This window comes from Cygnus olor, chromosome 3, assembly GCF_009769625.2.
Source record: "Cygnus olor isolate bCygOlo1 chromosome 3, bCygOlo1.pri.v2, whole genome shotgun sequence".
In the NCBI taxonomy this organism is placed as follows: Eukaryota; Metazoa; Chordata; class Aves; order Anseriformes; family Anatidae; genus Cygnus; species Cygnus olor.
In genome coordinates, this window is record NC_049171.1 from 116,386,748 (window position 1) to 116,508,643 (window position 121,896).

General features: G+C 43.0%; 4 protein-coding genes and 2 long non-coding RNA genes across 8 annotated transcripts; 4 read left to right on the top strand and 2 right to left on the bottom strand.

Moving 5' to 3' along the window:
* Positions 1–412: 412 nt before the first annotated feature.
* LOC121066820 lies at positions 413–4,931 on the bottom strand. Its single transcript, XR_005817978.1, has 2 exons — positions 4,782–4,931; positions 413–1,181 (listed from the first exon to the last, which is right to left on the bottom strand). It is a non-coding gene; the product is annotated as an uncharacterized LOC121066820 (long non-coding RNA).
* A 57,008-nt stretch (positions 4,932–61,939) lies between these two features.
* On the top strand, positions 61,940–83,895 carry FERMT1 (FERM domain containing kindlin 1). Its single transcript, XM_040550500.1, is given in 19 exon segments — positions 61,940–62,205; positions 65,669–65,841; positions 68,459–68,692; positions 70,185–70,331; positions 70,694–70,907; positions 71,869–71,971; positions 73,379–73,486; positions 74,407–74,538; positions 74,678–74,698; positions 74,700–74,728; positions 76,508–76,575; positions 76,578–76,631; positions 77,938–78,022; positions 78,024–78,042; positions 78,988–79,153; positions 79,156–79,208; positions 80,767–80,891; positions 82,774–82,915; positions 83,596–83,895. Coding segments are annotated over 18 exon segments (2,025 nt in total). The 5' UTR covers positions 61,940–62,205; positions 65,669–65,690; the 3' UTR covers positions 83,770–83,895.
* Positions 67,874–103,197, bottom strand: LOC121066821. The gene is made up of 3 exons (XR_005817979.1): positions 103,145–103,197; positions 100,184–100,257; positions 67,874–68,241 (listed from the first exon to the last, which is right to left on the bottom strand). It is a non-coding gene; the product is annotated as an uncharacterized LOC121066821 (long non-coding RNA).
* Positions 90,319–96,882, top strand: LRRN4 (leucine rich repeat neuronal 4). Its single transcript, XM_040550496.1, is given in 7 exon segments — positions 90,319–90,406; positions 90,408–91,036; positions 91,976–92,177; positions 93,086–93,223; positions 94,265–94,977; positions 94,980–95,333; positions 95,336–96,882. Coding segments are annotated over 7 exon segments (2,340 nt in total). The 5' UTR covers positions 90,319–90,350; the 3' UTR covers positions 95,584–96,882.
* CCT4 (chaperonin containing TCP1 subunit 4) lies at positions 103,144–110,314 on the top strand. Its single transcript, XM_040550501.1, has 14 exons — positions 103,144–103,708; positions 103,841–103,893; positions 104,158–104,247; positions 104,996–105,104; positions 105,798–105,940; positions 106,732–106,853; positions 106,951–107,083; positions 107,659–107,798; positions 108,096–108,192; positions 108,559–108,669; positions 108,924–109,054; positions 109,158–109,392; positions 109,778–109,891; positions 110,141–110,314. Exons 1-14 carry the CDS (start codon positions 103,582–103,584, stop codon positions 110,153–110,155), a joined length of 1,620 nt encoding a protein of 539 aa, XP_040406435.1. The 5' UTR covers positions 103,144–103,581; the 3' UTR covers positions 110,156–110,314.
* Positions 110,274–121,666, top strand: FAM161A (FAM161 centrosomal protein A). Of its 3 annotated transcripts, none has more exons than XM_040550498.1 (7): positions 110,274–110,386; positions 112,801–113,048; positions 113,494–114,672; positions 115,084–115,251; positions 117,531–117,630; positions 118,635–118,783; positions 119,445–121,666. In XM_040550498.1, exons 2-7 carry the CDS (start codon positions 112,888–112,890, stop codon positions 119,914–119,916), a joined length of 2,229 nt encoding a protein of 742 aa, XP_040406432.1. In that variant the 5' UTR covers positions 110,274–110,386; positions 112,801–112,887; the 3' UTR covers positions 119,917–121,666. The 3 variants fall into 3 exon arrangements, with proteins under 3 accessions (XP_040406432.1, XP_040406433.1, XP_040406431.1); XM_040550499.1 differs by lacking the exon at positions 110,274–110,386 and adding an exon at positions 111,826–111,950; XM_040550497.1 differs by lacking the exons at positions 110,274–110,386; positions 115,084–115,251 and adding an exon at positions 111,832–111,950.
* Positions 121,667–121,896: the final 230 nt, after the last annotated feature.

Consider the following 121,896-nt stretch of genomic DNA (forward strand, 5'->3'; position numbering starts at 1 on the left):
GCTGCAGCGAGTTACTGGGCTCCTGATCCAACCTGGGACAAGGCATAAAGGTCAAAATGATTCTATCCTTCATGAAAAAATGAAATGCTCCTTGCTTAGCTCTACTAAAAAAGCTTTTCACTCTCAAGAGTGGCAGGCACACAGGTGCCTCAACCCTACGAGGTTCCATGACATTTAATCTCCTAAACATCAAAGTTGCTTTTGAGATGGGTCTCAATCATTAGACACTTCTAAGAAGGTCAGCCTTAAAGTTTCTGCGACCACACACAGTCACCACAACTTTCACAGTTCTATGAACCAGGACATTCTGCAAGCATAAATCATGCTTCTTCCTTTCCTTACTCAGGGCTACAAAACAAATTTGAAGTTTCTCTTCAGACACTTTTCAGAATGCAAAAGTTTCAATAAAACACAAGGAGGAAAATGTACTTTATTCGTGCTCTCATAATTCAAAATCCTCTCTGACTTTCCAAAAAATTCACCTTAGGGCTAACAAGAAGCATGGAAAATTTCAGAGCAAAAAGTTTGAGAAAGTTATTAGCAAAAGTTATTAGAGTGGGGATTAGACCTCTGCCTTAACAACTGCGTTTGCTATTGCAACAACTATAATAATTTTTACACAGGGGCTGTACAGCAAATTAATTTTCCTAAGGCATTACGGTCAAACTTAGCAACACTATGTTTGTGTGCACTGACTTGCATATTGCCACCTCATCCCCACCTAACACAGCGCTACTTTGGCACAAAACACAAATAAATGACTCTTATGTGGGCTGCTCTGCACTGGACTTAGCTCTTTGTTCTCCTTCCCAGACATGTGTGAAATAAGTAACAGCTCGAAGGCAGTTTACAGAAGCTTTTCTGTTTCTAAAAGGCATTATCTATTTCGCAGCACAACCACGACAAAACAACACTGATGGATACCAGCGACACGGTGAATGGTGGCAACGCTGCTTGGAAGACGACCTCGATTCGGGAGCAAAACAGCAGCCACTGGCACACAGACCACGGACGTCCCCAACTTCGATCGTTTGGGGCAAGAACCTCAGGCTTTGGTCAGTCTCGAGGTGCAGTCCATAACCCCTGCTTCAGAGGGAGGTGCAGAAGTTTGGCTCTTATGGGATGGGGCTTCTCCTCTTAACACCGTTACCAGTGATTCAGAAAGTATCAGACATAACAACCTATTAGAAATAATGAAAATTTCCTTAGAATTATATCAGGTTTGGGGCTAATTTCAACTCAAATCTCACTGGGCTGAACCTATGCTGTAGAAAATGAAAGGAAAGGTTCCTGAGTTGCTGTGAATTCAGAGCACCTCACCTATAGCATCGGCATCACCAAAGTTACACACTTTGGCTGAAAAATGCATCCTTCTCTCCATGGACATTACTTAATTGTAAAGTCTTATTTACTTTGTGTTGCTGTCTGTTTTCCTACAGTGCTGTAAGAGTGTAAATCCTACTTGAAAAATCCCCTTTCACAAGTTAAAAGTCTCCAAAGACTTATAAGCTGATGTGAAAGATTGACTTAATTGAGCAGTATATTTTTGATTTACCAAAGAAGCCTTAATCCTTTGATTAAACTGATGTACAGTTTTTAGAGAGATTAGCAAATCTGAAATGCATTAAATTCCAGGGCTATAAAACTATTCTGGCTGTACTGACAACAAAAGCATAAAGCTACACAAAACACAGCTTGTGTTGACAATTATTGGGAGCTCTGGTTATTTTGGGGGTCACCGTTAAATTCATGATACGGCATCTATTTTACAGTAGATGTTATAATCACGTTACAGTATAAGTACTCACAGAAATGATCTGTTGATGTCAGTACCAGAAACCTGTTGTGCTACACATTTACCAGCAACACTGCCCTGTGCAATGCTGCCACCTGCACTGGAAGGATCATGACAAGCTGAGGAATAGCCCTTGGACTTGAGAGTCCTGGCTAGCAGCTTCATAAGAACTCTGCATCTCGCCCTCTATGCCTGATTATCTATTTTTTCATTACACAGACCCGTACAATAATTTAGGGCAGATAAAAGCATCTGCTCCCGCTGCTCTCCTCCAGCCCCCTGCCCAAAATAGAGCCAAACCAAAGTCAGATGAGGTCGCTCTGGGTCATGGATAGGAAACCCTTTCGTACAACCCCAAAGAGAGGCCCCTCCTGTACCTGGGCCATGCTGTGGTCCTCAAGGCCTGAGTGTGTGATCTGCCGCTACCAAGCCACGCAGAACAGCAGTTTTAATTAAAAGTTGTGACAAGGGGATGGAAGCAGTTCGAGGTTTTCTTAAGACTTGCCATCAAACACAGCCAAGAGGACCAGCAGCTCCCATGAACAGCCCCAGGCTGTGCTGCCAGAGGATGCTTCTGTGTGCTCGCACACAAGCCAGCGTCTGCCTGCCAGGTTCTCGCTCCCGCACACTTTTGGGCACAGGACGAGGCAGCTGCCCCAGCTGACACAAGCTGCAGCACTTCGCCTCCTCGCGGGAATGCTGTGAGGATAAGCACACTGATGATTACAGGGCTGCTTGGATCCTGTGGTAATGGAAGCCATACAAATACCTAAGATAGATGCCGTCCAAGAGCCTGATAACATTTACATCTACGATCACTCCCCAAAACACCAAATAACTGACCCCGAGGTCATTTCTAAAAGATAGGTTTTCCCATCTGGAGCTATCTGCTGACTGATGGAGTTAGCATTCTCTGCTGCGACAATGCCTAGGATGACGAGGTGACTCGAGGATCAAAAACTCATCCCTAGCGGTTGCCAGCTCACAACCTGGTCGCTATCTGATATAAAGCAGTTACCTCATAACTCACTTGCGATCTCCATGTCATCCCTGAGCTAGAATGCACCGCCTCCGCTCACACCACAATTACATGCTAGCTTCCAGGAAAAAAGAAAAAGAGAGAAACTCCCTCCTGGCCAGAAGACACAGAAGACACACTTCATCTGCTGGCACTGCCGACAGCCATTCCTCAGGAGGCCCCACAAGGCAGAAAGGGGAGGAAGCACCAAAGCGGGTGCAAGCCCTGCCCCAGGCCCGCGGGCAGGCCCGGTTTGAGCAGCAGGCTGTCGCACCCGTACCCCAGCTGGCACAGGTCCTCGGGCAAACGTAAGGCTGAGCTTACCGGGTAATGGGGCAGGAGGAAGGGCTGGCAGGTCGGGCGTGCTCCCAGGGTCCATGTGGCTGAGGGCAGGGCACCTCCTGCCTGAAGGCAGAGCTGTTAAGAGGGCAAAGCACCGGCCCAACACTCCTGTACCTTCTGCCTGACCCTGGGACTTGCAAGTCTTTTCGTCCTCCCCTGCCCTTTGGTCACTTCAAACAGTCCAAGCAGAACTCATCTGTTACTACTTACACGTACAGAGCCCAGCACAACAAATTCCTAGTACCAGCGATGGCCTCTCTACTCCCCGCTAATGGAAATAAAACCCAGCACTTCTTCTGGACCTCTGTAAGGTAAATAAATTAATCACAGAGCCCTACCACCAAAGCACATGGAACGGCAGCGAGGGATTGATTCTGGTGTGTCTTTGAACTTCCTGTACCCTCCTCTAACTACCCAATCTCTTCTTTATTTTTTAATCTTTCCACCAAAACCCACGTTGGAATACAGAGGAACCAGAAAGGGGTACTTAAGCAGAGCAAATGAATAAGCTAAAGATACCCTTGCCAAACATGCAGAAAAATAAATAGGTGGAAAATAAGCCCAGCTCTCCTGAGGCCAGAGCAAGGCAGCATATACTGACGGGTCACAGGGATAGCTGCAGTAATTACATTTTACATTGCTTTAGGTTTCATTTATGCTGTCAAAACTGTTTTGGTCACACTGGATTTTTTTTAATGCATTTCAGATTTTGCTAATCTCTACAAATCTATATATCAGTCTAATCAGAGGATTGGGGGGGCTCCTTGCTGTATCAGAAATATACTGCTCCATTAAGTCAATCTTTCATGCTGGCTTACAAGTCTTTGGGGATTTCCAATTTGTCAAAGGAAGGTCTGTTTGTGCTTTTTTTTTTTCCTGTCCATGTAGTTGCTAAGCTTTTTTAACAATGAGCTTTAGAACAATAAGAAAACGAGTAGACTTTAAAAAAAGAGATGGCCATTAAAAGCCTGCACTGACCGACATGTAGCACATGAGCACCTCAAATTCCAGGCAGTCCAACTAAGAACAGAAAGTAATATGAAAATGGTCATTGCAGACAAGCTCTTGGTTCCTCCTCTTACACTACTATTTATCTTCATTTTTAGGATCTTCTCCACCTATTCTTACCTGCATTATCATGTATCACAGACTTAGAGCCAGCTTCCAACTCCCAACAGCCTTCATGGGTATTTATTACTGCTCTGCAGGAGCACCTTCATGCTTCCTTGCACAGAGTTTCTTTCTCAAGCATGCAAGGGACTCATTGTAAACAAGACAAATCCATTCTACTGTCAGCTTTCAAATCCCTCCCTTCAAGCTCTCTTCTGCTCCAGTGACTACAGAGACACTTGACTTTGACTGAGCAGCTCGTGGCCCTAAGCTGTAGGAAGGAGCACTTGGCAGCCCTTTAGAGTGAAAAGGGACGTGGGTTTGGCAAACAGCAGAAGATGGGAATTGTGTCTTCCTCTTCAGTGTCCACCACCACTGCTCCTAAATACTGCAACTTCCACAGTGGTGTTGCTCACATGAACACTTCTTAAGCTACTACATTCAAGATGAACCAGGTTAGCAAAGACAAACTAAATGGACTCACATGGGTTGAAACAGCTTACAGATTGCACTCACAAGCAGCTGTCTTCTTCCTCTGTTGTCGGATCAGAAGCTCCAGCAGAGAGGCAGGGACCAGAAGGTGGGACAGGCTGTGAGCAGTGACTTTACTGCAGTGCAGCTGTTCAGCTGCAGAAGAAAGCACCCACTCACAGCCACGGGCAGCCTGCAGGCCAGGCGATGAGTAAACACAAACTCAAGGAGAAACAAAGATGGGGAGTGAGCGTCATTGTTTTATAAAGCCTCCAGGCTACAAGTAGATGCAGCAGTGTTCAAATAGAGGAACATAAAATTATTTTTCTTGCTACTTCTTATGACTTACCCTCTTCTGGAAAAAGAAGTATCCCATACAAGCTCTGGATACTCATGCTCTAGACATTATTAGAAAGAGCCAGCATCATCATTCTTCTAGGGAAAGTTGCAAGGACTGGAGGGCAGTATGTAAAGGAGTGGAAACGGAGAGGAAGAGGGAAAGGGCTAAAGGAATGATTTTCCACAGCAGAGTTATATTAATAACCGAGACATATGAATGTTTCCACTGCTGATTTTTTTTAAAGATATTTCCAATTTTTTGCTATCATTTTGCTATACTCATTTTTAAGCAGGACTCTGCATTGCAATCTGAAACTTCACTTTCCAGTCCCATTTTTTATGCTAGTTTCTTTCTGCTCCTAGAACAAGACCTGTCTGTCACGCTTCTTGCTATACAAATAGACTAGCCTCTCCTGCAATGTCCTTGTAAAGCACCAGCAAAAACAGAGGCCTGGTCTAGGACTAATTGAATCCAAACACAGAAAATAAAAGGATGACAATACAACGCTTTACCATCGTACCCAGGCACAATCTGCTGATCTACCTCAAGTTTACCTCTCCTAACCTCCCAGAGTTCTCAATGCACAAGCACAAATCCACTAGCACCAGTCACAAGTGCTCTCACTATCAGGTCAGTACATGAGCACAGGCTCAAGACCCCAGCTATAGCCTTTGGCAACTCCCAGCACCGTGCCTGAGAACTCCAGCCCTAGATTTTCCCAACAGGAATGCAGCTACCAAGTGCTTCAGAAAGCAGCGCTGGTCAAGAACGACTGAAGTCCAGTGAAATCAACAGCAAATTTCCCAAGCTTTATCAGCTCTGGTCCTCAAGGTACAGATGGCAGAAAAGCAGACGAGGCTGCACACCTAAAAGGACAGTCAGCATCGCAGAGCACTCATGAAAAACTCACAGCCGCAGCGGGTGAAATATTAGCTCTTAGTCACTTCTTGCTAACCAAAACTCATTGAAAGCAAAATGATTAAAGTCCACCTGGTGGATTTACAGGGCTTTGTGCTGATATGAGACTATTTAGTCATGAGAGGCAGCCTTTTGACATGATTCAGTTGACTGCCCATGGCATTTGACACACACCTAAGGAGTCTAAGTGGTTACTGCTATTAGCAAAGACTTGAAAAAAGACACTTGTCACATTAGGTCAGCTATCTCTTAACTTCATCCTGTGAAATGTCACCAGTACCCCCGGGCTTCTCATTTCTTATCAGCCTTTCAGATATATGTAGCTATTGTTTTAGAGCAGTACAAAACAGGGAGAGAGAGAAATGAAGAAGGAAAAGGACAAGTCATTTATTGTGCCTTCCATAAATGAAGAATCAGTTTTTGAACTTTTAAATATAGAACAGTCCGTGCTAGATTTGTGAGCTATACTTGTAGAGGGAGCTTTTACCTGGGGCAGTTTCTCCCTGGCCACAGACTGCCTGTTCAGTCCCCTTGCAGACAGGCAGCTGAAGACTCCTGCTGCAGTGGGGCTGGCACTGAGACCAAGGGCTCCAGGTCTAAAAACCTAAACTGATGCCATAGAGCTGGAAAAAGCATTGGCCCTTTTTCCCCTTGGTGGCCTAGGGGATGTCTGTCAGGCCCAAGTGGTGACCCAGGGGTAACACGTTAGTGGCTGGTGATGGGCTTCACACAGATGTAAACGGTTACACTGCGAAACCCCAAGGACCATCTTGACCACATCCTTGCCAGGTTCAATTTCTTCAAACATAGGAAGGGTTTCCTTTATCTGCATGGGTCGTGCACATTGTATACCTCATGTCAAACAACCATTAGCTTGCTTGCTACCTCAAGGGCAAACTGTTCAGTACCTTACAGAACCAAACTCCGGCAGAGAATTACATCCCATATGCTTAGCCCTCACCTATTACAATCACTCATTTAAGCAGTAACTATGGCCAACAGTTCATTGTTAAGACATTGATATCTTGCTCATATACGTGGCTACACTCGGAGAACATTCTGGGAATAGCATATTATTTTAAGACATTTCAAAATCTAGCTTTTCTGCCTCATTTAATGCCTAGAAAATCCAAAGCCTTGAATTCTTGCCTTGCCACAGGCAGGCTGAACCTCTAAATTGCAATGGGAGAAGGATGGAAGCATGTATAAAAGGAAAGAAATACAGAAAAAGGAAACGTAGATGAAAGTCTCTTATAATATCTTGGTTGGACAAGCTAGTGTTTGACAGCTTGAATTTATGTGAACATTAACAGGATTGATAAGTCAGGGTCTTGCTGACCTTGGTAGCATTCCAGAAGTAATATTTTCACTAAGGTGAACTATTTCTGGACATTTCTCCAACACTGAACAGAAATATTTTTTTTTCTGACACTGGAGTAAGCACAGCTCCTTGTTTCTGTTCTGTTAAAAGTGAACAATATATTCTTACCGCAGCCAAGGTCATCTAAATTCTTGGCCCTTGGCAGAGATTCACCATGTTTTTCCTGCTAAATTCTTTAATAAACAGGTCTTGCTTTCCCCTCCTTTTCCTTTCCTGCAGGTTGTGTCCACCCCACAGACCCCAACCTGGAAAGCCAGGCTTCTCCAAGTGCAGCCCTGCCAGCAGGAGCCACTGACTTTCCAATCCAACTTCACGTCTTCCCTGTTGTGTCCATATGCTGCTTTCCTCGAGCAGCACAAAACCACAGCTTTGCCGTGACTATTCATCAGCACTCCTGTCCAATTATAGCCCTTCAAGCAGAAATAACTTTCCTGGGCTGCAAATGAGTTCCTCGAGGAGGGCAGTAAAAGGGATGGAGTTAAAAACCAAGGTTTCCTGAGACACAGACCATCTATTTTGCTCTCCAAAGTTTCAGTGAGTAAATGAGTGTTATTCCTCACCAGCGTGATCAGCGCCCAAAAGCACATAGTACTGCAACCCCGAGGAACATAAACGCCTTCTCTTCCATTCTCAGATGCTGTGGGCACAGTCTGTCGGCCCAACCACACTCCACTGACCAACAATGACTGGTCACAACGTGCAGAAAACCCCTCTGAAGGCAGCTTTGCCCCAGTGGGAATCAGCAGCACGGCTCCCCGGCCTGGAGTGGCAATGATTTATAGCAATTGAGTAATAGCTAATGTAGGCAGTTAAGTTCATTTAACGAGCAACCACAAAAAACATTGCATGCAATCACCTCAAACAATCTATAACAACACAAACCTGTATGCTCAAGAAAATTGCCTGATGATACCGCAGATGTATACATTTATACGAGCTAATTAAAAGCACTACAGAAGCGGTAGAGAACACTTCTTTAATTACTGGCAATACTTCGGATGGCCTATGGCCCACAAATGTATCTCTAGCATAATCATACTCAACTCTTCTCCTCTTCAAAGCGTATCCTAATTGTTTACTAATTTATCTTTAAACTCTTGTATCACGCAGCATGTTTAGTCTCCCACAATCACTGACTACACAGTTCTGGGGCAGGAAAGGAGGAGGGAATGATGTGTTAAAGAAATTACTACATTTGTTGAAAGATTCACTACTTAGCATTTATTTTTACTAACATCTAACAGCATCCTGAGAGTCAGCAGGGATCTGCGTTGGTTCTGTTCACAGAACCAAAAATCCTGGTCTACAGGCAAGTCCCAGACAGCACTCCAACGTACCTAGGAGCTGTAGTCAGCATCTACCTTGCCAGGTTCCACTCAGACAAAACTCTTCAGGCTCATGCATCACTGAATCCTGACCCTATCCAAAATAATACACAATTAAGTTGTTTCTTGAGCAGAGCCTCACACCTCTTCTTGTTCTCATTACAAGCAGTGGTTACCTTTACTGCTGACGTTAACAGGAAACGCAGTAAGCCTTGAATTTTTAAGGTAACAGCAGGCAACCCTGTTCTGGTGTTACCTGGCACGTCCTTGTTTGGAGCAGGACTCAAACAGCTGCAACTGCTAACACTGATCATTTCTATGTTTTATATTGATCTCAGGCTGAATTGTGAGAGAGCTATCATTAAGTCATTTCTGTTAATAACTATAAAGAATGAAGCATCTTTGCTGCCAGGGCAAAGAATTCTGACAGTCAGAAGTAAATTGAAATTGTGCAAAGGAAGCAATGTTCTTTCCGAGGAAATTTGAATATGGGTGAGTTACAAAACAAGACATTTACTACAGTTTGAAGTAAAATTTTCAGGTATCTATGTCACCTCCAACAAATACCCCATCTTAAGTCAGCATTTGAGATGGCAACGTCGAACAACTGAAGTCAGGAAATGCTGAAATTCAGGTTGTTTGGGCAAATTCTGTTCAGTTGCAATGTCGCTTTGCACTAGGATGCATTTTACAACAAGATCACACACTTTTTCCCCCACAAGGCTGTGGCACCATGTATATATAGGCAATAGGATGTTTCACTTCTTTCCCCCTCATTCTGAGGTTAGACACGACTGAATTCTTTCTTTTACAGGAAGCTCTGAACAAACGTTGGGAGGAAGAAGCCACAACCCTCACGGCCTCCTTTGCAACCATCGCAGGCTGAACCACACAGCTGGCAGGTTCACTTTGCTCGAGAGCACAGCACCACGGTCCGATTGCCTGCCCAAAGCTCCGCACACACTCCTGCTCCTTCAGAGACACCGAGCCCAGCCTCAGCTCCACCAGAGCAAGAGGAGAGAGAAACAAAGCAAAAGAACTGAAATCACACAGTCTGGATTAGCTTTGTTACATCGCAGGAGTTACCCCACACAAAGTCAGACTATTATCCCATGACTAAAGGAGGGGGGCTTTAGAAGACAAAAAAACGATCAGTTCTGAAGAGAGAGAATTTGGCTTGGTGAATAGGACTTTTCAGGGGCATACAGCTGCTTGGGCAGGTACGTGTCTTCATGCATGCATGTACCAAGAAGAGGAAGATTTCAGTAACCCAACTGCAGCTTTTGGACTGTGCTGCGGTCATGCATTGCTAAAGCTGATGATGTGCCAGCACGAACCGGCTCATCAGATGGGCACAAGCGCACTCTGTTCTTTCCTATGAAGGTGGCAGATAAAAGACAAGGCATTCAAGTAGCTGACAGGGTAACCTGTAAGTGCCTGTCCTGAGCAATCTACTTGTCAGCTTTCCTGGCTAAGAGAGGAGACGTGTGCCACAGCTGTCAGCTTTGTGTCATCTTTCCTCTCCGCCTTTCATCGTCCTTCATCCCATGAATGGAGGTTTTATTTGACTTTCTTTTTTTGGCCCAGCTTGCAGGAGGAGCTCCTTTGTCCCGCTGCCCCAGTGCATCTTGTGAGTGTGCAAATCTGGCCAGTTCCAGGAAGGGCTAAATGAAAAAGAGGACAGAAGGCATGAGGAAGCCATCATTGTTCAACAGGCACACCGAGGCCTGGAGGTGCAAATTCACACCCTGCCCCAAAGGTGAGCTGACACAGAGCCTGCCCTTTGGGGCACTGCAGGGCACTGACCACCACACACAGCAGCACAACGAGGACAGAGCTCTCCTGTTAGGTGGTTCCAGCAAACACTCCATCACAGCAAGCGTAAATCCTTGAGAAAGCAGAGAATCTCAAAGCTGCTTTTATTTACCAACAATATCAATACCATCACAGCCAACACGAGCTTCTGAGTCCGACGTGGAAATCTCTGCACCCTGTCCATTCCCATACTTCTCCCTAGAAGAAGCCATCAAGCCCAGGAACTCCTGTTGACGAATGTCCTTATGGATGTAATGAGCATCCACCTTCTTATGAAAGACAAACATCTGACTCCTCAACCCTCTTTCCACATATCACAATTATCCAACGGAAGATGTAGAACAGCTTGCAAAAATTCTCTGCCCAAAGGCAGAGAAGTCATCCAAAGCAATAATCGTGTCTTTAGGCAAAGGGTAACTCCTTGATTGCCTGGAAATGTTAATACACACCTGCTGCACGTGTGTGGGAAGCAGACTATGAAGCTCCTGTGTGATTTTAGAAAAGCTGTGACAGATCAAAGACTACAGTAGGGCCAGAGACTAGCAAGAGCACATATTCAATTTTAGAAAATGGTAGAGCTATGGTTGGAAGACAGAAGATGAAGAAGGAGCATCATCAGAAGTATAATTCACGAAGCATGGCACACAAGGAAATACAAAGCATCAGCAACTAGAACTACAACCTCCACAAGAGGCCATGGTGTCACAAGCAGATGTATTTATTGTCAAACAGATACTAATGAAGTGTTCCCATTTAGAAACGTCAACAATATTCTACTTTGATCAGGAATATTTCATCATTCCTGGATCAAAGGTTTTTTTCCTGCACTTTTTATTCCCTTCCTTTTATAGATATAAGCCACCAGATTTAAAGGTGCATAAACTTTGATTCTTCACTCTGACCCAGAAGGAAAAAGACCCAGTTGAAATCAGCCCTCCATTTGGCATGAGGGTATGACACACAGAGGCATCTTCCAACCTACAACAGTCTATGGTCCCGTGACGGTAAATGGCAAAGCAAACACTGAAACGCCCTGAATGGAGATTCCAATTTCAGCTCATTTCTCCCTGCTGGCTTCTGGGAGGCAGCAGGTAAAAGTATGTTAAGCTCTCCTCTCCTTTTCAGACCTCCACTAGCTCGCTGACATTTGCTTCAGTGTTTGAGCATTAAGCAAGGAAAGCAGAACAGGCACAGTCTTCAAGTGTGGACAAACCACAAGGACAGAAAAAGGACAACTGAATGAGAGAAGGCATTTACAATACCCTTTGGAAAGGCAAGTGTTCAGCTGGCAAGCTGCTCTCAGCTTTCAGGAGTTACTTGTCAAAAATGCAAGTCCCTGCATGCTGAGCTCTGGGCTTTTTTAAACCGCCCATTAGAGAGATGAATTTTCAGATAACTAAAATGACATTTGCTAGGTTCATACTGGTCATTCTGCCTGGGTGTTCCAGCCCTCCTCTCACCCTGCAGCTGCCCAGCCTCTTCTGCCCGCACGTGCTGCACTTCTCTCCTGGTAAACTCTGCTGCTGTTTTGCATTGTCATTTGCACAACAGAACATCACTCCTGGCACCTGCTGGATGCCAATTTAACCATCATTGCCATCACCATTAGTGCAGATCCCAAATTTGGAACCCACTCACCTCCAATGCTGACATTTATTTTATTTCAGTTAAAAACAACAGGCACAAGCCATTTCCAGTAGTTGCATGGTTTCTAACAGATTCCTCAGGAGGTCATTTAGGAAGTCTAAAATTTAGATCGAAGTCTTCAACAGCTCAAATTTACAGAGCTTGCAAAAACAGTATGATCTGCAAAGCATGAGATTCTGTATAAACCTATTTTTTTCCCAGTTTACAGACTTAATTTTAACAAGTCAAAAAAATGTCTACATACTCTGTTTCTACGGAGCAGCAGACTTTAAGACATCATCTGTTGAGATGAAGGCAATTGCAGTTATTTAAACCCACTAAGAGAGCATTGCTTGCTTTCCATTTTCCAACATTTGCTTTTAGGAAAGGAAAAAAAATTTTTTTTGAAGCATTTGTTATTTGAGACTTGAAATCTTACTTTCATGAACAACAAATAAGAGTAAAGTTTATGAAAAAGAAAAGCTGTATTTAAGCTTGAAAAAGTTGGGAAACAACAAGGAAGCAAAATAAAAAGAGTATTTTGCCTGTCTTGGATATAATTATGATTCCCACCTACAAAACTTCTATCACCCAATCACCTCATATGCTTATCCTGTCAGGGGTGTTAGGCACAAAGTCTGGCTGACAGATCTGAAAGGTATTTTGGTCACTGAAATGCCCTCTGGAACTGACTTCCAGATTCATCCAGTGCCCTATTAACATTCTCTCAACTACCTACAGTTCTAGAGGAAAAAAGCTTATTTGAAGAAAAAGCTGGTTTTGAAAATAAGTCTAAAGCACTCTTGCAGAAAGAATCATTTTGGCTCTAGCAGGAAAGAGAGATTTCTAATTGAGTGAAAAGCCCATTGAGGTCAAGGGTTTGTTTGTAATCTTTGTTTTGTTAACACATAAAATATTGCTTTACATAAAGTAATAAATTATTGCTTTTATTCAGCAGAGTCAGAGATCATTCACAATCAAGAGAGAAACTCTGAAATATTATAGCATAACTGATTTCTACAGATAGGTGCTCACTGTTTTAAACAAAGGTTATAGTTGGACCACTACTGATAAATGTAAAACATTCTCAAGAGATAATATAATCCTACTTAATACATCATTGTTATTTGGCAAGAAACAAACAAATGCGGTGGTTTTATCACAGCACTTGCATTTGATCAAGAGCACAATAATCTAATTCAAATCAACACCATAATTAGAAAGTAATTGCTGTATAATCAGACATCAAACAGACAAAATCACCCTGGGTGTTTCTAGCAAAATCACTTGGTGTCAGTTCAATCCTATTCCCTTTGGAGGCTTTACTCAATAGCTGACGGTCTGGAGACTTCCTGAACCCCCTTCCTAATTCTCTCCTTGCAGTGAGAGGGGCGATGCAAAGACCCAGCGTCAGACAGCTTCTGACCCATGAGCTGCAGTCGGTGCACAGCAGGACAGACTGCAGCACATCACCTCTCTGCGATGGTCCCAAACCCACACACACCAACTTAGTGCTGTTCACCATCGACATCTCTCGACCCTACACCCCAGAATTAGAGAAGGGAAGGCTGCAGCACCATACCGAGAAGCAGAAAATAGGGAAAAGGATCCCTATTCCCTACCAAGGGAAAAGCATCTATGCCTTTTCCCACCCGATGAGGGATTATCCCTGCAGACATGATACGGAAGCTTAAACATCCCAGCAACTTCTCCAACACTGCGTGCTCTCAGTGCAGGACCCAGCATAAGTTTTTCATGGTATGTGGTATGCAAAAACCTTTATGACCACCCCAATGGTTCTTTCCCTTCCCTCTTTCTTTAAATAAAATGCTAGTAGGCAGTGAAATGTTTGCGTAGAGCCAGCTTTTATCCATAGTCTTATTCTCAATATCAGCACAATTTCAACCTGGAAGCCCTTTCCTTGGTTTCCATAAGGCTGATCAGAAAAGCCAAAATCACTGTGGGTGCCACTATTAACTCTAGTCAATTGTTACACACAAAAGGACAATTTTATGAGAAAATTCTTTTGTACTGTGCATCAAACAGCCCTGTAATAATTGTATCTTTCTCTCTGAAGAGCCTCAAAGCAACCTATTTCAAAGGCAGGAAGAGGTAAATACCTGAAGCTCTCTAATTACAGAGCCAGATATGCACAGCAAAGTATTAAAATAAATGATATAGATGAATTATCAGAGAAGAGAGTGAGGCTGATAAACCATATTTAGTATACTAACCCTGAATGTTTGTTTTGCATTCTTTGAGCCTTTTAAGATGACAGGTTCTGATCAACTGCTTCCCTTAGAGGTTGGCAGCTTTCCTGCTCTAGCATTTAATTTCTGTTTGATGTTCTCAACTTTGTGTCAATGTACAAACTACTGTTAAGATATATAGCAGCGATTAAAATAATTCATCCATCTGGTTATAATTAAAGACCTAGTTAAACGTAATGACAACTTGATCTAGCAAAGCCAGCTCTCATCTTTAAAAAGGGCTGCGTATATTCAAGAAGTACTGCTGTAAATGGGTGACAGCCTATCGCAATGTGGCCATTAAATTCAAGTGAATTAATTAAACTTGTTTCATAAAGAAGTCTTAATGACATTTATTGGCAAGACAAATAAGGCAGAAATTGCAAGTATCTGCAATTGCTCCCTATGGTAACTCGGTGCCTCCAGAAAGCCTCAGTAGGCCCCTCACGCGCCACGGCAGATACCTGCATTCAGGCAAAAGGGTTTTAAGAATTGCTACCCATAAGGATGGTAAGTGCTTGAGCAGCAACCAAAGCATTCTCTTCAAGGATGACTAAAGCTATCTGCAAACCACTCCTTACCCTGCTGACCCCAGCAGCAAACTTCACACTTAAGTCAACAGTGGCTGGTACCCAAACAAGGGACATCTGCACAGGGAGAGCACAAGGACATACGTGTGACTACTCTGAGCATCACGAACACTCATCTTCTGGAATAAGAAAGATTTGAGAGTGTCAGAAAACACATCAGAACCACAGATCTAAGATTAATTAACCTAATGAAATAAAGCAAGGGCATTCCCAATAAGCCGGAAGAGCTGGCATTCCATTCCACGGCTCTGCCTATTGCTGGTAACAAGGAAGGTGTTGTTCCACTTCCACTAAATATTGTCTGTCGTGGCAGAAACAGCAGAGAAGACATCAATCAGCCTACGTCAGAGAAAGGATTTATGTTGTCTTGAGTAAGAGCAGGATCATATTCAGAAGCTGAACTGTGTAAATACTGATTTTGACTTTCCAGCAGTTTCTAAACAATTGGAGGGCATCTTTTTGGGTTAATTCAATCCAAATATCTTTCAAAAATTCCAGCAAAGCAGAAAACTGTAATTAGTTTGGGTTGGGTCCAAACTAAACATAACTTGATCTTAAGGGATTATTTTATTTTGATTATGAAGCATTTTAAAAAGACAATTTTGAAACACTACACCCCTCCCCCTGAAATGTTAAGATTTCGAGATCTGTTGATTTAGGTGATTTTTTTGTGGGATTTTTGTTGTTGCAGTTAGAGGAACAATTTGGTTAAAGGGACATGTACTTGTGAAACCATTACCTTGTCAAAATCTGCAATTTTGCTGAAAAACTTTGTTTCTGCAAGGAAATTTGAACCCAAGTCAGGAATTGGGATTATTTTTCAGATTTCATCATTCACAAAGAAATTCTTGCCTGATTCCACTATGTCCTTTTCAATGTAACCTGCAAGTATAAAATGTAGGCTTCATAGAAGACACAAGCAGCAAAAGATCCTACGAAGTTTTACACATTATCTTTGTGATGCCATTTTAAGAGGTGTGTGCAGTGAAGCCCTGTCTAATCTCCAATTCTCATTGCAGGTATAAACAAGATGTTGCTGAAAATTTTGTTGGTGTTTCAAGCTTTTCCTTTTTTTTTTATCAATCAGGAGGAAAAAAAACCAGCTCTACTGGATTAAGCTCTACTTGCTTTTTTTTTAGGCTCTAAAAATTAAGCTCTAGTTTCAGCTTCTATTTTGACCTTCTGTTTTCTTGAATATTATTGATTAGTCTGCAATACCTAATTGATAAAGCCACTAATGCACAGAAGCAATAGTAATCTTTTTACAAAGTAACAACAAGCGGTTGATTCTACTCTTAATTTGCTTTGAAGTGTCTTGCCAAGTGCTTTTATTTTAGCACAAGGCTCTCATGCACGTCTGATGGGTGTTTTTTCCTTCCTTCATGCGCTTATTTTAATTCTTTTCTCCTTAACAACAGGACTATGAACACCCTGTCCTACCTTTTCTTCCTTAATAGATGCTGAAGTTTCCTCACATCCATGCATCTTTTGCAGTTGCAACTCCCAGTAAAGTGCCTAATAGTACGCGATAAAATTGGCAGTGAGATCCTTTTCTCACTTGGATTTGCTCTACAGATCCCATAGTACATTCACAGCCATCTTCAGCACACACACCTCTGTTCCATGCCTGGTCTATGTCCAGAAGTGGTGAAACAAAGGCAGCTGTTAACATTTCCAGCCAGCCAAGTGAAAACCTGAAGAGTAAGAAATCTCCTGAGAAGACCCAGAGTCAAGAGATTTCCAGCTAGATAGCCAGACCAACTTTCAGTGACCTTTCTGAGACAACTGAAAACGTCTGGCTGCTTGTCAAAACTGAACAGCCAATCCGAATGCTGAAGGAAATCCATAATAAAAGATAGCCAAGCAATATCAAAGGCACAAAATCCATGAAATACAAGTAATTTGGTTGTTTTGGGAATAGTCTTTTCTGCACTGCATGCTCCACACTGCTCCATAATTACACACAGATCCACTAGTTCCTGTTCTGCCCCAAACATGATATCACGATATTTACCACCTTCAACACACAACCTCAGTGTCTGCTTTAGGACATCTCTTAATGGGCTAAAACTGATCCAAAATGTCAAAATATTACATGAGAGACCAAAGGGATTGGGAGGGGAGAACTGCCAATACAAAGCCAGAGCAATACTTCCATCAGTCTCGCTTTTTCTTCTCTCTGCTTTATGACCACAACCTCCAGCCCCCAGGACTATTTCATGCTATTGAATGCAAGCAAGGATATCAAAGTAGCTCCTAAATCGTTCTAGACCAGTGTCCATCGTCAGTACTGAGCATAATGATCCCCAGCAGCACAAGCCCTTAAGCTGTAAGCCAACATATCCAGCCCCTGACAATGACATGGCACCTGGATTTGGGATCTAGAGCGAACTGGTGGTACAGACAGCTCTGGGGAAAATGTCTAGAGATGGCAGAGAGCTAGGGAGGGTAGACAACGTGCTGGTTCATGAGAAGAGCAGAACCAGGGAACAGATGCACATTTTGTGGTCTTCCTAGTCTGAATTTCTGTATTTTTGTGACACGGCGCCAGTAACATCAATGCTTTAAGTAAAGAGACGAATCACCTGCTGTGAGAACTAGACTCGGGGCCTGCTGCTGTCAGCTCTCCAAACCCAGACACTCCTCATCGCCCGTGCTGCTCTCAGAGCCCAGAGCAGCTGCCAGCAAACATTCCTTTCTGCAGGGATCGCCTTGTGCAGAAGGGAAATCCCTCCCTGAAGTGTGGTGTCAATGTGAATCAAGTATCATTTGAAAATGATCTTAGGTGAGCACAGTTGTATTTGATGCTAGAGGTTAGTATAATTCAAAAGGTAAGTCCATTTTTAGCCTTGAAGTGTGTAGGAAGCAGGTTTTCCTGCAGTCATACCGACAGACTCTGAAATCTCGGGGTGAGATCTGTGCCTTCCTGTGCTGACACGCCAGCCATGGGACTAACCCAGCCTGGTCTCTGATTCCTTGTGATTCTTATTATTTGTAACTGAGCAGCAAATAGAGACAAATGGACAAATAATCAGAGGTAAGCGATACACCTAAACGACAGCAAGGTCTCAGCAGGAAGCAGGCAACTGCTATAACACGCTGGCTGCTGCTCCGAACACCCTCCTTCCTCAACGGGACCAACCTGCCTTCAGAGGACTCTCCAAAAAAACTACTTGCAGCCATGAATACAAAATACTCTAGGACCTGACTCGCTTCAGCCATTTGAGGTCCAGCTGTTTTTAATTTACCTCACTATTCAAAACGAACCACTTGAATTTGTAATTTTTAGTCCAAACAAAAGGCTCTATATTTTGGGGCCAAGGTAGAGGGAGGAGGGGAAATCTGGCTCGCCCTCAGCTACCGCCGAGCTGACCAGCACAGAAGTCAGGGTGGACGTGCAGCAGCAAACAGGGAACTGCAGCTGAGGAGCCAGGCCTGTGACCCACGTATTTGCTGCCCTGAGTGTGAGGGCCCACCACACGTTGCCACTGCAAGCTCTTCTCCAGTTATTTTTTCTCTCTCTCCGAGTCCAGCAATGTTCTACTTAAGACGAGGTGTCATCTAAATAGCCTTACTAGATAATCTTATTTTATTGTCTGGGACAGCCCAACTATTCCATCGGCTCATTTTGGATTACAGCCAATTGAAATCAGTCTTTAGGATCTATCGAATCTTGAGGGAACAGATATTTTTGAGAAGCTTCTTCATTAGCAGTCTCGATGTAATTAAAAAATGAATTATCCTTGGAAAGTAGGATGTACACTGTCAGGACAACATGGCAACATGTGCCATGCTCCTAAAAATCTGCTAAGATAGAGACAGCATGGCCCAACGGGTCACAGACAGCGACCGGACACTGCCAAGCAGCCAGCCAGCTCCCCTGCCCATGGCTGAGCTGCCCCAGGAAAATGTGTCTATAGCACCCAGTTGTTGCCTCTGCCACCCTTCCCTAGCGTGACACCAGGGAACTGCCATCTGAAGTAAGTCACCCACACCTCTGCCAGGCCCCGCTGCCGAGGGAAATTCAGCTGGGCTTTTACTTTCACACCTTCCTTTATGCAATTCCTATCTCTTTCCTCACAAGAACTCCTCATCAAAATCTCCTTGGCACACCCCAAGTTGGTCTTGTATCGCCGCGGGAAGGAAAAGCTCAGCATGGAGGCAATTTGTACGGAGGAGCACATGTCATTTCTCCAGTCAACGCGTGCATCTGGCCGGGGTTTCTTGGACTGCTTTACAGAGCAGTGGATGCTGTCCAGAGCGCTCTGCTCAGTGTCCCTGACAAGATGGCCATCAAAGACTGGGTTAGGGGTCACTCACCCAAAGCCATTAGCACTCCAAAGTGATTGATTATCATCATGTGTGGTCTCAATCAAGAGCCGGTAATGAGCTGCGTTCATTAATCCCATTTATATGTTTGTGTAGTCCAGTCTTGAATTTCAGTGAATAAATGGGCTTCATACTGAGACTGGCACGTTGCACTACCTGGCAAGGACAAGAAGTCACACAAGGATTCACATACAACTCTGTGTCTGGAGAATTTAGGCCCAGGTATTTCTAAATATCAAGCAGACTGGCTCCACAGCATCATCTCCACATCTCCAAGCAGCACCGAGTTGCAAGCTCTATCCCCACAGCTCTGTACTGTAGTTTTGTCTGTACTCATTTTTACATTTTCCTTGCAATTTTCAGATCGCTTTTCTGAGCAGTTATATCCAATGTCACATCCACTCCGAGTTTCTCTCCCTTTTTAGAGCACTACATGTTTTCTGTGATTTCGTGTTTGATGGCCCTGATTTTGTTCCTAGAGTCTACAGCAAAAACCTTATGTTCTGAACATCCCTCCCCCGCTGGATGCACACACTCAATTGTCTTGTTTTCCTTCAGCCATTCCCCTCTGACCATTTTCTGCACGGAGCCTTCTCGGTGCAAACAGCCAAACCCATGCCCAACCCCAGGCACCATTTCGAGCAGGCCAGACTTCCTTCATCCACTGAGCCCTGCGCGTGACTCCAGGCTCCTTTCACAAGCATTAAAGCCGTACTTTCCTGCCTCACCTCCCCTCCCCAAAGATCCCCTTTAGGAATTATAAAAATAAAGGGTGAAATTCTGGCTCCACTGAAGTCAATGGGAACGTTGCCACTGACTTTAATAAGGCCAGGACTGACCTCAGCACTCAGAGCTCCAGCACAAGGCTCTGGGCTTCACACACAAGGACAGAGGTTTTCAGCTGCGCCACTTCGGAAAATAATCCACAGATTCTCAATAAGGACATCTTCAATTTATTTTACCCTTTCAGAAGACATTCCTATCGATAAACTCACTGACCAGAATGAAAGAGAAATGCCAGATCTCAAATCCCATGCAAAACACATAAAATTTTAACAGTAACCTCTCACACAGAAACCATATTACCTGAAAAATGACAATGTGGGGAACTGCACCCACCTAGGAAGCTGTCACAACTTCTGCCAGAATAAATTTAATAGTCGATGTTAAAAAAAAAAAAATCAAGTTCTTTCAAGGTGGACAGTTTGAAAGAGTTAAGTAGAACTCTTTTTTTTCCCCCCTTCTTTTAAGAGAGTATTAGTTGGTTAAAAATAGATCTGAATAATAAATGCCTTTAAGTGTTCCCAGGCCCCCTTTTGTAGAAATGTTTTTAGCATTTCATGTGGGGAAAAAATACATACCAGTGAAAGGTAATGATATTTGGCCTCTCAACTGCAAAACAATAGCAAGTATGTTAGAGGTGACCAGCAAGTAATTATTGAAGCAAATCAAAAACAATACACTTATACACTGAAACCTAAAATAAACAAGGTAAAAGAGATATTGGCCAAAGAGTACATTTAAAAACACCTTAATTTTTCTTCTGTAAATCCCTTAAAGACCCGTCTCAAAGGCTCTCCTTCAATGTGATGCCACAACATATGTTGCACTGATGCTCTACGCCACAGTGCCCTGCTGGAAGCAATCTATTGGGGTAAGCAAATGCCATGTTCAGCACTTAATATCCTCATTTCATATCCATAATCCAGAAGAAGGAATTCTTTATTTCTTCAAAGGAAAGACCACTTCTGCTGAACACTCACTCACTAACAGCACCAAGCTAAAAGATGCCTGGGGAACACCCAGCAGATGCCAAGAAGAAAGAGTGCTCTCCAGTGAAGGCCCCACAAACTGCTGTTCCATTAGTGGAAAGAAGAGGAACCAAGCTCCTGGTAATGCTGCCTCGAATGATCTCTAGAAAGGCAGGATCAGGCAAAGACACGTCCCCCCAGACCTTCTCACAGGGCAGAAATGGAACTGGAAAGACGCAAAGTTGCAGAATAAAAATGATGATCTCTTCACTTGGGAACACACTTGCAAGGCCCCAGATTACAGCTCTGCTACACCAGATTAGCATAAATACTAAATGTCGGAGTAAATGCTAAGAGTGGTGATGACTTAGTGCTGTATTTATTGGCAAGTGAGCAAATAAGGACACGAACAAAAATTCATACACAACCCATCTTCAAATAAAGGGGAAAAAAAGTGCACTACTAAAAACCATACAGGCAAAAGGTCTCAAATGCAACGTTACTGCAGTGTCATGAATGAATCTGTGAGAATTCACCACTTGCTGGCTCATGTCCAGAGAAGTATTTATCACATTCCTCTAAGTACAATCTGACTCTTTAAAAACTCACATGGTGAGGCCATGCTAGAGGCAGCACGAGCTCCCAGGCACTTTGGAGAAGAGCACTTGTATTCACTCACATCACTGACTCTGGAGTCCATACAGCTGTTTTAACTTAAAGAATCACAAATGGCACTTAGCATGAGATTTTAATATCTGCACAAAGGTTTTTTTTTTGTGCTGGTTCTCAAACTGCAGCACCACCCCAGGTCACAACAACCTTAAAGAGACTGCTGCCTGCATGCTTTACATTCAACAGCACCCAAACACCCTGCTACGGGCCACTACCAATGCAATTACTCCCTGCTGGCAGAAGAAAACATAAGAAGTGGGCTCCAACTACTGAGTTCATACAGAAAAGGCAGTTCTGCTGCTTCAGAGGTATGCAGGAACCAGAGAATTCACTCAGCATCACTCCATCACATCACCCAGTGGACTGAGAGAAAAAATTAAAGGCCCTGTAGATTAAGTTGGTTCACTCACAAAGAACTCGCGGCACAAGAGCTTAATTCTTTCTCACAAACCAAACCCAGAAGATGCACTCCAACTATTAAAGATGGTGAGTCCATGGGCCCAAACAACATCTGCAGTGAAACCCTGGAGCCACGTGCAGTGTGGACGTCTGCTCTTCAGCACCATTTCTCTTTACAGATGCACTCATACTGTGCTGCACCCCTCAACGGAGACATAGTTTTTAAGGCTAAGAGACAAGCGTGTTATAATTTAAACATCAAAGAATAAGCAGGGCAAGACCCTCTTCTGATGTAAATTCACATCGGGATTTTATAAGCCAAAGTTCGGAGCTCTACTTCATTTGTTTTTCCTTCTTTAAACAGTCTTGTAACTGGCTCTACTGATGTCCAAGACAGTCTACACTAACTTGAATTCTGTAAAGCTGCAAAGATAGAAGTTGGTAAAGACAATGATTGTTTTGATACATGTTCATCTCTCTCTTCTTCTATGAAAAAAAAAAAGTAGGGAATCTTCTGTTTCTCAAAGCTCATAGATGCAAGAAAAACAAACTTAATACAGAAAGTCTGTTGGTCTTATAAAGTTGTCCCCACAACTTATATCGTTGTTCATTAGGGTTCAAAGAATTCCATCAGGACACAAGGTAGAAATTAGTTTTGTTTGGTTTCAAGAATTCATGGAACCTACAAAATCTATAATGCTGTAATTAAAAAATGGAAAAGAAAACAATTTTGGTTAACGAACAGGAAAAAATATTAACACACTCTTCCCTAGTCAAACTTTGGTATTTTCAGTCCTGAGTAGAAGATGTTGGGACATCTACAGTATACAGATATTCTAGATTGAGTGGCATTTTACCATTGGTGGATTTTGAGGCAATTTTCATTCCACAGTGGAATTATTTGATGTTGAAAATATCTACAAACCAACATTTCCTTAAAAATTAAATGTTAACAAAATATAAGAGTATTACTTTTTTATTCGTTCTTATTTTTTTGAAATAAAATCGCTGAAGAAAAAAAAACATCATGACCATTACTGGATACACCTTTTAATTTTCTTTTTCAGCTTTTCCTTACCCTTTACAAGTTTCCTAGACTTTTTGTCTTCTGAATCTTTTTCAATTGCATTCAGCAGCGATACAGGAGAAAATATAAAAAGGCAGAATGAAAATATCAAAATTCCACAAGATAAACATTTCTGTTTTTAATGAAAATGCAAACAGTGTTGTTTCTAATCTACTAGGAAGGCTATGTTTCATCTCGGAAATGTTTTTAACAGGAAATGTGAACAAGATATACTGACAACACTCAAATTTGCCTTACCTAGCTTTATTAGCATCATGATTAACATCATAAAAAAGCAGTTTGTACAAGAATTGTTGGTGTCAGTGAAATTAAACTAGTGCTAGCCACTTTAAGTTTTAAGAAAATAGAACAGATGCCTGTTTGTATAAGGTCTTCCTACAGAATTATTTACCAGGCAAATACTTCACAGGCCTAAAAAGTGTATTAACAGATTAAGCTCCTTCTACTCTGATAACACATATCATTGAAGAAACATCTAAACTGAACTACTAAGAATTTGGAGAAGAAAGCTGTAACAGGACATTGACCTCTTATGAAAACACAGAAGTAAAACATAACATAAGGATGATGTTTACTCTGCATGAGTTTCCTGTCGACACTGTTTTATTGAGCAATAAACACACTTGGACTGTAGAGATATATCTTTAGAAGAGGTATTAAGAATCAAACAGTTTCTGTAAATCTTCTGAGTGGTATTAACATTCAGATTTAAACAAGGTTCCACACATAACACGCATTTGATCATTTAACAGGTCCATGTCCAAAATATTTCTGGCTGCAGATGTACAGTTAGTATCTGAATCTTCCACTTAGCTTGGCCAAAATGCTGAGATTTAGTATTTTAACTAAACATATCCTAAGTTATTTTTATATGTCTCTTGGGTTTCATTTTCACCAAAGCAAATTTCTGTTGTGGTGATGGGCTGTAAATGTTTCTTTCTTCCATTTCCCCTCATTTATCCTGCTTCATGGCATTATCTGATAAAACTGCTGTGGACACCCTCACTCCCTCATGCAAAATATAAACAACTGGGATATCAAGAAAATGCACCACCACATCACTGTCCTTGCACTGCCATTACAACTAGTTGGAGTCCTGATAGTGATTTACAGCACTGAGCTGGTGACATTGAGATAGTTAGGACGAGATAACATCGCTTCCTCAGTGCAAAATAAGCCCCCCCAAAGCTCATTCATTAGCATCAGCACATGCGCATGATCCAGCAGAGCCTGGATCAGGGAAGGATTGAGGAAATATTTTTCCTGGTTATTCATTCTAATTCTTTAGGGCCATAAAATAAAAATGTCTCAGTAAGGTAACTTTGGGAGAAAACGCATTTCAGACTGAAAGAAGCGTTTCATTACATACAGAGCTGGCAAGTGGCTCCCCTCCCCCACCCCATTTGGAGGCACTTCTTTAAATTCAGATTTTTTTATTATTATTATTTTTCATTTAATTGAATTTGAGCCTGGAACCCCGTTTCAAAACAAAGCCTAAACATTTCATGTAAAAAATGCTGAAATGACAGCTTTCACTTCAGTCATTTTTTCCAGGGTGGGAAAGTTTGGCTGCAATTGTTTGCCAAGTTTGACAAGGTTGACTGCACACGGTTTCAGTCGAACTGAGTCTGATTTCTCAGCAAATAAACTAGACGGGTGACTATTTGTTTTGCCTATCCGTAAAAATAATATTGGCAATTTCAACATAAACTTTTTGTCGATAGCTGATAAAATATAACATACGTGGAGACATGATGGACGCAGCTTTGTTTCGACAAGGGCCTTGGTAGTACAGGAGTGAGTGTGGACTGGTGCTAATGAGAGGTCTAAATGTTTATTAACCCCCTCCACGGTGTTGTGCTTGTCCCCTAAAGCACGCGCCACAGCCTTGGCTGCCAGTCAGCCCACCTCTGCCCGGCTCCGTGCTGATTTACATCAGCAGGGACCCTGGGCTCCAGGTCCTCACTATCCGTAATGGCTATCGCTTACAGTGCCCAGATAGGGCAGAAGTGGACTCTTCAAACCAGTTACATATGTAAGAATAGTATCTAGCAAGTGTGTGTATACAGCCAACCTTCTCCCACTCCTCAGAAAGTCAATGTTCAGAGCAAGCCCGTCCTCTGACTTGTCAACACAGCTGCCTCACCGCTTGCCCTTTTGAGATTCCAGGCCTGACGGAAGGTGATGGGAATTGAACTTCGGCTCTCAAGAGCACCTGGCTTTGTTATCTCTAAGGGCTCAGGAAGATTTCAGGCACTATCGCTCCATGCCATGTCCTGACACTTGACTCACAAAGTGGCACTGGTGTTGGCTTACCTCCAGGCTGCAGATAGCGACTGTCAGCAGCGAGGTGAAAATGAACGAGAGGGGAACAGAAGCTACCCTAGTGCTTCTTTTAGGAAAGCAGCATCTGAGATTGCTGAGGAGTCCTTACTCTTCTGATTCTCTGACCATCGAGGTCTCCTCTACAGAAACTCCAGGAGGCTGAGTTCACACATGCTTTTTTAGTTCATTATCTCTGTCGGTGGCCACGGCAAGAAATTTGTGGATACTAAATAAAAACTGACAGATTTCATAACAAGACACAAGTTGGTTTCCAGAAACACAGAAGCGATTGGAGGTACGGTACGCAATCCAAGTACCGGTGAAAGCAGGGAAGTTTCCTATTTTCCCCATGCAAATGGCCTCTTCTTCCATAAGATAAACATATCTATTATGAACAGATTTACTCTCTATTTACTATCCAGAATGAAGATACTGAAAGTTCATAACCCTAGACAATATAACAAATCACAACTGATAATTTGATTTGATTTGTTTTGAATACACTTGGGCCAGAAGCTATAGCCCAACGATAATAGCATGACATCTCTCTCACAACAGATACCAGACTACTAAACTGATCTTCTCCCCATTGTTGATACTTGCCCGTGTTACGTGCATAAGACAGATGTAGGAATGCCCTAGGAAGGAGGGAGATACTGCTTTCAATGAGAAAACAGATAACAGTGAAGAAAGCAGCTGCTTTAGAGAAACTTCATTGCTTCTAAAGCATTCAGAACTGTAGAGGCATTTAGTGTTTGCTCTTTTATCAGTGCAGCTGCAAGTGATAATTCAACCTCCAAGTGGTCTGTGCTTTTGTTCCATTTGAATTGAAAAATGCCCTAACAAAAATCCTTGCTTTGTATCAGGATTATATGCTTGAAAAGAACTGAACAAATTGCATTTAGAATGATCAAAATGATCCATTTTCTTTATCGTGTTGCTAGCAGACAAAGGTTGATATTTACAAATCAAATTTTACCACTACCAATATTACTGTCTGATGTGAACAGAGCGACAAAGCTTTACCAAATTCCAAGACAGATTTACCCAAGAGAGTTATCTTTATTATTGTCATCTCAGAAACAGTAGTTGCCAGTGTCATGCAGTGACAGCACTTCACTAGACACCCTAAGCATCTTTATCATCTCAATATCCCAAAATAGAATGCCTTCTGTACTCTGAGGTCTCCACAAGACTGTATTTGCAAATCCCATTTCTCCGATCAAAAATCACTTTTCTCAGGTACTGCAGCACCATGAACATTTCCTTCTCTCAAAGCCTCACTCCTTGTAACGTCTCAGTGTCCTACAGAGCAGCCAGCAAGGCAGTAAGTGCCTCCATGTTGGAGACAGAGGCTAAGGCCCAGTTTCTCCTACTTTTACGAACTTTGCTCTTACTATAATTAAGCCTTTAATCTGTTTTGAATTAAATCTCACCTTTAGTTAAAGTGGTACCACTGCGCATGTAGCCAAGAGCTCTCCTGCTGAAGCAATCTGTGTGCACAACATAAGGTTGGTACTGTACCTTGGGATGTAGTGACCTGAACTCGGTGCCCACCCCAACGGAACAGCCTAGCTAGTGTTAGGAAGCTCTATTTAGACAGGTATTTGAGTCCATGGAGAGACTCAGCAGGAAAAACATACCGACAGACATGCCTACTGGATGCTCCCGCTTCCCAAACAACAATTTTCCCCAACAGAAATGTTGATTTAAACTATTCATGCTAACGTGAGGCAGGATAAGGTTATGTGATTCTTGGAGCCACCGCACTAGGTCATGAATGATGTAGTAATGAAAAGAAAATTCCTTGCTCATTGCATGGCAAATAAAGACAGGATTGTGAAACCGCTCTCTCTGCTGCTATGCTTAGCTCTGCCTCTGTGGATGCACAGAGTCAGATTCTCAGAAGAGCCCAGCACAGAGGATGAAGGAGACTTTTGAACGCTGCCTCTCAGTCATTTCCCTAAAAATTACCAAGCGCTGAGCACTATGAAGATTTGGTTATGAACATGAGTTCTGATATTTACATCCCCGCTTCAAAATTGAGGCACCTTACAGGTATGTTGTCACAGAAACTGAATGCTGTGCCACGTATCCGTGTCCTGGGTCACGAGTCACAAAAACCTCTTGGGAATTACCCTGGGGCATGATGAAATACCTTCCCCACAGGGTGGCCACCTTTAACTCTCAACCTTGAAACAGAGGTGAACCCAAAGAGGCTAGGAGATAACCTCATCGTAACCCCAGGTTTTCCCTACTTAGCTACTGTGCTAAAACCTCTCCTGTGGAAGGAACAGTGACTGCAGGCAAATAAACAGGACATTTTGAGCGTGATTTTCAGGAGAAAATCGTCAGTCTCCATGCACTTTGCTTAGAACTGCAGGTGCCCAACCTAAAAAAATCATAATTAAGGGTCACCTTGTATGCAGAGCTATTAACTAGATTCTGCAATTCCTCATATTGCCATGTCAAACTGTTGTTGTTGTTATTGTTTGTTTTCCCCCAGAACTTCTCTAATTTCCTAGGTTTTCAATGGTCTAGGGATAATCTCCTACAAAGTTTTTTCTCCACAACACTGATACACATGCTGAATTCTAATTCTTGACTAGGTAGATTTTGTATCTGAATCTGAATACAAATTTCTTTTCATATAAACCTTCCAAAGAAAAGTCTTTAGTTTTGGTTTGGCCTTTAGAGATATGTAAAAGCTTCCATGGAGGGAGGGAGGAGGGAGGGAGGGTATATTTTTAAGGGAAAGCATTAGAAAGGATTTTTTTCCTGGCTTAACTGACCCCAGACTCTAACCTTAGCCAAGCTGATAATTGAGAAAGTAAATTAATTAGCATGTATGTTCAGAACCTGCCCTGCCCCAACTTCACTGCCCCAATACTATCACACTGCACCTTCTTTTCCGTACTTCCTCAAAATTCAGTGCAATGAATCAAAGATGCTCCCAGCCTGTATCATCTGCTACCTTTAGGCACGGCAAAAATCAGCCCGACATCTTTGTGCGGTGGTTTTAGAGCACCAGTTGTCTTTGCTAAACAAGCATTTTCATGACAAAAGTCAAGAAATAAATAACAATTTCAAGAAGTTCCTGAAACCTCTATTCTAAGTCCCTTAAGTTGTAAGCTCAAGGAAGGAAACGCCTTTGTGACAGCACAGCTGTAGACTAAAAAGATTCCCAGGGCCTCCTAGCTATTCTGACTCTTGGTCTTTAGAATTATATGAATAGGCTTAAGACCACCCAAACTCTTCCCCCCCCCTTTTCTTTTTTTTGCTAAGCAGAGAGAGTGCATGCACAGGCACTGAAAAGAGACCGTTACCCTCCTGTTGGACAACTGTAATTTTACAGTAACAAAGATCAGACAGGCAATAGTGACCTGTGATGGCAGCTGTATTTACATTACAGTCTAAAAGGAAAAGCATGCTAGTGGGGATGGTATACACACTGCATGATGCAGTGGCCTTTACCGAGATGCTTTAACCCACATGTGCAAAACCCAGTTGCAGGAATTTACGTTCCCTTCCAAAGCATACTCAGGGGTAACTGACTTTTGTGTCTCGCTTTGTAAGTATGCGGCTGATTTTGCACCTAAATCTCAACTCACTATGAGGAGATATTAACATAGCAGTACAACATGTTCTGGAGAGCCTGCGTTTGCCTGAGATTAAACAACCCTAGTTACCTCCTATTTTATCAGGATCACTGGCATGACGGTGTGCTGCAAGGAAACAGGAGGACAGCACACCAGCTAAGCAGCCTCTAGTCTCCGCAGCAAGTTTATAAAATGGAAAATAAGAGCTCAAAAACCCTGATTCATTCAAGAAGCTGAACAGCCCGTCTTTTTTCTTAGAAGAGAGAAAGGAGGTAGAAATATTTCAGATAGTGCAATTTAGTACCTTATCGAAGCTCATCTCCCTAGCAGTCCTGGGAGAGAGAAGGGGAAGTTCCTCTGAAGGTGCTTCAGAGCTGGAGCACCCCACTGATGATACAGAGACTGTAGGGACCTAGAGGCACCTGAGAGCCAAGGGCTGCACCTCGTGTACATCTAGGCTGAATTTGTACAGGGCCTAATCCAAACTGAAATTCACGATACAACCTTTTGACATTTATTTGTTTTCTAACTGATTTAGGCGTTCTTAGACTGATGTGTCAATACAGGGTCTAAACAAATAGGAACAATCAATCGCTCACTTTTTCAGCAGGAAAAAAAATCACAAACATTACTCTGTTTCTTGTGGTGTAGTTTATCTATGCTGCTCCCATCTTTATTTATTGTTCTTTCTTCACGCCATGGGTTCTTGGATAGCAAAGAAAAACATTTCCTGTCTTCAAGAACAAAGGTTGGCAGGAAAATCAAATTAAAACCAGCAATGATATTTGCAGAAGTATAGTCAGCTAAAATAATAATCATCAGCATTGTTATTTATATTGTGGCTTCACTTCAGGTATCAAGTAGCTCACAGCCCTGTTACACTAGCACACTGAACGGAAAGGAAACAGCTATCCCAGGCATATGGAAAGCATACCTGGCCAGTATCTTCAGGTGCTGAAGCTTTAAACATATGCACGTGTCCCACTGATTCCTTTATTACCAGCTGCTTCTAATCACCTGCCAAAAGCAGGTGCTTATGTACGTCTCTGAATAACAGATGTACTATATGTTTCCTGAACCAGGGTGCAAGAGTCAAGATGTGATAGGCAGATGGGACAGGTTGGAGAAAAGAGAAAGGATGCAAGGACAAAGTTCAGAGGTAGATTTAGTATATGCTTGTCGCATGGAAGACTCCAGCAGACACTTCTCAGTAGCAGTGGATCCAAATCACAACACATTTGGACATCAAGTTTTCAAAAAATTCAAGTCTGCAGGACCTGAATAAGGGCATCAGTGTAGTCAGAGCAAAAACGTGTGACCACCTTGGCTCCAGATTAACATCTGCCACAGCCTTTCTTACAACTTTGGTCCAGTCACTTCACCTCTGCCTGCTTCAGCCCTGCAGCAGTGAGATCAGGCTAACAGCACCAACCTCTTGCTTGTGGGCTTGTATTAGTAAAGAAGGCATAGATGACCAGAAATACTCAGGTTGCCTGGGACTTAAAGTTGTTTAGCTTCTTCAGAGGGAAGCAGCTATCTTCACAAGCCTCTGGGAAAGAGGATAGGTACTCCAAAACGTTATTAAAGGCCTTTTCTGCTTATTCAAATGGAAGCACAGACTTTTTTTCTTAAAAGGGAGATGTTACTTTTTTGAATACCGAAGGAAAACCTGTGGAAATTAGTTATCGGGGTCAGGGGCACTCAGTACACAAATATGCTTGCTCACACCACCTTGCATGCTCCAGTGTTTCATAATCCAACATCTAATTTTCCTTAAAAAAATAAAAATCAGAATATATTATTCATTCACTGAAGTCTTATATGAAAGCTAAAATATTTCTTAGTGCAAAATTTTCACTTTTTGGCTAACAATTTGTTTCTATGACACATGGAAAACTGTCGTCTTCATTACGAGAGCTTTTCATTGCTTCTAACTGAGATACTTCAGGCCAATCCAGCTGAGCCAGACAGGCACCAAGCTCTCAATTTGTACAATATCTCTCTCTCTCTGTACAATTTCGAGAACAACATCCTGCTGTGTCTTCCTATCTTCCACAGCATTCACCTCAATGAAATTGGGGAAGTTTTTCCCCTCAGTGATACACAGCTCCATCACACTGGTCCTGTTTTAGGTACCTGCTGTATAATCAAATCTTGCAATTCTAGCAAAATAAAATTGAAATAATGGTTAAAATGACAGTAAAGGTATGTGAGTTTCAACTGACAAATTCTGGTCTCATCTGTAACATAGGTAAAAGCTACTGAATTAGGGGATATTGATTTACAAGAGCCCTTCTTCCCACCTGTGCTCTCCTCCTACACAAGAGGTTGGCTATGGGGAAGGGACCAAGACAACCTGAGCTGACACACGGACCGTCTGACAATAAAAGCAGCCTTCCAGTGAGGCTCTGCCCACGTTCATCTGGACAAATGCTGGCTGCAGCCTGTAAACACAGAAAGAGCTTCAAGAGGGGGAACAGGGAAACTGCTGCAGCTGTGTCACTGATGTAGGTAAACCCACTGCCCTGCTGCCAGAAAGAACCGTTTCAGGGACTCCTTTCTACAATACTGGGAATTCCTGCAAAACTCCCATTTCTGACGTGCTGCTTGTGTGAAATAGCTGTAGTGTTTGCAAAGAAGTGATATGAATGACTAACCGGCCATGCATATATTTCAAGAAACTTGGAAACAGCCTTATTGTTTGTTTGCGGAAGGAAGTACTGTGGAAAGTTACCTAAAAACAGAGTCTGTAGTGCCACCTACTGCTTTACTCTGGATTTACTTTCTGAATTAAGAAATAAAAAAATAAAAGTGCCACCCTGGAGCAGACCCAAGCTGAGGCAGTCACCCCTGACCTGATAAAACCCTCACCAGATCCCTGACAGGAAGGTGCAAGAACATTGCCAGGACAACGTAAGAGCTAATCCTGTCTTTGCAGCATGAAATGCCAGCCCTTCACAAAGTGCTGTTAATTTTTGCTATAATTATGCTGAATATTTCCGTTATGCACACAAATTCTAAAGCTGATTCAGACCCTTACATCTCCTTGTTTCACCACAGACCAGCAGCAGTCAGTTCCAAAGACAAATTGTACATTGTATGAAAGCATGGTTCATTTATTTTTGATATAATTGTGGTTTTTATTTATTATTTTTTAACATGTTTAACCTTCTAATGTAATTAGAAGCCCTTGTCTTCAGCTGCTGCAAAAGACAGGACAATTTGGTGACCACTGGTCTTACTGTACAAATTGCCACTAGGTTCACAGCTTCCAGCCCTTTGTACAGAATTTAAAAAGAAATGAAAAACCTTAAAGAAAAACCCTTGTGTTTATTTTGAACTGCCCAGCCAAATATATAGACGTTCCTTGAATACATTTCAATTTTCCTACACATAAATTCACAAAATACAGATGATTCTATAAAGCAAACAGATGCTCTGGAATTAGAAATTACAGACCAGAAAGCAAAACATGTGAAAATGCAAAGGGAAGGTTGCTTTTCTCTCCTGGCTAACAGAAAGTGTCAAATAACTATAGTTAGAATTTGCCACTCAGTACAACATATCAAAATCACCAAAGAAAACACATCCATATATTCATAAATTCAGTCTGGATTATAGAGCTGAATATCTACAATGCCTGTATGTGTGTCTGGTCCTGTTTTGGAATCCATTAATTTGGTCCTTAATCACAACTAAAGAACTGATACAGCAAGTGTGCACGAAACATTTAATACAGGTGCCCAAAGGCACATATAGTTAAACAACTGCAAGTGGTTATCACGGAAGGTTTAAACAAGGGATTTTTCCTTCCTCTACAAAGTTTAAAGGTTGGACTGATAACCTCCAAGAGATCCCTTCCAACCTAAACCGCCCTGACTCAAGCACTTGCAAGCGCAGAAGTGGACAACCCAACACGAAGGTGTGATGTAGAGTACAACGGTCTGACCAGCACTTCCCATCCCAGACCAGACCTTAACAGAGTTCATACTAAGAACATTCCATGCAACAGATCTTAGGAAACTTCAGTCACCTCAATTCTTCTCAGGATGTGGAGGATATACCGCTGACACCAGTAGGACCTGAGCTCCTAAGAACCTGGGAGAAGGCAGGAACCAGGGTCTTGTAGAAGCTTCTGACCTACAGACCTACTGACAAAGCTCAGAGACACCAAGTTCACTACAGTCTCAGTGTAACAAGTTAAAGAGTGCTCAGCCACCTGGAGCACAAAACGCCACAAGGGGCACAGCCCCAAGATGTCTGGAAAGCCCCCACCTGACACAGTACACTGCTCACCAGAGAAGGGTTAACTCCACGGGAAGCAATTTAAATAGCCATTTTACAGAACCTTGCTAGCTTCATTACATTATACCTGTACCTTGCAAAAACTGACCTGATTCCTCCTCTTGTGCCAAATACAAGAGTCCTCCTACGCAGATTAAAGGATTTCATTGTGTAGCTAATAGGAAGTGTTCTCCATTTACCTTAACTAAAGAAATTCTGTGTGCACCTTTATAATAAACACCAAATACCGTCACTCTGCTTAGCGTCACGTGTTGGTATCTCAGGGGGATCTCGTCAGCTGCTATACGTACCTGATGGGGGCAACGAAGAAGAGGGAGCCAGGCTCTTCCCACCAGTGGCCAGAGACAGGACAAGAGGCAATGGGCACAAATTGAAACACAAGCAACTTCATATGACCACAGGAATTTATTTTTTTAAACCATGAGAGCAGTCAAACACTGGAATAGGTTGTCCAGAGAGGTTGTAGAGTCTCCATCCACAGGAATATTCAAAACAACTGGACACTACCTTTGGCAACCTGTACTAGGTGGCCCTGTTCGTGCAGGGGGATTGGACTAGAGGATTTCAAGATGCGCCCCCCCCCCCCCCCCCCCAAGCATTCTGTGATTCTCTGGCAACTGTGATAGGAAATTCCTGACAAGGAAAAAAAGTCTAAAAGACATTCGTGTTTTCCTTGTACATTATTGATCCAGTAAGACAACAACACTAAAAGAAGAGACTTAACTTTTACTTCCAAAAAAAAAAGTTAAGAAGAATGAGTTTCACAGTATTCAAAAGGAAAGTTTATAGTTAACTTTTCCTTAAAGAATTTGTGTTTTAAATGTAAACTCACATTAAGAAATTACATAAACATTTTTGAAACAGTTTAAAGAAAATGTTTTGCTTGACTTAAGCTGATATTTTTACTTCGTTGTTTGTCTTTTTTCAGTCAACCCACGAAAATATCAATTCATGGAAGGGGGGGGGGGGAGGGAGGATGGGAGGGATTCATTTCCTTAAAAAAAGGAATTAGGAAACAAAAAAGTTCTCTCTTGGCTCAAATGAAGGTTCATTGTTTACTACCATCTGCACAGTGGCAAAATGTAACTCTTGATATCAAGAGGGAAAAGGACCATTCCTGAAGCCAGAACTCCTGCAACTCTTCAGTTTTCCCAGTTCTTTCTGGAAGTGCCAACTCAATTAGCTGTCAGAACGATTAAACTATAATTAAGATCAGCATAAATGCAAAACTGCACACCAGATGTTATATTTGCTGAATTAACATGACTGTTGTCTACTTATGATCGTTCTTTACCTGATCCCTTAGTACTTACAGGATAAACTTTAAAAAGAAGGGATTCACATTGAATAGTCCCTAAACTAAAGTGTCATGCATAAACTGGACGTGTTCACCTATTTTAATGGCAGGTACGCATACAAACATTATCCTGGACTACAAAGTTGCTTTCACCTCTGTGTGTCTATCAGAAGGAATGAGACAACTATTGCTCAGTTTTAAGTAGTATTGAATTTAAAGGTCAGAAATGGGTCTGATCAAATACAGAGAGTTTACAGTTAAGGGAAACATCAAACACTGTCATGAACGCCTCACTTTAATTCATTCATATCATTCTTTTGTGCAAAGTGTGTTAATTTTATAGCAAAGCTTCCAGAATATAAGACTTAATATATGTAAAAGTATCTTGCTGCCACGCAGGAACTAAATTTGATTCTGCATCTATTTAAAAATTGGCAGGGTACATTAATTATTTCCCCAAGAACAAGGTTTGGCCAACTATCTTTACTGCCTCTGCATAAACAAGCTTTAAGTGAGTCTGCAGAAGTGAGTCTGCAGTATGTAGGCAACAGCGTGTGTTAAGTCAGCAAGTGGCACTTAAAAAGCACGGCATCAATTCGCAGTACTCAGCGAACAGCCATGGTTTCCGTGGTGGTTATAAGGAATTTGCTTTTGAATCTGCATTAAATAGCCAAATTTTCTACATCCTGTTTGATGCAGTTCAGAAAGCATCTGTTTTGATTAACTTGAAATCAGTGCAGAACATTAACATCTCAGAGGAAATTAAGTTCATTTAATACGGATTTTAAAGCTGTGCTGCCCTTGCTCTAGTGCTGGCAGAAAGGGCTTTATATTTAGAAGTTGTGCTTCTGCAATGCCCAGCAATGGTGGAAACCATCTCCTCTGAGATTTAGAACAAGATATGCTGAGCAAAGATGTTCCTTGATGTGGTGGGTAATAATTCAGGGAGAAATTGGCCAGATGAAAGTGTTTGACCAGTGAATAAATCCTGTGGGATACAAAAGGGGATCCTAAACGTGATCCTAAGTGTTGTAGTTACCCCTTCCCTGGTTTCCCTTACAAAGGTACAAGATGGTAGGAAGCTTCACAAGATGATCTTGGTTTCACGTGCTTGAGGAAAGGTGTGATATAAGACAATTCTGAGAAGAAAAGGAAATAAACTGAAGAGGAAGCTGCCATGACCTTGTGAGGTGAGTGTCTCTTCCTGAGTTAAACTGCTTTCCAAATGCGTCCACTGGGCTGCAGCAAGCTGAAAGATGGGCTTTCTCCATCTTTAATTTTCAATTAATTTTTAAAGTTTAATTTTCTTCTGAAGAAGTTAAAAAAAAAAGCTAAAACCAGACATAAAGCTATTTGAAAACACTGCTCCAGTATTACAGATCTTGTAATTCAGTTGCCTCACATTTCCATACTCTTTCATATGCAGGTATCTCTGGTTTGATGACAGCTCTCAAGAGGTACCATTGATTTCTGTCCCCACTCCCTACCCCCAAACCTGTATCAAAATAGTATAGATGCACCAGTGTGAGCATCTACAGAAAATCTTCAGAAGGATGTGCTTAATGCTGTATTTTCATTAGAGTTAAGAGTACCACAAGCACAGTTTGGAAAGTGAGGTCTAAATCAAATGCCCAAGGCTGTCTATTTGTATCAAAACTAAATTTTGATCCCCCACTTTCTCAGACCACTCTTCCATTTTTTACCTACTGGATGATATCAGACTCCCATAGTTAAGATTTTCAGAGCAGCTTAAAATTACTAATGAGTTTCAGTAAAATTGGGTGACAAGGCTCCCTCAAGCTGTTTTGCAAATCTCTCCCATGCCTTTTCAACTTTCTGAGACCAGGACTAATGTATCGTGTATTTCTTCGCATAAGGCCCAGCTCAGCAGACAGGGCTTTGATGGGGATGTTGTCCCTATTGCTGCAGTACTGATGGCTTGTCTGAGTTCTCTGATGAGCCTTAGCAGTTGGTGACATGACCAGGGTTTAAACTTCTTGCTATTGCAATCATAGTAAGGCAATTTTACAGACCTTAGTTTCATATTTCCCCTCTCATTTCAAAAAAAAATCTAGTTTTCAACACAGCTTTAATGATAACTCCACAAAACTCTGTGGCTTTGCTTTGTAGATCATTTAAGGGTTTTGTCTCAAGTTGCTCCACAGCTCTACTGTGTCAGGTCCAAACAAATCAAAAAAATCTCATAGCAAAAGCTGTTTGCAACTGGTAATGCTCTTCTGGGTTCTTAGCAGAACCACCAATTTTGCCTGATGAGGTTCACTCAAAAGACTTCATTGACTTAAGCAAATCTTTCAACATGCATGGCAGGAGTTTAAATTTTCTAATGAACCATGAAACCAGGCAAGTTTCACAGGAGCTTTTTAAGAATGCTTTTCTTAATTCTGGCTTCACATCACCTAACAATTTTGCCACCGATCTCACGATGCACAAGACCCATGGGAGAGTTGTACAAGCTGTTGATGAAAGCTACGACAACCATATTAGAATATACAGCAGGCCTGGGGAGACCAGAAGTTATTCTCCATCTTGTAAGCCAGAGCCTCAAGTGCCACTCAGAGAGCAAGAGATAAGTACTGTTCAGAGCAATACTTGACCTCCTCTAACAAAAACTAATGTGTTTTTTTTGTTGTTGTTGTTTTTATTGTAGATTGCTGATTTATCAATATTAACAATGATGCAACCGTCTTAGATACAAAGAACAGGATGTCTAGATGGAAAGAGGGCCTCCAAGTTGCCATGCATTTTTGGCATGCTCCTGAAGCAGCTTTTAAGCTCACCTTTTTTAGAAGGATTCAAAGTGACAAAAGGTAATTCAGCCACTGAAATTGGGGATCAGTGTTTTGCTATGTCACAGTGTTCTTACATAACTTAGTTACTCCATGTTCAACCTTCTCATTTTCAAAGCAACTAAGACCTCCTACCTTGCAGAGACGCTATAAAATCAAAATTATTCTCACCAAAGCTATCAAAAAACATACTGCTGGCCACTGGCCATCACGTCTGCTTTGACTGAAGTTGGAGGTTTGACCAGTTCAAAACCAGCTTTTAGTTTATCCCTGTGCTCCATGCCATAAAGAAGGGAAGTATGAGCAGAATGCTATTAGCTTTATGTTCATTTTGAAAACCAGAATACGTGTCAGCTACATCCCAGCAATGAAAGAACAATTATTTTTGTTTCTAATTGAACAGAGAAATTTGCATGCAGATACTTCCATAACAGAGCTTGGAGAGATCTTTTTGGCAGAAGATCTGCTAAAGATCTGGTGTGCAACTGCCTGGCGTGCAAACGCGAGTTTGCTGCACCTCTGAACAGCAACTTTATTTGTTCTTCTGACACCAGCTCAGCTCTTCAGGTTCTAGGGACAGCAGCTCCACCAAAGCCCAGCTTCCCCTCACTAGCCGAGTCTGGACTGATCTTAAGCTCCCCTTTTACTTCAGCTCAAACAATCTAATCTGTATTTCTTTATAGAACAATTTCAACAAACAAGCACCTATATAAAAGATAAATGCAAGAGAGAAAGCTTCTGCTCCTTTTAACGTATTAACTTTGAGGACAAAGATTAGAAACCTCTTGGTGAAACAGACTGGAGTCAATTAAGACAAAACATTCCGTGTGTATCCTCTCCTCAAGGCAATATCTGCAGCTAGTACGTAATGCAAACCATGCTAAGCAGCTATGTCTAGCCTGATTTTTGTCCAGCTACCAAGGATTCTGACTGAATTTCACCAGACAGAAGTGTGCAATTTTTTTGTCATTAGAGAGCACCCAGGGAAGTAGCACAACAAAATGCTTCCTGCTGCTGTTAAATGCACAAGGCTGTGATTTCAGCTCAGTCATCTGCACTCACATTGAGTAATCCACAAATATTTGAGCATTCTGGCAGCATAACCCCCCCCAACGGTAGCGGAGTCTTTTTCTCTAAATAGTCCAAGACATTTTCATGTTTGCCTTCTCAGGCTATTGATAGTAAACTGCTTAACAGGAGAGGGCATCTGTGATGCTTTTCCTGATTATCGATAACATCTAGAAGGCTTAAACATGGCCTTTCCTGCTCCAGTTTTTAAGGGAGGTTAACTGAGATCAGATACTTAAAGCTGAACTTAACTGAGTAAGCACACAGCCCAGGCTATGGAAAAAAGCATGTGAAAAAAAATATTTGGAACAGTTAGATATATCCAGATCAGCCGCACATGATAATTTCAGAGCATTTAAGAATCTAAATGAATGAGCCATTCCTGACCATCTTTATAGTGCTCACTGAAGACACTTATGGAATACAGGAGACCAGAGAAGAAACCTGCTAGACACCCTCACAAAACAGTAAATCAACAGGAATAAAAGCAAATTTTAGCAAAATCAGAAGATTTAGAGAGTAGGGAGAGGGAAAAGAAGGGTGAGTGGCATCTTGCAGGACACCAAATATGGGTGAAGGTGAGGTCAGTAATTTATTTTTTTCACATCCTCACCCATGGACATGGCAAGAATAAGGGGCTTAATTTTAAAAACAAGAGGAATTCAATTGAGAGGTCAAAGAGACTTTAAGAAGTTAAACAAGTTACATGAAGAATCTGAAATCACCTGTCACAGGAGACTTCCAGAACTCCTAATAGAATGCTTTAGGCTAATTATCTATTTGATTACCTTCCAGCCCCCACTATCTCCCTTCTGCTCCAGCACCTCTTCTTGCTCCTCTCACCCCTGCCATCCCATTTCATTTCTTCCCTGCCTCACAATCCCCTTCTTGCTCCATTTCTTCCCTATTCCTCAAGGGACAGGGAAAGAATCAGATGACTGAGGTTTCTTCCAGACATACATGTCTGTGATTCTAAAATAAAAGGCATATTAGTAATAACTGAGAATGTTTATCTGCGATTTTCAAAAGAACTAGAATTCTCAATAGGATTTCAAGGAGATTTGATCTCTGACCTGCAGATATTCTCCAGAATTTCTGCTTCGGAAAAGATTAAACAAATTGCACAGAAGTCATTGCAGGAGCTGGGAATAAACTGGAAAGGGTTTTTGCAAATATCCTAAAATGCATTGAGAACTCAAAGGAAAATACGTACTGATTTCTGACACTAAAAATAACCCCAAACATTACCCCTCTGAATCAAATACATCACCACTGAAGACCTACTAAGTATCATTCCGGTTGCCCTATGTGGTGTTTCCACTGTGATCTCATTTTGTTCTAAGGCAAAACAGGCTATGCACATTTCAGTAGTGCGTGCGTTTGTTGGCTGCTAATGAGCTCACCTTGTATCATTTTTTTTCAAAAACTCATGACTTTATTCAGGACTGAACGTTTGCAATATAACAAACCCTTTTTAACACCATGTTCTTACCTCACCTGGGAAAAGCCACATGAAAGGAGAAGAGCTTAGCCTCAAGTCCACCAAAGGCAGCAGCATCCCACTGCCACTGAGTCTGCTTCTCTACATCCACAAAGCCCGCTAACTAGCCCCAATATAGCAGAAGCCTGCTGTGTTTGGATCCTCACAGAAGCACGGAACAAGAATCAAGATGCTTATCCTAAGCAGCTCAGAGCTCTGAAGTCAATAGAAGACTCCCGCTGACTTCACGTAACTCACATAAGGAATTCTGCTTCAAATGAATTAAAGTTAGAATTTGTGTTACTGTTAAGAACATTTTTCAGCATGTATTTTGCCATTGGTTAAAGTGGCCTCTAATGCTGGGGCTGTACATTTGCTTCCATTCCAACATCTCTGCTTTCAGGAGTTATGAATAACTCAGAAATGCATACATTTTGTCCAAAGTTTTCTAGCCATGAGGTAGAATTCTTAGAGATATCAGCAGTTCCTGCATTGTGCAGCTTCCATGCTCTTTTCTAGTTTGGAAAAAAACAGCATCACTGGAAAAATAACCTGTGGTCCTATAGTTTCTCTATGATAACAATGCCTGTGCACAAGGCAGCAGAATTGTCTGCACATCTGACTGTGGCATTTCTTACCTCTGAGTGCCTAACTGCAACTTCAATATTGTATTACTTTCAGTTCTTTCCACGGGATCTATTTTACAACGAACTTGCAAATGGCATATGTAACAAGTGATATCTATTGCATTTTATTATTCATCTTTTTCCACATATTGACATTTGAGATGTAACCAGGGACTCTGCACAGAATACGTCTGGCAGAAGTGGTGCGTACTGATTAATGTCCTTTCAGTGCTGATATGAAACACATGGGTTATATTAGCAAAGCGATGTATGAAATGATACATTGGAAATTACTTACCTATTCCACGAACATGACTTACCAAAGTCAGGAATGTATTAGCAATTAACTCTTATGAATGCAGGAATTATACCACTTCTTTCTGGGAAAAGGGTGGCATTATCAAATACCAATAGGCTGTAATGGGTCAATCCTAAAATCTAATAGGTAAATGGCCGTGATGGTACAGTAGCAAAGTTATATATGCAACTAGTAAATTAAAACAAAGGGGTATTATTATTCCTGTTCATTTCAACAACTTGAAGTTATTTCTTCTTCAAATTTAGACTATGACTGAAAAAAGAATCCCTATAAAAGTCCTTAGGTATATGCTTAACTCCTATTAAAATCAACATCCCACTGAAACTGTTAAGCATGTGCTCAAATATTTTCCTGAACCTGGCCAGTGGGTACTTACCTGCCAAAGTTCTATTTTCTTTATTGATACAATATTAACTCCACTATGCTGTGGACACAAATATTAGCCAAAATTATTAACTTCTGGATTTCTTGGCCTTAAAAAAAAAAAAAGAATCTGGTCTTGCTAGAAGACTTATCATTAAACCAACATATTAAATTTCTCTGACAGTAAAATCTATCTATAGACATACAGTAACAACAAATTAACCTCAATCTGACATGAATGAAAACAGTTTCTAAGTGGTTATAGTTCCTAAAGCAGAATCTATATGCAATAAATATAATTATTTCACTGAAATTGTTAGCATATGTTTTCCTTTTGCAACAGACATGTTCGCTGTACCATCTTTGTTGTATTGATATGTTCTTTAGTAGCCCATTCTGTGCCTTTATCCTTGATTTAAATTTATCATGACACATTTTTAAACAATAGCAGGAAACCTCACTTATGACTTTAATTATAAAATGGTGTTATAAAATTATATCCACATTTTACTTTTGGCAGTTGGCAATCCTCATTTAACATAAATAACCCTTCTTGGCCTCAGCAGTTCTCTTTGGTTGATTTCAATGCTTACTGTATGTAATTGATATAAAAACACAAGGTTTAGGAAGCAGTTATTGGAACTTGTTAAAAGAAGTAGTCAAGTTCATAAACGCAGTCATTTTGCTATGTTACATGCCAAGAGAATTAATAATATACATTTGGGAATAAGGGAGAAATTCTGGCTTTTTAAAGAAAGACTGATGTAACTACAGTATTCCACTCCTATGTTAATTGTTTGGCTCACAAATCCATGGCTTTGTTTCTCTTCCACTCACAGCTGCTTCCAATAATCTTCTGAAAACTGACACACATAGACACATTCACATTATATACAGACATATTTCTAACTACACATATACACTAATACCCAAATAATTCCGTTGTTCTGTATTTGCTCTTGTTCTTCAAGACATTAACCTTACTTCATAAAAAGAAAAAAAGAATCACATCAGAAGAGGGTGCCCGCAGAAGACTGAAGTTTAGCAATACTGGAGATGAAGCTACTTCAAGTCATTTCCTAAAGGGAATTCCCAAGCAGTTCGCACAAAGGGGCTGATTTTCAATTGAAGACTCCTGAAGTTGCACAAAGTCATCTTTGTCTATCTCACTTTTGCACTCTGACAGCACTGGCACATGAACCAGCAGGAGTTATTTGTCTGCTGGAGCTGTTAAACAACTCCAAAGCTGAATCCTCTGATGCACAATGGCCACACAAATGTATGAAAAATCACCTGTACATAATTCAGAGACAGAATGTCATCTGAAAAGCTGAAGCTTAACATTCAAATACGACACCTTCTCAACTTCTATTCGATCATCACATAGCATTCCTGACAGGATTAAAGATGAGCATGAAATTAAAGGATCTGGATGAAGTACAGGCAAAACCAGAGACTGATTCTCAACAGTGCTGGGCCCGCCATAATTTTCACTGAGCTGACGGCAGCCACTTGTTGTCCTTCACTTTTTAAAACAAATCACTTTTAGTTAGGCCCCACTTTAAGTTCTGCCATCTGCCAAGGACTCAACTTCAAGAGTTCTAAATAATTTAAGCAAATGAGAAAGAATCTCAAAACACTGAAGGTTTTTTTAAGCTTCCTTTTGGCTGGTTTACCTCATACCCCAAATAAAAATCAGTTAAGACCAAAGAAGTGGACTTTGAGCTTTTTACATCAGGATCCACCAGCTCAGACCACACGAGAGCAGTGCATCCCTCAAGCCAAATCACACGACAGGACGGAGCCATAGCACAGGAGTGCGTGGAGAGCTGGAGATGTGTGATACCACAGCATGTCACTAACTAGTGCCAGGCAGGGACGGCTGGAGCAGAGGCAGCTGGGCAACTCAGGAGAGCTGAGATGCTTCAAATGTGGGTGCTGCCAGCAGTACAATTGGAGAGCTAGACAGAGGGGCCAGATGTGCAAGTCTCACACACAAAAGAGAAAATAGATCTGCAAGACAAAGCTAAAGAAAATAAGTAAATGAATCTTCCAGTTACAAACCGTTACCTCAGGAGACAGACTCAGCTTTAGGCATATGAAAGGGGCATACATTTTTCCTGCCTCCTCCAATATCCCTACACAGTCAGCTGTTATTAGACATCCAAAATACAGTGTAGTTGATACTTGCTCTGTCAATGGCATAAATACCTAGCAGTCATATACAGGCCAGGCTCTGAGGCTCTATCACAGTGCCTCCTATCCCCTGCTAGTGAACAAGGAGAACACACCAATACCATCAACAAATACAAGAAATATCTCTTCTGTAATGTGCCACTTCCTAACAGTGTTGGAAGAAAGAGTCAGCCTGTGCCCTTGGCCACTTACTAAACCACTCAGCCAGGACAGCCCGAGGACACTGGAATTTCAAGAACTTCTTGCATCCTCCCTTCTTCTTAACTGCGGAAGGCTGGCCACAACCCAGTCCCTGTGACAGAATAAAGTGCACTAAGTAAATCAGTCCTGGGACTTCTGATTCTTCTCTGTCAGAGGTTGAAATGGATGTTGTAGTTCAGTGAAAGCTTGTCCCTAGTCGACTGAGACCCCCTGACTTGAGCTGGGCACTACCCCTGAGAGAGGCAACAGATCAGCCCTGCTACTTGTGAGGAAAAAAAGGAGCCCTAAATGTAGTGGCTCCCACCCTAAAGCCAGCACAAGAGCAGCTGACACCTCTTCAGTTTAAGTAGTCAAGGGTGCCCTTTCTTCCTTGGGCATCTGCAAGTTTGTGCAGGAGTTAAAAGCAAACCTGAGAAAACACAGCATGAGGGAACACGTCGCTCTTGCCTGCCTGCCAGGCTCTGAGGTTTAGCTGAGGAGGCTGCACATCATAGCATGCCCCCTCTCCCACAGATGGTACAGTGTTTCTGAATAAATAGGAAGCAGACTGCACCTAGCAGTGGAAGGAATTACTTCAGAGGATGCTGAGACTCACAGGGCTTTCACATTTCCCAACATAAACTATGATTTTGGTATTTCTGTTGGAAAGGGGGTGTTCAGCAAAGGGGGCAGTCCTTCCTCCTCACACTAGTACTACATACAGCATTAATATTGTAAACTTAGAATGAGATGATACTTTGTGGCACTTGAGGTTTTGCAGACCTTTTGAACTTCTGGGAGGGAGGAAGAAGCAAAAAGGGAAGTTACAAAGGATGAAGTTCACCACATCTTCCCTTATAAACCTGTTATTTCCTTTCCCACGAAGGAGATTCAGATTTTTTCAGTTCACCATCATATTTTTCTGCATGAAGGCTTATCTCCAATACTTGGTCCAGATATACTTCTGAGGTGAAGCCCTGCTCCAAACAGTCACAGTGCCACTGAAATCAGTGCTACCAGTCTATGCCTGCCTCCGTGCTTAGCAAGGCTAGGGTGGAACAATCTCATCTGAGGAATTCACACATCATTTCACAGAGGTCAATTTTAAAAACCAGATCAATTTAACAACTGGCTTTAGCAGCATTCAGGAGGCATCAGGCCGTGAAATCCCAAGAGAGAACTAGCACATCAGAAAAGCAACATTTAGGCAGCTACATTTCTCATTTAAAAGCTGATCTCATGCAAATGTAAAAAAGAAGTGGCATCACAGCTGAGACACTTAGGTTTCCTGACTTAACCAACAACTGAAATCAAAACCCAAAGCCACATCCTCAGCTAATACAAACATGGTACAACTGAGGCTGATAGAGCAAGGCCTGCTGAGCACATCCCAGCCCTGCTGCAGCCCTTTGCAGCAGCATGGAGGCAGACTGACTCCCCAGATGCACTGGAAAAGAGATCAGCATTGCTCTGTTTGCACACTTGGGATAGGAGGCCATGGGTTGGGTTTTGCAGTGCCATCAGGGCACTTCCATTCACATACCCACTAGAAACGAAATAATGGAGGGTGGTAGGCATTAGAAGTGCTGAAGGAAAAGCAGGATACAGAGCACATTCCCTGGTTCACTATCAAAAGTTGAGCCCTCCTTGTTGGCTCAACACAGTCTCAGAAGTCAAACACTGGAACCGAAGTCAGCTCAAGACCTTCTCCCGTCTTAACTTTACAACTTATGAGGGAATTAAATGACTGTTCTACTATAGCGAGCATTGGAGATTTTTAAAGCATTGATTATTTTTCATGTTATTGTCATTTAGCAAGTATTTTAAGAAATGAAGCGAACAAAAAATTTACATATTGGCTTAATCTCTGTTTGTACCCTCAGAGGGGGGTGTGGAGCTTTCAGGGTTGGTTGGTTTGCTCACTCTTGGGAAAGATGACGTTTACACACCTTAAGAGCCTCCAAAATTACAGGAGCCACCTCCTAGAGGAGACACTTGACTGGACATACGCTCTCAGTTCAGATTACAGCTAACTACACATAACCATGGGCTACCTTCCAGGTTCACCAGCACCTCACAGCACCCACACTGTTGTGGACATGATTTAAAGCTGCTCTGTGTCTGCCAGGACTCCCCTTTCTGCTACTGGCCCAACAAAGATTCCTTTACATTAAAAGGCTGATTCTCTCTAACTGTTCCCTAGCTCCCACCTCCACACCAGGTATCAGTGAATGGCTGAAGAGATTTTTTTTTCTCTAAACCTTCTGCGACAGCGCTAGCCCACTGCTGCCATCGAGAGGTAACTCCCACTTTTCTCCACCACTTCTGTTTCTGGGGTTTTAAACGGCAAAGCAACAGAGAACATTTTCTGGAGAAATTTATTGAACAATAGTGTCCTCTGCTGGCAGGAACCAGACTCCGTTTGTAGTGTTCAATTGCAGTTACCTTCCCCGTGCTTTTGGGGACATGATCATGAATAAGTCACTAAATTATTTGAACAGGAAGCCAAAAATAGAAGAAAAAGCAACACTATAACAAAGTGCTATTTGGATAGTCTTGGTTTACCTCTGATGGGGACAGAGGTCAGGGTACGCTTGACACAAACTTCCAGTGACAGAAAATAAATTTGAATATGATTAAAGATTCAGCCTATCTGGCTTTATGCCCCAGTGAACAGGGCAGCAACTTGGAAACGGGATCCAGATTCTCTTCTCAGCCTGCCCGCTAGTCTTCTGTATGTCTTCAGACAAATCAGGTCTACTCCATCTGTTTGGATTTTGGAAGCATCAGAAGAGCGAAGACATTGTTCGTCCAACTAGATGCTACCACTAAAAGGAGCTGAAGTAATTCTTTCAATAGCACACAAATAACAGGGGAATCCAGGATTTACTGACAAGTGTTACACACATTAAGACTCAATTTTCAGAGTATTCAGGTTCCAAAAGAAGCATACAGTCCCCTACCTGACCTGGGTGCTCCCTGGAGCTCCAGTAACAACGTACCTCCTATTAATCCTCTGTAAAAACAAGGGAGTTGACAGCTGATTTGTTTGGTTCCACCACGTCCCTAAGTGCTGATTCTAAAGAACCTATGTTTCGGTAACACTTCCCTAAAAACCTACTCAATTCTCAAAATAAAAACCAGTATAGCTAAGTTCACGACTACCGTACCAGATTGCTTCTGGAAACAGGAAAAAGAGCAGCCAGAGGGAAAATCTCCATTTCCATTCTTGGCAGGCAGCTGGTTGTTGTCCCTTGTACTCCTTCTGCGCCTCAAAGGGCAGTCACACCAATCATACATGAAACAAAGCTCTTGTATCCCAATTACCATCAGCAAAAACAAGCATTGTTTTTCATTCCAGTTAGTTTTAGGATCTACCCATACTCCTAACAGCACATAATGACATGTTTTTCCCATTCACTGAGCTTGACAATTCCGTTGAAATCCAGGAAGGTAAAAGAATTTATCCAACACATTTAGAAAAACTGAAAAAACTTTTGGGCTCAGATTCGCTTTGTCACATCCCTAGAGATTCTGTGTGTTTGCTCTTTCTTTCCAGCTACACAGCCTAGCCCAAGAAAAAGCCATTACTGTCCCAATAAACTTTTTTCCTTGATATCCGTGGACTACTGCAGCTACACCATGACTACTACAAGGGTTTTTCCAACTTTCTTCAGCAGCCAATGGAAGGAGTCAGCGAGAGAAACCTCCAACACCTGCAAAATGACTACTTTGTTGCTTAAGAAAGCAGAAGCCGGGCTGGGGATAAGAGGACTGTGAATCAGCGCAATGCTTCAAAATTGGCAGATTTCAAGTGTCACAACGATGGTATTTTGGCAAGGACCCGAGAAAGCCATGCTGTAAGGTCGCATGAGACGAAGTGATCAACATAAAGTGAGCAAATTTCATAGTGAATAAAAGCAGAACTATTTCTAATGATCCTTTAGCTTAGTCACCAACTCTATTTATATGCTTTAAGGGAGCATAAATATTTTTATCTTCTCTCAGGACACAAAGAGTTTTCCTGTTTCTATATAAAGAAGTCATTTTGGACAGATCAAAACAATAAAGGCACAGAACTCCTGGATGACAGATGCCAGGATGTTAGTAACCATAAATGGTTTTCAAATATGGCCCCATCACCATCCCCCACAGTAGCCCTTTCAAGTGGGAATTACAAATTGCTTACTCGGAGAGGAAATTTCAAACAGGCCACTTATCAAAAAGTGCCAAATAAACCTGTCATTGGGATAGAAGTTACAAACCATTCCTAAACTCTGCAGACATTTCCTGAGCCTGTGAACTCTGATCTTGGCTTCTAATAAACATGACATCAGCTCCCCAGTACTGCAGACACAAGACACATGACCCACCACTATGTTATCGCTTCCTCTGCAGTTTCTTCTAGGATCTGTTCTAAAGCACAACATCAATGGAAGACTTTCTGCTCGTTTCAAAATTGGTTTTGGATCAGGTCCTTAAAGGGAGGTCAGAACAAGCACAGCATGGTATCAGTATGCGAGCTACAAATATTATTGCAAGTATCCACTTAAAAGCAATACTGATTCTGAGACATTTGAGGAGTTTTCCAGGTATTGAATTAGTAAGTAGGTTAAGACAAGACTCCTGCTGCTGTCAAGAATTTATTAACTGCTAACCTCTCATCCTAGAAACATAACTGAGCTTTTAAAAACCTCTGATTAAACATTTATATACTGGATGGCTACTGAATAACATCTCAAAAAATGCTAAGAATCATTCCAATATGCTAGAAGACTTCAAGCACTGGAAAGACAGTTGCCTTAATTTCCAGAAAAATTTTAGGGGGTGATTAAGATAGCTAATGCTCTATGGTGTGCTTTTTCCATGTAGGTGCTTCCTTTGCAGCTAAGTTTCTATTTTTGAAATTAAAGTTGGAAAAAATAGTTTTAAAGTAGAAGTTTATCTCTGGGCTGGAAACCTGACCAAGTTTCCCTACATGTAGTCCCGCTTGCAAGCAAGACAGGCCATCAACTCAATAAGCTAAGGTGTCAATAAGCACAGAACTAGGGCTCTCGGGAAAGTAACTTAAAAATAATACATATTAACAAAGTAAGATACTTGTAAAGACTATGAAATACTGATCCAGAAACGGAGCCTCTACTCCTGCCTAAAGAGCAGACATTTCTCTCATACTTGGGTATTCCTAAAACAATTCCAGATCAAACTTGCGACAGAGCTGGCAGGGTACAATGTGCAATGAGTAAGAAATTCTTGTTAACATCTCCACGAGCCACCAGGAATCCACACCTATACTAAGTTACAGCAGACAGACCCAGAAAGCTCTCCAGAGTCCCGGGAGCATGACTGCCTGTTTTTCATTTCTGCATTTTTCTTCCATGCTTATCCAGGTAGAACCTGCCAGCCCTAAAACGAGGAAAGCCCCGTTGGTCTGCAGAGGTCAGGCAGGAGGGCTAGCACCTCCATAAAGGAAACTGACCACCACCAGCTCTAGCTAACCGTGAAGCAGATGAATGTAAATAGTATTCCAGCACAAAGCTGTAAAAGCACCCTCAAGTCCTGGCAGCCTTGGTATGCAGCTCGCCTGCTGGCTATGACACATGTTTTGCTCTTTTCTCATGGCAGGATACCGCCTGCCATTCCCTGGGACACTACAAGGAGGTCACAGCACAACAGATATGCAAGGAGACCTATGTGTGTACTGCTGCCACAGGATCAAACTGGTCCTCAGCAATCTGCAAAGCTCAAAGCCCCACTGCAAGAAGGGGGAAGCTCCTGCTTGCTTCTGAAATGGACAAAAAACCTGCAGGTTTCGTGCAGGTGGATTTCACTCCAGGAAGAGTTTCTTAGGAAAAAGGAAAAACTCAAGACTCCTGGCTTCTGTACACTGAGGATCAAAAGAGATTATCCAGTTTACATTATCTGGAGTTTTAGCCTTCTACTTTCCAGCTGTAGAAACGCAGGGATCTCCCCAGTAATAAAAAGGACTGGCTATTTTACACCAACATCACAAAGCCACAGCACTTTAGCAGAAATGCAAAGAGCAAATGATGAAACTGGACTGCCAGGGAAGGGACCGTGCGGAGCAGGGGCTTACTGGAGGCAGGGGTTAGTCAGAACAGCCAGGCAAAGCCGTGCTCTTGCTCAGGGAGCCAAGTGGTCCTTAATGACCAGGAAAAATTTGGTGCTTTGGTTTTAATGAGTCACGGAGCAGCGCGGTACCTCCTACCAACATGCTGCAGCATTCATACCCAGAAGGAAGTGTGTCAGCTCTTGAGTCATGTAGCTCTGACGGATTGGCTGTCGCCAATCTAAATACAAACTATGCCCAGCCCTGTTCAGTCCTGACATTACCGTAGCCCAAGGTTAAGCTCATCTCCCAAGAGCTTTCTAAAATAAAAACCTTTCTGGTTACAAACAAATATGATTTCCAAACCCAAGCTACTGAGACCATGTTGGAAAGCCCAGCAATTTCCCCGCACACACATTTAGCCTCCCAACATCAAAGAGCCTGCAACACAACCTGCCGAAGGGGCTGAGAGCAGAGCCGACTGGCCGTTTAAGAGCAAACTAATAGAGGAGTGGGACTTGTGCTTTTACACTACTGACCTACATTTGCAAATCCCCGGAGGTAATTTAGTCCAGCCTATAAAAACGAAGAGCTATAAAGCCAGCTATATTAAGTTGTTATGCAACAGAAAGCACAGCTGCACTGAACAAAAACAACCTACAAGAGGAGCAAACAAAAGCCATGAAGTTCCGTGTAGGAAAGACTAATATATTTCAACTAACAAAAGACAACTTTTAATTAACTTGTTCTCATTGAGAGCAGAGATAATTAAATTACAGAAACAACCACATTAGTGTAATCAGTTTAGAAGAACCCACGTACAGACAAAGGATTTTTCAAGATCCATCTATAAGGAGAAAAAAAAGCTTCATTTAAACTGCTTTCTTTCTTCCTTTGTTACATGCACTCATGTGCTTTCTTTTAAAGGAAAGAAGATCCTAACTCCAATTCAGTTTAATCAAATCCTTGAAAGGCTACCACAACTTCTGAGCCTGTTCTTCGGATATTTTCTATTTTTGAGATTATTTTTCTTTTATTCATGCAATTACTCAGGGATCTCACCTTTCACTTCAGCTAGGTATATCTCCCATCCTTTCAGTTGCACAGTAAGACTGACAACATGACTTGAATGCATCACGAGGGCTCAGAATGTCAAATAAAAAAAAGTATCAAAAAAACTAGTTCTGCCCACTTTCATTAAAGCCAGCATATTAGGGCACGAGTTAATTTTTGGAAGGATGCAGCTCAATGACTTAAGATCTTCAGGGCTTGATAATGGGGGTCTTCCCAATCACTTCACAAGTGAATACATTTATTTGGACTAGCTCATCTCTATCAAATCAGGAGGGATCTGCACTGCTTGAGCTGCAGTATCCTTTAGCCAAAAAAAAAAAAAAAAAAAGAAGTCCACCTTTCCAGTATCAGCCACAGTAAAAGTAACTCAGAACTTGATCCCTGACAGTCCAGCAAGAAGCTCATATCAGGCTAAAGCACAAAGGAACACCTTCAATGGGACCGTTCGTATCCTTAAGTTAAGCATCTGTTGAAGTACTTGGAAAACTGATCCAAAATACCCTTATCTTACCCTTAGGAAAAAAAGAGCTTGTGTTAACAGAAGCTCTGGCAAGGAAAAGAGAATCTACTGCTGGTGTCCTTCTTGAGGTCTTCCTGAACACCAGTTACAGGCACTCAGAGCAGAGGTCCTTCAAGAGCAGCCACAAAAACCATGCACGCGCCTCCTGGTATGGATGATTGATGGGTGACAGGAAGGAAGCATTTTCCACCTAAAGCAATGGAATTATTCTGGAATAGCATCTGCAAGCTTGTAATAGCCCAAACAGAGACTGGCACAACCACCAGCTCCTTTTGCCCTTAATAAACTCCACACAAAAACATGAATGACATAGAGCTGACAGCACCACATCCTTCCTGTATCCATGTTTTTCTGCCCACAAGTTCTCCTGCCATCTGTATCATACAGCTGCACTGATTTTTTTTATTTTTTTTATCCCAAATACCCTCACTGCAGTTTTCTCCTAGCAATTTAAGGCTGCTTCTGGGGGTAGGTTTTGTACGAACAGCAAATTCTACTTTTCGGTTTAAGAGGTCAAAAAGCATCATAAGACTCCACACAGTTTACAGTCAAGTGGAGGTTATGTATATAAGCTTTCTTTTCCCCTAACATGGTGTTCATTTCCTCCACAAGATGGCTCACATTATTTCACAAACAAGCAATAGCTAGTGTTCACCAAACCCTGAATGTGATGCCAAACAGAAACCTTCAGCACTTGCTGAGACCAAAGCTCTAGTTAAGTGGAAAGAAATATCATCCTTTGCATTCCTCTGGCATAGGAAAGCAGACATACCATCACGGATCTCACTTCTACCATAAGGCAAGTGCAAGCAAGAAACCCAGGCAGGAAGAGCAAACTTTCCACAGAATCCTAAACAGGAAGGATGTCATCCGTCCTAAAAATTAATCATGTAGATGCGTACTTAAGGCTGTTTCACCCCATGTCTGTCCCATTCTCCTTTAGCAGCAGGTGGCACGGCATATGTCATCAGCTAACATGACTAAGAAGGCCACCAGACATCCCATTCCTATGCTGCAGTCATCAGCATTTCCCATGCTGCAGTCACATTCCCGAGTCCAGTGTCCCCTGTTAACAAGGCTGCAGTGGCACCTGCTGGTCACATCCCAGCAAGGCAGGCGGTACTTTTGGCTGCTTCAAAAGTTTCTCATATGACAGAAGGGCATGAGTTTTTCAGACTTCTTTTAATTTTTTGTTGTTTCCACTGTTAAGTTGCTTTGGAAACTTTTTTAGAAAAAATAAATACATACAATCAAGGTCAATGTCACGACAATTCACATGCATCTATTTTGATGTTTATTAAAGTTCATACCAACTCTAACTCCTAAAAGATTGCATTAGGATAGAAAACTGGTACCTACACATCCTCAGTTATCCCATCCTCCACAGGGAAGGCAGGCATAAGTATCTTCAGCCCTGGTCAGCAAATTTGCCAAGAAAATTTCATTGAAATTCTTTAGACAGAAAGTTATCCATCTCCCTTCCACCAAATCAAGTGCTTAAGAAGTAGCTTCTGGTTTGTGTAATATATAAACTTTTATTACTATTTTATCAGAGCGCATGCATGTATGCATGGCTATGAAGACACACAAACCTAGCCGTTCCAGCAACAAGTTATTTCAATTCTCATACAAACCTCTGATGGTAACCACAGCTTTAGTTTGATTTTCCTTTGTTCTCCTTCCTTCCTACAAACCTCAGTTCCCTAGGCAAGGCACACATACGACACTGCACCTCAACCAGTATTCGCTTGGTTCAGTCACGTCTTCTCATTACGAGACAGAGCACAGAATGCTATTCCAGATGATCTTGAAGGTCTTTTCCAACCTTAATGATTCTATTGCAGATAGCGTTGATCCCTCTTCCAAGGAGCCCCACCTATATTTAAAATACACACACCACAAGAATGATCCGAGCCACATACTGCAACGTGGTAAGACTTGTATTTAGAAGAAAAGTTAATTTACAACTGAGTTCCCGTCAATGAAAAAAACCTTCCTGGGTTTCCCCATGAAAGAAGGGAAAAATAGTTCAACCAATTGAGTCAAGCTCTATGGACCGCGCGATGGGGAAGCCACCACAGAACTGCTTTCCTGCAGGGCAATGACATATTGCAGCTGACTCATCAGCAACCAGAGGAATAAAAAAAACTCAGGAGTATGAATGTGTCGCTCCGACCAACCCCCAGCTACCAGCAGCATAACTGGAGTCAGGGCTATTTGATGCCTGGATTAGCCAGGCTGCTGAGGCCAGCAAGGCTGATTATTTCCAGCAACTCAGCTGGGATGTTTGGACCTCCCTTAGTATTTGTTTACCATATTGTACAATATTTGTATTTCTTCAGGTACTAAGAACGAGCTGCATGGGTGAGACAGGATGTGATTCAGTTACAGGTAATAAGAAAAGCTGAACCCAGGCTGGAATGAATGATTAAATGAGACTGTGTACATACATGTTGTGTATGTGTGCATAACGCGTAATTGTTGCCCTTACAGAGTTCCTCTTCTGTTAGTACTCAGCTCGAACTGCAAGGTGAAACCAAGCAAGGGCCGAGTTTTAAGAATGCAGTTCTTAACTCACAGTTTGGAAATTTGAGAATCCAACACTCACTTGATCTCTCAAAGTTTCTTCTGTCACATGGAATAAAAATAATAACTGGTCCAACCCCCAAGTACAAGCACAGGCAAGAAGCTCTACTTTGGGTTAGGGCCAGAAAACAGAAGAGATGCAAGTAACCTCGCTATTATGACAATCGTTTTTAGTCATCTTTAAATATTTCTTTAAAAAGGAATCATCTTTGAAGCAGTACTTCAAGGTTGGAAAACTTTGCCAGTTTTTAGAGAGCCATGCCCCAGATTAGTTTTTTTTTTTTTTATTAATTAGTTTTTAAATGAGCAATACATTATTTGCTCTTTGGTTTGGAATGCACTTGAATTGTCTTTTCAAATTTTCAAATCCAGACACTGATTTAGCCGCCAGAATAGAGAAAGGGAAGTCTTGTTTAAACCTTCTATTTTTAAAGAGCTGCGTCAAGTATTAACTGAGAGTTACACATTTAGATGGGAGAACCAAGCCTAGCAACCCAGTATTCACAATGCCTTTGTCAGGAGTTACCCAGTGAGGAAAGTTGCACAGTTTCTCCTTGAAGACCCTGCTTTCACAAAAGCACCATAAAATCCTGTTCCATGCAAAGTTTTACGGTGTAGGGAAGATCTCTTTGCCTGAGATCTTCCAGTGCAGTAGGTCTGTGGGCCTCACCCAGCCAGCAGGGCACAGCTACGTGCCCTCCTCGCGGGCAGAGTCATTGCAATGTTGCTCTCTCCAGTGCCCTGGCCAGGAAATGAGCAGAAGGGGCTCCCAGAGAAGTTGTTCCTTGGAAGCTGGCACAGACCCCACCACCACCATCAGCCCTCTGCAAGCCTCTGCTGCCCAAGAAGACAGCAGCGCGTGACTCGCACCAAATTGACCCAGAGCTGGGGGCTCTGTGGGACCTTCCTCAGCTCTGCTCTGGGACACCTGGACAACCCTGCTCAAAACCCTGATTTACAACTGAGACACTCCGCAACCTCCAGTCATTTTTCTTTTTGTGCGAACAGCACAAGGACAACAACTACATCCCCCTGCTGCAGCTCCAATTTCCTTGGGGCAAAAGACTGTCTTTAGTCAGGCTGCACAGACATATAAAGTTCAGTTTCATTCAGATCTTGTAAGTACTGTTGTAATATTTTAAGTGTCAAAAAAGGATGAAGGATGACTTAGGGTAGTATTAATAAAAACAATCTTAAAATAAAGGGTCAAACAAAGGTAAGTCTATTTATCTTTACAGTTTTCATCCAAATAGCCCCAATCCAGCTTCAGATAACATCTCAGAATGTCTCTCCAACTGAGAAATAGTATCCTAAAGAAAACACATATAGTAAGACTATGCAATCAAACAAATTATTTTGAACCCATTCCTTCACATTCTAACTTTGGTAGGAATAGTAACAGATCTTGTGTTTGCCTTTGGGACTGTTTCTTCACCTGCTCCTACAGTTAAGAGCAGAACTGCAAGAAACCCCCATCAGACACGATAGAGTACGTTAACAACAGACACAGTCCAGCACACCACAAATATTATACTGTATAGTTTTGCTCACCCAAGATCTCAGAATAATTTCCAACATTAAGGAATATTATTACCAAAATTTGCAAATGGAAAACAGGCTCATTTAGTTGTTTGGTAAGCAACAGACACCAAATCAATACACGTAACCAACCCCACACACAGCTCTGTAGGATACGAACACTTATTACTGCAAAGAAACAGTCATATTACTGAAAGGCCGTTACAAACAAAAGGACTTCAAATATTAGTTTTAAACACAAGAAGTACGATATGCTAGAGAGCATGGCCTTACAGCCAAAGCTCCAGACTTGACATCAGGATTTTAGCCTTAGTTCCATCCTCTAAATGGTGCGTAACTTAGTGCAGGCCTGTAGCCACTCAAGCCCTCATATTTACTACTTGCTAAAAAAGAACTGCTACTTCCTTTTTCAAAAGTGCCACAAAGCAATTATGAGCATGTTAAAATCTGACGTGGGATCTACGAGAAATATAACAGAACATGAATGCAGACTAAATCCACTGGCCAACATCTTATATAAGGCTATATTTTACAGCCCACAACCAGGCATAATACCTTGAAACTCCTAACTTTCATATCTCCACAGCAGGTCTTCAGAGTGGAGGAGACAAGTCTTTATTTAAAGACAGAAGTTTGAAAATCAGCCTGCATTTACTTGGCATCACCTCTTCATAGCCCTGGCTTCACAGAAGCACAACAAAGGTAACACCATAAATTTCTGGCAGTCTGACAACACCTAACATATTTGAAAACCAGGCCACTAATCATCTGGGGGCAGGGGAAAGGGAGTAGAAGGCAAGACAGTCCAAACCAGTGCTTTTGCTCTGTGTTGCAATCACTGGACTAAAGCAAGGCAAAAGGCTGAATGGAAGGCTTAATGGATTAGTTCATCCTCAGTCATAGAAAAAAAGGAGTTCTACTTGCAAGTAAAGCTTTGCAGAGCTTCAGTGCTTCAGCACTTCAACTAAAAGCAGTCTGACAGAGCTCTGAATCATTAAATCAGCTGCCTAGGGGAAATATACATTGTTATGGCTATTTATTGTCCTTAGCCTGTTGCGTGTGACAACACTGCTCCCACTCACCCCTCGCTATTCCTCATAGTCAAAGGGGTTCTGGCAACACTGTTAAATGACTCAGGCTTTGTGCTAGACATGTCACTGTTTCATCACAATCTGCTTTTCAAGCATGAGACAGCCAGAGAGAGGGGGTCAACTTTCAAAATCCTCCAGAAACACCTGCACCTGGAGGGCAGGTACACTCCATGCAAGCTCAATTCATTATGGATCACTGCTGTCTGCAGCTTGGGAAACCCAGACACATCACCAAATCCCTACCCAGATCTGTAACAGAAGCATAAACTCTGCTAAACAGAGAGTAAGATAAGCATTTCATTATTTTTCCCTTTAACCCAAGTACTGCTTATAGGACTTGGGTTCAGAGCTGAATTTTTCCAGCATTTCAGGTATTTAGACCATGACTACTGATTTCATCAACTGGGATATAGTCAAGGCATACCAACAGATAAAGCATTACCACCTCTCACCTTGGCCATTTATTACAGCAGACTTTAAACACGGAGGCCTACATATCCACTGTGGTAAAGATCAGCTTTTCCTCAACAACTCTGTCGTTACTGCCTAGTGCCCATTCCAGGGTTTACATTGATTTTTTTTCTCAGTAAGGAGGTGGTAGGAAAATAACAGATACATATGTTACTTCTTTCCCTAGAGCAAATGAAAAACACTTCAGCATTCAGCACAACAAAAGCCAACTGCCTCCCTAGTAAGTCTCAAAGGCTGACTTTAGAAATCACGTTATAATGTAACACAAATTCTCCAGAGGATGAAGGGGGCACATCTTAATGCCTCCACTTTGGTTTTGATGCTGCTACATGAAGAACAGGGATCCAGTGACCAGCTATAGGATTGGTGACAGGACCAATATCCTCTCCTCAGCTTTACCAGTGTTCACCTGGAATCTGAGCCAAGAATCTCAGCAACATTTATAATAGCTCCTTACCTTCAAGGCTTCAGTAAAATCAAAGTTGCCAGATACCTACAGGGCCATCTGTAATACTTTACAAGAGTCTTCATGCAACTTTCACCTCAAAGGCTACCCTCAGGTTTCATCTACTGCCCTCCAAACTCAGGGCAGCTTTTCTCAAGTCATGAGACAGTGAAGTCAGTAAATGTCTAAGAAGAACTAGGGAAAACCCACACTTGCAATGCACTGGTCATCTCCTCCACCCAAGCCCCCTCCGGATCCACTTTTGACTCAGCCTGACACACCCTGGTGGGAAAGCCCTTTTAAGGGGAAGAAGGAAGTGTTAGATCTGGGGCAGCACTACAGATCAGTCTGTGCTTGACCAAAGCACGTGGTGAGCACGTCAATGGGAAATAGATGCTTCCCCCCACCTCAACTGTAAGCCACTCTTCTACTATTTACTTATCGCTGTCCTGCAATTTGTTCACTTACTATCTATCTGTTCACATACCTACCAATAACAGAAGCTGCAGCATTAGCTGCGATCACACGTTTACAGCACTGTGTGGTTTGTGCTAACATACAAACATCAGCAGAACAGCTAACATAGCCTAGATGACACTATAATTACAGAGTCACAGTAAAAAACTGACCTTCTTACAGCTAACAGAAGCTCTGCCATTCGTTACCTTCCATTGCACCAAGGTTTTGCTAATGAAGTTAATCACAGGTTACTACCAACATTCACTGTCTGGAAAGAGATCCTGCATTAGCCACACACAAATGTTGCCACCATATATAATCCCTATGTGGAGATTCCCAGGAAGAACCACACAGAAAAAGAATTGAGCCACTCTTCCAAAGTTTCTTTGGAAGCATCAGGCAACGTGCTAGTTCACTTATCTCTGCAATCTGACTCATTCCTATCTTTAGGCACTTAGATGGAGGATGTGAAGAGAACATAAGGAAGGCAGACAGGAAAGGAATGGGAATTTGGATAACAGATTCATCCATGAACTGAAGTGACCCCAACGGTAATTGAAGTTTAATACTGAGCAAATTTTCTTCCCATAAATAAAGTCAGATCATAACGGATGCATAGAGGCCTACCAAGAAGAGAGAAGATGGTTAGTCTACACCTTGTGCTTGATAATGGGAACACGAACACAAGAAATAATATAATAGAACAAATCTTACACACCTGCTTGTTGATAATTTTAAACACTGACCTAATAAAAGTAAAGAGGAGCTGTAAAAAGTATACCAGATGAAATATATTTCTAAAAATTGTAATATTAATTTTTCTGTTTTGTCACGTTACCTTCCCATGCTCTCAAAATACACATTTGTTGACTAAGAAACTCTGTTACAGGCATTTAGTAGACCCTACAGGAAAAGGAATCAAACTCTGAGCTGATCAAGCCAAGTCTTAGCTGACTAACTCAAGCCATGAAGTCAGATTGTACCATCTCCGGTAAGCCTCATTTTTGACTAGCATAGGCTTTTAGCATGTAAGCTCATTAAGAGGGTGCAAATGGAGGCTTCCTGTCATCTTCTATGCAAACCCTGGCAGAGAACAGTTGTTGCTCAATTACAGTTTTCCCCACTCACTGTCTGAAGGGACAAATCGCAGTTCTCCAAATCCAATTTCCTCAGCTTCCTGTGAGACAGCTGAAAACAAGCACTCTGACTTCAAAACATACCTGAACTTTGCAACCCTTTGGAAGAGAAATATTGCTGCCTTTCATGATGGGGATATCGTTCAACGTTGACTGAAATCCACTTGTTTCCTGACACATACACCCTGGAAAACTTTGTGCTAGACTCAAAGATAACTTACCCAAACTCCATTGTCTTCTGGCTTTTTTCCTGATCTCTTCTTCATCCAGCTCCTCCAGCATACAGGGAATGCCTTTCCCTCTCAAAGGGATTGGGTGGATTGGTTACCGTTTCCTCTAGCAGTCCTAGAGCAGTCCAGGAAGAACATGCTCCATCCATAGCCCCCTGCAGAGCAGAACAAGGCTGACATCAACCTCTACGTTCTCTTCCCTCAAGTCAGTCATTCACAAGGAACTGAAAAATAAGAAGGGGACACTTAGAAGAGATCAAGACAGACCAATATGGAAAAAAAAAAAATCAGCATATGTTGATGCTTCTGGCTTAGCAGCTACCATTGTTTAGATCTATTATCACTTTTTTTTCCCTCTATTTAATAAGGGCCTAAAGTTTTACCCAGAAAAGAGAAACTTAATTTTTTTAAAAACATCAAACATAACTTTTTTCAAGTTGAGCAGCACCGGACCCAGCTGATTACAAGTTTCCCTAGGCCTCTACATCATGTCTACGCTTAGGCAACATGAAACACAAAGACAATCTTCCTAGCTTTGTATCTTAGATGAAGGTAAGACAACACAAGCTTACGTAGCCAGGAAAAGCATTTATCAGAATATTCTCACCCAGGGACAACCTTTCAGGTTTCTCTAACTACTTTTCTAACTACTAAAAGTAACTCAGTTCTGAGCTTCATGTTTCCCAAAGACCTATTCCATGAGAAGTTATTTGTTCATCTATACCTGTATCTATACTTAAAAAACAAATGGGTGGCTTATCAAACCTCCCTACAAAGAGCTAAAAGCTAGCCAGCCTTCAAGTCAAGCCACTGCCAAGGAGCAGCAAAAGCAGGACTCCACGAGCCAGGTGAGAGGAACAACCCCTCCAGCACCCTAACCAGCTAAAATCACTCATGCAAGGACTGAAGACCCAGACCTAAGCTCACCTGGAGCTTACTGGGTCCATGGGCAGGGTCTGGGATGGTCCAGGTAAGGCCAGTCAGGGCAATTAAAGGCCTGTCAGTGCTTCCAGGTGACAGGGCTTAGAAAGCCATGTGCTCTCAAGTCTTTGAGTCAAAGGATGTCTGAGGCTTATGCAATCTTGACGATGCACGTGCAAACAACCTGAGGAGACAGGTGCAGCCAGAGCAGCTCAGTGGCTTAATCCATGACAGCAATAAAGGGAGCAAACAGGCTGTGATCTTATCTGTGGTTCTGCCACTTCACATCTGCTTTGTTCTAGCAAGAGAAACTGTTTGCTCCAGAGACAGTTTCAAAATGCATTATTTCTACCTCTCCAGCCTCTAGGACTCATTTCTGGGGCTGTGCGTTTAATTTGAAAGAATACTTTCCTTGATTTTCTCTATTTCTCTCTCCTGTCATTTTTTTCATGTACTATGTTTTACCTGGTCACGATGCCTACCAAACAGGTCACAAAGTTTAAGGCAAGAAAGGATTTTTGTGAGAATTTGCCTTTTAGAGAAGCACTTGCCCACTTCCAGTCAATCTAATGCACTTTTACTCTGTGCATTGTAACACAATCCTAAGTCACAAATATGCCTTTCTATTCTCTGGTACTTCACCCTCGGAACCAAACTTCTTTTTACTACGTTAACCACAGGTCTCAAATCCCTCAACAACTGCATCCTAAAAGCAACAACGCAGGTATACCTAATGTGGCACGACAGCCTTGGAGTTTGGGTATTCCAGTTAAATGAAAATTAGGCAGATCTCCCTAACAAGCCCTCCTCACCGCCACAGACCTGAATTTGGCTCCTGTGGGTGTTTTGCTGTCATACCTATCAGTTTCACACCCAACACCACAGGAAGATGTTCAGACAGAAATAGGAAAGCTTTCAGCCCAAGTCACTACAAAGCGGTGTATATCCGCATTGCTACATTTTCAAACAGTAACTCACTGTAGAGTCCTAACCTCTGTAAAGCTACCCTGGTGTTAATATTTAACTTTAAGATCGTGTTTATGGTTTCTGTGCACCGGCTTTCACTTCCTAATGGGAGATATGGAAGTATTTCAGATATGGCTTTCCGCTCTTTGTTCTGGAGGGTAGCTATCAGCTTCCTGGTGGTGGCCTTTCCTCACAGTCCAGCCACTCCTGCTAGAAGGGACATTTACACACCGCTGCTGTTCCCTGTTCCCAGACTGCTCTGGCCATGTCGAGCTCCAGCTCTGCAGTAGCCCCACTCAAGAGCAAACACTTGTGGTGCAAGCTTTGCCAAGAACCCAAAGCACGGTGTCCAAAACCAGTCAGTGGAGCCCGGTTATGGCCATGGCTGCACGCCTATCATTTGTACTCTGCTGGCTGAGGTGCGAGGGGCTGAGGTGTGCGTTTGAGATGGTTTTCCTGGAGTTCTCAGGACACGAGCAAGCCCTCACCCTCACAGACAGCACCCCGGACCCGCGGTCCCCTCAGCCCGCGGGGTCCCCTCAGACACCACACGCCGACCCGCAGCCTCCTCAGCCAGCAGGGCAGGGCAGGGCGGTGCTCCCCGGCTCCTCCTCACCCTCCCGGCGGCGGGAGCGGAGCAAAGGCAGGGCAGGGCAGGGCAGGGCAGGGCAGGGCAAGGAAGCGAAGGGCAGAACAGAGCGCGGCTCTGCGCCCCCGGGCTGCTTGCCGCGGCAGAGGGCGGGAGCGGAGCGGCTCCCTCAGCAACACAGCCCCCGGGGCCCCGCTGCGGTGCGGGGTAGGGCCGGGCATTTCGCTCCTCCTCCTCCTCCCGTCCCCGAGCTGCCAGGCGGAGGCGAAGGGAGCAGGAACCGGGCGGGAGGCGAGGGACGGCCCGACTCGGAGCGAGCGAGTGAGTGAGGGGCGGCGGGGGCGCGCTGCGGGGCAGGCGCTGGGGCTGGGGGGACGCGGGGCCAGCACGCACGCTGCTGTCGTTATCCCTCCCGGTACTTCCTCACAGGCCCGAGCCCGCCGGCTGCTGGCAGGCAGGGGGGGCCCGCCCTGGTGCCGATTTATTCCTCCTCTCCTGGAAGGGGCCGCGAAGCTGCCTGCCCCAGAAACGCTCCGAGGCGTCGACATCCCGCGGCGAGCCTTTTCCTGCTGTAACACACTAACATCCTCCTCCATTCCCGTGCTAAGTTTGAAGCCGAGGGCTGTTTGGGCAGAGCACGACTGCTGCTTTCAGAGCTGCCTTGGCCACCAGGCTTTGCAGAACCCCCGACCAGAGGCACCTTTGGGACGCCCCGGTGCCAGGCCCCACAGCGCCTGCGCTCCCCCAGCAGATCCACGCTTGGCCTGAGGGTTTTAAGATGTGCAGCGCGCCCTGACAGCTTGTTTTTTTGGTTTTAATGCACAACAGTTAGTTGTCCTTGTTGAGTGGCTTGCCTCTTTTTCAAGACGAGGCGTTGTTTGTGCTGTGCCCTCTGAGAGGTTTACTGGTGGTGGTGTTTTATCACCAAACTGAAAGCTCTTGTTCTGAAGAGGAAGTGAGGAAGGGAGCAGCTTTGGGGAATGACCGAGTGCCAGAACTAGCTGCGCCACGCCATGGTTTTCCAAGCCCTGTCAGCCAGCCGTGTCGAAGAGAGCTTCGCCCACCCCTTGGGCTGCTCCTTTTCACCCATGTCAGCACAAGTGTTTGTACGCAGAATTGTATCCGGAAGGTAAACCAAATTTAAAAAGAAGAAGAGAAAAAACGTACCCAGATGGTTTTGCTGACATGAGGACAGATGAGATACTTTTAACATAATGATACCGATTTATGGTGAAGTGCAGACAAAAGTATAGTTTTGCTAGATTTCATACATGTGCTCTCAAAGTGAAATCGCATCGTTTTCATGCTTAGTCAACTATAGATTGTTATTTTTTTTTATGCTGTTATTGATGCTTAGGAGTGACTGGTGGCATTCTGACTTTCTTTTTGTTTTGCTGTGCATAAAGAGTAATAACAACTGACCTCTGCAAGTTGTACTGCCCTTGTACCGGCTCAGGAGTTGTGCCTCCTGGACACTGTGCCTTCAAGAGAGGCACAGCCTCCACAACCCCCTGGTCTAAAGCACATCCAAGTAAATCCATGTGGTGCACAGCAGCACAAATTCAAAATCCCAGCTCCATCCCTGAGGCAGTACAGCCGTAGTTTTTTCCAGTGTACAATACAATGTCTTTATTTACCAAGGAAAAACAGACTTTTTGGATAAGTACCAGCCCTTGTTAGTTGAGCAACTATTTGGTGAAAAGGTGTAGGCTGGCACATGCAAGAACATAGGAACAGCATTTGTTCCTCGGTGTAAATTGGCCTTTTGGAGTCCTCTGTGTTTTTTTTTTTGTTAGAGCTCTGTTGTAAGTTGTCACGATTTTAGACATTCAGATTACCAGCACTCTGAGAGCGAAACTCAGTGGTAAGGTGATTTTCCCCCTAAAGGGATGGTTTTGAGCTGGACAGATTGTTTCGTTCATGTTGTTCTTCATTTTTTTGGCCTCAATCGAATCTTTAACACACACACTTTCATTGCTTTTAAGTTTGGAATCATTCTTCCTTATTAGTAGACTGTCATTACCACCATACCTGTATTATCCCTTTGATACCCAATTTTATATCAATAGGGTTGACAACATGTGCGGCCCTGAACCAAAGGAGTTCAAGGAACCAAGTCTGCAACATTCTGAGAACAGCTTTTCAAAGAACTTGACTGAAATGGTTAGATGACATTATGGTGTACTCCATAATAAAAATACTGAATGATCTGTAATTTAACAAAATATCAGAAGTCTTCCTATTGAAATTCTTAAGCTGTAGGAAGTTAAGAAACACAAGTAACATTTGAAAGTTTGGGGAAGATTAAGCTGTAACCGGCTGGCTGTTGAGCCTCCTTGTGCCTCTGGAAGGGAACCTCTGACCATTGAACTGGGCTTTGCTCTCAAGTAGTATCTTTTGGCCCAAATCCCTCTTCTGTTATCTAATCGGTAACGTAAAGTTTCATAATTACATTAAATTTGGTGCATAGGTGGACTGAAAACTAGAAAACCCTGCTAGGCATGAGGTACTTAACCCCTAGTTTCATTTTATGTTCACATAACCTAATCTAGTCTGCTCTGTGGTCAGTCCTAGAAAGGGTCATAATCTGTTCTGTCATTCCTCACGTATGGGAATGGTCCTTGATTTTCTGTTTTGACATAACTTAGTATTTTTTTAAAAGACCTGCAAACGTCTGTCAACATTGAGTCATTTACAAACAATGTTAGAGGGGATATAACATAGTTATTTTTCATGTTCAAGCAGTCTGTGTACTGTGCCAAAGACCAGGGTCTCTGTGACTTGGGTTCTCAGATACTGCTGAAAGTCTGTAGTAAGTGGAAGTCATCCACTTCATTGCCTAAGCTTGCACTGCAAAGGTGAGTTTCTTAGGGTTTGGTTTGACCAGACACTGAGTGCTAATCTGGTGCCTTCTTTCACTGCTCAAATATCCCAAATCCTCCCTGCAGCATCAGTCACTGTATACCTACAGTGACTACCTACCTCCTACAGAGATACCTACCTCCTGCTTCAGTAATTCGCAGAACTCTACTGATCACAACCAGAGCTTCTACTTTGAGCATCCTCTCTAATTTGGTTTGGCACAATTGCTGTTTACCTGTCCTGGCAGGAGCCTGGTGGGATCTCAGGTGATTCACTGTGCCGAGACAGGATAGGTGCTTACATCCCTGGGCAAGCAGACAGTCAGCTGGAACTGCAGTTACGTGCCTCGATGTTGCTGGCAGAGAGACATTGCAGTTACTCGTCTCCCCCTTCACACCTACCCAAAGAAGTAAAACTGCTCTGGTTTTGGTCTCATGGGATCGAGCTAGCAGAACTCATCTGCCTTTTCCTGCAAGTATGAACTTCCATTTGCAGTGAAAATTACAATTATAAGTGTACGAGTCAAGGAAATTCTTCTGTTCACTGGATAGATTGCCAAAACAGATCCCACCCACAACTGCAGGCTTTATGGTGTCCTGACTGACAGATTAGCATTGCAGAGTGGGGAAACCTGGGTGAAACTGGGCTCACTCTACCCAACAGGAGACGCTTGAGTTAGGGAAAAAAAATACATCCAGAATAAAAAAAAACAAAGAAACAAAAAATCCCACATGCCTGTCTTGTAAAAGTAATCACAAGAACAGAGTCTAGTTCAGAGGTAACAAGATAACACATCAGAAGTCCTGCCAAGGCTGTTGTGAAGTCTTGGCAGCATGGATGTGTTTTGAGACTGGAGAGATGCATTGGTTTCAAAGTGTAGAGTAAAAAAATACATATATCCTTTTTGTTTGTATTTGTTTTCGCAGAGCTTACGCAGATCTTTGGAAAATGACTTCCTCAGGTGCATATGGGTCTAACTCCTGGGAGCTCTTGGTGTCAGTTGATCACCAGTATGAAGAGGAGCAAAAAGAATTTACACTACGGGTCACAGGCGACCTTCATATTGGAGGAGTGATGCTGAAATTAGTAGAACAGATCAGTGAGTAAAGACCTGTTTCATTTACACAGTGTTATTAAAATAATACATGCAGCTTTCCCTCCACAAAAAGAGGCTTCAGCACATTTTGAAATGGCACTGCCTCACTTATGTCTTAGAAACAGTACACCTAGCATGTAGGTGCTGCAGGCTCAGGATTGCTTTTCATGTGGATAGAACCCCGGTTTGTGATTAGAGCCCCTATACTATCATAATGCAAACAAAACTTTGTGGTTTTTTTTTCTTTCAGTTAGACAAATACAGTTGGACTAGACTAACTGTTCAGCTCCCATTTCAGATAGACTTTATAGGTGGCTAGTTTGAGGGCAATACAGGTAGCTGATACCTGATTTATCCATCTGTAGCCATCACAGAGGAAGGACTAGTTGTTACAAGTGCGTTTAGAAAGATAGTTTACTGTGCTATAGTAGCACCCTACCCAAAATCTGAGCCACGTTATCCATTTCATATATCCAGTAGGGAACAGCCGCTCAGAGCAGAGACTGGCTGAGTCAAAATTGTAAGGAGATGAAAGGTAAAATGTCCTGTGTACAGTCAGAGTACATCAGCCCTACAGGCAATCAGAGAATCAAAGTTTCTTTAACTCAAAGCCACCAAATGGAGCTGCCTCCCAAAATAATCATCTGTATTCTGACACTGCAGAATGCTAGATACAGACAAGGTAGTACAGTATTTGATTATTACACCAATGTCACAGGGTCCCATATGCAATGCATTCTTCAAGTGCTATTCTTTTTTTTTTCTGGAAATCTATACCTAGAAGTCTTCAATCACCAAATTCACACAGAAAGGAACACGTTTGCTAGACTAGACTCATCAAATGGGAATGCCACGAGCTTTGCGTTTCTACACACTGCTCTAGAAATATGAGATCTATGGCAACAAAAAACTATCCGTCAAAAAAGAACCTCCTTGAAACTTTAGTCTTTTTTACATGGCTTGACTTTTACAAACAAGAAAAGAAAACCTGAACTATAAGAAAACCCTTCAGCAAAATAGTCTTAAGAAATTTAAACTCAGCAACTTAAGAATTTCAGAGTTCTTACTGCCAGATGAAAGTTTTTGTTTTGAAACATGGGGTTTGACGGAAACAAAAGGGAGACACAAGATATTTTTTTCAAAAGTCTCCTATTCAATGGAAGGACATTTTTACACAAAAATCCTTTGTAATGGAAAAACTCTAGTTGGAGATAGTGATTTTATTAAGGTATCCCTTTCCCAGCGTTAGAGCAGGTAGGAAATCTGTGATGAAGAAAATCTAAAAAGCAAGATACGTTTCTATTGACTTCTCTGCTTACTTAAACACACGATTCAGCCAGCAAAGCAAGGTAGCCCGAGTTTCATTATGTCATGACGCTAACTTTTCACAGCATTTTTATAACTAGAAGAAGCTAGTGTACTCAATTAGTGCAAAAAGCTTTATATTTTAATATTTAAAGCAAATCTTTAACTAAGTGATTTGCACCAACACTTCTCTTGAGAGACAATTTTCCCAAGAAATTCCAAAACAGGACAGGGCTCTAGTGTGCTGTAGACACAGGGACGAACACTCTGCCTGGCGGAGCTGGTGAGGAGGAACAAGAAATGGCTCAGAACACTGAAACGACTTGACCAAGATCACACAAACTAGCTGATACTACACATTATTGGTATCTGGGAAGTCATTTAATTTTGGAATTCCCCACAGAATTGAAAGCAGCAATGTTTCGTATCCTTCCTTATGTGTGTACTCTTCAAGCTGAGCTAGTCAAGGTTTTACACCTTTCAGGTCAGGATACTTACTGCTCAAGAGTCATCAGACAAAAGACACTGCTCTCTTCCCTCCAAAATCATTTGCGTAGCACATGAACAAAGTCTTCCATCTGTTCTTGATTCAGCAAGCGCTTCTCTATCTGCATGTTTTCAAAGTACAGAATACCCATTTTTACTTCATCAAAACACAGGCAAGTCGAAATTAGTGAAACAAGACAGTCATCTCTTTGCAGGCTATCTTTTTTTCTGAGAAGCTTCTGTAGGCAACTCTTGTCAGTCCCTGGTCAGTCACACCAGCCTGCCCTTCTGCACAGACCATTAATGCATTACCTGTACCATATTCATTCTACCTCTGTTACAAGCTTCTACCTCTGTTGCAAGTTTCTGGATCCTGTGTGGTAGAGAAGGTCATCTTATTTGTTAGAGCTTGTTAACTCTTTCCTGATTGTTACAGGGCTTACTCCCAACTTAATTCTTTTCCTTGATTATATAAAGTATGTTGCCATCCTTGTTAGTCTAATGGTGCAGCCATAGAGAAGAGCTGAATTACCATGTCTTTCCTAGAACAGCCCTTGGCTGTGTGTCACCGAGACTTCAAGGACTTGGGAGATGTGCTTTCCCTGTGGATACCTGCGAGATAAAGGCAATGTGACAATCATCGTCTCGGTTAACATAGTTAAATCCCAGCAACTGTCACAAGTATTCAGCAGATGGGGTCTAGATCTGAGGAACTGTAGTCACTATGTTAATGCAAATAAATTCTATGTGCAGAAAGCTGTTTCCAAAGCTGATTTTTTAGTATATTTGCTACATAACGTATTAATAGCCATTTTGTATTTTTTTCTAGAAATGCCCCAAGATTGGTCAGACTATGCTCTTTGGTGGGAGCAAAAAAAATGCTGGCTTCTGAAAACCCACTGGACTCTTGATAAATGTGGGGTGCAGGCAGATGCTAAGCTGCTCTTTACTACTCAGCACAAAATGCTGCGGCTTCGCTTGCCAAACATGAAGACCGTGAGACTGAAAGTCAGCTTTTCTTCTGTGGTGTTCAAAGCTGTCAGTGACATCTGCAAAATCCTCAGTAAGTAAAGCTAAATCCCCTCTGGCAGCTACATTGGAGCATTTTATTAGGTGACTTTGTTTTGATGTGAAGTCCTTACTCCCCATTTAGCTCAAGGAGAAATTTGATTGAGTTGACCTGGGATGAAAAGACGAAGATATTTTTTTGCTGTTGTTTTTAGTATCCAGTGCATGTCAGTGTTTCTCAGTCATTGTGATAATTCTGATGAAGATAGTGTCAGTAATGCTTTCCATGAGCCGCAGGGGGACTGGATAATCAAAGCCCTTTTGATGGTTTTGTAGGGATGCCTGGACTGAGTCCAGCTTATTTTATGCCACTAAGAGCTCGAGCTTATCAATCTCCTACACCAGCCTTCAGCATGGGCAACTGATGCCCATGGTGCCAACTGATTTATCATCTACCTGCACCAACATCAGTAAGATGACATTCAACTTGGTGAATTGGTTATATGTATTTACTTTAGAAGGAGCGTGTTTGAGTGTTCAGAACTGTCATAAACCTCTTCAGGTCAGGGCATACCCGGCTGCCCCTTACAAGCCCATGAATGTGTTGCAGCTCTTTCCCAGGATGGAGCACCTAAGCAGAAATGAGGTTTTGCAGCATGCCAGACCTGTGTGCCCGTGATCAATAGGAATAAGTTGAGTCTGCAAGGAGTCTTCAGAGCCTTTTCATTTTAGGGCACACCTAATACTCATTTGCCTTTAGATCTTCAAAGCTTAGCCCATCAACACATTCATCTTCAGAAGGAATTTCAAGATATACTGACCACAATGTAGCTTTCAATTTCATCCTTTAGCAGTGGATTGTGGAAAGGACAGTATGTCTTGATTACATTTAATAGCTCTGATAAAAATAATGCCATAATTGTTCAACTGACATTTGGTTGAACTAAATAGTTCTACTTTCAGATTCTGTTAGTACAAGGACCCTGTAACTTTTCTCATGAGTGAACAGCATCAGAAATGTCTTTGCTTGCTCCAAGATACAAATATTTTGCAGATTTTTCTGATTTGCAATAGACATAGATGTCTGAATCAGTAGTGCAGTAGTGAACAGCGTATCGCCAAGACAGAATCTTTTAGGGGAAATACAAAATTCTTAACTGAAAAATAAAAGGCATGAACTTCAAATACAGTGGTTCCATTTCCGTTCTTGCTTATGAATAAGTCAGACATTTCATTGAGATTATTACACTCAAAGGTGATTGCATAGCCCTTAGGAAGAATTTTTCCCATTCTAAAATGCAATGATGGTTGCTACAAAAGAGGCTTAAATTGTGGCAAAACTCACTCTCACAGCCCAAAGTCTTTTGCCTTGTTATCAAATGACTGGATTTTCCGTGGGTACTCCTTTTGAATTGCTAAAAATAAGGTTCAGACTGCAACATGGAGCTTCCCCAAATGCTGTTACCAATCATGGGTGTTTTTTTTGGATGTAATCTTGTAAGTTTCAAATGTTTCATCTTACTTTACTTCCCAAATTGCCATTGTAGATATCAGACGGTCAGAAGAACTCTCTTTGCTGAAGCAGTCAGAAGATACAATTAGAAAGAAGAAGAAAAAAGACAAGAACAACAAAGAACCTGTTACAGAAGATATTTTAAACTTGTGCAACTCTCCAGCGAGTTCTGGATTATCAGGTAATGAAAAACTAGAATGACTTTATTCTTCTAAATGAAAGTCAAAAAGAGGAAGAAATTCTTCATTATGCAACTAAAAACAAGGAGAACAGTTTAATGTAGGATGGTAGAGACACAGCTGAGTTGAAATTAGTAGCTTCAAGAAGTTACTGAAATCCCCAATACATCAATATTTTCTGTTGTTTTTAAATGTTTTCCTTTCCATCGTTGTGTGAAAGGCCATACCAGAAAAGAGGTGATCAGCTGTGGCCCTGCACAAAGGATGTGCTGCAGCTCTTTGAAAATGTAAATGGAAAGTGGTAAACCACCCAAGTCTGAAGGCAGTCTTCTGTGGAATAAGACTTTACTGTTTTAACTTGCAGCAAGTCCAGGTTTATATAGTAAAACCATGACGCCCACGTATGATCCCATCAGTGGGACACCAGCTTCTTCTACGGTCACTTGGTTCAGTGACAGTCCCTTGACTGAGCAGAACTGCAACGTCCTTGCCTTCAGTCATCCCATCTGTTCTCCAGAAACACTAGCGGAGATGTACCAGCCTCGGACATTAGCTGACAAAGCTAGACTCAATGCAGGGTAAGAAGTCTCTCTGAGTTCTTCATAAGCTGGCTGAACAGGGGTGGCATTAATCCAGCTTTTTAAGTGCAGACCAGAACTTGAAAACAAAACCGTGATAAATGGATATACTGATACTTATAAACATGCTTTGATCTAGGTGTGGTTTTTTTTGAAATACTTAGACTCTTTTTGATGTTTTTTCTTTTTTTCAGCACTCTTGGTTAGACCATTGGTTTTGAAGTGATGAATGATGTAATTGTGCAGGCTCTGGACTAAATTCTGTTGTTAGATGAAGGCAGATCCAGTGAAGTGCGTAGCACTGTGGGCACAGCTAAAGGACAGTTTGGATAGCAAACTGAATTATGCACAAACAAGTTTTTTGATCCCGAGTTCCTGAATTATGCACAAACAAGTGTTACTTATTGAACACTACAGAAGAATACAGAACACTAGGGGTTTAGTGATGAAGGCATTTAAGAGGATCGTCCCTAGGACTGAAATACAGACTGCCGTCTTTCAGGTCTATGGAGCATTTAACAGTAACTTTACCATTGTCATTGAATTTCCCTAAAAGACAAAAGTAGCTGGAATTATAAAACAACAAATACTGAAGTGAAAAGCAAGAGCTCTAAAGATACATGGGAAGTTAAATTAACATCCATTTCTGGAGAGCAATTAGAAAGAATCTTGCTAGCATAGGTCACCCTGTAGCTATTTACTGCTCAGTTTCTGTCTTCTATTCCTGATGTTTTGAGTAGTGCTGGAGAACAAAAACTGAGAGATTTTAGGTACTGTGTTTGTACAGTGAAAACTGGAAATCCATTTGAATGTTCCACTTTCTCAAATTATGTGAATTTTTCCCAGACTTGCAGGAAATAGAGCTGTTCATCCCCATTTCCGTTTCATGATTACATTAGAGCACTGCAGATGTGATAGCTTGTCCTGTACAAATGATTTTGTGGGTTGTTTTCTTCTGCAGCTGGCTAGATTCATCCCGATCACTTATGGAACAAGGCATTCTGGAGGATGATCAGCTTCTTCTACGCTTTAAATATTACACTTTCTTTGATTTGAATCCAAAAGTAAGAGCTTTGTTTTTATTGTTGTTCATTGTCTGACTGCTTTCATGTCAAGGATCTTTTGTATAAGGATACTGAATTTTATCTAGGATTTGTTACAGGCCCTTCAGAGATCAAATTCTAATTCTTCCCCATAGCTAAGACTGCACTTTTCCCCTCTGGATGTTGAATCACCATTCCTTACCTGAGATAAGATCTTAAGTAAAAAGATGAGATCTGAAGAGCACCAGAAACAGTATCCAGATATCCAGAGGGGGTAGTTCACTTTCTGCTTCACTTTTAACATGAAAAACTAAGCAGAAAAGTAAATCAACAGTATCCTAAATGATGTAAAGGTATAAGCCCTATTTTTGAAAATAGACTTAAAAGTGGTATTTATGTTTCACTGCCATTCACTGAATATTCAGCTTTTCTGGGCTCAAGCTCTCAGAAGCACTCAACAAAAGTGTTTGAGTCCTATTTGTAAACAAGACTGCATTTTCTGAAGTTGCCTCTTACTGGCCTTTATTTTCACTAAGTCAGTCACTGTGGTTTTGTTAGGCCTGGGTTTTTAAGGCCTGGGTGGTACATTTAGAGAAATTAAAGCATGACCACTGACCAGTATAAATCAACAAGAGTTTAAATGTCAAATGGATTTGGCCTTCACATTGTTATTTGCTCTAAATCTGTTTCATTTCAGGCATCTCAGATAAACAGAAAGGCATTTTCTTGTTCAGGTGGCATGTTATGGGTGAAATGCCTTCCCCACTAAAGATCAAATAGGAGCCTCAAATTCAGCAGCCCAGACATTTCCATTCTTTGCCCTAGCCATGAAATAACCCAAGATAGCAGTAAGCTATTTAAGTAGCCTTTGAAAGAGAGAGGTCACACTCCCATCAGCCACCTTCTGCCAGCTCTGAAGCATGATTATCTATGAGTCACTTCAGCTTATTAACCAAACAGAGAGTGAAACCCAATCCATATGCAAAAAATGGAAATTGAATTAATGCATTTTACAGCTGGATCTGACAAATGTCAAGCCAGTGAAAGACTGGAGCTGGAACCAAAGAAGCCAAAAGCAAAAAGAATTTCTGTCTTCTGTTAATTTCACTCGCAGTGTGATTTCACATTTGGTCTAAGCCAGTCCAAAACCTATTACCACAAAAAGGGATGTCTTAATCTTCCCTTCTGCTTCAGCCACGGAGTCCTGCTTAATTTTCTGTTGGATCAGCAAGTCACTCTGAGCCTACGTACAACCATGTGAGCTAGTACAAGAGAGGGACAGGAACAGACGGCAGGGCAGAAGTGGGGGAAGGAAGGAAACAACCTTTATGGCTTCAGCCCGATGCTAGATCAGTTGTAGCTGATCATGAATCTGTATCCTGTTCAATCTGTATCGTTACTGACCAGTGCTGTTCTTTTTTGCTACAGTATGACGCAGTGCGGATAAACCAAATATATGAGCAAGCCCGCTGGGCTATCCTGTTAGAAGAAGTTGACTGCACAGAGGAAGAAATGCTGATCTTTGCTGCACTACAGGCATGTACTTGATCTTGATCCAAGCTGCAAAACCTGTTTTCTCGAGGCAGGCACAAGCTAGGACAGGACTTCAACAGAGCCCAGGCCAATAGCTCTCTGGGGGCTGGGGATCTACTATTGGGGTGAGAAACAATAAGAACATCCAACTAAAATTCAATAGCAGCATGCCGTATTCAAACTGAATAATTATACACTTTATGGAACCATTTACTAACACTACCAGGATGTAGTACGTGGGATATCACTTGGATACCAGTCTGTTCTGAAGGGTTTACTACGAAGTGTTGCTTTTCATGCCAGCTACCACCCTTTCATGTGTTCTTCCTGAAAGTCTAATACATAAATACATATGTTCACAATAGACAAAAAACAAAACAAACCACACAACTGTATAACAATGTGAAGATAGAGACACTATGGAGTACGTATAAATTTAACGTGATTTGCTGTGGCCTAGTCCCTGACTGTGGGTAGTAAGGCACAAATGTTTATTATTAATAAATCCCTTCCTTCTAAATGTAAATGGAGCTGCCAAAAAGTCACAGCCTGCCACGACCAACGCCAGAGACCTTGCCAAGTTTCCACCTAGTACGGATGGCACTTAGAGGTCACGGCACTAGGATGTTAACGTTAGCAGAGTCAGTCTCACGGAACACAGAACAGGATGATTAGAGTGAAGGAATATAAATCCTGGCAATTGAAATGGGAAACTTCTGTCAGTAACTGCACTGGAAATCCTACTGGGCTCACCAGTTTCCCTCTAAGAGGTGCCATGTTGCAGAACTTTACATAGTTGGCCAAGACCCAGAAGACAAATAGCCTGTTTTCATATATTGTCATTATATGTTGCTAATTGGCATTTGACTCATATTTCAAGTACATTTGACCATTCAAATCTGATTCTTGATGATTTATTTTAGTACCATGTAAGCAAGTTATCATCATCATCAGAGACACAAAATTTCACTGGTGAATCAGAAGTAGATGAAATAGAAGCTGCGCTTTCTAATCTGGAAGTGGCACTGGAAGGGGGAAAGACAAGTAACATTTTGGTACGTTCTTTTGCATCCCACAAGTGCTTTTGCTATGTCAAATGTATTGACTGTGATGAGCCTACCTGATTTCTTACCAGAGTTAACAGACAATTACAAAGTGTATTGTACTAAAATTATTCCTGATTGTTCCTGATAGGAGGACATCACAGACATCCCGAAAACTTGCTGATTATCTCAGGCTAGTTAGGTGAGTTACTAAAGCTAATAATAAAACATACGAAACAAAAAGCTTACCATAAAAGAGATCCCTTAAGTTTTGCATTCTAATATAACAGTAGATCCTGAGGTTGTAAATGAACAAATACACCAGACAGATCTAACTAGCCTAATATCATCCTTTTCAAATCTCTCTCTGTTACTGCTTCTGAGCCAGATTCTCAGCACATCTTTCTAGCTTCTGAGGAGCTAGGGCAGCCATATCTGTGCTTGTTAAAAGTCCAGGCTCTTTATATTTCTCTGTGATTTCCTAGTGCTCATCGGTCATCGTTCCTAAGTAAGAGAGTTTACAATTTTGTTTTCAGTCATATTTTACTGTGATTCATTTTTGCCAATGAAAAACAAGAAAAAACATTTCAGCTCCCCCTGTGAAGGATTTCTGAAAGCAACCTTGGGTATTTTTTCAAACAAGTTGTCCCTTTCTCACCAAATGTGGAGTCTGTTTTTCTAATATCAAAATGAGTTTCAAGTTGAAGTAAAAGTATAGTAAACCAGCTCAGTAATACCTCACCTAAATAAGTTAACTGAGGAAAGTATAGTTCTGTGATCCAATTATAGTATCCCGATTTAAGGGTTATTTAAACGATTGCACTCATCTCAAGTCTACAGTGTTTTTCATCGCAAAGCAGTCTTGAGGTTTTAGAAGGATAAAAGGTATCTATTGCATGAATATTTATTAGATTCATTCTGTTAACAAGTCGTGTATAGTCAGCAAACTTAAAATTGCACTGGAAAATTGTTAACTATGGTTAACTGTTAAGAATTATTAATTTCCTATTAAGAAATTGTTTGACATGCAAATTACTAAGGTGGCTTATGATGAAAGGGAATTTAAGCCTTTTAAGGTCCATCAGTTACTTGCCTCTAACAATGGATTGTTTATTTTTCCCCAGTAGCTGAGCAGTTTGCTTTAAAAGCATTCAGCAGTTATTTTTCATCATTAAACATTTCCTAGAGACATAGTAAATCACTTACTAAACCTAACACATTGTAGAAATTTGGTAAGTTGTAAAATATTTCTTTAAAAGAACAGCATTTTCTTACTAAAATTATTGGCCTCATTAGAAACCTAAATGCAGAGCTCTGCATGACATACTGCTGGCTCTATTTATCAGTGAGCTTTTATTCAAAAGTATTCACAGTGTGCACCACATAGCACACTAGTAAATACTGCTTTCAGGTGGGTGATAAGACTGTGGAGAACTACAATATTATTTCAAAAAAAAAAGAATGATTAGAAGCTTTCAAAGAAGTTTTCATTAACTTTTTGGATATGAAAGTATTTTCTAGTCTAAGAAATCTAATAGTCCCTTATTCTTGAAGATTTTTTTTGCCTGTATTGGAAAATTGAAAGCTAAAATAGTTAGCAGTTTTGAAAATCAAAGTTATTTTTGGAATTTAAACATAAAAATCATAATTTTCTGGAAAGGACTAAACTAGGATTTCTAGAAAAGCTTGGAGAAGGCAGGAGGGGGTAGTAAAGCGCTGTTTTTCAGCTAGCTGTGTAATCTTTGCATCATCACCTTAGATTTAAAGGAAAGTACTACATAGACAGTAGAATTCTTTTTTAACTGTACCGATAATCTTCGTAGGTAGTTGTGAAGTTATTTCTCTACTAAATCAGTGCTAACACTTCTCGTTTTCTCTCCTGAAATACACTGAATCTTTGTGAGTCTTTGTTGCATTTTTGCGTGACTTAGCACTTTGTACATTTCAGTGGCAACAAATGTGATTGCTTTTTTTCTTTCAGGCCCAGGAAGCTGTCAATCAAATCTATCAAGCCATACTGGTTTGTTTTTAAAGATACTTCTGTATCTTATTTAAAAACACAGAATCTGCACAGGGAGAACCGATTGAGAAACTAAACCTAAAAGGTAGGATTTTTTTCCTTTCTTTCCTTCCTCTGTTGTACTCATTAAATGAATAAATCAAGAAATCCCTGCGAGGTGCAAGAAGGCAAGCACAGTAGTATTTAGTCCTGAAACTACTTTTTCAGTTACTGATACTCCTAAGCAGGCAGACTGCATCTGCAGAAGAAGCCTAAACAGAAAGGATTCAATAGCTTAGCCCAAATCAAGATTATCTGGACCCAGCTTGTAAAATGGCGTGTACCCCAGAGTTCACTTGAAGACGAGTCAGAGGGAATGGGATCTCTGTGGGATCCTTCTCCTGCAAATGTTTTTACTCTCTGCTAAGTGGCAGTACTCACCTCTGGCCTTGGTAAACGCACATTGGTGGCGGAGGATTATGGACGATGCAATGGGCAAGAATGCTGTAGGCTGTACCTAGATACTGCTGTGCAGGGTCACCTCCAAGACCTTCTCTAGGCCTTGTTTGTTTCACGCATGGGGATTTCCATAGCTGCAACCAGCTTTAGGTGCTTCTGGAGGAGAAACACAGGGCAGACGCCAGCATTATATATAGCCTCCATCTACATCTACTTCTGCAGGGACATCATATGTTCAGCATCAGGGAACCAGTGATGCCCAGGATTCATCCTAGAGAAACCTTTGAAATAGAAAGAAGATTGACCCCTGTGAACAAATGGCTCTGCATACCAATCTGCACATCCTCAGTAGGTCAGATAAATGCATGGTAAAACTAGCCAGGGTGACTGGAACCTCACCGAGTAGCCCACGGCCTCGGTGTTCCTTGACACCAAGGGAACTGTAGGCTTTCCTGACTCCAGCTGAATCCAGAAGGCCTAACATAGCACCATCAACACTAAATGCCAGGTCCTCAGAGTTCTCTGGAATCCCTGAACTGGCCTGCTCTGTTGTAGACGTTACCTCTGTCCCATTTTCAGTACTAAGTTGCTTCTGAGAATATAGTCCAGGCTTTCAAGTCACTTCGGGTAAAATTTCCAAAATGTGCCTATCTATCTCATCCTCCATTTAAGTGTTGAGCATTTCCTAAGATCAGGCTGAGGTTTTGAGAGCGTCGCATCTTTTCTCTTCCATACTGAATAACACTCTGAGGTCAGAGCGTTCATCACCCTGGCAAGCCAGTCAGGCAGTGAACTAGAACAAAATGCTTTCATTAGGCCTGACTTTTCAAAGTCTTGGCCCTTGATCTCAAAACAAAACAACCATTAAATACTCCTTTTCGTATTAATCAGTACTTAAAGTGAGCGATGTCCTAATTAATAAATCCATTTCTTTCTGATTCTCTGTGATTTAGGATGTGAAGTTGTACCAGATGTAAATGTTGCAGCAAAGAAGTTTGGAATCAAATTATTAATTCCTGTTGCTGATGGCTGAATGAACTATATTTAAATGTGATAATGTGAGTAATGAGACAAGGGAAAGTTTCTATTCCCAATTTATAGCAGATTGTCTAGAAGAATCATTGTCCTGCTCTAGAATTTGTATAGAAAATAAGGGATGCTCCAGAGAGTTTAGACTACGTGTTTAGTAGAATTTAAGAATGATGTGAAGGGGGTCTAACAAATATTTAATGGCTTAGGGGACAAAATAACATTAATTCTATCTTTATGATCAGCTTCCAAGCATAGCTGCTGTAAAGAACAAAAGAACATACTATCACAAATGTCAAAAGAAATTGCATAATTTTTCTCAGTGTTTCAGAAGATTGGGATTTTTTCTCTTCCTTTTTCTTAATTAGAACTTTTCATTCAGATGAGAGTAGTGCAATAGGGATCTTCCATTTGTTTTCAATTTCAATTTATTTTGTTTGTGTTGAAATGTATCAATCCAAATTGTGTAAAAAACTTTGTCAGGTGGGAAGTAGTCATGCCATAAAATTTCCATCAAATCTATTCCAAAATACTGGATTTCTTTCTGTGAACTAGTAACTTCACGCATCAGACCATTTTCCTGAAATACTCAATTGGATAAAATACTGATTTTTTTTTCTATTACCTGCAGCAGTGATAGCATATAGCAGCTGATGTCGTGGTAGCTGTAGACACACCAAACTCAGCTTTACACGGTGCATTCTTTAGTATGTTATAAGACAGCATGTTTTTAGAGGAATAACACCATTTTCAAGATAATGGCTTTCAAACATTAAAACCTAACTGGCAGGCAGATTCTGTAGATGGAACTAGCCCGGCCAGGGAAGAATAGTAGTGCTATCGTAACTACACATCCACACAAATTAAGCAGAGTAACTCCAGAGTGGTTTTATTGCGCAGTGAAAGATGGGTGAGCAGTAGCAATCTTCATATACGGTTTGTCCACAAATATCCAACAATTGTATTTGTTGCAGGAGAATCAATATGCTCGGTGGATGGCTGCTTGTGTTCTGGCCTCAAAAGGCAAAACAATGGCTGATAGCTCTTACCATCCTGAGGTCCACAAGATCCTTTCATTTCTAAAGATGAAGAACTGGACTATGTCACCCCAGGCTGTCTCTGATCCGGAAAACATAGATATGAACCAGAATGCTTCGTCTCATTACGTTACACAAAAAAATACAAGTCCAAGCAGGTATCCTGAGCGTGGCTTTGTGGTTGGGGATGGGTGGTTCCAAAGACCGGGCAGACGATTGCTTAGGGAGGAGACAGGATCCAAGCAGCATTTGGAAACCATGGAGGTATTCCTGGCCATACACTAGAATCACCTTGCAATACTCATTTGTCCCTTAAATATTTAGCAAGAGGCCTTTTAATTAAACTGAACACAGGGACACATCTCTCAGCACTTCTTCCAATACCCCTACATCCCACACTACCTCCTAAGTCACTCGTGTTCTCTTCCTGATGGTGCTGTCCCTCAAAGTCTCTTCAGTGAGCATGGAAGGTTTTTAAGGAAGGGAAGGTTCTGCCCACATCTTAAACAATGTTTTCCTGCCCCCCTGGCCTGGGTACCCCTTCGTCCTCTCTACTAATTCTTTGTCCTTTGATTCAAAAGAGTTCAGCCCACCTGTACTCAGGATACAGTCTGCAGGACAAAGTAATAGGGTCCATGCCTCTCAGCATCTCCCCTATATCCCATCTCCTTGTCAGAAGCCACCGATTCAAATGGGCTTGCTGCAGATTTCATAGCCTGCTTTCAGGACTGAATAAATGACTCTATAGCTAGAGCATCTATCTAAGGAAGGGGAACTTTTGTTGCTGTAAAACATTTGTATCCAGCCTGTGCATGGTAACCCAGAGTGCTTGTGGGATGCCTGAACAAGTAGCAAGTGTAGGTAATCAGCAAGGAACCCTGAGGGATTTTGCTGAGCTCATTCCCTCCCTCACAGCACTTCAGTTGTGAGAGTGCTCTGCCCACCTGGAGGACAGCGGGAGCCCATTTTCCCTGTGTGTGCAGCGTGTTTAGCACTCCAGCAGGATTGTTTTCCAGATGCTCAGCTCCAGCTCAACTGCAGCCGATGGAGTCTGCCCAAAACAAGCACAGTCAGGCCCTGCTTTGCCAAAGGAGGAAGGAAAGATGAGAACCAAGAACAAACTGGCTAAAAGAATTCTGGCCTGGGGGTGGGGCAGGTTCTGAATGAGAACAGACTGTTGCTACAGGGTAGCTGGATTTGGAGCATTTTTACAATGAATGCGCAATTCAGAGCTTCCACTTCTCCTGCTGCCTTGGCCAACAGTGAGCCAAGGACCAGATTTCGCTGGTAACACTAGCTAGGTGCAGCAGTCTGGCTTGGCAGTACCACAGCAGCCGAATCAAGGGGTCAAGGGAAGTCCTTGCCCCAGTAATAAATACCTCACACTTCTGGAGACATGGCTGAGGGGATTGGAAAGGGACAGAAAATCCCCATTTCCCAGCAAGCTCCTGATACAGAATGGGCCTGTGGGCAGCAAGCAGGGACAAGATCGTTTTATGGCATGCTGGAGCTTGACCCAGTGCAGCACAAACACAAACAGTGAGACCTTCCTGCGCTGTTCTGCCCTCGTAGCTCAGGATCTGTCCCCAGGTGCTCGCTCTCTCCGATACAGTATCTGAACATGGCATCACACCTAAGGCTGTTTGATTTAGTGAAAGCAGGGATGTTTTTGTTCTCCAGTCAACTGCAATCTTTCTCTCTTCCTGTGTTTCCCAGTTGGCTGCTCGTATTCTGGAAGCTCACCAAAATGTGTCCCAGATGTCCCTAGTGGAGGCCAAGCTGCGTTTTATTCAGGCATGGCAGTCCCTTCCTGAGTTTGGCTTGTCCTACTACATTGTAAGGTAATCGCACTGCTATGGCAATGTCAAGCTGCCCTAACATGTTCATGGTCAGTGATTTTCAGGAAGTTCTTTGATTCCTTGTTCTGGAAACATTCTCTTAGTACTTTTTCCCCTACAGACCTTTTTTAATTGTAGTAACTTCCATGCTGCTGCTTTTTCTGTAGCAGTAGCACTCAGTAGCTCCATTCCTGGAGTGAGACTCCATTATGTCTGCTTTCATACAAATCTGTTGGGCTTTGGCTGAAATAATCTATCAGCAGGATTAAACCCTTCTTGACATGAACTCACTAAAATGTAAAAGAAAATGCAAATCTTACTGGTGTTCTCAGGTTTGCAATATGTTCATTCACTCCCACTCTTCCTCATTAGAATATAGCATGCTTTTTGCTGAGCGTAATGTCTTTGGCATTTCATTAAGAAAACAGTGAACACGATCCCTCTTTTAGGTTAAGAGCAGTCAGCACAAGAAAGGTCCTTCTGTGCTCACTGCAGTTTCCCTGGACATTTGTCTTGAATATGGCATGGCTCTGTAAGGCTACCTGACCTGCATCCTTTTCTCTCGACAAAACACCAAAAAAAAGAAGTACTTACACAACCACACTTGGAGTCACCCTCCTTAATTTGTTCTTTCCACCTCTTTCAGTGCTACTCAGGAATCATCTGCAGTATAAACTGAGTAAGTTGAAAACCATACTCTGGCACAGAGTCCAGCTGGCACAGAACAGCCCACATCCGTACCATTAAACTCTCTGATGTCCCCAAAGCTGGTAGTGCCATGCAAACTACCAGTATGGTGTTAGCTGGTAGTGAACACAGACCTAAGCTCTATGTTCCAGCTCCTGAGCCATCCCTGGGAGTTATTTGGGAGCGTGCTTCTTGGTTGGGTTGCACCCAGGACTCTGCCTGGGACTCTTCTAGCAGTTGAGCCAACCAGGTACTTGGGTTCGGTGCCCAGGAACGTTCCCTGTTGGTATTTAATTTACTAACGTAAAGAGGTTTGCCCCATCTGTCAACACTAATTCTGTCTAAAAAATAAAATAAACTGCATTTTATAGAATGGGCAAAATACCCTGTGGTGAATTTCTACAAACTAATGGGCAGTACCTCAAGGGGTTATTAAATAAGGTACCAGTTGTGGTCCAAGTCACATTGTCTCCCTCAGGGCCTGCTTAATCTAAGGCCAGAAGGCTCAAAAATAGAATCAAAATAATAGAAAATACAAACAGCAGTCAGAGGAGACTTTTTCCAACTTTTATGAGTGCAGATGAAGGTAGTTTCTTTACCTGAGTCATCTTTTCCCAGCTTTTTCCAGCTCAGAAATTTGTCTGCAAAAAGTTCTGATCATTTTGTATTTATTTTTCATCTCTAGTTAGAAGAAAGTTGAAATGTTGAAATGTTTTGTAATATGATTTCTACTCAGAAATGCGTATTTTGCTAACACTGAGTTGTTTTGATAAGTTAATGGCGGTACATAATATAAAATATTAAATATTTTGATATGCTTGTATCATTTAAGTGAAGATAAATGCAAGAACATGTTTCAGCATTATTGAAGTGAAGCAAGGAAAAATATTGTTGACGCTTTGCCAGTAAAAATATAATCAAATTCATGCATTTTGCAGAACAGTATTTTTTAACAGAAAACAATAAACTGGAAAGACTTCAGCCATCTTATATCTTATGCCATGATTCACCAGCCTACATCTTTGTTTTGTAACAAATACTGTCCTGAAGACAGGCCCAAGCTCTCCTCAGTCCCAGGCTGCTGTAAACTTTCCCACATTTTTTGCACTTTGGCAGGAAGGTTAATGAAATTTTTCTTTAGACAGAAATCATTGCAAACTAAGTCTGCTCAAGGGTTTGGTTGTGGTTTTTTTTTCAGGTTTAAAGGAAGCAAGAAGGATGATGTGCTCGGGGTGTCCTATAACAGGCTGATAAGAATAGATATAGCCACAGGAGACCCTATCACAACATGGAGGTTCTCCAACATGAAGCAGTGGAATGTGAACTGGGAAATACGCCAGGTAAAACTGGAACAGCTCTCTGCATTCAGACATTACATTTAAGACATGGGAGGATGCTTTCAGAACATCTTTTTAAACATCACAGTGAGAAGATTTTGAAAGTGTTGTAAAATACTAAAATAATCTTCTTTTTCTAACTTTTTTCTTAATGGGGTCTGTAGTCAAAGTTCGGAAAACTAAAAGATCTGCGGCTTATTCTTTGTAAGTTGCCCTTGATTTTGGTGGGATGAAATATAAAGAGTCAAAGGTAAATTTCACCCCATTATGTTACCGCTCTGTCCATAGAAATCTCATAGTACTCTCTCTGTATAGTCTAGCTCATGCAGCATCCTCTAAATTGCAGTGGCATAACTGGCTAAGTGCAAAGAGTCAGGACTGCCATTCCTGCTCTTCTGAGTGTTCTCAGTGCACCACTAGGAAAAAATCCAGTTAAAATCAGTTTTGTTGCCTGCCTAAACGGCCTTTGACCACAAGAGGGCCCTGATAGAGTAGAAAATTAAGAAACGAGCAGCCAAAGACCCTCAACATACGGCAGACCCGGAATTTTTTACAGTGCTTGGTTTGCAGAGAAAGTAAGTGTGATCCAGCTGTGCTCTCACATTTACTCTGTCTCCCAAACTCAGGTAGAAAAATGCTGCAGTTTATCTCCATTCCTGATCTTGCCACGTGTATTTTCTTAGGTTGCAATTGAATTTGATCAGAATGTGTCTATCGCCTTCACATGCCTGAGTGCAGACTGCAAAATCATCCACGAGTACATCGGGGGCTACATCTTCTTGTCAACCCGCTCCAAAGACCACAATGAAACACTGGATGAGGAACTGTTCCATAAACTAACTGGAGGTCAGGAATGAGGCAAACTCTTTCCCTTCTGCTGGCACAGATTAAGAGGACAAGGGATTATACAATAATCTTCATACCATAGTTATTGTATAATCTCTTTGTTTATTACTGACAAATAAATACACTATATGTGTCAATCCGTGTTGTAATGATTTGACTCTTTACAGTTTCTTTGTTAAATACTGAAGCCAAGATCACTGGATGGGATGTGGCAACTCCATCATCAACGCTAGAAATTAAGTTTGTTTTCCTTCAGTACAGCTAGAAGTTTTCAAATGAAGGGTGTCTAGCCACTTCTGAATCCAGTATTTACAGCTGCAACAATCCATTCAAACAGTCAGAACAAGTTACTTGAGGATATTATAAGCAAATTTTCTGCTCTGTTATAGCTGTGCAACTCCCACTGTTAAACAGGCCAGCATGTAACAGAACGAACACTAAATATGTTTTCAGAGTTCTACTACTTGTCTAACACTTGTGCTGTGAACAGAAAGCATTCCATCAGTGTTCTGAAGTCCTGCACACTGAGCTATCATAGCCCAAGTAGTGATTACACAATTGTTCAAAAATGTCACACTGTGCCTACCTTCACCCATGTAAATAATTCCACAAAAGCCACAGGAGCTACCAGACAGCTAGAACAAAGCATTAATCTTGACAAAACTGGATTCAGAATGTTAATTTTTTGAGGAACTGTGTAAATTTCCAGGTTGAAAAAATGCTTTAGGTACTATTTTAAATTATTTGCTTGTTAAAAAGGCCTCTGAGCTTAGGCCTTCCTTCTGTCTTCTGTCCTTGTTACTGTTTTGCTCTAACGTCTAACTCTGAACTAAACTTGTTCAGAAGTTGAATTAGGAGCTGAAATGCCAGTAGAAGTGATCTTACTCCTGGCTGTAAGGCAGAACACAAGAGATTACTCAGTCACACTGCCTGAGGAACCAGATCTGTAGCTACCAGCTCTGCCTGCTGGAGGGAGCCGCGCACATCCACTGCGCTGGGAGAACTTCGGTTCTGTCTTACAGAGCGTCGTGACCAGTAAAGCACAGGAGAGAACAAAGTCAGGAGGATTCATTAAACTGCTGGACAAACCCCAAACTGGTTCACATATCTAAGAAATACAGTGGACAGGTGTTGTCCTATCACTACGAGATGTTGCAGTAATCACCGTGTAATTCCGGAATGTCCCAGGGACTGGACAGCCGTCATTCTGCTGTCACCTGCTGTGCTTTTCTCCAGTGCGTGCCAGAAGGCTGCTGGAGAATCCCGTTCAATTTAGACAAACCATGGCTTTATATTTTGCAGTACAGCGAGCAGATACAGGCTGCTTCCCAGCTCGCTGTACGTCCCCCTCCTCTGTACCTCCTGCACACGGGTTGAGGGACCATCAAGTTTACTCCAGCTGAGGAGTGGCATGCTTGGCACAAGCCGGGTATTCTCCACAGAGCGTGAGCACCACCTGTAACAGGCCAAGTCCGAACACTTGCAATGTTTAAAGCTTGCCTGAGCCCCTCGTTCGGCAGCAAGAGGCTGCCTTAAATTTTTCATCGGGGAGCAGAGCGCCGTGCTCGCCACTCTCGGTGCAGAGTTCATCACACAGCTGTCACGTGGAAGAGCTCGACTTGCTACCTGCTGTCTGAATGATCTGAATATGGGAACGCAGAGCCAGGGGAACTTAAATGCAGTCCTCATTAGCACGGCGCGCAGCTGCTGTTAGCGCTGAGCTAACACGCCAGCTTGCAGTCAGGGATGTCTTGGCTGAGATTCCAAAAACTACCAAATCTTTCCGTTCGCTGTGCTGCCCCTCCCTTCATCTCCCTGCAGTGTGTCACTGCCTTTCGCACAGGGCTTCCTGCTGCAGGGGGGAGCTCTGCCAGCTCACTCAGGCCTGCCCGTAAGCCCCACCATTTGCCATCTTCACTTTGGGGGCATGCTCCCTTGCCCTTGTCCTGTCTCCATGGTTTTTTAGAACATCAGCTATCTGCCTCTCGCAAGGCTGTTCGATGAGCACTAAGGAACACTCAGAAAAGGAGTGTTTTTTCCCCCTGCAGTGACCGTAGCTCCTGCAGGCAGCCCACGGATGAGCCAGAGCGGGATGGCATGCCCCAGTGTACCCCTGCACTCCCTTGCTCATGCAGTAACCTGGTTAAACTTGCCTTCTGCTGCGTTGTACCACTGGATTATACACAGGTTGAAAGACCATGGCCTCAGTGGGCTGTAGTAACTGAGTCACTAACTGCACAGGGCCAGACGCGTGAGAGGTGCTTGACAGAGAGAGTGTCCACCCTGGAATGGAAGGCATTGCTGAAGAAAGAGGCATTTTGCAATGCAGAGGACAGGAATGTTATACAGATTAAACCAAAAACCTTTAGGAAACTAATACCTTGGCTCAGCTGTGACTGCATTCTGTATGTCATGCTTAATTAAACCAAAGACAGGTGAGGCTAAAATGCTCCCAATGTCAGCGGCCGCTGTCTGCTCTCGCACACGTTCCACAGGGGATCGCTGCTGCCTTCAGACGGCGTTACTGCAGCGGACAGCACACATGCCTGAAACCTCAGGCTAAATAATCCTCTCTCCCTGCTCTCTGCAGGAAAGCATCTTGCTTGTGTTTGCTCGGTGAAGTGACCTGTAAAGTATTTCCTTTTTTTTCTGTTGGCTTTAAAAGCCATTCTCCAGATTTTTCAGGATTTTTTCATAATTAGCCATCGCTTGGATCACAGCCACTGAGAAACACTCATCTCTTAAACTTTACTGCCTGGTACCATCCTCGCCTTGGTCTCTCCTATCTCGGTGTCACAAAGGAATGCGGGGCTCATCCCTCTGCCGCATTCCTGCAGGCAGGGGGGTTTGTGCGGCACAGCCAGCCCTGCGGAGGGGGCATCTGGTTTAGCTCTTCGTGCCGCATACATCATCCCAGTGAAAAAAAGGCTGACAAGAATGCCTGCCTTTGTTGAACATTCCCTCGGGTTGCCACTGAAACTCCCAGAAAAGCACGTGAAGGAGAGCAATAACCTGAAGAAGCAGTGCCATGAGAACTGGCTCAAGAGACACACAGGGGAAGTCCCTGCTGCTGCGGGATGATTTCAAGGAAGCTGGTGAGAGATCTGCCTCCTGCCTGGGGAAACCTCCGTCAGCACCTGGGCAGCTCTCCCAGATGCGCCATGCCAGCAAGGTTCCAAATTACTAGTTCGCAGCTAGGCTAAGAGCTGGGAAAATATAATGCCCGCCCCAAAAATCGGGCATCCAAAAATCAGACGAACGTGGAGCTCTACTCCATGGAAGAGCTTCTCTGTATTGCTCAGAATCAGGCTCCCCCGGGGCAATGACTCCACCCTGCTTCCACTTTCACTGACATGAACGGCTCGCTTGCAGTTTCCAGTCTTAACAGGCCGCTCGTCTCAGTCCCCAGAATGAAATCGTAAGGTTGAACGCATTAAAAGCAAAGCAGAATTTGGCAGGGCAAATATTTGCCTGCAAAGGCAAAGGGAAGGCAGGGTTTCCACTGCTCTGGCTGAGGCTGACTTTGCTTCCACTCACCCCTGCAGCAAATTCTTCAGAATTTTTTAACCTGCTCCCGTTTGCCCTTTGAACCCGGTGGGTCTGTGAAGCTACCTGCTGGTCTGCAGGCACCCGGCCTGCGTGCTCCCCGGAGCGCAGGACTGCCAGCTGCTCCACCCGGGTTAATCTGGGGGATTAGCCCCCCAGTTAGGAAACTGTCCTGCCCAAGAGCCATTCCACACGGAACAGCGTGTACATCACACCCAGCCTCACAGGGACCCGCAAGGGCTCCAAGAGTCCTGCCGAAAGCCCATATCTCAGTCTGTGGATGTTCTGGTGTTCCTCAAGGCCCTCTCCCCACGCAGATAATGCATGACACGGTCAGAAGATAAGGCCTGCGTACATGCAGAGTCAAGGTTTTTGTGAAAGCAAGACCCTGATCTGCACTTTAGCACCAAAACTCACAGGTCTGTTTTGCCTTCCATGCCACAATCTGTTCTGTCCTCCTGACAAATGGAAAGCACCAGCTACTGTTCTCCCTGAAATCCTGATCATTAATCGGCTTATAGCAGCAACTGAACAACCACACTTATGCTTTTCCTTTGGTACAACCTCTACTAATTCATTCCCTTTGAGTTCCTGCCTTTAGTCCCAGCTCCTGACCTAATTATTTGAATCGTGGCAATGCCGAGAGACCTGGCTCAGAGCAGGTCCCTTGGTTTTCATCGTCAGTCTTACACCAAAGGATGAGTGAGGGAGCAGGAAGGGAACTGCCCCCAGCCATGCAGCACGGCAGAGGCAGAGCCAAGAAGAGAAGCCCCGTTCAGCAGGACTCAGAGCAGCCTCCAGAGCTGTCACACTCGGTGCACGATGCCGCAGGCCCACTCCCTCAGCTGAAAACGCTCTGCAGGAGCAGCAGGTGAGAGCTTTGCTTTGGGCACGTCCCAGAGCAGAATGCCTCCCTAGAGGGACCATTGTGTCAAAAGGCATTTGTTCTGGGGGAACGTTTCCAGGACTTCCCCCAGATGCAAGTGTCTTACAGAGCAACGTAAATACTTTAAGCCTTTGTTGGCGCCTAGAGGTATCGAAGCCCACGTCAGCAGGCAGAGCCTTAGCTCTACATCATCTTTGTCTGCCAGCAAAACACACACAGTAATTCCTCTCCCCTCCCGGCCCCTCTCCGCCAGTCAGTGGGAGATGTGCGAGTTGGGACCGGAGACACGGATCTGTTCCCTCCACGCGCTGCTTGGAGCAGACAGACGGAGCAGCCCTGCCTGGGGAGCAGTGTTGGGAAACGGAGCCCTCCCACCCTCCTCCTGCCGGGTGGAGGAGCGGGGAAAGCTGAGCGGAGCCACCCCCTCTCCAGGCAGGGGGAAGCTGCTTGTGGGGGCGAGCCTGGAACAAACCTCGCCTGCGTTTGTGGGCAGAGCCGTGAGCAGGGGAAGCCGGGAAGAGAACAGAGACATTTTACGCTCCTCGGCTGAGTCACCCAAGTGTATAAAATCAGGGCCGGGCAACCGGTGCTGCGCAGAGGGGAGGCACAAGGCATCAGGACTGCTGGGCAGGTACGTGCAAGCGGCTGCGGTTTAGATCTGGGGACTAAGTGCTAATGTGGGACCAGGATCCAGCAGTGCCACTGCTCCCATCCTCTGGGTGCCATGTGCCATGGAATCCAGCATCTCCACTGAGGCTGCTCAGCTCCTGCACGGCTCCAGATACCAAAAAGTACACAGGTGACCAAAATATACCAGTCCCTATTTCAAACCTGAGATGGGAGCGATAGGGGATGACCTGGCAATTCCTGGCACCACCCAGGGAATGGCAAGCGGCTTTCATGGCCAGGAAAAGTCTGCCATATTTCATACCAGAGGGGGCTTCAGCCACCCCCGCAGTGGTAGGTTTTTAGATGAGGAATGATCATTGCAATGCCTGCAAGCATGAAAGGCAGCCCAGCAAGTAAAGCACTAGTTTAGGGCTGTGGCTAATTCCTTCCTCTGACACAGACCTACCTGTGCGGCCTTGGGCAAGTCATTTGGGACTTTTTTTTAAATTATTTTTATGGGTCTTCAGTTTCCTACTGAGCTTTTAAAATTCTCAGAACCATGTAGGCTCATTTGGTGCTTACGAGTCCCGTGGATTTCATGAATTTTTCACAAATGTTTCCCTGTCAAAAACGCCACTCGTTGCCCACCTCAGAGGATAAGGACAAGCGCGCCGGGGGCTGCGATGCCCGCCCCAACCAAGCTGGGGTGGAGCTGGGTGTGCCAGAACTGCCCAGGCAGAGCCCACACGAGCCCTGGGCTGCTGCTGTTTCGACTCTTGCTAAGGGACAGAAAGTTGCTCCTAAGAGAGAAAAGGCACTTTCACCTGCACACCAACTGCAGCCCAGCCCAGTTTGAGCTCCTGCATCCTTTAATTGAATGTTTGGCAGTCCTCCCTTGCCCTAGGTCCATACGCTTGCTTTGCACCAACACCCTCACAGAGAACAATCCCGTGCCATGGTCACCCTGGCCCTGGCCCTATTGCCTGGTACCTCCCCCCGGACACCTCTACCCTGGGAGCACAGCCGGAGAGCTCTGGGGAGAGCGATACACAATCAGGTGGGAAAGCAAAGCCCCATAGCATGGTAATACGCCTCTCTCCTACAGCTCGTGCCCTACCAACCGGTATTTTCACAGCGGAGCAGCACACCCCAGGCCAGAGTAGTCCTGAGCTACTGCTCTTGATTCTCCAAATTTACCAGAATTTGAATATCCTAGAAAACCACGAACAATTTATTTTATTAGCTCCCTACTGACTTTGCTTGTTCATCGTGTCAGACTGCATGGAAGATTGCAGGCAAACTTAGACTAAGATCACATGGTACTGCTGTCCCAAAGGGCTCGAGTTTACTTAGGCTTAATTACAGAAATTAATTATCACTTGCACTGCCTGGATGCACCAGGAAAGCAGTTATAAATGTTTCACTTTCAAACAGCTTGTAGCTACCTGGAGGAATGTTAATTTAGCTCTTAATGCTGACGTTTTGTTTTCCCCTCCCTGAAACAAAATCCAAACAGATATCACAACTAACAGCAAGGCACTTGGCAGAAGGATGCTGTCCCTTCTGCTCACCCTCTCCCTGCTGGTGAGGAGCACAGCATCAGGCCCCGAGCAGAGCGGAGCCTGTGGCATCCAGGGATGTCACCACATTTTTCCAGCTGGCTCAGGAAGACTCTTGGGAGAACGTTAACCTCACCAGCATGTCCTGCGAGGATCAGAAGAACAGGACCTGGATCACCCTGCAGCTGACCAGCAGCACCCTGACGACCTTCCCTGCCTGCCTACCAGAGGCCCTGGAGACCTTAGACCTCAGCAACAACCTCCTAGAAGAGGTGAACAGCACAGAGATAGCAAGCCTGCCACGGCTGCGCATCCTCTCGCTGAGGCAGAACCTTCTCCGGGTGGTCAGGTGGGGACCTGATGCTCTCAGCAGTCTCCTTTTCCTGGACTTAAGCTTTAACAAGCTGTCGTCTGTGCCATTGTGCCACGCTTCCTTCCTGCCCAGCCTGAGGTGGCTGTCCCTGGCTGGAAACCCACTGACTGAAATCCAGCCGTTGGCTTTCTCCTGCTACCCTCAGCTACAGTTCCTAAACCTCTCCACAACTCTGCTCGGGCAGGACAACCGCAGGGGAATTAGGGAGTCTGCTTTTGCCGTCAGCACATCTCCCAGCGAGTCTACAAACAGGACTGGGAACACCATCAACGTGCTTGATCTGAGCGGGACCTTTCTGGAGAAAAGTAAGTCGACAAATCCCTCACTGTAAACACGGGGCCTTGGCCTCATCCGCTGCTGATGTGAGCGTGCCAGGCGCTCTCCAGCCAGTCACGTAGCTGCTGGGGAGAAGCCCTCATGCACAGCGGTATCCCTGAGGACAGGCAAGGCACCGACAGGGCTCTGCCTCACTCTGCTGCCCAGCTCCTCTGCTGCCCGCCCTGAGGTGAGCTTTGGGAAACGCAGGGGAGTCACTTCTCTTTCCAGACAAACTGCTGAAATCATTCATTGTCAGGCCCCACTCATACTCCGCTTGTATCGCTGCCTCGATGTAGCGCAGAGAGGTGTTTTGTGTCGGCAGCCAGCCAAATAGCTGCCACACAGCGAGCCTGTCCCTGCCCTGGGCAACTGACACACGGTTTTTCTGTTTGCCTCCTCTGTCAGCTTCAGCCTATACCTGAGGTGCTGAGGGAGAGACGCTGAACGCCTTGCCCAGCTGGGGCAGAGCCAACACCTGCCCCCAGTTCTCCTGCACGCTGGTCTAGTGCCTTCCTGGCCTATCCGCAAGGCCCCCTCACATGCTTCTCTGCCTCATTTCACAGCTTTATTCATAGCTTTTTTGATATGAACCAGTCCTAGTCTCCCAGGGGCCCCGGGAGGTTTCACTGGCAGGCTGCTTGTTAACGCTGACCAAGAACCACGGCGTGGGGTCAGGGCAGCGCCCTCACTGACAGCACCCAACAGTGGCAGTTCTCCCAGACAGCGTGCAAGGTGGAGGCAGCACAGAGGGGTTTTTCCCACATGGATGTGCCCTGATTCCAGTAAACAGCAGCTTAGCCACTCCCCAGGCTTGAGGTTTCACCTCACCAAGCCCATACAGCTCATTCTACCTTTTTTTTTGCTCGGCAGAAATCCACAGCAATGCTCTGTTTATGCAAAAGGTAAAAATCTCTTTTCTGCTTCAGTTCAACCAGAGTGGGCCAAAGACATGCCCAACCTCAGAGCGCTTCACCTGACAAAGATGTCCCGACTAAGAAGTCTCGATACCGACCTCAGGTCCATGCCTCATCTCAGGGAGCTCAACTGTGACGACTCCCACTCCCTGGGTTTTGTAAGGACAGAGATGTTTGAAAGCACACCTCATCTGAGCCACCTCTCATTTCAGAAGTGAGTTGTTTGTTTTTTTTAATAATTAAAAAAAAAGTTTACCTACCTCTATGAAAACGGAGGTAAGTAAACTGCAGGCAGAACAGTCAACAAAGAAAAAGATTTGGAGGGCACCTTAGAAAACCTTCTATATCAGCCCAGATTAGCGTATCAGAAAGCAAACACTAGAGCAGTGGCTGTGTTCTAGGAACCAGTTTCAGGAAAATAAAGAAACCAGTTTAACCAAAAAATACAAATAAAAAAATGCCTCACTAGATTGCCACATTGAATTTACACAGCACTTTACAACACCCATAGAAATATCAGCACCAAAAATCATGACCCAAACTCAAAAACCAGAGGAATAACAATTACAGTCACAGGCGAAAGAGAGCATCTTCTGAGCACTCAGGCTGCAGGGGTCACACTATCATGCTTTTTTTCTGCAGCTCCGTCAGGCTAACAATGCTTCCTACGTTCATCATCTGACGTAGGAGATGTGAGTGCATGTTGCAAGAGGTAACTGACAAGAGGAGGGTGACTGGCATCGAGGAAGTCAAGTCATTAGAAGCAGATTGAGAAAGAAGCCAGAGAAATGACAGAACATAGAGCGCAGCTGACTGCGTGATGGCAGCGATCATCTGTTCTTTCCAGCTGCCATCTCTAAAGGTGTGACCCACCTCTGAAGCCCTTGGCCACTCACAGAGCTCCTGTTAGGCACTGGCAGACAGTGGCTGCCTCGTGCAAGTCAGTGATGGGCAGGTGGCAGCCGGACCTCCAAGTGCAGAAGAGTGCTGGTGTGACAGCGCGGGGTTTCTGAGGGAACGGGGAACGTTGCTCTGTGTCCTACGCACATTGGGGTACTAAGCATGCTCCAGTCCTGGAAGGTAGCTCAGCACTTGCTAATTATTGTGTTTGTCATCTTGTAGCTGTAACCTGAGTTCCTTTAATCCTTGGAATATCACTTCATCAGACAGCATCACCATCAACTTGCATGGAAATCCCCTGCTGTGTGACTGCAGGCTCTCCTGGCTGCTCTCCAAGCCCAAGAAAGTTGTGCTGCAAAGGTGAGTGAGTTCAAGGAGATAAAGTAAAGCTCTTCTGACATAACTCAAATCTGCAAGTTATTTGGGGACCAAACAGTCACCACGATCCAAATTTTTCAGACTCCTTGTGTGTTCTTCCCTTCCACTAGAGGTAAAAATGCAAAATAAAGTCTTCTTTAGGGGTAAATACCATGGCTGAACTATACTTGAAAGTACATAAATGTGATGGGCATATGTAGAAAAGTAAAGTGGTATTAGCTGTGGATTCTACTTCAGGGTGAGAATAGTTTATTTGCTCTTTTTGTCCATATTTTCTGTACTAAAGAGATAAAAATAAGCTAGCTAGGTGGCCTTGGTGGGCCAGCACTGGAAGCAGAACCAGAAGACGTTGCAAGCAGTTTCGCTTATTATTTCCCGCTTGCCCTCGTATTCCCAGAGCCTCAATCAGCACAGGCAGCGCACAAAGCCCCCTGCAAACAGCACCATTTGTCCCCGGTTGTTTCCACATTCTCCAACAGAATGACCGCAGTAAGCTGCAGTTACTTTGCATATGTAGGATCTCTCTTCCTTGGGAAGGGCCACCAAGAAGTTTTGTCACCCGTGGTGAAGAAAGCAGGGAGGTAGGTTGTTAAAATCAGATCGCCTCTCATCAGGACAGCCTTAGCATTTGCGTTCTTCACAAAAAGCTGCAGTGTCTGAGCAAAGAAAGAAATCGAGCTCCGTCACTTAAAAGCACACCCAGTGTTAGCACAGCTCCCGCTGCCTGAGCCAGCTGGCCTTAAGGATCTTGAGGACCCCGTTACAACCCTCTGCAGGCAGTCCCCTCTTAGTGAGGCATTAAAGTCTGACTAAAGCCAGTCAGCTGCGTTCACAGTGCTGTGGAAAGCCATCTGCCAAGCACAGGACTATTGTCAGTACAACCTAGCCTTGCTCTAAGTTTCATGTCTTCTTTAATGTGAAGACTGGTTTTGGACAGCAGGTTGCCAACGACCATCCAAAAGGCTGACAGGGACCTGTAAGGTTCGTGCTGAATTTCTCTGTTCTAACTTGTTCCCTCTGCAGGGTTTCAGACACTTTTTGCAATGTGTCCCAGGAAAATTGGGACAGACCCTCCACAATTTTTACACTGCAAGAGCTCTACGATGAATGCCAGTCTGAGAGAAACGTCACGCTGCCCGATTCAAACACACCCTCCACCGAAGACGAAGCTTTCAGCTTTGCCAGCTACACCAGCACGGCCGCAGTAACGACAGGCTCTGCTCTGCTAACCAAAGACACTCACACCAGCTCCCTAACTCACAGGAATGCACCGAGCACAACCGCAGCCAACCCAGCCGAGCTGCTGCTCAAAAAAGCCAGCAATTCCTCCCGGGAGGACGAGGAAGTTTCTGAAGCCATGAGCCATCCCCCTTCCCCCACGCCAGCAACCACCTCCCCCGGTTTTCTCAGAGAGCTCCACAGCCGGGCCCCGGATCGCAGCGCCATGAGTCACGCTCAAACAGATCAGCCTCAGAGGGAGCTCAGAAAAACTCAGGAGGCGTTTCCCCAGCAAGGCCCATTCAGCCAGCCCACCAGTGATTATTCTTCTACAGCAAGGGAGGATCCAGATGCCGCTGACCATTACATTCACTCCTTTGCTGTGGAAAGAACCCCGCAGACAGAGCTGCGCCGGCTGAACTCCACACGGTCCGGCACTCACTCGGCATCAGCATCCACCAGGTCACTGATACACTACGTGGACGACTACGAGTATGAGGAGCAGACAACAGAACCCCCATGCAACAGGTATACACCTCGTGCGACTACAATCCTTGCAGGCACCTTCAGAGACCGTGCAGCGAACTTCAGAGCATATCCCGATGTTTGTGCCCTGGCATGTCAAGGGAGGATGAAATCCCGGACCCTCCGAGGCTCAGAGAGGTGTCTGAAGTCACAGACAGCTCTGCACAGGTACACTGGTGCGCTCCAAATTCAGTTGTTCGTACCTATCAGCTGATGCTTCACGACCAAGGCAACGAGGAGAGACGGCTCGTCCTGGACAATATTTATGCCACAGCAAGACAGTACACCCTGTATAACCTGCGACCGTACACCACTTACCACATCTGTGTGACTGCTTCGAACAAAGCAGGTCAAGCCAGGTGACAAGTCAGGGAATTGCAGGTAACTCGTGCACCAGATTTCAAACGAAGCTCAGCTACAAGTCTGTCTTTGCTGCTCTGTCTGCAGCAAGCGGACTCTTTCTCATTTCCACAATCATTTTGTCTGTTTGTCTGTGCAAGGCACATAAAAAGCCTCACAGTGAGCAATATGGTACACACTTAGTCTCTTACAAGAACCCAGCGTTTGATTACCCCTTAAAACTACAGACCACGAGTTAGCTCAAGGTGATTGCTCTCCACCGAAGTTCACTGCCTCTATCACTCTGGTACATTTTCCTGAGATCCTCAAAATGTCCTTCAGCAAAACTAGGGAACACCAGACTTCATAGCCCCTGTGCTTCCAAAGGAGGAACAAAAACAAAAGAATTTAGCAAAAAAAAGAGCCTGTGGGTTCTTGTTCATGTGCTAAGCAGCAGCAAACCTGGACACTACCCCTGAAGTTACTTTTATAATCACCTACAAACACACCAGCACACACTTCACGCAGTGAGACGTTGCCTTGCCAGCTGTCACGGATACAGCCCAAGCAAAGCAAGAATCTGTAACACATTTCACCAAGCAAGACAGATACTGCTTTTATTCACATCAGTGAAGTTGAATTTACCATTTCTCCTAACATAAGTACATAGGTATTATTCAAGAAGAGAACATTCCTGGAAGGAACGTGAGAAAGATCTCCTCAGGCTCGGTAGCAAGGTGCTGTGCACATCCAGCTCCGGCAAATAGCTCTGGTGCCTGCAGCTGCTCAGCTCTAACTCGGATAAGGGAAAGAAATGCAAAAATTAATTGCAAAGGGGAAGAATGAGACACTGCAGGATGATTAAGGCAGGACGATCCTTTCGTTCTGCCTTTACATGCTGTCTTCCACAACCGAGGCTCCGGAGAGCTGCCACAACCCTGAGCCCAGGCAGCGAACAGGCGGTGAGGAGTTTGCGATGCTGCAGTGCCCCCAAAGCGAGGGGAGCACATCAGCACTTGCTTCAAAACTGATTTTCAACACGAGATTATTGCTCGATTCCATCTGCACATTCAGCAGGCTGACGATTTACCTCACACAGAGGCAAAGAGCCAAGTAACGAAACCATTTCGGGCACGTGTTGCTGAGACTTGAAAAATGAAATCCCATCCACTAGCAACAGCAGATATTCATGCAGACATTTTTTTTTAAGTGTACTTACAGGTACTAACCTCTGCTACAAGAATAGCAACAGATGCTGAGAATTCAGCAGCTTTGAGATCTTTTCATTTAAAAAAATAAAAAAAAAATCCAAGAGCTGTTTTTGTAAGACAAGGTGTTTGTCCTGATCAAATATTTCTAACAGTCAGTGTTCAGAGACCCGTAGGTTTCTGTCCCAGGAGCCGCATGTTTGTGCTGCTGTGTAGATACCATATGTAAAATCCCCCGATTTCAGAGAACAAAGGCTGCTGTACAGTGCCAAAGAGTCTCTGTCCTGTCCATAGGTTTTTAATGCTCCCTGTATTAATGGAAATAAAAGCTACAGACCGGTTCTTTGTTAAAGATCTAGATCTCTGAGCTGTGTTTGCTATCTACAGTGCTTAGCCCAAGGAACAAATTCAAACATTTTGCTGTTTTGGAGCCTTTAGGCATGTAGTAGAGGGACATTTTTATTGGGATCAATTTGTGTATCTGATGTCATCAGAGTTTTCATTCTTTATGTGCCGTATGAAGCGGGCTGTGACATCCTCACTTCTAAGGGCCTGCAACCCTTTTGTGCAAATGTATCCTTTCCCAGCACCAGCGCAGGAAAGGACAGCAGTTAGGAGAGATGCTCCCTGCAAGTCCCTGCCGTGCCCGTCCTCAGCTCCTGAGCTTGGCTGGGCCCCGTGGCTCAGCTTCCAGAAGAAGTGAATTGCAGATGAAGGAAGCAGGATGGTATCGGCTCTCCCATTGCAAATCTCTTCTATTTTCCTACTCTGGTAGTTCATAACTTTCTTTGTTTGGGTGTAGTTTCTCGTATTCATTTCAGGTGTTTTTTTTTCCCCTACTGTCTGGAAGGCCTTGTAAACAGGAGCAGATGATACTTTACTTTCATTCCAAGCAAGCAAGAACCTTTGACTCACATTATTCCAAAGTGGGGCAGGGATCACATACTCCCTTGTTTGGAAAACAGAGCTCGAAAACCTTGACTGGGGTCTTTGGTATTACCAGAAACAGAAATAAAGTGGAGCAAAATAAGAGATTTGTGAATAGCTACATATATTCTTGAAGATTAGCTCTTGAGGGGAAGAGCAAAAAGACACTGCAGCTGGAAATAAAGCAGATTGTTCCAGTTTAGCTGTTAGCCCAAAGCAACAGGGTGCATTTAAAGTCAGAGTTTTGTGTCCTAACTAGCCTTTATTGTGTTACAAAGCATAATCACTGCAACGCCTACCACGAAGCTCACCAGAAGATCCCCACGTAACAGGATTTGACTGCACTCAGTGGCAAGGGGATGCTCCGACCCCACAGCTACCCAAAAGCCTAACAGCTTGGGTGGGATGAAGGATGCAGCAGAAGCTGTCGCTGCAGCACCGTCCCCTCTGAAGATGGCCGGGGAGCCACTGCAGCCAGGAGGGCTGGCGCTGAGCCCCACCACGTGCCACCACGTGCCTTGCGCTGAGACGTGGGAGCACTCACAGGCTCCTCATGTGGTCGTAACCAAGCCCAAGTCACATCTTGTCACAGCTGCTCCCCCGAGCTGTGCGCACTGATTGCACACCCCTTTTGATGCCCCTCAGAGAGCAAATCACATCCCGAGTTCAGAAAAGCCTTACCCATTGTCCTCACCCAAGCACATCAGCGTGAGCACATCCTGTGGCTCTCCGAAAAGCCTGGTTACCTCTCAGAGCAGCCCAGACATTTTGCAGGCTACTTTTCACCTTCTCCCCATTTCACAGCCCCGAGAAGGCAACAGCCAGCAACTCTGATTGAGCAGACTGATCTTTTGCTGCACCCTGGCAGCAGAGCAGTCCCACAGCAGGGACACAGCGCTCCATATTCTCTCGTGCTGTTTTAGTAGGGCTTCCCACCTGCTGCCAGACTCTGTGCTGCTTCAGAGGTAGTACCCAGAGCTCCATTTGTTTCAGCAACCAAGACATCAAGGATTTGCTCAACATCTGAAGAGCTCTAACAACAAACAAAATGTTTAAATAACCCCCCTTGCACACAGCACCTTTCTCAGGAAATACATTGCAAAGGGCAAGGTGAGTTTAGGGGAGCCCTGTTGCAGAGGCAGCACGCAACAGAGCAGCCCTAAAGCAGTTAGGCTACTTGAAAGAAGTACCATGATAACAAGCTGAGCAGAAATGTAGACTGCAAGGACGAGTGTCAAGTACCCAAGGCCTCACACGTATGTATCAAGAACTGTTGTGTCCCCCATGTGAGTTACAGCTGCTGTGAGGCCAAAGAAGCAGCATCTTGCAGGGGCAGGTAAAGCAGACTCCACTTTCAGCCAAAAAGGCCTGCAAAACGCCCCCACCAACCCACACCAGCCCTGTACTGCTCTTCAGCCTCAGCCTCTTGAATCCTTCCTCATTGCAAGACACAGGTTTATCACACCTGACTCCTCCAACCAGTTCTCTCCCAGCCCCTCGTGCCTTCCCACAGGCCTTCTCTGCCTTCAAGCCAGAGTCTGAAGTGATTTTCAAGTCAGGAAAGCTAATATCTTTTATTCTGCTGTACCTCACAAATTCCTGCTCTGGTTAAAAAAAAAAGTTTTCCCCTCAATTCCCACCCAGAACCCGTGTCTTTTAAGTAACCGCTGCAGCCCAGGAACAGGTAAAATGGCAATTATTCAAACCTGCAATTTTTGTTTGAACAACTCACAACATTCACAAAGTAAGCATTTGGGTATAAAGCATTTCTTGGAAAAGCACTGCCTATCGCTGCTACTTAAAACCAGCATACACTTCTAGAGAAAGTGAATCACCACATTGTCCCTTCTAGTGCTTTCACTGCAGCTGCACCTACCGATTTCACAATTCCACCCTAAAAAGGGAGCAATAATCACTGGAGTAAAGTTTTCTTGAAGCCCATCTTATAGCCTATGTATAATCCTTGTACATAATTGTCCTGTTTATCTCTGTGAAAAGATCATTCAGAGGAAGCACCATGAGCATTCAAATGTTTTACAATTTTTTTGCGGGCTTTTCTTCCTAAAAAATGCATTCCCAAGAACCTTTTCCCTTCACTTGGCAATGTTTGCTTTCTTTCTAGCAGTCAAGTCCAAGCAAAGGAAGACCAAAATAGCCAAGAGTGCATGTGCGTGCATCCCCTGGGTGTTGCAGCAGAGGCTTGAGCTGTTCCCTCTCCTAGCTCAGCATTTCAAAAATCAGTCATTGAGCCTCATGGAGCCAACGAGGAAGCAGAAACTCGCGGGAAAAAGGAGAGGATGCCTGAAAAAGCCTCAACTCAGAAAAAACCTGCTCTCTTCAAGGATCAGACACCATGCAGGCAAAAGCCTTGGTGGCTACAAGGGAATCGTGAAGGACATCACTATCTTTAGTGCAACACATGCCATTTAGAGAAGCAGTTGCCCGGAGCATTCTCCTGGGTGGCACAAGGTGGGTGGAAAGCCCCGTGCAGCAGAAGGCACTTCACCCAGATCCACCTCCACGATGGAGAGGAGAGGAGCCTGCTTCTGAGCGCTCATCTAACTGCCCAGAGTCAAAGAGCTTAAGGCAGGGTGTTCACTTCACGCCGCTGGCTTTATCAGTCTCATGGTGGAAGGATGCAAGATCAATGCCCCATGCTCATTCAGCAAGCACTGCAGCAGCACAGATGCGCTCCTGCACAGCAGTCTCCAAAAAACACACTCACCTGGAGGGAGAAATGAGGATGGCTCTGAGGGTTCAGGATCTTGCTTGTCAAGAAGCATCTGGTTCGCACTTTATCTGTGAAAGAGAGACATTTATCACACGTGAGAACACGTTTTGTGTTTGTGGAAGCAGATACTCATGAAGAACATCATGTTTAAACTCCCAGTACTTTTCCTTTTTATCAGCTGTCTGAAGCATACAGAGTTTGTTCTCAAGTCGGGCAGTATATCAAGAGTAAATTCAAACTTTTTTAAAAAGTAATCAAGCAAGCCAACAAATAACAATATTATTTTTGAAATATACTCAGGAAACAACCCCTTATAGCAAGGCTGGGTTCTGCTGTCATCTAGAGGGAGAGGGTGGAATCATCTTGCTTAGGTGCCACCCCACAGGGAAATACTGGCTCCTTCACCACAGAACTTCAGCCCGCGCCTCACAGACCAAGGCTCACTGAAGCTGGCTACACGACTGTGTGCACCTGTGTATCCACACCTGCCAACAGTTGAAGAAGCTTTTAAAAGACTTTTTCTAACAGTTTTCGTGATAATAGCGGGAGGATACACAATACCTTGTCACTGGTGTTACTGGACTTTAAAGAAACTGGGGGATTATTCATAGAATCAGTAGCATTTATCCCGATATTCCAGCAGGCAATTCCAGAAATCGCCTTTGTTCAGCTCAGTGCTCTCTAGAGGCAGAGGAACCCCTCCAGAGACCTGATAAAGGCCCAGCCAAAGGAAAAGCTTCAGCCTGAGCTTGCAAATGCAGGTTCTAGATACACAGAAAAATGGGTTTCCTTTGTGCCACTGTTCACCCAGCAATTTGTTTTCTATTCGGGTGTCCATTTGTTTTCAGTTCACTAAGCAGAAGTGATGAGAACTGTCAGCAGGTACAGCCCCTGTCCCAGACTACTTTCTGGCACTTTATCTCTCCTCATCTCCAATTCTTTTTGCAGCCTTATGGCCAGGAAGCGCTGTGCCAAGCTGACACCAGCAAGGAAAAGAACAAGAAGGGGATTCCTGAGAAGACCCAAACTGGAAAATCAGTCTACAAGAACAGTAAGGTTTTTTTAATATTGTAGATTTTGGAAACTAAATTTTCCTAATGTTACTGGGGAATATCACAATACTCAGATGGGGATCTATTAAGCAACTCTTTTATGCTTAAAAATAATAATAAACACTTTTTTTTAAGAGTACTTTGATAACGTAGCTACCTTTGAAATACAGTCTTTAAAAAGACAGGTCTGAATCCATAGGAGTCCCTTATAGCAAATTCCTCACTGGCTTAGCAATGTTTACCTGTGTAAACACAACCACCAGAAACAGGGTGTTTTTCTGCCTTCTGAAGGTGCAGCACTGTATTTTGTGCTCCCTAACCCTCGCACGTCAGTGCTGGATGACATTACCCACTAGCATATAGTATAAGGAGAAGCTGGCACTTTGTGTACTTCCCAGCGTCCTACCACAGTAAGCATTTCTGCAACCCCCTTTAATGGGTGTGCAGCTATTTTCACCTGCTTACAATGGTTCTTTGGGTTTTGTGTTGTTTGGTTTTGTTTTGTTTTAAAAAGGTACATAAGGGAAGTAAAAAAATCAGGAAAGACTAACAAGAAATGGAAGACGTGTGAGAAGAGCAACAAGTCTTCACAATACACCGCACACTGGATACACCCAGAACAGGAGAGAACCAAAGTAAGCACAAGAAATGAAAGAATCCCAAGGAAAACCCATATGAACCATGGTCCATGAACCCCCATGGTTCATGGGGCTCATGGCTGGTGGGACCAGTGACAGAGCTGTCCCCAGCTCACAGGCGGCACAGCGCTGGTGGCTCCTGTGAGCTCCTACTGGGGCAAAGCGCTGAGACACCACTAGCCGCATCCTGCGGGACAAAGCTCAGGCCAGGAGAAAAAAAAAAGTAATAAACAGGCAATCAGCACTGGGTAGAGACTTTCTTCTTCTCTGAATAACTGTAATCTACTTACTGTGCAAAATATCTTGTGCTGGGAAGACATTGGTGTTAAACCCATCAAATGCATTAGCTACTCACTCTTATCAGAGCACAATTAAGTCACGGCACTTAGTAACTTATCTAAAGCCATTAGGTGAGAGGATGTCATGCTGTTTTTGGCAGTAATTCATTAGGTTGTCATCGCCACTGCCCCGAGAGTACTTGGCGAGTAATCTTCAACAAAAAGGAAAGACCCTACCTAACACTCATATCCACCCTGAAATAAGTGCAGTGAAGATGTTCATCTACGGGTGTTTTCCGGACTTCACACACACAACCCAATGCACCCAAATGAACAAACATTGAATGTGGACATGGTAAACCCTGAGTGTTCTCCCCAGGCAAGGTGCTTTACTGTGTGTTTTTTTTTTTTTTACAATAAAACGTGCATCCAAAGCCTGGTAGGCTGGAACTGCTCCTTGCCCCTAGGGCAAAACTCCGGTTCTTCACCGTAAAGGAACCGAGATGCCAGTCCCTGAGAACACATTTCTTTGGAGATGTTCCTACGCTCTGGGCAAACCCGCTAATAATCTGATAAACCCGGGACAACCTGACCACCAAAGCAGTCAAACGGGGACAGCTGCTCCGCAGCACAAGCCATTCACCAGGCGGAGGCACCCCTCGCGCTCCGTGCTGGGGCGGCTGAGCCCGGCGCGGCAGGAGGCGCCCTCTGAGGAGAATTTCCCCTCACAGCGCGGCGGGAGCTGACCGCGGCCCCTGGAGCGCTGCCTGTCACACACCCTGCCTGTCCGGCTGAGATCCCGGCGTTTTGGCAGCGGGACCCTCTCAGCAGCTGCCCCATATCCAAAAAAAAAAAAAAAAAAAAAAAGATATTCCGTACCCAAAAACCCCCGCTCCGTACCCAAAAAAGCCCCGCTCCCTCAGGGGCTCCCTCAGGGGCGGGGCCGCGCCTGCCCGTACGGCCGCGCCCCCTGCCGGCAGCACTTACGCCAGGCGGGAGGCGGCCGCCCAGGCAGAACGGGCCTGGCTACGCCATTGGCGTAACCCCCGCTAGGCGGGAAACCTCGCCGCGAGGCCCCCGCGCGGCTCGTTCTAGAAGCGGCCCCCGGCCGCCTGTAGGTGTCCGCGCCGTCCGCCTGCACGGGGTTAGTGCCGCTTTCGGGCAGCAGGCGCGGGGAGGGCAGCCGCTCGGCGTGACGTCACGCGGGGCGCCGGCTGGAAGGACCCGGGCGCCTCCTGAGGGTGGCGGCGGCGGCGCCTTCTGGAAGGTTCGCGACCATCCGGGACCATCCGCCGCCATCCGCGCCTCATCCGTGTCCGCCCGCTTCCCTCCGAGCCCATCCGAGCCCGCCGTTGCCCACCCGAGGCGGGGCGGCCGTTACCGCAGCGCCGCCGTGCCCGCGGGCCCATCGGCGGCCAGCGACGATGCCGGAGAACGCGGGGCCCAAGGGCCACGGCCACGGCGGCGGCGGCGGGAGCCGGGCCAAGGGCACGTACCAGGACCGCGACAAGCCCGCCCAGATCCGCAACAGCAACATCGCCGCCGGCAAGGGTGAGGGCCGGGAGGGCTGGGGGAGGTGCCGGGTCCCGGCGGTGGTGTTTTTCCAGGGGAGGTGGGTGCAGGGAGGGGTGGGTGCTTGGGACTCTCCAGGGCGGCTCGCAGACCTGTTTGTTCTCCTTCCAGCTGTTGCTGATGCCATCAGAACGAGCCTCGGACCAAAAGGAATGGATAAAATGGTAAATCTTATGCTTAAATTTTGTAAACGTTGACACTGCTGAAGATGCTGTATGTCAACATGGCTTAAGTAGCGCCCAGCCTTTTGTCTTGGACTTCTAAGCTTGAAAAACACTTCTACTTTGTGACCAAACTCTATTCGTTTAGAGGAAGTATCAACTAAATACATATCTCAGTCTGAGAAATGATGTTGTCAGGAAAGCTGTCTTACATCAAGCATCGCGTTAACAAATTCTGGTCACTAATCAGTGCTGTTTCTCCCTCAGATCCAGGATGCTAAAGGAGACGTAACGATCACTAATGATGGTGCTACTATCCTGAAACAAATGCAGGTTTTGCACCCTGCTGCCAAAATGGTAAGCGTTTCTCCATCGCTCAGACAATGATACATGTTAGAGCTTTGTTTCTGGGACAAAAGAACATAGTAATGTTTTACGTGGATTTGAGGAGCATTACTTGGTAGTGACAGAGCAAGAGATTTTGTGCAGGGTGCCTCAAGACAGCCTATTGTGATGGTACGGTGTGCTATGCAATTCTAGGTCTTTATTGCTTATCTCGTATTTCTCATGCATAACCCATTTCCAATAAGTTTTAAGGTATAAAATAATCTAGCCCAAATCTTCTCTGATCTGAGAAAGAAAAGCTGGTGATGTCCCATACCACTAGGACAGAAGAGAGTCAGAGAAGAGAATGAATTACATTGTGGCCCTAGGAAGCAGTAGCCTGGTCTTCTGAATAGTTAAGTGTAGATCTCTTAGATTTGATTGTGGCTAGAGATGGAAGTGAGCTAGGTGGGGCCCTTCTAAAGTAAGGGGGGAAGATTGACCTGTTACGTGGGGGTGATTAGTTTTATGCTTGGGAGAAAAGTTCCTTGGTTTCTGTGGTTTGTTCTTGTTTGTTTTTAATGGTTGGTCATTCAACCATATACCAGTATGAGAAGTCACTTGCAAATCAGAAAAGATGTGATTAGTGTGAGATGTGATACTATGGGTAGTTGGGTAGTTTCAGTAGCACTGCATTCTTGAGTATCTCTTTTTTGGTACTTGTCAGAGTTTTCAGTTAAGCAGCATTATATATAAGCTTTTGTTGTAATTCACTGTTTAGTTGGTAGAGCTGTCAAAAGCACAAGACATTGAAGCTGGTGATGGCACTACGTCTGTTGTTGTCATTGCTGGAGCTCTTCTGGATGCCTGTTCCAGACTCCTTCAGAAAGGTAAGCATGCATACTTAATACAAAAGCCTTAGTTATGAAGTAGTTGAGTCCCACGTTTGGCTGCATGTTTATCGTGAAGCTGAAAGCCGCTGTTAGCAGCTTAAACATGAAAGGTAACTTGAGGGTTCATTCACGTCCCACTAATAATTAAAAATTCATCGTTTAGTCTTTTGAGCTGAATACATTACCATTAATACAGGAGACAGTGTCTCACTGACGTGATAGATAGTGCCTTGTAAAAGCTCACCTAGATTATATTTGTACTTCTCTCATGGACAGAGAAACACCTAAGAAGGGATAAATAAAATCTGAAGCTAGTGATTCTATTCTTTTTCTTTTTTCTACTCAGGAAGTGTAGCGCTTGCCATCACAAAATTGGACTTTGAGAATGCCAAGGGAAAATAATATTTTGAGAAAAGTCTGCTCTGTCAAACATTGCAGGGAAATGTGCTGTACTTGCCCATGAGGACAAATTCTTAGGAACATAACAGCTTTTTTCCTCAGCTTTAACTGTAGACAGTGGTAAGGGGAAGTTATCTGCTTATGAGGAACATATTTTGCTAAAATAGGTTCTATTTATTCTGACATTAGTGTCTCTAAAATAATCTCAAATTGCAACGGGAGGTGGGGAAAAAAATAGACCGTTGGTTTGAAAGTAAAACCAAATAAAATCACCTTTTACACAATTCACAGGAATTCACCCCACCATCATTTCTGAGTCATTCCAGAAAGCTTTGGAAAAAGGTATCGAAGTGTTGACCAACATGGCACAGCCAGTTGAACTGAGTGACAGAGAAACCTTACTAAATAGCGCAACTACTTCGCTGAACTCAAAGGTATGGCTGATTCTCAAACTTCGTACTACCTCCAGGCAAGCTGAGCCATTTGGCTCTTCCCAGTGCGCTACTGTTCATTTATTAAGAATCCCCTCATGAATCTAGTTGGTTTTGAGACAATAGCTACCCTCTGTTAGACTGACTTCTCAAAAATCTCTGGCTGATCAAGATTGAATTGACACGCCTAAACTGAATTTCAGTCTGAAATACATAGTAATATTAGCTGCTGAGTCTAAAATACATATGCAAGCTTAAACTGAAAAACAGTAACAGAAAAGACAGGTGGAATACTGAGAGCTTTTGTCAACTTTTATGTAGGCAGTTCTTTATGATGAGGCAGAGGTTCCTAAAACAGCATCAAAAACTGGAGATGTGTTGTTTGCAAGAACTTCATTCCTGGAACAGCTGGATGTCAGAATTCCTTGTTGGCTCTAGAGGGCCAATAGCTCCAAAACAACAATAATGCAATTTCTTCTCTTCCCCATAGTACTCCTTTGTGCTGTAAGATCTCTACAAATGCATTAGTTTCCATTCTGGCAAACTGATCTGGGAAGTTCTCCAAGGGCTTAATCTAAGAGTTTAAGAAATAAATCCAAGTTTGTTCCAAGTCCCTAAGCGTAGGTTTTTCCCACCGGCATACCTGTTCTTTCCTGTGAGTGGAGTCACCATGAAGAAGGTAGCACATTATGGAAAGTCAAACTAGTACACAATGACAATATTATCTAGAAATTCCTAGCCACTGTTGATCAGCGTTAAATCTCACACTTTTTTATTGTTATTAAATCCCTTAGGTTGTGTGTCAGTATTCTAGTTTACTTTCTCCCATGAGTGTGGATGCAGTGATGAAGGTGATCGATCCATCTACAGCTAGCAGCGTGGACCTCAGAGATATTAAAATTGTTAAGAAGTTGGGGTAAGAACCAGTTTGTAATTAGAGGGTTATGTCTTTATCAAACTTGCTCCCCTAAGTGCTACTCATGGATTGTTTTTTTTTTTTTTTTTTTTTCCAGCGGAACAATTGATGATTGTGAACTGGTTGAAGGACTGGTCCTGACTCAGAAGGTGGCGAATACAGGGGTGACTAGAGTGGAGAAAGCCAAAATTGGCCTAATTCAGTTCTGCCTGTCTGCTCCAAAGACAGATGTAAGTTAAATGTACCTGGAGTGAGACCTCTTGCTGTAGTTCTTTGAAGATGCAAATTTAATGACAAAATATTTTTTAGAGATGTTGTGTTGTTGTCAGCTCTATTTTGTGGCTGTAGTGAAGGTCTGCTGGGTAATGCTTATTACTTAGAACTTGTATAAAGAACTTAAAATTGATATAAAAGAAAAACAGTTTAAAAGTCCAGTATTTTCTTATTTAAACAATTTCTAATAAGATATTTAGGAAGAAATTCTTCACTCAGAGGGTGGTGAAGCACTGGCACAGGCTGCCCAGAGGAGCTGTGGCTGCCCCATCCCTGGCAGTGCCCAAGGCCAGGCTGGATGGGGCTGGGGGCAGCCTGGGCTCGGGGCAGGGGGCCCTGTCCGTGGCAGGGGGTTGGAATTAGATGGGCTTTGAGGTCCCTTCCAACCCAACCCGTTCTGTGATTATTTTATATTTTACTGAAATTGCTTGCTTGCTTTGAATCACAGGCTGATAATTTAAAGAATGCAGAACATCTTAACGTTCGCTTATCAAGTCAGCAGTTGGTGACACTTGGTTTTCTTTCTCAACAGATGGACAACCAAATTGTTGTTTCGGATTATGCTCAAATGGACAGAGTACTGCGTGAAGAGAGAGCTTATATTCTCAACTTAGTTAAACAAATTAAGAAGGCTGGATGCAATGTGTTGCTGATTCAGAAATCTATTCTGAGGTATGTCAATAGCGATTTACCAGCTTACTCTGTTCATTTGGGGAACAGCTGGAATTGTTTGGAATATCTGGAAAATGGAAGCTAAACATTAATAGTCGCACTGAGCAGTGTCAGATTGTCTGTGCCAGTGACAGACACACTAGTGGCAGCACTAGCGTTGTCTGTGTTTTGGATTTAGTGACATCTTTACTTGGTAGTCTGAAGAACTTCAGCATTGCTGCAAAGAAGCATGCAACTGGCTAGTGCAACCCAGTTATTAAGACAAGCCTGGACTGACTTCTTCCCTCTTGTTTTTAGGGATGCTCTTAGTGACCTAGCCCTACATTTTCTGAACAAAATGAAGATCATGGTGGTTAAAGACATAGAAAGAGAAGACATTGAATTTATATGTAAGGTAAAGTGAGTTATACAAATGTCTATTACGGTAACAGTTGTGTTTAAAGATAACGTCAAAACCTGAGCACCTAGCTAATGCCAGTTTCTTATGACATGTGCGTTTCACGTTCTGAATGTGATGTAAGAGTTGAGAAGGCGTTTCCCTAAAAGACAGCCCTGTTCTGTTGAGTAGTCACACTTCTTTACATCCACCCCTTATTTTTCTAGGGGGTAGTCCTACCTGTGTTTCACTGTAATACACCAGAAGTATGTTATGCAGTACACTTCCTGACTCTGCAGTTTGGATTCTGGATGTTTTCTTACTGTTGGTGGTGGTTGTGTGTTTTTTTTTTTTTTGTTTTTTTTTTTTTTTTTTTTTTTTCAGACGATTGGAACTAAGCCTGTTGCTCACATTGACCAATTTACTCCTGACATGCTGGGGTCTGCTGAGCTGGCAGAGGAAGTCAACTTGAACAGTTCTGGGAAACTAATAAAGGTGGGTGATGGACAACATGTTAATAGCTTCTTAACATTTGCCAATTCTTGTAATAATAACTACTAACTTGAATGTAATAACTTCAGTACTAAGAAGCCTTAAAGCACCTACTTGTAATCCCTGACTAGCCTCTGGCCTGGGAAGCCTAGTGGTTTTGTTCAGCAGACCTCGGTACTGTTACAAAAGTTGCAAATATATATATTTTATTATTTTGTCCAGTACTCTCTTTTAGTGCTGTAATGTCTTTGTTTTAGATCACAGGCTGTACAAACCCTGGAAAAACTGTAACCATTGTGGTACGTGGATCCAACAAACTTGTTCTAGAAGAAGCTGAGCGTTCAATTCATGATGCCTTGTGTGTCATTAGATGCTTAGTTAAGAAAAGGTAATGTCCCTTTTTGGTCAGAGTAATCTAGTATATTAATACGGAGAGCTAATTATTTATGGACTTAGGTAAAATGAGGTTTGATTTTAATTTCTCTCCTCAGAGCTTTAATTGCAGGAGGTGGAGCACCAGAGATAGAGTTGGCGCTGCGCTTGAATGAATACGCTCGCACTTTGAGAGGTATGGACTCATATTGTGTCCGTGCGTATGGAGACGCGCTGGAGGTCATACCATCCACACTGGCTGAAAATGCAGGCCTCAATCCTATTTCAACGGTGACAGAGCTGAGAAACAGACATGCTCAAGGAGAGAAAACAGCTGGCATTAATGTCAGAAAGGTAATAAGGAATTGCATGTAGAATTCCCAGAGGTAAAAAAAAAAAAAAAAAAAATGCATTTTAAAAAGAAAATGCTTAAAATGCATTTTTAAAAGAAAATACACTAGGACTAAAATATAAAGAGAGGACAAGTTTGTGTATTATAACTGGATTCTCCCAGGACTAGTGTTGAGAGAGATCATAGCTTGCTCTCTGAACCTGCTTTTGAGTGGATACCTCAAGTAGCCACAGAATGCCTCTACAATAGTAATTCCTGTTGGGAACTGAAGAGTGCAAGCCCTTTGGTCTAATTTGAAGTAGGATGTCGTTTCCAGGATTCTGTTCAAACTTGCTGAATCTAGTTGTAGCCTCGCTTGCCCAAAGTAAAAGGTGCTTGTTCTTGTAGGGTGGCATTTCCAACATCTTGGAGGAGCTGGTAGTCCAACCACTGCTAGTGTCTGTCAGTGCACTGACTCTTGCCACAGAAACTGTGCGCAGTATTCTAAAGATTGATGATGTGGTGAGTAGTGTTTGCATCACTTTCTGCTTAATCTTTTTCATAAGCACTGGGATAGTTACTGTCATCTAAATTGATGTGTTTAAAATAATTCTATACAATTTTCAATTTTCTATACAGTTTTACATGCAGCTTATGCCATTTGGCCATCTAATATATATAGCGAGATGTTATAGTGACTAAAAAAATAACATCTTTAACCAGAGAAGTAATTGTTACATACTGTATGTGTGTTCTTGGAATTCTTTGCAGGTAAACACTCGGTAAGCTGAATAATGGAAGTTGGAACCGTGCTCCAGAACTCCTTCTGTGTAGTCTGAAATGTGGTTTCCTCACCAAAAGCGCCTGTGTGAATTGTCTTAAAAAGTCCACAAAGGCTTATGTACTTTTGTCACATTAATTTAATAAAGTTTCTGGTTTCAACAAGGAACTGTTGTTTATCAATAAACATGCAGTAGTCTACCTGAGTCTGTACTCTATAATTCTGCTGAAACTAAGGTAAACCTTTTAACATTACTTTCCAGAGCTAGTTAGCTCTTGTAAAAGTATGTTCTGAAAATGCCATTGAACTTACACAACTTACACTATATTACCATAGTAGTTTAGAATTGCTTGTCCTGGAGTTATCCAGAATGGAGTGGTACTTATTTTTTCCTTAGATGTGGCTGGACTTTTCACTTGTAGCTGTAAGAATGCTATCACGTTCCTTGCCCTGTTTTGTCTTCTGGAGACTACTTTGGTTTCTGATGCTACCATACAATATGAAGGAAAGTCTTTTCATGCAATTTTATTTAAAATTGGTTTTGGGGAGCCAGTGCAGCTCCCAGGTGTATATTTAATTTTTAATTGTTCTCTCATTATTTTTTTATTTTCCATTTTTTCATCTTTTTTCATATTATTTTTCATTTTCATTATTTTTTCATTGTGTTCAACTCCCATTTTTGTTCAGGAAAAGCCTGGGCATGAAACTGGACAGCTCAACTAATGTATACGTGTATACACACAAACTCATGGAGAAGTCAAATTATCAAGTATACATTTTTATACTGATGCAAATAATGCTCTATGAAGGAATTCATAGAATAAACATTACCATCTGTTAATATCCAAAGAAAATAACCACCCTTGTTGAGAAAGGCATTATTGGATTACTTGTGCATTAGTGCAGGAGCAAGCACAGTGCACATAAGTGAGCCACTTTGCTAAGGTGAGCTGTAACAAAATACCTGAGCTACCAGGAAAAACCTGGATTCCACAGGTTTCATACAGCTTAGACTTTGTTTGTACCAAATCGATTTCACAGTTTTGAATTTATTATAATTTAGAATAAACATTCTAAAATTTATTTCTACTCAGCCAGGAACTGTGAATTAACCCTTTAATACTCATTATTGCTAGAATTGCCAGATTCCTCTTCAGGTAAAGAACTTACTCGCTTCCTGACTAACTTACATTTCTTAATATCACTCAGGAGCTGTAGCTTTTAAGTTTTCACTGCTCTTTTGACTGGCTACTGAAATACTTTGCTATGATTTAAAGCTAAGTATAAGAATCATGATAATTCTATATAGAGAGAAAAGGACAATCAATGGGGACAGTAATGTTCTGTGCATGTTATTTATTGACTGGTTAAATGTACAAATTACACTTCAAAACAGGGTTACTTACAGCAAACACGTCTTAAACTGACTTTACCAGTCTGGGTGCTAGCTCTGGTGAGGGCTTTCCCATCATTTCAAGCTTCCAATTCTTGACAAGACTTCAACGTGCTGTGTACAGTGGTGTAATTTCTTCATCGGTGTCTTTACGTTATAAAGGACTCGGATCTCCTGGCAGTTCCGAGGCCCGCTACCCCTGCCGCCTCCCGCAGAGTGTGGGCCCCCGCCTGCACTCATCAATCCCGGCTCCCCCCGCAGGGAGGCGGGCCCTCAGCGAGCCGGGGCCGGCCCCGGCCCCAGCCCAGCGCTGTGCGGGAGCCATGGCGGCCGTGCCTGGGGCCGTGCCGGCCGCCCCCGGGCCCCGCGCCGCTCCCGGCGCCAGCAGCCGGGCCCCGGCCGCCCAGGTACCGCCGGCAGGGGAAGGGGGAGCGGGGAAGGGCGGCCGGGGGGCGGTACTGGGCCCTTAAACCCCGCGGCTGGCTGAGAGGGGTTCAGGAAGGGCACTGCCAAAAGCCAGGGGAAGGGCTTGGGGCCTGGGGGGTGAGGGCTGATTGAAAAAACATAGAGACCAACAGACGGCGAAAACTACTAGAAGCCCGCGTGGAACGGTATTGTGCTATTTTTAGGTGAAGGAACTAGTCCTGTAACATCCTTAAGCAGCGCTTAAAATAATGCAAAGGAAGCCTTTTTAATGCAGGCTAACCTGGGTTTAACAGCACTTGTCATTAAACTTCTGCAGGCTCTAAAAACGGTTAGCAAACATGCTTACCTCCACACACGTGCGGGCTGCCAAGCACTGGTTAAACTGAAAGATGTGCAGATCCCTATCACATCACAGCACATTACAGAAATGGCTAAAGCAGCATTTATACAGCACCTAGTGACTTGATTTTAGAATGCTGGAAGGCAGAGAGGGGTGGTTTGTGTGCTTTAAGGCTTTTTTTAGAGCTGTGTACTGAGCAAGGAAAGATTGCGCTTTTTTACAAAACAGCTAGGCTTTTTTTCTTCTGATAAATCCTTCTTGATCTCATTTCCTGATACAAATACATTGATTACAGGGACAGACTTCAGTAGCCTCAGGATATAAATTATTATGCAGTAAGAGTATTCCAGGTGACTCACATGAAAATCTTTATACAGGTATCTATTTGGTGTTAGTGCTTCATTCATTAGACAATTGAATAAAGCAACGTTAAACACATTGTTGCCCTTTATCCTAAGAATCAGAAAAATTTACAAAGAAATCTCTTCTAGGACACTCTTGATGTGGATTCAAATACTGACAGAGAGCAGACCCTCCCTCTACATGGAGACGGTGACAACTGGATAGACTTTTCCAAAATGTGCACTTCCAATCAAGAATATTACTTGAAGCTAGAAGAGTTGAAGAATGCCCAATTGGAGACCATGGCAAAGTTAGAAAGTATGTATCAGAATAAACTCTATTTAAAAGGAGTACAGCCCGTGGCCAGGAAAGATGCTGCTTCTAATGGGTGTTGCAGGTAAGTTTTGGGTACCTTTTACCTGAAGATTCTCAAGTGCTTTGCAGACACCAGTAAATACAGCAGTTTTTTTCTGCAGCTGGAAAGTGTTACTCTCCCCATTTCCTATAAGCAGATAATTACAGAAAAGTTAATCAATCATTTAAATGCTTATTCACCTTGAGATTTACAAGTGTGTACACAGCAGGGACTAGGCAATGTGTTTAGTAAAGCACAGTGCCTTTCCTTATGCTAACTTGTTCGTGATCTGAACTTCTTTAAAACTATGATCTGGTGTCAGTGTCCAATGTTCCCTTTTCCCTTTCCTCTCTCCTCTTCTCACCAGTGCTGTTCATTTTTTCCTAATGATGACATTGAAAATGGAAGTCGCTGGCTTTGCATTAATATTGGGCTGGACTCAAAACAGCTTTTTTTCCTTTCTTTTTTTTTTCTTCCCTTTTTTAAGGCCAACTTGGGAGAAAAGCTCGTATCAGCCTCTAAATCTGCACAAATCCTTCTCTGACTCTGACTTAAGTGATCCCTTAGGCTCAGGTCTGTCTGGTGGGTCTGACAAAGAATTAGCATTTGAAGAAAACAGTAGTGAAACTGGATCATCATCATTTGCTAAGGAACGGATTGAAAAAATGTGGGATGGGTTCTCTGTGGAAGACTACATCACCCGAACCAAACACAGCTTACCAAGCTCACCAGCCTTCAGAACAACACGGAAGAAGCAGAAGGCGTGGTCACCAAAAGTTACTGTGCCCAAGCCTTTCCAGATGACCATTAGAGAAGCTAGAAAAAAAGAACAGAATGTCAAATCAAAGTCCCAGATTGAAATGGAAAATAACTTACTGAAGAAGCAGCTGGAGGAAGAAGCGGAGTGTCAGAAAAAATTCCGAGCCAATCCTGTGCCCGCTGCAGTTTTTCTTCCACTCTACCATGAAATCATACAAAGAAATGAAGAACGCAGGAAGTCTGTGAAAGAGAGAAGCAAACTCAAGCTTTTGGCTTCTCAGAAGCCATTTAAATTCATTGAAAGAGAGAAGCAAAGGAATGAAATTAGGAAAATGCAATTAAGAGACCTTTCCACACCTGAAAAGAAACCAAAACCATTCAAAGCAAAACCAATTCCTAAATGCGTTTATAGTCCAGCTGTTAATGACAAGTTACAGGAGGAAGAGCTCTACAGAGAAATCAGGATTAGAACGAGAGCTGAGGAGTTGCTGCGTAATTCATCCCTACCCACGAGCAGGCTGGCTTTAAAGAACACCAATAAAAAGAAGAAACACAAGTGCATCGAACCAAAGGAGACAGAACATAAACCCAAGATCAAACCAGATGTTCCAGATTTTGAACGACTCCACCAGAAATTTCAGAAACGGCTCCTGCAAAAAAAACAGGTGAAACACCTTACAGTCTGTGAACCATTTGATCTTCGTACTCCACACATTCCTTCAAACAAGGGGAAGATTTTGAGGGACATTCAAGAGGATGAAGAAAGGTTGAAAGAAACACGCTGGCCATACACCTCTCCAAGATGTAAACCTCAAATGAGAGGTGCAAATTCACCTCTCTCAGGATTTGGAGAATCTAAATCGCCAAAAATCACACAGTCCACCCAGCGAAGGCTACAGGCCATCAGGTGACCACTTTAGTGATGTTCTGGATTTTATAAATACTTAGAGTAGACATCTTTTGTACTTCTACAGATGTCGTTAATTCTTCCATACAGTGAATATGAGACTTACATATATGTAAGTTTTATACTATAATTAAGTCCTTATACTAAAATATTGAATACAGGACTTTATTAGTATTTGATTTTTCCAAAAACAGTAATGCATATTTCTGAACATGCCCGTAGGAAAGGGACAAATGACTGCAGTTTCCCAGGTTACACGTGAATCCCTTACAATGGCGCGTATCACGTGCCCTTTTACACCAACCCTGTTTTCAATCTTTTTTCTCCTTTGAATTTCCTTTACTAAAACATCCTTTGAAGTCTTGCTCTTGCTTCCAAATGAATTCAGTCTTAGTTTATTTTTCCACCCAGGAATTCACTTGAGGAAAAGAGAAGGTTGGAAGAACGGCAAAAAAGGAACAGGACAAAGCAGAAACAAAGAACGAAAAAAATGCAGAAAATTGTTACAACTCGGGCTGAGGCCAATGACCCACATCAGAGCCTAGCTCAGATGTCTAAATCCAAATTAAAAACATTCAGGTATTTTGTTGCATTCCCCTGAATCCTGAACCCCTGAATTTGCATTGTATGTTAAGCATACAATGATAGCAGAGTTTAAGTTTTCACAATTACTCTTTTGATAAATTATACACTGTACAAGCAGCTAGTTAAAAAAAAATGTGGCCAAATTTAGTATCTCAACTGGGAAACTATTGCCCATTCTAATGCTCTCAGTCTATAGTTCCACTTCATAGTGTTACAGACCAGCTGACAAGAGAGTCCTGTGGTTTCTAAATTGACATACCAAGTAGCAATGAAAGTAAGTTTAAAAAGTGGTAAGGAAAAGGCGCAGCATAATTGCAGAACATCCTTGAAAGTGCTGGATTGATAGATGTTGGTATGGCTGCACAATTCATTTATTTGTCCTAATAGTTCCCCACTTCAGGGGGGAAAAAAAAAAAAAAAGCAAAGTGGCAGTATTATTTCAGTTTAGCACATGTATCCACAGCAAACCAGGAAGCTGCTACCTAGTCCAAAGACAGATGAAGCCAAAGCATGGATAAGCAGCAATGGTCTAGGAGAAGTGGGGCTTATGCAGGGTCCTGGACAGCAGAGATGCACCAGTAGAGATGTAGAACAAAAGGGATAGTCCCTTCTAATTATTTTGTCAATCAGAGCTCAAGCGCAATTGCTTTTGGAACATGACCAGCAGGTACTGTTAATAATAGGAGCTTTATAATGCAATTGTGCTCGGGCAGATGATCTGCTGACTCTGGGACAGAAGCAGAAAGCAACCTGAATTACAGCAGCAAGGTGGAGAATTAAGAAAGACAGTGGGTATATTTACAGATTTGATTTAAGTTCATTCAACAGCAGACTTCACATTACAGCATTTAGCTTAATCAGATTTTAGGAGTATAGTAAAAAAACTCATGCTTAATTCTTCTCTGCACATAAAATGGTGCTATTACAAAGCAAGACTCCTTCCCTAGTGCTGATGCATTAAGGGTGGTACAAGTGCTTAACTTGATAATGCTTATTGCAACATGGGCTGGGTAATAAGGGACATTAATGTAAGTGCTCTTCTAACAGATAATTGGGTTTGCAGAAAGCCTTCTGAGAAAGCAAGCAAGTAGAAACAATGAAGTTCACTCCCTTAAAATGGTAAATAACTTGCCTTAATGCGCAGCCATATTCAGAGTGGTGGGGAAGAGGAGGCGAGGAAGAGAGAAGTGTAAAATGTCCCCTAGCTCTCATACCTGTCCTTCAGTGCCTGACTTGGTAACGCTAGAGCTGGCCCAGTGCAGATGCAACATCAAACCAGTAAGATTTAGGAACTGAGGTGCAGCACCATGTGAACACAGCCGGGTTATTTCCAGGGCCTGTGCAGCCCTCCTCAAGCTATGCTTGAGCTAATCAGTGAGTCCTGTAGTGCTTTATGCTGCAGCCCCTGACATGTCCTCTGCTTCATTTGCCAGCATTCCAGGTTGCAAAGAACTTAGGAGCTCAGGTTCAACCCTGAGCTGGCTCCATGTGTTCCCACACTGCCTGACAAAATAAGCCGTGTTAGAACTGTGGCAATGAACTAGATCTGCAAGAACTAGCTCAAAATTTTATGGGGCCAGTGTTAAAGCCTTAAGTGATGTGAATCAACACTGCATCATCAGGGTCTTTGTCACACACACGGGATTACAGCCCATGCTAGCTGGATTAGCAAGGACTTGCTATGACCTGAGCTATCGTTTCAGCTGACGAAGCAACAGTTCTGTCATCCCACCATGCTGACTGAGACCTTGACAAAGCAGCTAGGAAAAATGGGTACTATGATCCAGAACGCGGTCACCCTTCTTGTGAGAAGAGGGGTTGGTAAAACAACAAAAGATTCTTAGCATTAAAGTATCAGTTTCTATTTAATGATGCTAATTTCCTAGTGTGCATTCTGATTTTATCAGCCCTTTCACACTGCTTGTGTAAAACAAGTGAAACCTCTATCAAAGTATGAACTGAGCAAATTTTTGTTTTTTTTGAATATACATACACATACAAATGCAACCCCTATTTAACCTCTTTGGCCAGGATTTCTCTCTGCTTATCCGAAGTGACTACTTAAGAGATAGCTTTGTTCTCTATTTCCAAGCAAGCAAACGCTGTGAAAATGAGACAACATACCTAATTCCATCATAAAATAACTTATCCTTTATATATATTTAAGTAGGACAGCATTAAGTTTGTCATAAGCAATTCTACTTTCATCTGCTGTAGGAAATTACTTCTTCTATTATAGACAATAATGATTTGTTGTACTGTATTTCCCTTAGGAATTACGAGAAGCAGAGAATGCAAGAATATTTGCAAGAGTTACAAGAAATGGAAGAAAGAGTAAACCAAAGGCCATTGCTTTTGGAAAGAGTCACTCAGGTTGTCTTGCTTCTCTGTTCTTTTTAATGTCATCTTCAATTAATATGAATAGCACTTGTAGTCAGTCAAGCATTTTTAGAAGGTATTTGAACAATATTTTTTAGGCCAGTATTTGTCCATTCTAATCTCCATTGCTCCACCTCTGTATAAATATTATTTTTCTGTGACCAAGTGTTCATGGCAGGCTTGCACAAGGAGGAGAGGTGGCTGTTCTAAACATGTCATCTGATTCAATTATAACACGGATACCTCTAAATAAAACAAAAACGTACAGCAAAAATGTGAGAGGTTTAAGTTGGGAAAAGTGCTAAGAGAACTCGAGCGTTCTTCATGTCTACTGTAAAGCTTAGATGCAGTATTTTAATTTCTCCATTTCCTTACAACCATGTGGTGGTAGTGTAGTCCCTGACTGTGCGACAAACACAGAGAGACAGCAAGTTGTAGCTCACCAGTTCCCTTGTCCCTTCTGTGCTAGTTCCTTGGTCTGCCACCACTGCAGGGGCAGGAACATTTATGCAGATTGGAGGACAAGTCCTCCTCACTCAGGTGTTACCTGGAGGACCAGAGTTCACCCCCTCCATTTCAGAGGCAGAGATACAGATCTATGCCATTCATCAGATAGCACTGTATGAGCGTAAAACAATACCATCTTTTTGAGCAGCAGCTCCCCCAGAGGGAAGACATAAGGAGAAGGGATAAGGGAGAAGCCCTAGGAAGACTATATCTGATTTTTCATGTCTCCTCCTCCCTCAATAACAGCATAGAGAATATAGAGCTTTTCATTACCCAGTGGGTGCAAGGAGCAATCTGTGTTTAAACTAGTAAAGGAAAAAGGAGGAAAAGCTGGTATAAAATTTTCATGTAGTTTTGCCATTTTTCCCTGCAGTTAATAATTCAACTTGCCAGATGCAAATAATGAAACAGAGTATTAATAAACAAAAGTATCTGAAGACAGGCCATTTAATGCATTTAGATAATACTTAACCATTGTGTTTTTCCTACAGAAAAATGCCAGAATAGCTGCAGAAAAGCATTATTCTAATACACTGAGAGCTCTGGGGGTATGTCCAGAGTTTGTTTCAAAGAAAGGACAAACAACTAAATTGCTAGAATGCTCCAATGCTGAAGATTTTGGTCTTGATGGCAAAGAAAGGTAGAGATTACTGAAGGCTTTTTTTTTGCCACTACATATCTAGAAATCAGAAAGTCATTTTCAATGTTGAGAAAATTATTTGCAGTATTTCCCAGGTAAATATTTTACTGGATGTAGTTAGCAATACTAATGCTAGCATTACTGTACATTTTTACTGTTTTTCCTGAATTAAATATTATTTCATAAATCCAAGGAGAGCACTGGTTATGCTACACACAAGGCATTTCAAAGAAAAATGAAGAATAAGAAACATTTTTGGGTTGTTCCTTTTGCCAAAAATTCTGGCAGGTTGCTGAGAAGTCATTTCATCCTGCATTACCTTTACTGACTTTTTAAAGTAAGCCTTATAAAAATACTTCTCAATATCCATTTGACATTATGACATAATTTAGATGATTTAGATATCATAATTATATATTATGATATAATATATAATTAGATTTGGGGAAAAATGAAAAGGAAATAATATATAGAAACAATACTGTTACTTCCTAGCATAAAAGCAGACTCTAGCATCCCCCCTTCCCTTTTCCTTCACTGATTCCACCCCAGCCAAGTCTACCAGGATTTGTCCTAGATTACCTAAAGGGAGTAATCCTTTAAAACCTACTTTAAAACACATTACCTGAAAATAAAATTAACATACAAATTGTCTTTTCAGAGCCAACAAGGATAAAGTGAAAGAAGGGGAATTCTTCCGTTCAGCAGAAGCAGCTGACATCAGCCCTCAGGCTGAGCAGTCCTGCGAGGAAGAGGAAGAGAAGAGAGAAGGCGTCAGAGCCTCCACCTGGGAGCGTGAATCCAGTGAGGCAGAGGATGAGGAGGAGACCAGAGCCAGCCCTCATATTCAGCAGCCTTGCCACACAGGGGAGGCCAGCCCCCGCTCTGACCAGCACTGTGAAGAGGAGGAAGGGGAAGCAAAGGCAGGCCTTCCACGTGACCATTCCCTGGAGGAGGAGGAAGATGATGAGGAGGAGGAGAATCAGTCAAGACCTAGCTCTCAGTCTGACCGGTCCCCTGAGCCACAAGAGGGTCAGTCCGACCTTGAAGCTGAGGGTGCCTTCGGGTATGAGGATGAGGAATATGAAAGTGATGATTCGGAAGAGAAAGCCAGTGATGGTGAAGCTGACTGAAGGGCAGGCAGACAGGACAGGCTGGTGCTCAGGAACCTATTTCATTGCTGGCGGTGAAATAGACGCTAAAGAAAAACTTGTCTTCTTGCTACTGATACGAAATTTTGTGAATTTAAAGCTCTTAGCTTAGCAGTCTTTTTAGCATGGAAACCTTGTTGATTTTCCGGTAAGAGAGATCAAGTTACTCATTTCCACCAAGAAAATTACTTTTATATTCATCTTCTTTATTCTAGACCTCTGTAATATTAGTGCAGTTCGGTTCATAAAATTAACACCAACCAGTGGTTAAAAATAATGTCTTACATGCTGTGTTGTTAAGTACTGAGGTCTTAGCATTTTCAGCTTTTCTGTGTACTGGCAAAGCCAGATGAGATTTTGGAGTAGTAATTTGCTATTATCAATGCCTCTCAGGCTCAAACATCTTAGTCCTTTTGCGCTCTGTTCCTGCAATATCTTCTAGGATGGCAACGAACTGGCAAGGATTTGTTGTGCAAGACCTCTCATTGTTTTCAGCAGAGCAGCTGCAAGGAAGACAACTGCAGTTAGACAAATTCATCTGTGCAGTTTCTCCCTCCTGCTCCCAGGGAGTTTGTTCTCTCCCCACTTAAGTGAGCTGAATTGGCTCAGTGATGGGTCAGAGGAGTGCCAGGGCCAGAAAAGAAGTGACTCCTTTTGGAGGAAACAAGCTGTTAGATCAACCCAAGTGTTTTGTTCAGCTAATATACAAAGAGTGTCGCAGTTGCTGAAGGCTGTTCCTACAGAGAAGAAAAAAAGATGCACCAAAATACACTGAGAGGAGTCATTTAAACTCTTACATAGCTTTTTACTTTTTAACGGTTATAGACAAGTGAGGTAGAAGAAAAGTCAGTAGAATATCTTGAGAAAAAAAACACGTTATGCTACCAGATCTTGTATTACTTCCTAACCAAGATAGAAAATTGTGTTCTTTCACCTCCATTTTGTTTTAAAGAGCTCTTCCTGTGATCATGTAAAATAGTCCATTACCATAATAACAAATGCCAACATTAAGTTTCTTTATTGGGACAGTAAACGTACTTTAAAAAGAGAACCTTACAACTCAGCAACTGTAGTTGCATGGAAGTCTGGTAAGGAAGTGCTTTAGTACCTTTCTTCACACACTTGTTACTCAGGACTTCAGCTACTACACAACAAAAAATGCAAGTCAGTGGTTTTTTTGTTTTGTTTTTGTTTGTTTGTTTGTTTTTCCCCTCTATTTATATCGCTGGTGGCTTCTCCTACTGTTACTGGCTTTCCTACTAACCTGTCAAATGCAGTGTTAGGAAAGAAAATAAAAGAAAACATATAACAAACCACAAATTAAGGATTTCAAACAATCTTTCTCTGCTTAGTAGAGAACAGAGTATATGACTTTGCACAAGCACTAAAAACATGTTCATCGAATAGTAAATATTATATTTCTTAAAACTAACGAGTTTGCAAATGCATCTGCAATGACTAGGGATATGGGTTTGTTTTTTTGTTTGTTTGTTTTAGGTTGGGGAAGGGGGGTGTTGTTTGTTTTCCTCAAGTTTCCTTCCAAACTGCATGTAAGAGCACTAGCTAAATCTATTATTTTTTCCTCCAGACTTTGAGAAACTGTGTCCTAATGTTTGGATTTTTATCTTTCCTTTTTTTTTTTTTTAATTTATTTTGAAGTGTGGCCTAACTAATATGAATTTTAAACTTATTTGTTTTACTTAAATAAAATTTCTATTGCATATTTACCTTATATTAAAATATTAATCATTGTTTCACAATGAAAATCATAGTTTACAATCAAGTTATACTTGACAATGCCACAATACAAACTCAAGGTTGGTTTGCTTGTGGTAGTTATTATACAATAATTCTGAGAAGTTGTACAATACGTTACTGAATTTATAACCACATGTTACTGATACTTATCTCTTTAGGAAACAAGTTTTTGTTTATTTTTGTTTTGAAAGAAGGCAGACAAGC

Coding starts and splice junctions, on each gene's coding strand:
- CCT4 (XM_040550501.1), top strand. CDS start 103,582: ATGCCGGAGAACGCGGGGCCCAAGGGCCACGGCCACGGCGGCGGCGGC. Junction 106,854..106,950: donor AAAATTGTTAAGAAGTTGGG/GTAAGAACCAGT, acceptor TTTTTTTTCCAG/CGGAACAATTGATGATTGTG. Junction 108,193..108,558: donor ACATTGAATTTATATGTAAG/GTAAAGTGAGTT, acceptor TTTTTTTTTCAG/ACGATTGGAACTAAGCCTGT.
- FAM161A (XM_040550499.1), top strand. CDS start 111,867: ATGGCGGCCGTGCCTGGGGCCGTGCCGGCCGCCCCCGGGCCCCGCGCC. Junction 111,951..112,800: donor GCCGGGCCCCGGCCGCCCAG/GTACCGCCGGCA, acceptor AATCTCTTCTAG/GACACTCTTGATGTGGATTC. Junction 115,252..117,530: donor TCCAAATTAAAAACATTCAG/GTATTTTGTTGC, acceptor TATTTCCCTTAG/GAATTACGAGAAGCAGAGAA.